Below are 144179 nucleotides of genomic sequence, written 5' to 3' on the forward strand. Positions count from 1 at the left end.
GCTGCTGTCCTCCATGCACCCACCCTGCTTCCAGAAGAGTTCCCTCAGGCATCACCTGAGAGATGCTAAGAACTGCAGTGCAGAACACTAACCAGGTGCCTTCTCTGTGCAGTGAATGTCATTAGCTCTGACCAGAACTTTTGAAGTGGCCCTGTTGTTGCCATTTCCACAGTGTCAGAGTTGCACTTACTCTACTAGCAGAAAACAACTGTTCCCCTCCTCTGCCCTAATCTGCAGCTTGGTCTTTCCTGAGGAGACTTTTGTTGATTTAGTTGACATTTATCAACAGTGTAAATTTTAAAATAGAATATTTCTTAAGGCTGTAGGTGTAACTTAGACATTTTATTTATGAAAATGAGAATTTTTATAATAAGACAGCCTTATTTTTCTACAGTTGAATGTTTGATCTTCAGCTTATACATTTTGCAGATTAAATTTATATAAATAATTTGTTCCAGTTGGTCAGCTAAATTTCTTTAGATGTTGCATTTCAATCCACCAGCACAAATTTAACACATCTGATTTTCTTTGTTATTGCAAGATATTCACAAGGAAAACTAAAATTCTAACAGACACAGTCTTCCCAGACAATGTTTACAAACTTGACTTAATAGATCTGTTTTCCTTAGGTTAGAGTGGCACCCCTGCCCCGCACCCTCCCTGTTGTGATGATAGAAAGTATCTCCAAACATTCCAAGTGTTCCCTGGGTATAAATGTCACACTTGATTGGAAATTACCACCTTAAATATTAACAATAATCAAAGACTCATTTAGCTAACTCTTTGTTTTAATCAGTTTTTTTTTTTCAGTGACCAAAAGACCTGACAAGAATAAATTTAGAGAAGGAAAAGTTTCTTGGGCCTCCATTCTTGGGGCTTGAGGTGAGTCAGAATATTATGGTGGAAGAATGTGGTTAGGAAAGCCACTTGGGACATTATACCAGGAAGCAGAGAAATAGCTCCCCCAGCACAGACAAAATATGTACCCCAAAGACATGCTGCCAGGGACCCACCTCCTTCAGCCACACCCTACTAGCCTGCATTTCCCTCCCAGTTAATCCCTATTGGTGGATGAATGCACTTATTATGTTAAGACTCTCATAAGCCAATCATTTCACCTCTAAAACTTCTGGCATTATTATTTTTTTTTTTGGTTGTTCAAAACATTACAAAGCTCTTGACATATCATATTTCATACATTTGATTCAGGTGGGTTTTGAACTCCCAATTTTACCCCAAATACAGATTGCAGAATCACGTCGGTTACACATCTACATTTTTACATAATGCCCTATTAGTAACTGTTGTATTCTGCTACCTTTCCTATCCTCTACTATCTCCCCTCCCCTCCCCTCCCATCTTCTCTCTCTACCCCATCTACTGTAATTCATTTCTCTCCTTATTTATTTTCCCATTCCCCTCACAACCTCTTATATGTAATTTTGTATAACAATGAGGATCTCCCTCCATTACCATGCAATTTCCCTTTTCTCTCCCTTTCCCTCCCATCTCATGTATCTGTTTAATGTTAATCTTTTCTTCCTGCTCTTCCTCCCAGCTTTGTTCTTAGTTGCTCTCATTATATCAAAGAAGACATTTGGTATTTGTTTTTTAGGGATTGGCTAGCTTCACTAAGCATAATCTGCTCTAGTGCCATCCATTTCCCTGCAAATTCCATGATTTTGTCATTTTTTAGTGCTGTATAATACTCCATTGTGTATAAATGCCACATTTTTTTATCCATTAATCTATTGAAGGGCATCTGGGTTGGTTCCACAGTCTAGCGATTGTGAATTGTGCTGCTATGAACATCGATGTAGCAGTATCCCTGTAGTACGCTCTTTTAAGGTCTTCAGGGAATAGTCCGAGAAGGACAATAGCTGGGTCAAATGGTGGTTCCATTCCCAGCTTTCCCAGGAATCTCCATACTGCTTTCCAAATTGGCCCCACCAGTTTGCAGTCCCACCAGCAATGTACAAGAGTACACTTTTCCCCACATCCTCTCCAGCACTTGTTGTTGTTTGACTTCATAATGGCTGTCAATCTTACTGGAGTGAGATGGTATCTTAGGGTGGTTTTGATTTGCATTTCTCTGACTGCTAGTGATGGTGAGCATTTTTTCATGTACTTGTTGATTGATTGTATGTCCTCCTCTGAGAAGTGTCTGTTCAGGTCTTTGGCCCATTTGTTGATTGGGTTATTTGTTTTCTTATTGTTTAATTTTTTGAGTTCTTTGTATACTCTGGATATTAGGGCTCTATCTGAAGTGTGAGGAGTAAAAATTTGTTCCCATGATGTAGGCTCCCTATTTACCTCTCTTATTGTTTCTCTTGCTGAGAAAAAACTTTTCAGTTTAAGTAGGTCCCATTTGTTGATTCTTGTTATTAACTTTTGTGCTATGTGTGTCCTATTAAGGAATTTGGAGCCCAACCCCACAATATGTAGATTGGAGCCAACTTTTTCTTCTATCAGACGTAGAGTCTCTGATTTGATATCTAGCTCCTTGATCCACTTTGAGTTAACTTTTGTGCATGGCGAAAGGAGGGGATTCAGTTTCATTTTGTTGCATATGGATTTCCAGTTTTCCCAGCACCATTTGTTGAAGATGCTATCCTTCCTCCATTGCATGCTTTTAGCTCCTTTATCAAATATAAGATAGCTGTAGCTTTGTGGATTAGTCTCTGTGTCCTCTATTCTGTACCATTGGTCCACCCGCCTGTTTTGGTACCAGTACCATGCTGTTTTTGTTACTATTGCTCTGTAATATAGTTTTAAATCCGGTATCGCTATACCACCTGATTCACACTTCCTGCTTAGAATTGCTTTTGCTATTCTTGGTCTTTTATTTTTCCATATGAATTTCATGATTGCTTTATCTATTTCTACAAGAAATGCCATTGGGATTTTGATTGGCATTGCATTAAACCTATAGAGAACTTTTGGTAATATCGCCATTTTGATGATGTTAGTTCTGCCTATCCATGAACAGGGTATATTTTTCCATCTTCTAAGATCTTCTTCTACTTCTCTTTTTAGGGTTTTGTAGTTTTCATTGTATAAGTACTTCACCTCTTTTGTTAGGTTGATTCCCAAGTATTTTATTTTTTTTGAGGATATTGTGAATGGAGTGTTTTTACTCATTTCCGTTTCAGAAGTTTTGTTGCTGATATACAGAAATGCCTTTGATTTATGCGTGTTGATTTTATATCCTGCCACTTTGCTGAATTCATTTATTAGTTCTAGTAGTTTTTTTGTAGACCCTTTTGGGTCTTCTAGGTATAGAATCATGTCATCTGCAAATAGTGATAATTTAAGTTCTTCCTTTCCTATTTTTATGCCTTTAATTTCTTTTGTCTGTCTAATTGCTCTGGCCAGTGTTTCGAGAACTATATTGAATAGAAGTGGTGATAGAGGGCATCCCTGTCTTGTTCCAGATTTTAGGGGGAATGCCTTCAATTTTTCTCCATTGAGAATGATGCTAGCCTGAGGCTTAGCATATATAGCTTTTACTATGTCGAGGTAAGTTCCTGTTATTCCTAGTTTTTCTAATGTTTTGAACATAAAGGGATGCTGTACTTTGTCGAATGCTTTTTCTGCGTCTATTGAGATGATCATATGGTTCTTATCTTTAAGTCTATTGATGTAGTGAATAACATTTATTGATTTCCGTGTATTGAACCATCCTTGCATCCCAGGGATGAATCCTACTTGATCATGGTGCACAATTTTTTTGATGTGCCTTTGTATCCGATTCACCAGAATTTTATTGAGGATTTTTGCATCTAGGTTCATCAGAGATATTGGTCTGTAGTTTTCTTTCTTTGAGGTGTCTTTGTCTGGTTTCGGAATCAGGGTGATGTTGGCCTCATAGAATGAATTTGGCAGAGCTCCCTCTTTTTCTATTTCCTGAAATAGCTTGAAAAGTATTGGTATTAATTCTTCCTTAAAGGTTTTGTAAAACTCCGCTGTATACCCATCCGGTCCTGGGCTTTTCTTGGTTGGAAGTCTTTTGATTGCTTCTTCTCTTTCATCTATTGATATTGGTCTATTTAAGTTGTGAGTATCCTCCTGATTCAGTCTGGGCAAATCATATGACTTAAGGAATTTATCGATGTCTTCACTATCTTCTATTTTATTGGAATATAGGTTTTCAAAATAATTTCTAATTGTCTTCTGTATTTCTGTAGCATCTGTTGTGATATTGCCTTTTTCATCCCGTATGTTAGTAATTTGAGTTCTCTCTCTTCTTCTCTTCGTTAGCATGGCTAAGGGTCTGTTGATCTTATTTATTTTTTCAAAGAACCAACTTTTAGTTTTGTTAATTTTTTCAATAGTTTCTTTTGTTTCAATTTCGTTGATTTCTGCTCTGATTTTAATTATTTCTTGCCTTCTGCTACATTTGCTGTTGTTTTGCTCTTCCTTTTCTAGGGCTTTGAGATGAAGTGATGAAGTGTGAGCTCTTTTATTTGTTGGTTTTTCCTTTTTTTGAGGAATGACCTCCAGGCGATGAATTTCCCTCTTAAAACTGCTTTCATTGTGTCCCATAGATTCCGATATGTTGTGTCTGTATTTTCATTTATCTCTAAGAATTTTTTTATTTCCTCCTTTATGTCTTCTGTAACCCATTGATCATTCAGTAACATATTGTTCATTTTCCATGTGATGTAGGATTTTTCCTTCCTTCTTTTATCATTGATTTCCAGTTTCATTCCATTATGATCAGATAAAATGCATGGGATTATCTCCACCCCTGTATATTTACTGAGGGTTGCCCTATGGCATAATATATGGTCTATTTTTGAGAAGGATCCATGTGCTGCTGAGAAAAAAGTATATCCACTTGATGATGGTTGATATATTCTATATATGTCAGTTAAGTCTAGGTTGTTGATTGTGATATTGAGTTCTATAGTTTCTTTATTCAACTTTTGTTTGGAGGATCTGTCAAATGGTGAGAGAGGTGTGTTGAAGTCACCCATAATTATTGTGTTGTGGTCTATTTGATTCTTGAACTTGAGGAGAATTTGTTTTATGAACGTCGCAGCACCATTATTTGGTGCATAAATATTGATAATTGTTATGTCTTGTTGGTGAATGGTTCCTTTTAACAGTATATAATGTCCTTCCTTATCCCTTTTGATTAACTTAGTCTTGAAGTCGATTTTATTCGATATGAGGATGGCCACCCCTGCTTGCTTACAAGGACCGTGTGCGTGGTATATTTTTTCCCAACCTTTCACCTTCAGCCTGTATATGTCTTTTGCAATCAGATGTGTCTCCTGGAGGCAGCATATTGTTGGATTTGTTTTTTTTAATCCATGTTACCAGCCTATGTCACTTTATTGGAGAGTTTAAGCCATTAACGTTTAGAGTTACTATTGATATATGGTTTGTACTTCCAGCCATGTTTGATTATTTATCTTCTTTTTTTAATTTAATTTAGTTTGTTTCTCCATGGTTAGCTTTCCCCCCGCCCTCTGTTTTTATAGAGGCACTTCCCACTGATGGTTTTGGTTATTGTTTTTCATTTCTTCCTCGTGTAGTGTTTTGCTCAAGATGCTTTGCAATGCTGGTTTTCTGGCTGCAAATTCTTTCAGCTTTTGTTTGTCATGAAAGATTTTTATTTTGTTGTCATACCTGAAGCTTAATTTTGCTGGATACAGAATTCTTGGTTGGCATTCATTGTCTTTCAGTGTTTGAAATACGTTGTTCCAGGATCTTCTTGCTTTCAGCGTCTGTGATGAAAAATCCGTTGTTAACCTTATTGGTTTACCCCTGAATGTAATCTGCCTCCTTTCTCTTGTAGCTTTTAATATTTTCTCTTTGTTCTGTATATTGGATATCTTCATAACAATGTGTCTTGGCGTTGGTCTACTGTGATTTTGTGTGCTCGGTGTCCTGTATGCATCTAAAATTTGTATATCCGTTCCCTTTTTTATTTCTAGAAAGTTTTCTGTAATTATTTCATTCAGCAGGCTACTCATTCCCTTGGTTTGAATCTCTGTACCTTCTTCTATCCCGATGACTCGTAGGTTTGGTTTTTTTTTATGTTGTCCCATATCTCTTGGATGTTTCTCTCATGATTTTTAACCAGCCTTTCTGAGTTGGCTAGGCTCTTTTCAAGATGATATATTTTGTCTTCATTATCTGACGTTCTGGCTTCTACTTGCTCCACTCTGTTAGTGATACTCTCAATTGAGTTTTTAATTTGGTTTATCGTTTCCTTCATTTCTAGAATTATTGTTTGATTTTTTTTATAATCTCTATCTCCTGATAAAGATGCTTAACTTCTTCTTTTATCTGTTTATGTAATTGATTTTCAAAGTGTTCTTTCACTGTTTGGATTTGCTGTCTCGTATCCTCTTTAAGGTTCCATTCCATCTGTCTAAGGTGTTCCTTGAGTTCTTTATATGACCATTTTTCTGCTGACTCTAGGTCCTCCTGAATATTTAGGCTGTCCTTCATTGTTTGTACCCCTTTTCTTCCTTGCTTTTTTATGCTGCTCATGTTACTTCTTGTTCTGCTTGACTGCTGAGTTACTGTTTACTCTTATAAATTTATTTGATGCTTGGGAGGAAAGATATTAGAAGGGAAGGGAAGAAGTCTCTAAAGAGAATGAGAGTAGGCAGGTAGAATTCAAGGAAGGGGGAATAAGAAAATTGAAAAGAAATGAAAAGACAAAAGAAACAAAAACAAAACACACACAAAAACGTTAGAAAATAAAGAAAGAAAGAAAAGAAAAGAAATTTTTTTACAAAAATAATAATGATAATAAAAATAATGAAAATTAAAATTGAAAAAATTATAATAATAAAAAAAATTTTTAAAAATTAGAAACATTAAAAAAAGTTAAAGAACAACAACAATAAAAAATTGAAAATGAAAGAAAAAAAAGAAAAAGAAAAAAATGATAATAATAATAATAATAATAATAATAATAATAATAAATGCAGTCATAGAGTTCGATTAATTTCTCTTCCAGTAGGTGGAGCTGTGCCCACTGGGTCAAGCTTCTCCTCTCACTAAGTGGGAACCAATCACTGTGTAGCAGCTCTTCCTCACAGACTGGGCGGGTCTCCAATCCTGAGTGCCTAGGGCCTTCTCTTGTGTTTCCTCAAGCCAGGCCGCACTCACCTGTGATGCTCACCACAATGCTGGCTACACGCCAGGTCTGCTGCTCCTGGGAGCCCTGTTGCGCTGGTTTCAATGCAGTTATCTCCTCCGCCTGTGACCTCAGTTCTCTGCCAAGGTGGTATCACATGTAAATGGTGACCATTCGTTCCCTTTGCCGGGTGACCAGTGCAACGGGTGGGTCCTGACTGTCTCTCCCAATCCCCGTTTCAATCCTGTGGCCACTGCCTATGAAGGCTCGGTTGGTTTTTACCTCTGAAAGTTCCTAAGGGCCAACCAGTTATTTCAGCGGGATTGTTAGTGCTGAGTCACGAGAAGCAGGCGAACCGGAGCTTGGATGCAGCCGATCCGGGCTCGGTGTGTGTGTTCTGAGGGGCCCAGACTGTACACCCCAGATCCACGTCAGCTCAGCATTGCCTAGTGATCCTGGGCAAACAGCATTTATACAGTTTACAGCTCCCTATGCCCACGCAGTTGAGGAGGTCAGAGACTTGATCTCTCCCCGCCCGCTGCCATGTTAGATCTCCTCAATGATATTCATGTTGCCCTTACAGCTTCCTGGCATAAGCAAGTTCTTGGGATTATACAAACTGCTGCTTCTGTTTCCAGTCCAGATTTCTAGAAATTAAACCCTGCCGCCGTCGCCTCTTCCCCGGGGCCACGCTCAGGGGCGCCGCTCTCATCCGCGACCGTAGCCGCGCCAAAGAACCGGTGCCCAGCCCCCAGGGCCCAAGTGGCTGCCGCCGCGGCTCTCCAGCTCCTTCCTCTGAAGCACGGGTCCCCTCGCAGGGGCATGCAGAACAACCCCAGAGCAGACTCTGCCCGAGGGTGCAGCGGCGAACAGGCAACCCAGGCGCTCAAGGCTGCGGTCCATCCTTTGGAGAACAGGGCTCGGCACACAGCCCAGCTCCAACCTCTAGGTGCAGCTGCCGGACAGTGTAGCCATAGCCATCAAGACAGCCGGCAGAAAGCAAATGGCGGCTCCCGCGGAGTGGAATTTCGGCACAGAAACCGCAGCCCAGCCAAGGATCCCAATCCACAAACTCTCCCTGTATAAAAAATATTAAAAAAAAAAAAAAAAAAAGGGCAGGGGGCACTGAGCTTTCTTTGCCTAGGGTACTTACAATCAATTGCTGATTACACATTCACCTTTTCTGCCCGGAGCGAAGCGAAAGAGGAAGCAGATCTCTGGCATTATTTTTACACATGAGCTTCTGGGTTACACCTAACCTGTAAATCCCAGGAGATGCACCCATTCATATGAGCTCCATAAATGATCATTCTTACTCCAAATAACAATGCTATTCTCCTTGAAAATTTTGATAAAATCACAAATTTTATATTTCTGATGCTGATGGAGGCTCCAAATCCTTTAAAAATCAGAACCCTACATGTCTATGCTCACCAAGCTTATTGCTAGAGTCTGTGGAGGGGATATGCTCAGGGCAGGAGCTGGAGAATTGCCTCAGATAGAAGGAGATCTGGTCACAACTTGGGTTGAGCAGTCTGAGGACCAAGTACATTGGAATGTGGCAGGGCCAAGCTGGTCCCACCAGCCCCTTCTGTAGCCCTTCCCTGCCATGTGCCTCCCGTGGGTGTCACAATCCCTGAGTAATAGCCCAGCTTTCTTTCAGCTTCACCTTGACTCTCTAGGGACCTTTACTACCCATGTGACTGGTGAGCTTTTTGGTATTCATGTCAGCTTCACTTGATCTGTGCTGATGGACCTGAGCTTTCCATTATGCCTGGAACTCCCACAGGCCCTTTCTGGCTCACTGCCCCTTCTGAAGCAACCACGGCTGGTCGCAGCCTGGCTCTGCCCCTCCTCAGCTGGTCGCCTTATCTGTCTTTGCCCACCCAGGCCCTTTCAATCCTCTCTTACACTCTGGAGCAACATGCTACTGCAGGTTCACACTGATTCTCCTTCCATCCAGATGTGGATTTAGCTACCTGAAGAAGCCCAAATATTGGGAGGAGAGCTGTCCTAGACACAAATCCCAGAGCACTTGTGCAAGAGGACCCAGGGGAGGCCCTCCACTGACAGGGAGGTGAAGAAGAACATCCCTTCCTTTCAGATCAGCAGTTTATATTGTTTTTATTTTCACTTCCAAGAGGATGCCTTTTGCTATATATTTTTCTAATATATTGTATTTTCCACAACTCTCTTCCTATTGTGATGCCAGCTTCTGTTTGCTCCATGGTACCACTATAGGCATGAGTTTATGCTGGGATGGTCTCTGGCCTCTCTGTGGTGTGGTTAGACACTCAACCCCTCCCTTCACAGTCCTTTGGTATCTCTCACACCAGGGACAAGGGGTTTATGGGATCCTCCTGAACTGTTCTCTCTACTTCTCTGCAGGGCCAGCCATCTCTCTTCCACTGCCCTCTCGTGTGCCTCAAACCCTCCTTTTTCTCTAAGTCCTGAGGAGTTGCTTCCTGACTGGACAGACACCCTTATGCACAAGAAAATCCCAGGAGATGCACCCATTCATATGAGCTCCATAAATGATCATTCTTACTCCAAATAACAATGCTATTCTCCAGGACTGAAATTTTAAAGTGTAGATATTTCTGATCTGAAACCCTGAAGATTGCCTGTGCCATAATTTCTCATCAACTTTGGACTTTAGCCTAGAACAACTTTGTATGAGACATGAGAATGCTCAGAAGTCTAAGCTGATGCAAAGTGCTCAAACAGATCTTCACAGAGGGTACATTAGGAATTGATGCCTGGGCTTTCCTTGTCCTCTGGGGTCATTAGCTCTCACATCCTCCTAGGGCAAACCTGCATATCACATCGATATTAAACCTCATAGGCAGGACTTGGTAGGGGTGCAGCAGGGACAGGATCAAGGACAACCCACAGTCTAGGCCCAGGGTTGCAGATATTATCTGTGAAGTAACCTCCATCCAACTCCTCATGTGCCCTATCTCCTGCTCTGGCCAAAAATGAAGATACAGTTCCCCCAATACCACCATCTTAGAGTAATTTATAGTGTGGAGGGGCAGGAAAATAGGTGGAAGAACAGCCAGGAGAACACAGAACCACTGGACTTGGAGAAACTTTCTGCCCTCAATTATCACTGTCTATGTGCCAACCACTTCACTGGGGAATGACAACACACCAGAAGAGACCTTGGTTTATCCAGTAAGAATTCAAAGGGAGATGCCTGGTGTGTGGTTGCTATGGACTCAATTGTGTTCCCTCCAACTTGTATGTTGAGTGCCAAGCCCACTGTGATGGTGCGGGGAGGCAGGTCTTTGGGAGGTGATAGTTAGGCAGGCTCATTAGATGTGGTCTTGAACTGAGATGCTCACCCTCCTAAGAGGACACATTTGAGAGCTTGCTTCCTATCCTTGCTGCTTGGGGACACTCAGGAAGGCAACATCCATGAGCCAGGGAGATCTCCAGCATGCAACTGTGTTGGCACCTTGGTTGCGGATTCCTGGACTCCTGCACTATGAGGAATAGACATCCATCCTTAAGTCTGGTGCTTTTATGGAGTTTGGAGCTGGCTAGGGCCTGGTTTTCTCAGTAGCCCACTGAAAACCAGGTGACCCCACCCACTCCTGAAGGAAGTGCAAGTACCCACAAGAGGCAGAGGAAAGGCCAAGTTTACTACAGTGTGTTTGGTGGCCTTTGTTCCCTCTGTCTTTGCTTCTCTCCTTTAGATATATAGAATTTGAATCCACATTAGTGTCAGGCTTGTGGCCCCACCTGGCATGAGCTGCTTCTTAGAAGTTTCTGCAGTCTGATATGGCTTCCACAGGGGAGCCATTGTCAGTTCTGGACAGTAAATCAGCATAGGGAGCAATGCTGCTGTGGGGAGGGATGATGGCCAGCCAGGAGGGGCATTTCCTTCTGCCCCTTTTGGTAATCATTGAGTGCAGTCTGAGGGTCCCTCAGTGTTTCTCTTGGTGAGTATTTTTATGACTGCTGCTGTCATTTATGGCCGTGGCTAACCCGTGTATGGAATATGCTATTGCCTCTCGATGGCATGGTGTCATTGGTATAGACAGCTGTGACATGAACCTTAGGAGGAGAGGAAATCTCATTTCTTTGGTGAAGAGGCCTATCCCTTGTGGTGCCTTGGTGACCTGGCAGTGGACTCTGGAAAAATGCCATCCTGACCATTGTTATGATAGCACTGTGGATCTTGAAGACTATTGAATTCAAATGCCTGTTTGGGATACCATTACCTCCAAGAGCAGTGACTCTGACACTAGGTCTCTGATGTATGACACCAGAAACAAAACAGCATAGTCTTTTCTCTTTTGTCTTCTGAGACATAGGGGCACAAATAAGCCACCTAGGGGAACAATGCCTCTTCATGAGTCTTGTGATTGTATTTCACAGAAATCCTTTTAAGATTTTCTCTCTCTTGACATATGAGGTGTTGAGGATGCGATGACAGGAAGTGGGTCACTCTCTTCCAGTCAGCTTCAATTCTGGCTGCAAAGTTGTCAGATCCATGTTGGCTGAGCTTGAACTAAGGAGACCCTGTGCCCTCTGCATGAGCCATGAGTCTGTGAAGAAAGCTGGGCACTGAACATGGAGATCTGAAATATAAATGCCAGGCAGGTCTTTGTTCCCTTGGAACTGATTTATATCTTTTCTGGAGTTGAGCAAACTCAACACTGTATTGGTAATTAGCCTCTGGGCTGTGGACATCTGCTAGGAAGATAATGGGGGCAGCGCTATGGCAGTAAGAACACCCCATCAGTTACCCCACAAGAGTCCCCAGGGAGTCAGCAGAGATGGGGCATCTAAGCCCAGCACATGCTGGGCCCTCCCAATGCCAGGCGAGATTGGAAGTAGAGGTGGTGGTGGGGAGAATAGGCCCAACCTGGAAGTGGATGCCCATTTCTTCTAAGGAGGGCTAGAGCTTCCCAGTGGTTCAGATCAGACTTTCTTCATCTAAATAGAAAGATTTTCCCTATTTATTAAAAATCTCACAGTACCAGTACCCTTTTCAAAAGTACCTGCTGAGAAGTCCAACACTCTTCTGTGGTCTTGAGAGTGACAATCCCAGCAGACCCTTCTTGGACATTAGTAAATACACTTCTGCCCCTGTTCACCTCAAAGCACTGGCTCTGTCCAAGAATCATCCCATAGTTGAGTCTTCATTCACATTAGACCTACACAGCTGGGGTTTACAAGCTAGAGAGGTGGCTTCCCAGGTACTAGTTAATGTGACAACATGAGCCAATTTAGGGGTTGGCTGGCCCTCACAGTGCATAGGGAGAGTGGCATATCTCAGCCATGAGCTGACTCCACTCCTGATGTCTTTTGAAATTCCAGCTCTGCTTCTAGGTGGGAAAATCCTCTCAGAAAGGTCAGCACCTGCTTTGTGAAACAATGACCAATGTCCTTCTAGGGAGGGAAGACATGTCACCTCTCATCCTCACAGGATAGTACTTGACTGGTCCATCCAGGCTGAGTGTGGACACCTAGGGGAGGATAGGGGTCAAGAGGGAAGAGTGGCCCATCTTTCTCCTGGGGGCTGCAGGGCAGCCTGGACCTGGGAGTAACTGCTGCCTTCAGGTCCATACATGTGAGGTAGGTGCCACTTGCCCCACAAGGCAGATGAGAAAATAGAGCCTACTGATGGGGGCCAACCCCTGGGGGTTTTCTGCCTCTGTCTTCACATGATATTCTCCCTATGGCTCTGTTAACACCTCCCTCTCCTTCTCTGGACTAGCTTTAGTTGAGGGCTCACTCCAATTTCCTCACACTAACTTGGCTACATCTGCAAAGACCCTGCCTTTAAATCAGGGGATACCATGAGGTTCTAGGGACCTGACTTTGGGAAGGGAGCACTGTTCAGCCCACCACAGTTGCCTGGCCTGCTGGCTCTGCAATGGTCCCACCACCTAAACACACAGGCCCAGCTCAGGTCAGACTGCGCTGGTGTGGGGACGTGAACCACAATGATTCTGACTGCAAAGCTAGCTTGGAGGCATTTCATGGCATGGAAGTAACACACTGTGTGCCTGAATATTTAAAAGCTATAATTGAAACCAAAGTAGGGTAATTAAAATATACGGTGAGCTCTAGCCAAGGCACACATCTATGGAGCCCAAATACACAGTCAGTTAAAGTCCTCACTAACCAGCCCACCCTTAGGGCAATGGTGCTCATTGCAGGGGTCCAGCTGACCATGTCTCTGTGGCCCAGAGGGTTCCAAGGCTACCAGGCCTGAGCTTGGCCCCACAGTGGCACGGAAGGTTCTATGAAGATAGGGCCACATCCCCCAAGGTACATGTTGCCCTTGCTCCATCCCTGCCCATCTGCCCATCCCTCAATCTCAAAAAGGCCTCACACAGTGGTTCCCAGCCACACTTGCTTCCAGCTCCAAGTTTCTTCCTGTGATTTTCTTATCTTTCTGGTCTCTCAGGAGTGAAGTATGGTCTCAAGGAAAGCAGAAAATTGAAGCTTAATGAGTTCTGGATACAGTCTTAACTTGCTTCCACTGCAAAGATGAAAGGCCACTAAGTTTCCTCTTGCCTTGGGTCTCAGTTCCCTGTTGTTTCATAGAAGCTGGCTGAGTGGCCTACCTGCTCAGCTCACAGGCACAGGCCTTTCTTTCTCCAAGGTTTTGCTATGGTCTGCATAATTCAAGGAAGACCCCTCCCTACCCACCCCACCTCCCTGCCCACCCCACCTCCCTGCCCAGGGCTGTGGAAGTATGGGATGAACTTCCTGGAACATGGCTCATGGGGTAGCACTTGCCTCAGCCCTAGTTCTTGAGCTCAGCCCTCCTGACTGCTCCTGAGACCAACATTGTACAACCTCTGCCTTCTGTGTTTACACATGGAGGCCATTCAGTCTTCAAGCGTGTGAATTCACTGTTTATTTATTCCAGCAAGTCCTCACACACTGTCATCCTTGAAAAGTGCTATCTGATCTCTGTGGAAAAGTCCCGGCAATGCTACCTCTGAAATCCAACAGACAAGTGTGTGTCTGAGAAGCCATGGGGCCTGACACATGAGCCCAGGGTCAGGCCAGTTAATTTAGTAGGATTTGTACCCATAGCACATGGCCACAGCATCCTAGAAGCAAAGAAATTTACCCTTATAAGAACAGTTTCAGAAAACAGGGTCCTGGTGGAAGAGACAGAGTCTAAGAATAGGGAGGGGAAGGTAGGTGGAGGCTGCAGCTTTCAACTGCTGGATTGATGGATGACTGTGATGTGGTTAATAGTCAGGTCACCCCCAGTGCTTCTGAGACCACCCACTGTGGATTCCATCTACCTTGGCTTGCAGCAGACATGTGGGGTATCCTGGCTGTAGAAGGCTGCCTAGCTCCCACAGTGTCCACAGTGTTGTCAGCCAGGTGGGGCAACAGACTCAGTGGCATCCCAAGTAGTATAAAGATATGAGTCTCCATGCATCAGAACATGGTAGCTATCATGCTGGTGCTGGTGGAGAATAGTATCAGTAGAAATTGAGTCTGCCAGCCCAGCAGACACCAGGCCCATACTGTCTGCACACCTGGGCTCAACCTGGGAAATGAACCCCCAAAACACAGCCACAACAAATGACAGAAATGAGAGAGATACAGAAAACAAAAGTAAACTGACCAGAAGCAGAACTGCAAGAAATGTTCCAGAGGAAAAGACCAGGGCTTCAGAACAACAGTTTGCAGAGGTTTGGGACTTGGATTCACCACAAGAAGCATGTTTTCAGTGGCATCTCAGGTTCACAAGCACCCACCTGTACAGATGCATGCCAAAAAATCCAGCAGCTTCATGGAACAACTCTGACCTGACCAGTGGGATATGTGCTACTATTTTACTTCTTAAAAGCAACAAACAAAGATGTCCCATGGACACCACTTACTTTGGATTTTTCTAGCTGATTGTGCCACCATTGGAAAGCAGACCTGTTGGTAGCTGCCACATAGGAGCTGAACACCCCCTAACTTTGAGTGATGAAAATGTGGAGACTGGCTTCCCTGTGCGTGGAAGTAGGTGGATCCCCATCTCCACTCAGTAGAGGAGCAAAGCTTTGGGAGTGGGTGTTACCCAAAGGAGTGGGCTGCCTTCTTGTTCTTTTGTAATACTACCCCTGAACTTTTTTGGAAAGAACACTCCATGGAACCTCCCTTTGTGTGTCCCCCCTATATAAGAATAAAAAGTTCAGGTGGCTCTTTCTTTTTTCCAATGGACCCCTAATGTCAAGAGCCAACACTGGACCCTAAGAAAAAAGGTATTCTGTCTGTCTGTGTAATTATTTTGTGCCAACCCAAATTCAACTGGGGTAACCCTTAATGATTTAGTCACATGTCACGGCACAAGCCAAAGGTGTCCCTTTTGAGAAGGGATCAAAGCTAAGAATGAGAGCCAGGAGGCCTCAGGGACATCATGTGCCAAAGCCTGGGGAGAAGGCAGCCCAGTCTGCTGAGGTCCAGATGTAGGACAGTGTGGAGGAACAGGAGGGGAGCCTTCCAAAAGTCATGGGCCCATTTGGCAGGCCTGGAGAATGTAGATATCATTCAGTGCACAGGGGAGGATGGGAAGGCCTGAAGCAAGATATGGGCTGGCCTGCTGTGCTCCGCTGCTTTCTTCTGAATATCTCATTCCTGTCAGTGTCTCCAGTCGAGAGATTTCTTTTCTTTATTTAACTAAATTGCAGCATAACTTGTGAGCTGGCATATTATAAGATCCAGGAACAATGGAAAGCAAAATAAACTTCCCTGTTCTTCAAAATTTTAGATTCTACTGTGATGCTTAGAAAGTTATCTAGCACAGTGCTTGGTGATGTGTCCTTATGGAGAGAGAGAAAGCAAGAATAGGGAAGAACACATGTGCAGGAGGTGGGCTGGGAGTTTCCAGTGGGTTATGGCCATGGGAAGTGTCTTGGCATGATGGAACAACTCTTTCCCCTCCTGGAAATTAAGATACTCAGCCTTGAAAGATTAATGTTCTTTTTTCTTTCAAAGTTAAATTCATATCCATTCACAGCCATTCTGAGCTTCCCAATCTGTATCCAATTATAGCCATTTCAACTCTCAAACCTGTATCCAATTATAGTCATTTTATCTGCAGCCCTTCCCTTTTCCTGCCCCAATTTAAAAATTAGCCAATTATGTAGATTGTAACCCTAACCTCCTCTCCAAGCAAGGAGCAGTGCTACATTAGGGATAAAAACAGGCAGACTGTCCACCCAAACATGCTTGTTTGCAAGACTATGTTCCATAACACACCCTTCTGCAGAAGTAGTTTGCCTTGCAGAGCTATTCTGAGTACAGTTCTTGTGACACCCTGGTATTTTGAACAGCTCACTCCTGCTGTGGCCTCACTGTTGCAAGCTTTCCAGAATGACTAGATTGATAAGTCGCCAGCACTCAGTTCCAGACTTCCTCCCTGGATGTCACGATGCCCAGAACATGTGTCCCTGAGTCCTGGTGGCATATGGCCCTAGGGGGTTCCACACCCTATATCTCCTGGTCCTTTCTGGGAAGGGGGGCAATCCTGAGGTATTCACAGACCAGATCCCTTGCAAGGTTGTGAGGATAGTTTTTTGTCCTAGTTCTATGGGAATAAGTAATGTTTTTACCAGGCATTGAATGAAAGACAACTAAAAGAGTAATTACTTGATGGATAATGTGTGATGGATGCTCTGGTCATAAGCAGCTGTGTTGCCTGCTCTAGTACATGACTGAGCCTCAGCACATCCAGCCTCCTTTCATAATGTGTGTATATCATTATCTATATCACCTGGTCCTGCTTTCCTGTAGGTACTACAAATATCCCATCCACAGAACTAAATATCCAGCCCTCCTTGCTAGGTCCATGCTGATCCAAAGGCATCCAGGCACCTGGGCCACATGGGCTGAGTCCACAGCCTGAGAACATGCTCAAACAGGTGTCTCTCCCCAGTTTTCTGGGCAAAGGGTATTTATCGCTAAGAGAATGGTACCCATGTGCAGGGCTTTGCCACCAGCATTCAAGCCAAGAAGTTCACTCTTGCAACTGCCTAGGAGAGACCCAGGAAGGGGCACTGCCATCAGCAAAGCCAGAGTCATTGGGAAGGACCCCACCCAAGGCTCCCACAAAGAAGCTTAGGCATAGTGAGTGGTACAGCTGGGCACTGCTGACATGCTTGACTATGAAGTTCAGGCTAATACAAGTACTGGGGGGTGCAAGACATTGATGTCCAAGGGAAAGTACACCCTCTGTGCATGAAATTGTGGGGCAGCAAGGGGGCATCTCAATATGAGAAGGCCCTTGTCACCTGGGGTCCCTGGATGGAATGTGAATGCAGACATTCTGGGGGTGTCATGAGCAAGGGATGTAGCACAAGGAAACACAGAAACAGACCCAGGACAGGGCATGAAACTCACTCTCCAGGACTGTTCTGTGCCCAGGAGGTAGCATCTCCAGGTCCTGGATGAAGCTCTCTCTCTGTAAGCCTGAAATGACCTGTGGGTCATTGTAGCTTAGGGGCAGGAATTTACCTCTCTTGGGTCTAGAGACCCAGTCAGGCTTTAGGGAAGGGTCTGCCAGAGGCCTGTCTGGTGGGGAAGATCCTTGGCTGTGGCTGCATCACATCATTCACACCACCTCCTCCCAGTAAGTATGTTTGTAAACAAAGACCACTTTCCATAATGACACAGGTCCCAGTGGACTCCTCTTAACCAAAGTCATTGGCAGCAGCACCATTTCCAAGTAAAGCCATATGCTACAGGCCAGAATTGGACCGTAGTATATGAATGGGGGATGCACTCCAAGTCCTGACACTGGAGTACAGAGCTGACCAGTGGCCAAGCCTGGCAAGCTGGCTCCTGACTATGAAGCCACATAGCCACTGGTCCTCACAGCTGCACCAGACACTCTTTAGAGCTAGAACAGGGCTGCAGCTGCTCTGCCCCTGCTGCCCTATGGACAACTAACCGAGCTGGCAACCTATGCTGGGTTCACAAAATCTGACTACATCAATAGCTGAGAAAATAGCAAAGAAATCACACAAGCACACAAAAAGACCTTTTCAAAATCCAGGATGGCTCTCGCGAACTTAGGGGTCCATTGGAAAGAGAGCTAGCTACCTGAATTCTTTATTTTTATATAGGGGGGGATACACAAAGTGAGGGATGGAATGTTCTTTCCAAATAAGGCAAAGGTTCAGGTTTCAGGGGATTGAGTCTAGCTTTGTGATGTCTTGTGGTCAGTAGATTGATTGAAATCTTGGCAAGTCATATGCATCTCAGATGCTGTGTGGAATCAAAAGGCAAAGAGAGCAAAGAGGACACATACATGCACAGCCCTGACAGAGCAACAACATCAGTCCAGTTCACTCATGTGCTCAAAATGCTCACAGTTCACACACACCACCCATGGCTGGCCCACAACACCATCTTTTGTGGATCCCACTGTGCCTAGAAGTCTGTGACTCTGCTCCTTCTCTGTGAAGATGACAAGCCTCAGTTGGGCAGATTCAAACCTGTCTGTCTGATAGCCACCAGAGCAGGCAGCTCATGGGAGTCTGCACAGGGCTCCCAACTGGAGATGCCTTTTCCAGACCCAGCCACATGATTTGTTTTTTTAGAGAAAGTTGGTGGAGGACATTGGCCCAATCCTGCAGCCCTGGCTCATGTTAAGCAATCCAGATGTCAGGAGAAGACCATAGGCAATTTGCAAATCAGAGCCTGGGATGACAAGAGGGGCCTTGCAAGATCAGCATCCTGCACTCTCAGGGGAGCTGAGTCCTGGCTGGACAGGCAGGATGGGAGGAAGTGATTTATTGCCTCAGCCCCTAGGCTTAGAATTCTTGGAGTGGCTGTGATTAGCCAGAGAGTATGACTGTCCAACATAGTGATGGGGGTGGGGGAGGCAGAGAGGGGAGTGAGCTACCCCTTGCCTGGCCTGGACTGTGGGAGGGGCCAGGCTGGAAACAAAGAAATATTAGCACTTAGGAGGTTATCAGCCCACCCTCCCACGGGGGGGGGTTCTCAGAGAGTCTCAACTTTTATCAAGTGAAGGGAGATTATAAGGAGTGAAAGCAGAATGCAGGCTTTTCTAAGGAGGAGGGAGGCGGGTGCTATGGGGATAGAGAAGTTGATGGGGTTTCTAACAGCTACAGTGAAAAGCCACATTTTCTGCATATTACAAGGTGACCATCACCCAACCAGGGTAGGTTCCTGCTCAGGAGGTGTGAGCTGCCTAGGAAATAAGAAGTCTGAAATAATTAGTGAGAAATAGAGACAGACCAGAAATTAGATTAAAAGCAGAGTGCCTTATAGATAGGTCTTTCAGTTCTGACAGGAGCTAGAACTGAACAAATGGCACTGATTCCTTATTTAAGAGGGAGTACATCAAAGGCAGGAATAAGGTTTCAGTGGGAGGAGTCTTACTCCTTGGTGTGACAAGGGTCTTGCAGTAAACAGGTTGATTGGCATTTTGGCAAGCCACACCCATCTCCAAGAGGTTGTATGGCTCCAGTGAGTCACCCTATCTCTGATGCTGTGCTGACCTTGTGATGGAGCTAGGTAGGAAGCCACATGAACCAGGTGTTCTCAAACCAGCAGGGTTGCTGCTGGGAGTTCCCAATACCAGACCTAATGGCTTCAACATTGCTTTAGTTCATTCACAGTTCACGGATGGGTCATAATAGCTTCCAACAGCTGCATAAATTTTATTTTCTTTCAAGAGAAAATGTGTCAGTGCTACAGTCTTCATTTATTAGATGCCTACTCTGTGGCAGGGGCTCTAGTACAAAATTACTAATCTACTGTAAGCAGGAGACTTCTATGCCCATTTTACAGAAGAGGAAACTGAAGGTTAGTAAAATTCCAAACATCACAGAGTGAAGGGAATGCTGGACTAAGCTTTCCCCATTTAGTACCCACAAATACCTGGTGGCATGAAGGAGATGGCAGTAACTGGGTTCTAAGATGAACTTATTTGGTGAATGAATGACCTTGAACATGGACCTCACATGGAAGCCAGCATTTGCCCTCTGGTGCCAAATTAGGCTGGGGTGAAAACTAGCAATATACAAGCTAGAAGACTGCTAATGTGTTGAAGAGACAAATTGTTTCAAATATCAGGGGTGGTAGGCAGCCATGGGGTATTGCTGGAATTTAACAACCAAAACCCCTAGAAGATGCATTGAGAGCATTGCTTCAGAAATGTGTCCTTGAAACCCTGGGTGTTCCTAAGGGTCCCTGAAGTGCCACAAAGACTAAGAGAAGCTGCAAGCTTAGCATCTTTGGGAGATCCACAGCATCAATGGTAACACTAGGAGAGGAACTTGTTGGAAGTCCCAGGAGTTTGCTTTCTGAGCTCTAACTTCTTGGATCTCTCATTTACTAAATTTAATTTGAATCATGGAGATACTGTACCTTCTCTTCTTCTGGAAGGACGTGTCCTAAGCATTCTATGGCACTTTAAGACCAGATACTATAATGAAAATGCTGCTACCTTAAATGAGAACTGCTCACATAATTTTTAAAATATATTTTTATTTGAAAGTAAAGTGAAAAAAACTTAAATTTAAATGATAAAGTTCAGTTAAATTTAAAAGTACTTTAAAATAAATTAAATATTAAACTTTCAGAAATTTAAAAAGTATGGTAAGATATATAATGCAAAGTTCTTCCTCCAACCCTCTATTAATCAGGGTTCCCCCAGGGAATCCAATAGGACATATAGGTATGTATTTCTATACATAGCTATATAGACAAAGAAAAAAGGGATGAGACAAATGTGTAGAGACACAGAGAGTATGTAAAGAAAAAAAACCTGTAAATTTTCCAAATGTGATGATAACAAAAGCTTGCAGACCCAAGTCACTCAGCAAACTCAAAGCAGAATAAACAAGAAGAAATCTGCACAAAGACATCAGATCAAGTTACTGAAAACCCGAGACACAATGAGAACCCTATGATAACTATAGACAAATGACACAGAGAGCAGAGTCACAGGCAGGATGACCACAGATTTCTCATGAGAGCTAGAAAAGAGTGAAAGACAGCAGAGTCATAGGCAGGAACAAGACAGACCCTTCACGATAGAGAAGAGTGATAGAGAGCAGAGTCACAGGAGGAGGACTCAAGGCCCCTCAAAACAATTGTATTATCTAGAAACTGAAGAGCAGGTGGAATTAATCAGCAAGCTATAATTATTTTTCCAGTGAAAATGCCATTCAGAGGGTAAAATGCCATTCAGAGGCTGTAGCTCAGTGGTAAAGCACCCACCTCGCACATGTGAGGCCCTGGGTTCGATCCTCAGCACCACATAAAAATAAAGATACTGTGTCCAACTAGAACTAAAAAAATATTTAAAAAAAGAAAATACCATTCAGAGTTCAAAGTAAAGTTGTTGTTTACACAGACAATTGCTGAGCCAACTTTGCAGAATTGGACCCCAAAAAGAGAAAAAAAAAATTCAGTTAGATGGAGAGTTATGTCAGATGAAAACTTGCATCTATACAGATGAAGAATGCCAGAAATAATAAATATGTGGGCAAATAGAAACATATCTCTTATTTTTAAATGTTTTTAAAAAATAATTGATGTGAATATGTCATGGTCATTATATATCTGCAATGGTGTCAACAGTAAAAATAAAGCCAAAACAAGATCTAAAATAATAACTAACTGTTTAAAGAAATAACAATAATGAGGTATTGTAGGGGTTATAGCACTTATATGGTTAAAGTATGTACCTCAAAAATACCAGAGCAAAAGGGGGTGTAGTCAAGTGTGGCCTTGTAAAGCTCTACTCTTACCTGAATGGTGTTTATCAATGTGAGGTAGACTGTGTTGCCTCAGAAAAGACCACTGCAAATCTTGGAGCCACCACTAAAAGTAAAATCACGTACATGCAGCTAAGAAGCAAATCAAGGACTAAGAAAAAAACAGCTGACTCTGGTTTTCAGTTTAGCACATGAGGATCTTGGAAATTGCCACTCTTCACTAACCAGTAAAAAACTGAACAACCTGAGAAAAGTCAAATCTTTTTTAGCTCTCACAGAGAAGTAAGATCACAGGACAAACTATTCCCCCTCAAAACTGCTGTATGTATATATATAGCTGTATAACCAATGTGACCCTGCAGTCTGTACATGTGGAAAAATGAGAATGTTATCATGCCCTAGTACATCAGAACTCTAGGCTTGTGGGTCTTTGGACTCTGGAACTAGCACCTCCTTAGGCTTAGACCTTTGGCCTCAGATGGGGGTTTTACTAGCTTTCTATTTCTTGGTCACTGGACTTGGACTGAAATAAGAACTGACATTCTAGAGCTCCAGTCTACAGATGGCCCATCTTAGGACTTCTCAGCCTCCATCACTGTGTGAGCTCACACTCCTCATAAATGTCTTCTCCTACATCCATCCATATGTAGATATATTCTCTCTCTGATTCTGTCTTTCTGGAGAACCCTGGCTAAAACAAATAATGTCATAAGGTACTATCAAAATAGCTAAAAAATGGAAATGGCCCAAATATCTATCAACCAACAAAATGGGAGATCTATACAATCGACCTTCTGTATCAATGGGCTCTGCATCAGTGAGTTCAACCAATGGTGGATCAAAAGTATTTTTTAAATTGAGTCTACTGAGTTATATTCAAACTCTTCTTGTCATCATACCCTCAAAAATGCTGTATAACAGCTATTTACATAGAATATATACTGAGGAGTGGGATGGCTGGGTCATATGGTGGTTTCATTCCTAGTTTTTTTGAGAATCTCCCTACTGCTTTCAGAGTATTTGCACTAATTTTCAGTCCTACCAACAATGTATAATTTTACCTTTTGCTTCACATCCTTGCTAACATTTATTGCTACTTGTATTCTTGACAATTGCCATTTTGATGGAGTGAAATGAAATCTCAATGTAATTTTAATTTTCATTTCTCTAATTGCTAGAGATATTGAACATGTTTTCATATATTTGTTGACCATTTGTATTTCTTTTTCTGTGAAGTGTCTGTTCAGTTCCTTTGCCCATTTATTTATTGGATTATTTGATTTTTTGGGTATTAAGTTTTTTGAGTTCTTTAGATATCCTGGAAATTAAACCCTATCTGAGGTGCAGGTGGCAAAGATTTTCTCCCATTCCATAAGCTCTCTGCACACTCTTAGTTGTTTTCTTTCCTGTGAATCTTTTTAATTTGATGCCATCACACTTATTGATTTTTTTATTTTACTTCTTGCACTTTAGGAGTCTTGTTAAGGAAGTCAGTTTCTGAGTCAGTATGAGTGTTGGGCCTACATTTTCTTCTAGCAGGTGCAGAGTTTCTAGGTGTTTGATCCACTTTTTTAGTATTTATTTATTTATTATTTTTATTTGTTCTTTTTAGATATGCATGACAGTAGAGTGTACTTTTTCATTTTTATTTAAATTCCATAGCTTTATGAGGTAAAATTGAAGTACAGTAAAATGCACATATTTGAAGTATGCAATTCGATCGGTTTTGACATGTATGTAACCAGTACAATCAATATAAAAGGAATTTCCATTACTTTTTTTTTAATTTTGAAATCAAGCAGACTGTGTTTTCTGCATGATTTATTATTGCATTAAAAATCAATTGCCTTAAGATATATAAAACTCCTCCCACATATCAACTATTCAAAATTAAATGGCACACTTGTAAATATCTCAGAGGCCAAAGAAGAAAGCACAAGAGAAGTAAATAAAAAGTGCTTCAAACGAGGTGATAATAAAAGCTTAAAATATCAGGATCTCTGGGATAAAACGATACTCAGATTAATATTTATAACTTAAAGTACTTGTATCAGAAAGAAGCTAGAATAACAATCAAATTATTTTCAAATTACATAGTAGGAAGGAAAAATAGGAGTAAGAGTGGAAATATATGAAATAGAGAAGAAATAATACAGTTAAAATTTGATAGAGATCAAACAAGTCTAATCAAGTAAAAAGCAAGAACACAAAAATTAATATTATGGAAAGGTAACTATCAAAATAACCCTACAGATGCTACAAATATATTAAGTCAACTAAAAGCCAGTAAACTAGAGGGTTTATTTAAGTTTTTCCTTGATAACAAGGGTGGGGGTAAAGGATTGGACATGAAGATTGATTATGTTCCACTCCTCCAAAAGTGGTCCATTTGTGATATCTGAGTCACTCTTGTTTACCAAAGGTGGCAGTGTGGACTTCCCCAGTGCCTCTAATGCTGTGGAGTGACCTAGGCCCCAAGGCTGGTCAGGGCCCTGGGACATTGGCCCATCTACCCACAAGGACATGTAGGACCATGGGGGAGCTTCTCAAGGTCTGGAATCCAGTTTCTGCCTCTGCAAGAAGTAGGACCCCAATACTGCTCCTTACACCACCTGCACTTGCCCTTTGTCATCTTCTTTCTTGTATAAAAAAAATTTTACTACATGGACATGTCTTCCTCCAGTATCAAAGCTGCTGTTTCCACTTTTCTCTTGGATCACTCACTGTTCTGTGCTTGCCTGGACTCTGTGTCACAAAGGTTCCCTGAGAGCTTATCATTTATCCCAAACTGTGGGCTCATTACCCATTGTCAAATAGTGTAATATAGCCTTGTATTAATGTTTAGCTGAGCATCAACACAAATGGCACAGAGAAGACCATGAGGGAGTGGAGACAGCTGCAGTAGGTCAGAGAGGGAAGAGGAACACAAGGAAGGCAAAGCTGATACATATAAAAGGCTATCCCCACCACCCCCTCTTCCAGGGTTCTGTGGCTAGAAAGGGAAGTCTCCCCTGCTGCCTCTGATATGGGAAGTGACTTTTGTTGTTGTTTGATATTTTTACTGAAATGAATTCTTTAAAAAACTACTGGAGCCTCTTTCAGCAAGACTCAGACCAACTGCTGGTGAATCAGAGGACCGACTGGAATGCCACTGAGCATCTTTTCTGTTCAGGTGGATAGACTGTGCTGGCACAATCTCACTTTATCTCTGGAGCTATCCCCAGAGGAGATTTCTTCTACCAATCTACAAAGGAAGGGATCCAGAACAACTGAGTCTTTGTAACTGCACAAGATCATGATCAATTAGCAGAAAATCTGAGGTTTAACCAAAAAATTCTAAAAAAATATTTAATAATTTACTGAGGTGAAATTCACATACCCTAAAGTTGACTGTGTTAAAGAGTACAATTCATGATATTGTGCAAACACCCCCTGTATCTGGCTCCAGTATTCCATCACTCAAAAATAAAACTGTGATTAAGCAGTTTCCTTGCACACCAGCTTCCCAGAAAACACTGTTCTATTTTCTCTATATAGATTTTCCCATTACCCGGACCTCACATATGAGGTTACAAACAATGTTGAAGCTTACAAACATTGTCCTTAATATCTGACTTCTTTCATTGACCCTCACACAGGTGCCATTGTGTTTCATGTACTCATATGCAGAGAGCAGGCACTAATGCCTGCTATGGGAGGAAACCACAACTGCTTTAAAATGCTGAGCCCTCTGTGTAGAACTCCAAGGAATGAGTCAACATTTAAACTGACCAAATTGAGACCCATTTCTTGAATGTGGTCTTTATTCTGAAAGGGTTTGGGCTCACTAAGCAGCCTATATACATACATATCAGTGCTGCAGGAATGAACAGCAACCAATGGTGACCTTGGTGACTCAACAGCCCATAGGCCCCTAGTGGCAAACTCTCTTCCTTATGAAGAGAAACATGCACACAGCATTTGCTGAGCACCTACTGTGCACAGATGCTGAGCTGAGCTGGGATGACTTCTCGCCCTTGGGCACTATAGTTGGGGATCAGGCCTGGAACCTGTGTGACCTTCCCAGTAAATCACCTCAAGGGCTGTGGCTAGTGCTCTGGAGGTGGTAGGGCTGTAGGTGAATGGTTGGGGTAAGATTAGAAATGTCCCTGATGATCAGGAGAGAAGATGTCAGAAAGGACAGCAGATAGGTAGCAAGTCCCAATCTCCTCACAACACAGTAAGGAAGCAGTGAAAGAAAAGCAGAATTGAGAGGTACAGCAGCCGATTTGGATTCCAGAGAAATTAACTAAGGTCCTGACCCTGTGATTGTCTGGAGTCCGGGGTCTGTGTGTGTGTTTCCACAGGGAGAACAGCAGCCAATTTGGATTCCAGAGAGACTAACTAAAGCGATTTCTACAGACCAAAAAGAAGATGATTTGGCTCAAATCCATAACAGCTGATTTCCAGAACTCCAGTTTGGCTATCCTTACATCTGTGACAGTGGTTCTCCCACACCTGGAGGCTAATGAAACCAGGATGCTTTTTTCAATATCTATTATATTATTGCCCTTTCTCACATCATGAAGTTCTATTTTGTTTTTTGAGCTCATACAGACCTAGGTTTATGGTTTGCTGATCAGTTCTATTTTTTGACTATGGAGTTTTTAAACATTGCAATGGAGATTTCACCTGTAAAAAGTTACAAGGCCTTTACTACTATGTTATGTGTTGTATGTATTATATTATGTGTGCACACTTGTGTTTTGTGTTGTATGTTTGTATGTGCGTATGACCATATATCATATATGACGAGTGCTCATGAAAAAAATGGATCCAAATATCTTTTTTCTTATTAACGTGATTTAAATGGTTTAATTTAAATTGGGTAAACAGCTGTTGAGGATTATTGTTTTAATATGTGAACAAAAAAGGAGGTTAACAGATCTGTTTGTTTACTTTCACCTTTCCTTTTCATTATATTTAATAATTCTGTTCAGGATAATGTAAATTGTTAAGAAAATTGTTTTCTTTTAGTGCCTTCTGGAATGATACATAATTTTCTCTTTAGCCATTATTGCCAGAATTCCTATCTTCATCCCAGTGCCAGTGAAGACAAAGATAAAACCAATCTACAGCTTCTGCAAGAGCCATCACTGAACTGCTTGCAGAACTTGCCTGGACTATGTATCACTTGTATGCATTGTGAACTCACTTGTATGCATTGTGAACTATCTGTTGGTGCAGCGACTTGTGGTAGTGTTGGGGTATTTTTGCTGATGGTGTCATTGGTGGTACAATTTCTCCAAAAGGAGCCATCAATTGGCTTGGTGTATCCTCCTCCCTTCTGCTTGTGATGGTCGTTCAGCTAAAATTTGGGGGCCAACAGAGGTGAGGCAAAGAACCTCACCCCCCCACACTAGTACAAAGGCCTATCCACAGGTGTGGCTGTATGCTGGACCGGTAGTCAATGACGGGTAAGATCCAATTGCAATGGTACCAACCTAAGACAGGAGGCTGACGCCTTGAGGTCAGCTCATCCAATGATGGGTAAGAACCATATGTAGTATTGGACAACCTAAGGCAGGCACGGTCCCTAAACCAAATGCTTGTTGTTTAATTAAACAGAAAGGGGGAGATGTTGAAAGCCACAGCATAAGGGGCCCCACCAAACTTCCAGCTGATTGGCTCCTCTGTGGTGATGCTCATTGGGCTGTTTCCCTGCCCTTTCAGACCATGGAGCTGCTCATTGGGGGACTCTTTTGGCTCCACCCACAAGACCCAGCCAATTGGCCTCAAGAGTGGGAGGAGTGGGGGTTGAGAGGCTCGCCTGAAGCTGGTGGTGGCAGTTGGGCTCTGAGGGAATTCCTGAAGAGCTCATGTGGTGCTGCTGTGTGTTCTAAAAATAAAGTTCGTTTCTGCTTGACAAGTGGCTCGTTAATTGTGCCCAGCCAGACTGCGGCAGGTGGTTAAGAAAATAAATGCTCTAAGTCTGGAAGATAAGTTAGAAGAGTAGAAAATAAAACATTGTCCTTAATATCTGACTTATTTTACTGACCCTCACACAGGTGCCATTGTGTTCCATGTACTCATCTGCAGAGAGCAGGCACTAATGTCTGCTGTAGGAGGAGACCACAGCTGCTTTAAAATGCTGAGCAATTCTTCTTCCCCTCAGAACAAATGTGAAGAGTGGGGACGGTGAGGACCCATGCCAGGAACTATGGCTAACTCTGCTCAGCCTCTGCAACCCAGGCAAAGACAGAAACCTTTGTGCAGCATCTGCTCACTCACCTCAAGACAGAGAGAGCAATGAAGCAGCTTTGGCTCAAAACAGAGGAAAGCACATTCAACAGACCCTGACAACTGACAATTGGGGTAGGCACCATAGGATGCCTAGAGATTGTCACTGGGATGGCAGAGCCTTATAGAGTGAAGCTTCCTGAATATCAATTAACAGAGACGCTGCAAAAAAATACCAGAGACTATTGGTAATTATTGATTAAAAACTCAAGAGTCCCATTACCCTGAATCAAATATGGGGCTGGGAAGGGGCAAGGAGCAACAGAGAGAGAAAAGAAGGAAACAAAATCTCTTACACTCGCCCACTTAAAAACATGTGGAAAGATGACAATATTTAAAGCATGAAGGCAACAACAGTGTCCTTAAACTGCATCAAATAGCTTAAAACCAAATCATGAAAAGAAAACTGAGCCAGAGATCCACAGCCATCTTGTGGAGACCTCAGCCAACCAGTCACCCCCTTAAATCAACTCTGTCTTCTAAAGCCTAGACAGCTGCAAATTAAACCAGAGGGAAGTCCTCTACAGTGGGAACACTTAAGAATTCAGCCAGAAGGAACTGTGGAAGGACCACTACTAGCTGGAAATTGCTTAAACCCCTTCTTCTTCCCCCTCAGAAAAAAAATGAGGGGAGTGGGGACAGTAAGGACCCATGCCAGGAACTATGGCTAACTCTGCTCAGCCTCTGCAACCCAGGCAAAGACAGAAACCTTTGTGCAGCATCTGCTCACTCAACTCAGACAGAGACAGCAATGAAGCAGCTTTGGCCCAGAATAGAGGAAAGCACATTCACCAGGCCTTGACAACTGACAGTTGGGGTAGGCACCATAGGACGCCTAGATTGTCACTGGTATTGCAGAGCCATATGGAGCAAAACTTCCTGCATATCAAGTAACATAGAGACACTGCAGAAAATTACCAGAGACTATGCAGCAGGAAGGGGCTTGTTCTAGCTTTAACTGGAGCACAGCCTGACCCCTAATCACAACTGGTAAGTGAGAGTGCATTGTTTGGATATTTGTGGGACCTTGCATCAGACTTAGTAAACAGAGGGAATCAACACACATCATTCACAACATGGGGCAGTGGAAACTAGAATCTAGGTGAACCACCTGAGACCCTTCATTATAATACCAGAGAAGGTAGCAATGACCAGAAGAATACTTATGCACCACAAAACACCTGCAGAAAACCCAACCAGAGTTCTTGTGATCACAGCCACCAGGATCTTTACTGTTGAGAGCCACAGCCGAAGGGGCCCCAGCAAACTTCCAGCTGCCGGCTGATGATTGGCTCACAGCGGCCCCAGCAACATCTAGTTGATTGGCTCCTCCGCCCCAGCAACATCTAGCTGATTGGCTCCTCTGCGGTGATGCTCATTGGACTGTTTCCCTGCCCTTTCAGACCACGGAGCTGCTCATTGGGGGACTTTTATGGCTCTGCCCACGTGACCCAGCCAATCGGCCTCAAGAGCAGGAGGATTGTGGGAGGTGGGGAGAAGCTTGTGTGGGAGAGAGAGGCTTGTGGAAAGCCGGTGGTGGCAGTTGAGGCTCTGAGGGTTTTTCCTGAGAGGCTGTTTTGTTTGGCGTGTGTGGTTCTAAAAATAAAGTTAGTTTCTTTTGACAAGTGGCTCCTGATTGTGCCCAGCCAGACTGCGGCATTTGGTGGCTCGCACGGGGAGCGACTGAGAGTAAGTGAACTGCTCGCCCCTGAGGGCAGGGCGAGAGGATGGGTAGCCATTTTAAGATTCTTCTTTTGTTATTTTGTTTCACTTTTGTTTTAAGTTGCCTGTCCCTGGAGATGTGTAAGATGGAAGAAAAACCGCTCACATCTGAGGAACAGATAGGGAGAAAGGACGGATGGACATTTCAGGAGGCTATTATAATGATTTTGTGTTGTTTCAATTTTGTTTCACTCTGTTTCAGTTTTGTTAGGCGTTATCTTGTTGGGTTGTATTATAGTAGAAATACGGGATCAGAAATTAGTAAAAAACAAACTGAAAGAGTGTTAAGTAAATTGTTAGAGGAAGGAGGCATCTCAGTAAAATCAAGAACAATCAGGGCATACGTTGATACAATACAAAAATGTAGCCCATGGCTTTTTAAGGAGGAGTTGTTAAATATATCACAATGGAACCATCATGGTGAAGATTTAAAAAGAATAGAAAAGAAAAGCCCAGGAACTCTGCCAGTTGGCACATTGCCATTGTGGACGTTCATATCTTGTTTGCTTAGTCCAAAGCCTTCAGTTCAGACAATGGTAGAGGAAGGAGAAGACATAATGATTCAAGTAAAAGAGAAGGCCTCTCAAGCTAGTCAGACAGAGGAAAAGATTCAAGTAAAAGAGAAGGCCTCTCAAGCTAGTCAGACAGAGGAAAAGATTCAAGTAAAAGAGAAGGCCTCTCAAGTTAGTCGACAGAGAAAGAAAGTGTAAAACAGAAAAAGCCATCAGGGGGAAAGTTACAACAGGAGACTGCTACTAACACCGTTCTATCACCAGAGGATGTAAGTGTCCAACAAACAAGGCCACCTCCATATGCTGGGAGGTCCCCAACCCCCGCAGTTGATAGTTGGGATCCTGAGACAAGATCTCAAATATTAACATGCCCTGTATTTGAGGCAGGAGGGCAGCGATTTTACCAAGTTTTAAATTTCAAAACAGTGAAGCAGCTAAAAGAGGCTGTAACAACCTATGGTCCTCAAGCACCCTTCACTGTAAGCATGGTCGAATCCATTAACAACTTGAACATGACGCCAGCAGATTGGGCTAATATGTGTAAAGCTGTGCTAAATGGAGGACAATACCTGTTATGGAAGGTTGCCAATGAGGAATTTTGCAAGGAGACGGCTAGGCGAAATGCAGCAGCTGGTTATCCTCAGAGAAATCTAGATATGTTGTTAGGAAAGGGACCTTATGAGGATTAACAGCAACAAATTGCATATGATCCTGGCGTATACGCACAAATTGCTGCAGATGCAATTAAGGCATGGAAGATTTACAAGGACATGGAGGTTTACAAGGTCAATTATCTAAGGTAATACAAGGAGCTAATGAACCTTATGCTGAATTTGTAGATAGGCTTATTCAAACAGCTACCAGAGTTTTTGGGAATACAGAACAAGAAATGCCATTACTAAAACACCTGGCTTATGAGCAAGCGAATCGTTGGTGCAGAGATATCATTAGACCATGGAAACATGAAGATTTAAACACATATATTAAATTATGTAGAGACATTAATGAACAAGAGCAAGTCGTGGCAGCTGCAGTAAAACAGGCTTTAGATGCCAGAGACATTAATGAACAAGGGCAAATTGTGGCAGCTGCAGTAAAACAGGCTTTAGATGCCAGGCCAAGAACATGCTACAATTGTGAACAAACAGGACATTTTAAAAGGAATTGCCCCATTGGAGGAGGGTTTAACAAAACTAGGTATCAAAGGAGTAGAATACCAGGTATTTGCCCACGATGCCGTAGAGGGAGACATTGGGCTAATGAATGCCGTTCTCCAACCACCATAGAGGGTACTCCATTATCAAAAAACGAACAAGGACCAGGTGTTTATCCATGATATCATGGAGAAAGGCATCGGGCTCCATTGCCAAAAAATGGACAGGGGGGCCCAATGCTCCGGGGCCCAAAACCACAAATATACGGAGCACTGGAGGAACCCAGCAACCCCATCAGGGTAGTGCCCAGGACACATTGTCCATCAGATCCCTCATCAGACAAACCAGAGGGAGCGCAGGGTTGGACATCTGCGCCTCCGCCAGAGCAGTACTAACTCCAGAGTTGGGAGTTCAAATCATTCCCACAGGGGTGAAAGGACCTCTTCCAAAAGGAACAGTAGGCTTATTATTGGGACGCAGCTCTTCTACTCTAAAAGGACTTATGATAAGTCCTGGGGTAATTGATCCCGATTATGAAGGTGAAATAAAAATTATAGCCAGTTCTCCAAAGGGTATATCAGTAATTTCACCAGGACATAGAATAGCACAGTTACTAATAATACCCAGCCTACATGATAAATTTTCCAGTCGTACTGTAGAAAGAGGTTCCAAGGGATTAGGCTCCAGAGGTGTAGATTGGGCTATGCTTTCTTTAAATTTAGATTCTCGCCCCATGCTAAAACTAAATATTCAAGGACATGAATTTAATGGGCTACTGGATACAGGTGCAGACCTTAGCATCATCTCTCGTCAAGAATGGCCAAAACATTGGCCATTACAACAAGCCACTCAAACGCTTTGAGGCCTAGGAGTGGTGACTAATCCCCATAGAAGTGCAATGGTATTTGATTGGAAGGATCCTGAAGGATGTGAAGGAACTATACAGCCATATGTATTGGATCATCTTCCAGTAAATTTATGGGGACGAGATGTCCTAGATCAATTAGGTTTGACATTAACAAATAACATCAACCAAAATGCACCCACTATTATGACTAGACAAGGTTTTAGGAAAGGAAAAAGATTAGAAAAACAAGAACAAGGTATAGCAGCACCAATACAAATAGATCAAGGAACAGAAAGACATGGGTTGGATTTTCAGAAAGGGCCACGGAGACAATGAAAATTACTTGGAAATCAGAAAGACCAGTATGGGTTCCTCAGTGGCCCCTGACTAAAGAAAAGATACAAGCAGCCCATGACCTGGTCAAACAACAATTAGCGGAAGGACATATACAACCTTCTGTATCTAACCATAATACTCCCATTTTTGTCATCAAAAAGAAATCTGGTAAATGGAGATTATTGCAAGATTTAAGAGCCATTAATAATGAGATGGTTATTATGGGACCTGCTCAATCAGGGATTCCTCAGTTGTCTGCTTTGCCAAAAACCTGGTATGTTTTAGTTATAGATATTAAAGATTGTTTTTTTTCAATTCCAATTCATCCTGAGAATAGTCCAAGTTTTGCATTTACTATCCCTGCACTGAATCATGAAGGTCCTGATCAGAGATATGAATGGAAAGTACTCCCTCAAGGGATGGCTAACAGCCCAACTATGTGTCAAATTTATGTTAACAAAGCAATCCAGCCACTTAGAAATCAAAATCCTGAACTACAAATATTTCACTATATGGCCGATGTATTATTAGCACACAAAGATAAAAACACATTGCTAGAATGTTATGCCACACTTTCAAACTTATTAAAAAATTATAATCTAGAGATAGCAATAGATAAAGTACAATTAAATTTTCCAATTAATTATTTAGGAGTTCTATTATCCTCAACCATGGTCCGTCCACCAAAAATTCAAATACGAGTAGATCAACTCAAATCACTTAATGACTTTCAAAAGTTATTAGGAGACATAAATTGGATAAGGCCTTATTTAGGTATACCAACAGGAGAGTTGGGACCTTTATTTGATATCCTAAAAGGTCCATCAGATCCAAATTCACCCCGAATGTTAACGCCTGAAGCAAGAAAGGCATTAAAAATCATTGAAACATATATGGAAAATATGCATTTGGATAGAATTGATATAAGTTTGCCTTTATTATTTATTGTACTACCAACAAAAAATATTCCTACAGGAGTATTTTGGCAAGAAGGTCCATTATTATGGATACATTTATCTTATTCTCCTAACACTATTCTTACTAGGTATCCTGAGGCTGTAGGACAATTAATACTCAAAGGAATAAAAGCAGCAAAGGGAGTGTTTGGAATTTCTCCCAATAAAATTATTACTCCATATACTATGAATCAAATTGATGAGTTAGCTAATGAGTTAAATACTTGGGCAATAATCATGTGCAAATCTAATGTTTCATTTGATAACCACTTACCATCTAATCCTTTATTGTCTTTTTGGTCATTGCATCCTGTAATTTTTCCAAAAATGACAAGAAAAACACCTATCATGAATGCTCCAAATATATTCACTGATGGGTCAAATAATGGTACAGCAGCAGTAGTTACCCCTGATCAAACTTTTACATTTTTAGTACCCAAACAATCAGCTCAAAAGGTAGAGCTTAATGCAGTTTTACAAGCTTTTGTGATGTTTAAAGATTCTGTATTTAATTTATTTTCTGATAGTCAGTATGTAGTTAATGCTATAGTATCTCTTGAAGATGCTGGTAGGATTTCCCCTTCTTCTACTGTTTTCTCTTTGCTTTCCACTATACAAAGTCTAATCTGGGACAGAAAAGATCCATTCTTTATAGGACATATCAGGGCACATACAGGATTGCCTGGAGCCCTTAGTTTGGGCAATGATTTAGCAGATAAAACTACACATGACATACATATTTTCTCTACACTAAAAGAAGCTATAAATTTTCATAAAAAGTTCCATGTCAATGCTAATACTTTACAAAAGCGTTTTAAAATAACTAAGGAACAAGCTAGACAAATAATAAAACAATGTCAAAATTGTGTGACCTTTTTACCACAAGTTAATCTTGGAGTCAATCCTAGAGGATTGATACCTAACCATATTTGGCAGATGGACGTCACACACTTGCCAGAATTTGGAAAATTAAAATATTTGCATGTTACAGTTGATACTTCTTCTGGATTTTTGATGGGCTCCCTTCATGCCGGAGAAAAAACTAAAGATGTTATAGCTCATTGCTTACAAAATTTTGCCACTGTGGGTGTTCCAAAACAGTTAAAAACAGATAATGCCCCTGGTTATACTTCTACCTCTTTTAAACAATTTTGCTCAACATTTGGCATTACTCATATAACAGGAATCCCATACAATCCACAGGGACAAGGCATAGTTGAAAGAGCTCATCAAACTATTAAAATGTACTTATTAAAGCAAAAAGAAGGAATTGGGAAGGGGTATATATTCCCCAAAGATAAACTTAAAATAACCCTTTTTCTCTAAACTTTTTAAATTTGGATTCATCAGGACTTAGTGCTGCGGAAAGGCATATGTGTCCAAAAAATGTACATAAGCCCAAGGTACTTTGGAAGGATATTCTAACAGGACAATGGAAAGGTCCTGACCCAGTAATTGTCTGGAGTCGGGGGTCTGTTTGTGTGTTTCCACAGGGAGAACAGCAGCCGATTTGGATTCCAGAGAGATTAACCAAGGTCCTGACCCAGTGATTGTCTGGAGTCGGGGGTCTGTTTATGTGTTTCCACAGGGAGAACAGCAGCCGATTTGGATTCCAGAAAGATTAACTAAAGCGATTTCTACAGACCAAAAAGAAGATGATTTGGCTCAAATCCATAACAACTGATATCCAAAACTCCAGTTTGGCTATTCTTACATCTGCAACAGAACCAGGATGCTTTTTTCAATATCTATTTTATTATTGCCCTTTGCCATATCATGAAGTTCTATTTTGTTTTTTGAGCTCATACAGACCTAGGTTAATGTTTTGCTGATCAGTTCTAATTTTTGACTATAGAGTTTTTAAACATTGCAATGGAGATTTCACCTGTAAAAAGTTATAAGGCCTTTACTATAATGTTATGTGTTGTATGTATTATATTATGTGTGCACACTTGTGTTTTGTGTTATATGTTTGAATGTATGTATGTCCATATATCATATATGATGAGCGCTCATGATAAAATGGATCCAAATATTTTTTTTCACGTGATTTATTTGGTTTAATTTAAATTGGGTAAACAACTGTTGAGGATTGTTTTAATATGTAAACAAAAAAGAAGGTTAACAGATCTGTTTGTTTACTTTCACCTTTCCTTTTCATTATATTTAATAATTCTCTTAAAGATAATGTAAATTGTTAAGAAAATTGTTTTCTTTTAGTGCCTTCTGTAATGTTACATAATTTTTTCTTTAGCCATTATTGCCAGAATTCCTATCTTCATCCCAGTGCCGGTGAAGACAATGTAAATTGTTAAGAAAATTGTTTTCTTTTAGTGCCTTCTGTAATGTTACATAATTTTTTCTTTAGCCATTATTGCCAGAATTCCTATCTTCATCCCAGTGCTGGTGAAGTCAAAGATAAAACCAATCTACAGCTTCTACAATAGCCATCACTGAACTGCTTGCAGAACTTGCCTGGACACATTGTGAGCTCACCTGTATGCATTGTGAACTATCTGTTGGTGCAGCGACTTGTGGTAGTGTTGGGGTATTTTTGCTGATGATGTCACCGGTGGTACAATTTTTCAAAGGAGCCCTCAATTGGCTTAATGTCATGGCATTTTGCATCCCCCTCTACTAGTGATGGTCTAAAATTTGGGGGCCAACAGAGGTGAGGCAAAGAACCTCACCCCCCCACTGGTGCAAAGGCCTATCCACAAGTATAGCTGTATGCTGGACCGGTAGTCAGTGACGGGTATGATCCAATTGCAGTGGTACCAACCTAAGACAGGAGGCTGACGCATAGAGGTCAGTTCATCCGATGACGGGTAAGGACCATATGTTGAATTGGACTGCCTAACAGACACGGTCCCTAAGCCACATGCTTGTTGTTTAAACAGAGAGGGGGAGATGTTGAGAGCCACAGCCGAAGGGGCCCCAGCAAACTTCCAGCTGCCGGCTGATGATTGGCTCACAGCGGCCCCAGCAACATCTTTCTGATTGGCTCCTCCGCCCCAGCAACATCTAGCTGATTGGCTCCTCTGCGGTGATGCTCATTGGACTGTTTCCCTGCCCTTTCAGACCACGGAGCTGCTCATTGGGGGACTTTTTTGGCTCCGCCCACATGACCCAGCCAATCGGCCTCAAGAGCAGGAGGATTGTGGGAGGTGGGGAGAAGCTTGTGTGGGAGAGAGAGGCTTGTGGAAAGCCGGTGGTGGCAGTTGAGGCTCTGAGGGTTTTTCCTGAGAGGCTGTTTTGTTTGGCGTGTGTGGTTCTAAAAATAAAGTTAGTTTCTTTTGACAAGTGGCTCCTGATTGTGCCCAGCCAGACTGCGGCACTTTACTACTGTAAAAAGGATTCTGTAGAGGGGAGAAGGTATATGGTGACCCACACCAATCACAGGGACACTCCAGAGCCTACAGCCTGAATTCCTGAATGCAATAGAAATAGCCAACACAAAATGTTGCACCCTCCAAGCAGTCAGCTGCAGGTCCCTGAGCTGACAAACCAGAAGCTTCTGGGAGGAGATTTGTGGCAACTGGGGAATTGGCTCCTGTGCCTCTGTAACTCTGCAGAGATCCACAGCCAAAGACTGATGGACACTAGTAAACGTCCAGAAGATAATGAAATCCAAACCAAGAATCAACAAAAATTTTCTTCACTTGACATGGTTTTACTATAAACAAACTCTAATGTCAACTTTCATCATACAAATAACTTTTTAACATGAACAATAATTGTTAACCCAATAGCCACCATTGTACTGTCAACCCATTTGAATTTATTTCATCGAATGGTTTAAAGCATTAATTGGAATTAATTTTCTTATCTTTATTTTCCTAGCTCTAGGTTATAATGCTCTTGTTAACCCCTATTCATCCTCTGGCTTTATCTGCTACTACCTCAGAAACCCACCATTCCTCTATTTCTCCTTTCTAACTTAGTGTCAATTATTCTTTCATATCGTCTCTCCTTCTTTTTGTTTCAGACTCTCTTTCCCTCTCCTAGTGCCCAATCATTCTTCCTCTTCCCTTTTAGCCCTCATGTAAGGTTTTAGTAAGTTTACTAAATTAACAACTAATTTTTTTGACCTATTGCAGAACTGCTAAGAGCCATCTGTGGGCTATGTTTGAACCAAAACTTGGCATTGTGGCCAGTAAATAGGAGAATCTGTGTCTGGAACCTTCTAGTGGAAATTTGATGTGGCCAAGACCACCCATACACACATGAGCCCTATTCAACTCTGCCCCAGGCCACACAGCACCGGAGATAGGGTGACCTGCTGCAGCCACACAGCCTCTCAGAGGTGAGTGTGACCTTCCAAGATGTCAGTCAACCTGCTGACTGCAAGACATCATGAAGCAAGACTCCACTCCTGAAACCTTATTGCTACCTTTGATGTACCCCCTTAAATAAACCATGGGAACCATATTTAATTGTTTAGCTCCAGTTCCTGTGTGGGCTGGATCTATCAGGTGTCCTGCTTCAAAACTATAATTCTGACTCTGTTTTTTGTTTTTCACCAATTATTTCTGACTTATTTTCTCTTGTGGCTTATACCCTTCTGGACAGGAAAAAGGACCCCCTGGTGAAGTGCTGGAAGTGTCACCATACAGAACTTTAGTATAGGTCTATATTGAATTTGATAAACAATGGTGAAAACTTGCAACAAGTTTTTGTTTCTTATAAAGTTAAATAGAAAGAGGTGTGGCTCTGAAGTGATTATAATTAATAGGGTCCATAGCATTTCTTAAAGTGGTGCTGATATTGGTATCAGCAGAGGTCATACACTGACTTAAAATATCATTATCTGGATATTCACCCAACCCAGGGCTCCTAAAAGAAAGAATTTTATAAAGTAGTACTTATTTTAAAAGAAATATTAAAAGAAGATGTCACAGAACTAGAAAAAACAGTTATGAAATTCACTTGGAAAAACAAGAGATCCAGAATAGCCAAAGCAATCATTAGTAAGAAAAGCAAAGCAGGAGTTATCACAATATTAAACCTCAGTTTATACTATTGAGCTCTAGTAACAAAAAGTGAACAGTACTGGCACCAAAACAGGCATGAAGACCAATGGAACAGAATAAAAGACACAGATACAAACCCACATAACAACAGTTATCTGATACTAGACAAAGGTGCCAGAAACATACATTGGAGAAGAAAGCCTTTTTAACAAAGGGTTCTGGGAAAATTGGAAATTAATTTGTAATGTAATGAAATTTTACCTTTTTTTCTCACTCTGCACGAAACTAAACTCAAAGTGGATCATATATGAATATTTGACCAGTGAAATTCAACATTATGTACAACCACAAGAATGGGATCCTAATTAGAATAGTTTATATTCCATGTATGTATAATGTGCCAAAATATACTCTACCAATGCCAAAAAAATATATATTAAGGTAATACTACAATTGTATGCCTACATATGTAATAGCTTACATAACATGGTCTATATTAGAGAAGGATCTGTGTGCTGCTGAGAAGAAAGTGTACTTAATCATTGATGTATGAAATACTCTATATATGTTAAGTCTAAATTATTGAATGTATTATTTAGTTCTATAATTTCTTTGTCAAGTTTTTCATTGGAGGATGTATACTATGGTGAGAGAGATGTATTAATGTCATTGAGTATTATTGTGTTGTGGTCTATTTGATTCTTGAAATTGAGTAGAAGTTGGAGGGAGGCCTGTCACTTTCTGTGAGGGACTACCTGTCAGAGGCACTTTTCAGGTGATGAGGAGAATCCATGGGACCTGAAAGGGCCTGAGGTTCTCTTCCTTCCCTGTGTTTGGACTTTGTAAGTGTGGAAGCAGAGTTTTTTGGAATCAGCTTATGAAAAAATGCCAAAGGTTGAAAAGTTGAGTCATTTGGGGAGCAGCTTTTCCTCTAAGGATGGAAGGGGGCCTGGGATACAAGCTTGACCTCACAGTCAAAAGGACATTGTGAAGGTACTCAGGCAGTCTTCTAGGACCAAGGCAGAGTATATTTTAACATACACACATGCATGCAAGCATGTATGTACTTATTTTCCAAATTTTCTAGGATAAGTAAGCATCATCTTATAATCATCCATCAGAGAAGAAGGGACAGAGAATGCAAACTTGGTCAATAGGTGTATACAAATGTGTGTTTTTATGCACATGTGTGTGAGAGCACACACATATGTATATAAGGAAATTAATGTGCAAAGTGTGCTTTATTCTTATGCCAGTAGTGCACATGAGTGTGTTTATGTAAATGTGGGTGAGAGCATAAACATGTGTATGTAAAGAAATTAATGGATGAGGAATGCTATGTTCCTATAGGATTCAGATAGTAGAGCAAATGTGTGTGAGAGCATGCATGAGTATGTACGTAAATTAATGGGGAAGCCATGCTATGTCCTTATGTGATTTGGCTAGTGGTGTTTTAAAAAGATCTCATGCTTTTCTAAAGCATGGGACACTTGAGAGGGATTCTGGCCCTCTCTCAATAGGAGCACAGTGATAGAGACACCTGTCACTCATGTGAGAGTTGCTTTCCCTGCAGAAGCCAGGAGGCCTGTCACCACATATGTGTTTGGGGGTAGTCACCTGACCCACTGACATGCAGATGCATTCTTCCTGTTCTTGGAGTCTTGAGCAAGTGACATGAAGACAGGGGAATCACTGATGTCCCCCAGGACAATGCCCAGGATCCACTCTATGAGGCCAGTCCTGGATACCAGCCTCCCAGCCCCTGGGGCTCCACCTGCTCCAAGGCATTGCACCCATTATTTTGCTGGAAGAAGAGGCCAGAAAGGTACCAATGAGATGGGGCCCTGGGATTTAAGAATTGTGCTGTCTGCAAATGAATATTCAAATACAATAAAGGCATTCTGTCCACCTACAACTACAAAAAAAAAAAAAAAAGAATTGTGCTGCAAGGTTGAGCCTAAGCAGGATCCTAAGGGAAGTAAAACTTGAACAAGTCAGAGAAGCAGTGGCAACAGAGGGGGCCTGAAAGCTCAGTCAGAGACAGTGGCTTGCACAGGGAACTGCAGGACTAATGTCACTGCTGGGAGAAGGTGAGCAGACCATAGTCAGTCACGTAAAGTTCTGCTTTTAGTTGAAAGCAGGAAGAAGCTTGGATTTATTTGATGGGTTTCCAATCAGTGTTTTTGAGTTTCTTATTTTTATGTCAAGCAGCTCTCTGCTCACTTGTCAAAGACAGATCTGGCCATCTTACCTTCTTTTCTAATCTCTGTGAAAGCCTCTGACCTTGATACTGCAAATAACCAAGGATATCTTGCCAGGGTATGCAACTCCCTGGCAAGGGCCCCTCTCTCTGCTGGTGGCAATGCACTCTCTTTTTCTCTCTGCCTTTCTCTACATACATCTCTTTTCTTTCTCTTCCTGGCTCCTTATGGCTCCTCTGTGCCTCAACCTACACTTCCCTTCTTCCCCCTTCCTTCTCCTTTCCACATGCCCTAAGTCTGGGTGTAGGAGGTGCAGCTGCATCTAAGGATCAATTGTTGGTATAGTGAGAGGGTGAGTAAGTGGCAAGGCATGGACCAGTGTGTGTGTGCCAGCAGGTGTTGGGCACACTCCTGGGCATGAACTCCATCCATACCATCCCATCAGAAAGTCTGAAGTGGACCTTCTTCATGTGAGTGCCTGAGAGTTTGGAAGCTCAAGTATGAACTGCATTCTCCCATCCTTTTTCCTAGTAACAGATACTGCTGGGTGGACATAAATGTAACCAGTATCTCCTGGCTATGCATGTAACAGAATCCACAGACTCTCTTCCTCTTTTATTGGGCACATGTCAGGACAGGACTGCTCCACTGCCCTGGAGTGGTGCAGGGGCTACTTTGTGTGCTTGTTGTTTGCAGAGGATGCGACTGATTAATTGTGCACTGTTGTGAAGAGGGATCCCCAGAAATCTGGACCCCTCCTTTTAGATTTTAGTTAGTGTTTTTAACATTTCTCTCAGCTAAACGAGAACAACGCTTCTGCAAACAAATGCAAACCTGCCACCTGAAAACCACATAGTGGATCAGTCAGCATGTGACTCTTGACATGGTAGCCTTGCTGCTCTGCCATGACTGGTATCTGCAGCCCTGTGACTCTGGGGTAGTGGCTGGAACCCTGAGACCAAGCCCTGTTCTGGAGGGATCACCTTCCCCTCACCCTCCAGGACCCTTCACCAAGATGGGGAACACAGGATTATCTAAGTCATCAGACCCACAGCATATCCTCTGTGTTGCTTGACTTTAGCTCCTGTTGCTTTCAATGCTTCATCTTGATCTGACCCTGAGAAGCCAACATTGGAGTTTTGGGGAAACATTGTTGGATGGTGCCTCTTTCCTCTATACCCTGCTCATAAATGTGATGACTCTGAAGGGAGGGCACTGCTCAACCTCCCCCAGGACCCTCCCCTGTGAAAACCTAGACATATTCTCTAATAAATGAAGTTTTGACATTCAAAGTCATCTTTCTACTTCCACTGTAGTATGGGATTAACAGCTGCTCACAGGCAGGGACTCCGGGCACCTCATTGTGCCTGGAGGTCTAAGGAGGCCATGCAGGAATGTGAGCCCTGGATGCCCACAGCTCCTCAGTTGAGGCTCCCCATGAGCCAGTGGCCAGCACACACCTCTGATGGTGCCACCTAAATGAGGAGTCCTTGCTATTATGAGGACCACCTGCAAATGATCCATCCACTCCCACAAAGGCAAGCCACCCCTGACCCCAAGGTGGCCAGGACTTGTCCCCTCCCTCCTGAACTGAACCTCCCTTTATGACCCTTCCCATCCCAGCTGAGGACCCTTCCCACCCCAGCCTCCTCTCTCTCTTTTCTACCATTAGATACCCCACAGCCTCTGTGTCCACATAGTATGGTAAGCAAGGACCTGCCTTTCTGATCAGGAGCAGGTGGATCCCTGGAAGGGCTAAGAATGACACCTATGGACGATCCTGCCCCTGAGGGGTATGTCTCCCAGTGCCCCACATGAGGAATGTGGGGCATAGTTTGTTTGCATGTATCTGCCACTATTTAGTGGTCCCCCTCCTATAGAGCTTATATTTGATCTTCAACATGCTGGGTCTATAGCTTGGCATCTAGCACTGATGTGGAGCACAGTATTCTCACATGGCAGGCAGTGGGATCTTTGGAAGTGAGGCTCCTTCCCAGGGTCGGGTCTCCAGAATGCTCCTGGCTCTGGGAGCAGAAGGTGCACCAATGGTAGTTTGTCCAATTTTCATCTTAACTCTCCCAAATGGGAAATGGAAGACCTGGGTGCATCTTGAAGGTTGATAGTGGGGCTCCTGGTAGGACCCTGAGTGAGGGGAATGGTCCCATACTGTGGTGGCACTGAGTGTCTTCCAGGGTCTATGGTAGCAACACTGAGCATCACATCAGGGAGACACACAGATTGGCTCAGCAGGGGAGGGGAAGTAAGGGTGCAGACCACAGGATGCAGGTGACATTATGGACCTGGAGTCTGATGGGGGCACACCAGGCTGTTTGTTCTTTTTAAAACAAACAACAGAATGAGAGAGCTAGGAGAAAAGCATATGGGAGGGTAGCCATGTGTCCATATCCCCACATGTGCCCTGTGTGCAGGAAGCTGCATTCTAAATGTAGATGCAATGCAAGCCTTCTGGGTCCTCTCTCAATGTCCTGACTGGACACCAGTCCCTGAAAAACTCTGGGTGGGCAAGAAGACTCTGCCCAGGGCAGTTTTCAGAGTTCTGGGTGTCTAGCCCTCCTCTGCTCCTGTATTCATGGTGACTGGGTACAGGTCAGGCATGTGCCTACAGGGTGACTGTCAGGATGAGATTGAATTCACTCCTTTTCTAAATTCAACAACAATGGGGAAGGGTTGGAGGAGAAGAAATGGACCAGGATGGTCAAGGTGTGTGCAGGAAGGATCAGAGAGATGGCGGGACAGCCTAATGGCTCCACGGGCCTCAAGTCAGCCAGCTGTGTGGATGGAGCTTTCCTCCTAGGGGCCACTTACCCACCTACCCTTAGCATCTGACACACAGCCAAGGGACTACCAAATGCCCTTGAAGGGCTGCAAATCTGTGACTCCAGGCTCCCCAAAACACCAGAACCAGTACCCCGTTGAAGCATGGGACACTTGAGAGGGGTTCTGGGCCCTCTCTCAACAGCAGCACAGTGTTAGAGACACCTGTCACTCATGGAAAATTCCCGGATGCTGGCCAGCCTCCTATGTCTCTTTTCTACTATTAGATTCCCTACAGCCTCTGTGTCCACATAGTATGGTAAGCAGGGACATGTTTTTCTGATCAGGAGCAGATGGATACCTGTAAGGGCTAAGAATGCCACCTATGAACAATCCTGACTCCTGAGGGTATGTTTCCCAGTGCCCCACATGGGGTATGTGGAGTGTAGTTTGTCTGCATGTATCTGCCACTATTTAGTGGTCCCCCTACTATAGAGCTTGTATTTGATCTGGGTCTGTAGCTTCCAGGTTAAGGTGTGGATGAATTTGCACTGCTTCTGAACCTGGGCTGTGCTCCAAGCTGATTGGGAAATAGTGAGTAAACAAAAACTTTGTTCACAGTCCTAAAGTCCTTGGGAAAGAGGCCACAGAGCCCATCTTTCCATGGAAGTCATCTGTCAGCCCCTTCCCTGGCTGCCTATAATAAGCAGGCAGAATGAATGTCTCTCCAGTTCCTGGACCTCCACAGGGCTACAACCTGGAACAGATTTATCTTCTTGTGCAGCTATGTTTTCATGCTCCTTATGTGTTGAAACTATTGCTCTGTCCAGCTCCCTCATTTCCACTCTGCCCCCTGAAATACCATCATCCCCAAACACAACTTTTATGATAACATTTCTTCCTAAAACACTCTAGGGGCTCTTCCCAGCTCACAGCTGCTAGACAGGACCTACCACAGTGAGACCTGGATCTTTCCCAGGCTGATTTCCACAGACCCTAACATAGCCCTTAACAAAACCCTCTCCTCTCTAGAACACCACCTTCATACTTCATGAATTCCTCTCCATGTTGCCCAGGGTGCCCATGACCACCTTCACTATCCTATGATCTTTCATTTTGCCAAATGGAGGAAAACCCATCACTCCACAATAAAAGAGTCAAATGACATTTTATCACCCCAACATTCTTTGAAAGTCATGTCTCAAAAACCATCTCTTAATCACAGAAAGACATACCACATGTTCTCACTCATATGTAGAAAGTTAGAAATTTAACCTCATAGAAGTGAAGGGTAGAACAGAGATCAACAGAGACTAGGAGAAAAAGAAGGAAGGGAATACACAAAGATGGATATCCAGTTCACAAAAAGAATGATAGGAGGGGTCTGCAGTTGTAGCTCAGTGGTAGAGTGCATTCCTAGCATGTGTGAGGCACTGGGTTCAATTCTCATCACAACATAAAATAAAATAAAGATATAAGGGGCTGAGATTGTGGCTCAATGGAAGAACATTTGCCTAGAATGTATGAGGCATTGGGTTCAATTCTCAGGACCACGTAGAAATCAATAAATAAAATAAAAGTCCATCAATATCTAAAAAATAGTTTTAAAAATAAAGGCATAAAAAAGATAGGAGGGATAATTTCTAGTATTCTATAACAGAGTAGGGGGCTGCAGTAAACAAATGCCTGTGTGTTTAAGAAAAATTAGTAGATAGAATTTTTTTTGCATTTTTAAATTTATTTATTCTAATTTGTTATATATGACAGCAGAAAGCATTTCAATTCATAGTATACACACAGAGCACAATTTTCATGTCTCACTTGTACACAAAGTAGAGTCAAACCATTCGTGTCTTCATACGTGTACTTGGGGTAATGATGTCCATCTCATTCCACCACCATTTTTCCTACTCCCACGACTCCTCACTTCCCCTCACTCCCCTTGGCCCTCTCTAAAATTCCTACATTTCTCCCAGGCTCCCCCTGCCCATCATCATATCAGAGAAAACATTTGGCATTTGTGTTTTTTTTAGAATTGGCTTACTTCACTTAGCATAATGTTCTCCGACTCCATCCATTTACCATTGTGTGTATGTATATGTGTGTGTGTGTGTGTATCACAGTTTCTTTATCCATTCATCTACTGAAGGGCATCTAGATTGGTTCCACAACGTAGCTATTATGATTAGTGCTGCTATAAACATTGATGTGGCTGCATTACTAGAGTATGCTGTTTTCCAGTCCTTTGGATATAAACCAAGGAGTGGAATAGCTGGGTCAAATGATGGTTCCCTTCCAAGTTTTCCAAGGAATCTCCATTCTGCATTCTATGTTGGTTGCATCAGTTTGCAGTCCCACCAGCAATGTGTGAGTGTGCCTTTCTCCCCACATCGTTGCCAACAATTATTTTTGTTTGCATTCTTAATAGCTGCCATTCTGACTGGAGTGAGATGAAATCTTAGAGTAGTTTGATTTGCATTCCTTTAATTGCTACAGATGTTAAACATTTTTTCATATATTTTTTGATTGTATATCATCTTCTGAGAACTATCTGTTCAGTTCCTTGGCCCCTTTATTGATTGGGTTATTTGTGCTTTTGGTGTTAAGGGTTTTGAGTTATTTATATATCCTAGAGATTAGTGCTCTATCTGATGTGTGTGTGGTAAAAATTTGCTCCCATTCTGTAAGCTCTCTGTTCACCTCACTTATTGCTTCTTTTGCTAAGAAGAAGCTTTTTAGTTTGATTTCATCACATTTATTGATTCTTGATTTATAGGAATCTTATTAAGGAAGTTGGTGCCTAATCTGAAATGATGAAGAATTGGGCCTACTTTTTCTTGTATTATGCACAGGGTCTCTGGTTTAATTCCTAGGTCCTTGATCCACTTTGAAGTAAGTTTTGTGCATGGTGAGAGATAGGGGTTTAATTTCATTTTGTTGCATATTGATTTTCAGTTTTCCTAGCACCATTGTTGATGAGATTATCCTTCTCCAATATATGTTTTTGGTGCCTTTGTCAAATATGAGGTAACTGTCATTATGTAGGTTTGTCTCTGTGTCCTCTATTCTGTACCACTGGTCTACAAGTTTATTTTAGTGACAATACCATGCCATTTTGTTACTATTGCTCTGTAGTATACTTTAAGGTCTGGTATAGTGATGCCACCTGCTTTACTCTTCTTGCTAAGGATTGCTGTGGCTATTCTGGGTCTCTTATTTTTCCAGATGAATTTCATGACTGTTGCAGTAACTCACTCGCAGGTCAGCATGAGAAAGAAAGAAGAAGCAGAGGAAGCCAAGCAGCAGAAGAAAAAACGTCCTTTATTGTATATAGCAATCTTTTTATAGTATTGTGAACAAAGAAGGCAGCCTTCCAACAGCAATAAATCAGGTATTTTAGCTAATTAAACACAGCATACAGAAGTTTTACTTTCTAATTAGAAGTTACCTGCTTCTCATGGCTAATCTACTCTCAGCTCAGAGCATGTTGAGCTCTGCTCTTTGTTAAAAACAGATAATAAAATTTTTCTTAGCGCCCTCCTAGCCCACTTGGCAGAACATCCTGTTTGCGAGCAAGTCCTCCCAAGGACAGCAGACACCTCATTTTCAAGCATGTCCGATGTTACCTATCTAAACCTTGACAGAATATCCCGTTTGCAGGCAGACTCCATAAAGTAACAGTAATAGTTACGCAGTCACATCTGATTCTTTACACATGACTGCTTTTTCTATTTCTATGAGGAATTTTATTGGGATTTTGATTGGAATTGCATTAAATCTGTATATTGCTTTTGTTAGTGTGGTCATTTTGTCAACATTAATTCTGCCTATCCAAGAACAAGGGAGATCTTAGCATCTTCTAAGGTCTTCTTTAATTTATTTCTTTAGCATTCTCTAAGTTTCATCATAGAGGTCTTTCACCTCTTTCATTAAGTTGATTCCCAACTATTGTTTTTGAGGCTATTGTAAATGGGGTAGTTTTCCTAGTTTCTCTTTCAGAGGATTTGTCACTGATGTACAGAAATGTTTTTGATTTATGGGTGTTGATTTTATATCCTGCTACTTTGCTGAATTCATTTGCTATTTTTTGGATCTTCTAGGTATGAAATCATATCATTGGCAAATACTGATAATTTGAGTACTTCTTTTCCTATCCAAATCACTCTAATTTCTTTCATCTGTCTGATTCCTCTGGCTAGAGTTTCAAGAACTATGTTAGATAGTAGTGGTGAAAGAGGGCATCACTATCCCATTCCAGTTAGAGGGAATGCTTTTGATTTTTCTCCATTTTGAATGATGTTGGCCTGGGTTTAGCATAGATAGCTTTTACAATGTTGAGATATGTTCCTGTTATCCCTAGTTTTTCTAGTGATTTGAACATGAAGGGTGCTATATTTTGTCAAATGCTTTTTGAGTATCAATTGAGATGATCATATGATTCTTTAAGTCTATTAATGTGATGATTTAAGTCTATTAATGTGACATTTATTGATTTCCATATGTTGAACCAACTTTGCACCACTGGGATGAACCACACTTGATCATGGTGCACTATCTTTTTGATGTTTTTGTATTCAATTTGCCAGAATTTTATTGATAATTTTTGCATCAATGTTCATTAGAGATATTGGTCTGAAGTTTTCTTTCTTTGATGTATCTTTTTCTGGTTTTGGAATCAGGGTGATATTGGATTCATTGAATGAATTTGTAAGTGTCCCCTCTTTTTTATTTCATGAAATAATTTGAGGAGTATTGGTATTAGTTCTTCTTTGAAGGTCTTATAGAACTCAGCTGTGCATCCATCTGGTCCCGGGTTTTGTTGTTGTTGTTGTTGGTAGGCTTCTGATAGCATTTTCTATTTCATTGCTTGAAATTTATCTGTTTAACTTGTGTATATCAACCTGATTCAGTTTGGGCAAATCATATGACTCTAGAAATTTCTATTATATTGGAGTACAAATTTTCAAAATAATTTCTAATTATCTTCCATATTTCTGTAGTGTCCATTGTGATATTTCCTTTTTCATCATGGATGTTAGTAATCTGAGTTTTCACTCTCCTCTTCATTAGCATATCTAAGGGTTATCAATTTTAAGTTTTTTCAAAGAACCAATTATTTGTTTTGTCATTTTTTTCAATTGTTTCTTTTGTTTTCATTGATTTAGGCTCTGATTTTAATTATTTTCTGTCTTTGACTGCTTTTGGTGTTGATTTGTTCTTTTTTCTAGGGCTTTGAGGTGTAATGTTAGGTAATGTATTTGTTGGCTTTTTCTTCTTTTAAGGAATAAACTCCATGCAATGAACTTTCCTCATAGAACTGCATTCATAGTGTCCCTGAGATTTTGATATGTTGTATCAGTGTTTTCATTTACCTCTAAGAATTTTTTAATCTCCTCTTTGATGTCTTTTGCAACATATTGTTCATTCAATAGCATATTAGAGTAGCTTCTATTTTTTATTTTATCATTGATTTCTAATTCATTCCATTATGATCTGATAGAATGCAGGGTAGTATCTCTACTTTTTCTGTATTTGTTAAGAGTTGCTTTGTGGTATAATATATGGTCTATTTTAGAGAAGCATCCATGTGCTGCTGAGAAGAAAGTGTATTCACTGGATGAAATATTCTATATATGTCTGTTAAGTCTAAGTTATTGATTGTATTATTGAGTTCTATAATTTCTTTGTTTAGTTTTTGTTTGAAAGATCTATCCAGTGGTGAAAGAGGTATGTTAATGTCACCCAAAATTATTGTGTTGTGGTCTATTTGGCTCTTGAACTTGAGAAGAATTTGTTTGATGAACATAGCTACTCCATTGTTTGGGGAATATATATTATAATTGTTACATCTTGTTGGTGTATGTATGTATGAAATGTCCTATTTTATCCCTTTTGATTAACTTTGGCTTGAAGTCTACTTTATGTGATATGAGGATGAAAATCTCTGCTTGCTTCTGTAGATCGTGTGTATGATATGTTTTTTTCCCAACCATTCACCTTCAGTCTCTGGATGTCTTTTCCTATGAGATGAGTCTCTTGAAGGCAGCATATTGTTCGGTCTTTTTTTAATCCAATCTGCCAGTCTATGTCTTTTGATTGGTGAGTTTAGGCCATTATCATTCAGGTTTATTATTGAGACATGATTTGTATTCCTGGTCATATTTGTTTATTTTTGGTATTTAACTTGACTTGATTTCTCCTTTGATAAGTATTTCCTTTAGTGTAGTTCCAATTCCTGGTCTCTAATTTAGTCTCTAAACTGTATCTCACTCACCCCCTCCCTTTCTACTTCCTGATCAGAAACCTCTCTCTGCAGAGGTCTTGTAGGCTGTGCTCTGGGGCCTGCACACCTGTTGCAGAGAGCTGTTTTATATTGAACAGTTCAGGACCCAGTTTTGCAACCAGGTCTTGTGAGCTAAAAATCAGCCACAAGCACTGTGCCAGGTCAGTGGCTGTCAGGGAGAGGGAGGAGTTGGGTGCCTTGATATTGCTTCTAAGCCTTAGCTGGTGTTCCAAGCTGAGATTTGTCCAAACTAAATATGAATGTGCCATGAATGCGTCCCAAGATGGAGGTGGCTGCTTGCAGGGATAGGGTGTCAGGTTGGGTGGGGCTGGGCAGTGGCATTGAGCCATGTATTTAGAGATGCAGCCCTGTGGCATGCAGTATTGTGGCTGGCAGCTATCTCCAGACCCAGTGCAGTGTCCTCAGGTGCAAGCCACTGAGTGTAGGGGACTATGGCAGTGGTTGCAGTACTCCAAGATGGAGGCAACCGGAGAAGCCCCATGTTGGTAGATAGGGTCCACATAGGAGAGGCAGCCAGAGTTCCTACACGTGGGCTTCAGCCAGGTGTCCTACACATGGGCTGTGGCTGAGATTCCTGTGGTGGGCAGTTAGGAGTCCTGTGCAGGTGCTAATGCTGGTGTTCCTACTCGGGCACCCAGAGGACTTGCGTGGACAAGTGGCTGGGAGTCCTGTGCTGACACTGAGGCCTAGAGACCTATGCAGCATGGTGGTAGTGATTCCTGAACAGGAGCAGCTGTCAGAGGTCCTCTAATCACTCACAAAGGAAGAATATTCCCACTATTTGAATCCCAGGTCCAGGAGCAACACAGAATGCAGCTTCCCTCTAGCCTGCCATCTTAGATCCCAGCAGACAGAACTTTTAATACAAAGAAATGATAAATATTTGAGGTAAAAGAATATTTACCATTTTGATCACTACACATGGCACATATATTTATTGAAGTATTAAACCATATTCAATATAGTCAACTATTAAGGATAAATTAAAACTAAAAATTTTTAAAAATCTCTGCTGAGTCCACCAACACAAAAACATTACATTACTATTCCTTCCCATTTCCAACCCCCATCACCCACCTTAAAAGATCTCCTCCTACATTAGACTTCAAAATAGGAAATGAGACTAAGTATCCCATAGGTCTTTCCACCTCTGTTAAGGTACTCTGCTCCCTTGCAGCATTACATGAAAATGCCAGCTTTTTCTTATGCACAGATGATTTGCCTTATATTTGGAGATGATGATCATCTATATATGGTAAGCATAGTAATTACCACTATACGTCGTGTGACAGTAACCTTAGCCTAGTTCTTAGGACTAATATCTAAGAATATTTCTGAACCCTGGCTGAATGATAGCAGAAATAGGGAAATTAGTTACAAGTCCAGAGTTTGTTTAATTAATTAATTCCTTTTAGTTATACATGACAATAAATTTATTTTGACATAATTATAAAAGCATGGGGTATACTTCATTTAATTTAATTCCCAGTACTTTGTCTACCCCTCCCTTCCTTCCATCCCCTGTTCCCTTTCCTCTATTCTACTGCTCTTTCTGCTATTTACATACAGTGTTGTTGTTTTTTTAATTAGTACCTTGCGGATGTGCATGTTGGTGACATCCACTGTGGTGTATTCTCATATGTACATAGGAAAGTTAGGTCAGATCCATTCCACTGTCTTTCCATATCCCATCCTTTCCCTTCATTCCACTTTGTCTACTCCACTGATTTTCTTCTGTTCTTTTTATTTTATCTGCCACCTTATATCCCCCATACATCAGAGAAAACATTTGACCTTTGACTTTTTGGTAAATGTACACAGTGTGCCCTCCTCCCCCAGCAGTAAACATGTCTGAATGCATTGATTCTATAAGAATTGAAGATGTTGAAATCATGAAAAGAAAGAAAGAAAGCCATTAGGAAAAACAGAATTGTCTATTCAAAATACTTAGAACTCAGGCATGGTTGTGCATGCCTGTAATCCCAATGACTCTGGAGGCTGAAACAGGAGGATTACAAGTTCAAAGTCAGCCTCGGCAATTTAGCAGGTTCCCAAGTAACTTAGTGAAGCCCTGTTTAAAAAAAATGCTGGAGACGTGGCCCAGTGGTTAAGGGACACTGGGTTCAATCCTGGTACTCCAAACAGCACAAAACAAAACAAAAAACACTTAGAAAAATTCAGGCGAGTTGGCACACACCTGTAAATCCCAGTGACTCAGGAGTTTGAGGCAGGAGAATGTAACTCTAAGGCCAGCTTCACTTCATGAGACCCTGTTTCAAAAAAAAAAAAATTAAAAGGGTTGGGATGTGAATCAGTGGTAGAGTGCCCTCATGTTCAATCACTAGTAGAGCAAAACAAACCAAAACCAAACAAGACACAACGTATTAAGTTCCTTAATAAGTTTTGCTTCCACAGCAGGTCTTTCTGAAACACATTTTTCCCTAAGGATAAGTTAGGGCTGTCTATTCTCAAAGTTCCTGGTAGAGAAAGTAAAGTTCTGGCAGGCAGGATAAAAGGGCTGCACAAAAATTTCCTCCCGGCAAGACAAGATGTCTCTGCTGAAGCGAGAAATGCCCAAAGCCCAGCCCCAACTGAGGGTGCCTGACTCAGTGCGCATGCTCCCTGGTGTTTGTCAGTTACTGCACATGTGCATTGCTGTGTAGTTGAGCCTAGAGCGGTGCCAAGGCGGGTCGTTTCTTCCTTCTGTCAGCAGTCTTTATTCTTTCTTGCTGAAGGTGAGGAGGTAGGTTCTTATATCAGCCCTGTCCAAAGTCCAATTGGGCAGGAGTGTGAAGAGAAGGCAGCATACTTCCATCAGATCGGGCTCAGGGTTCCCTGGAAGAGATCTGGAGGTCGTCATCCTTCTCACAGGTGGCGCCACCGACATGGGCATTTGTGATCCTGGAATGACTGGGAGAAGGGAGTAAGGCAGCCTGTGGTTGTCTATAGATGGGGTGAGTGGTGGTGGTGGTGGTGATGGAGTTATACGAATCCTGGAGGTGTCTGCCGGGCCCACATGATAGTGTCCTCCATCGGAACTCTGGCGGGGAGTAGGGCAGGCAGTGAGGAAGGAGCCTGGAAATGTGGGAACAACGCGTGCTCATGACTACATCCCTGAGATGTGCTGAGTACTGGAGTGTGGTGTACCTAGAAATCTGTATCTCAGCATTTCATCTCTGCTATGGGTAGTACTAAAATGGCCCTAGAGAGCTTGGGAGGGAGTTGAGGAGAATATGCATTCCAGAAAAAAAAATGTTATTTTAGGGGCAAATGGACCTAGTTGCTGGGGGTGTGTTGTAAGTAGTAATCACTTGAATTTTAATTCTTCTGGAGTCTTTTCCTATGTGTCTTCATGGTAGGAAGTATGCTTATCTGACCAATCCTCATAAAAAATATACTATCTTTTGACATGTGCCTTAAAGCAATTTTTCTGCCTGTATGTACAAAATAAAGGCTCTGCAAGAACTAGGGAAGCATTCTGAATTACAATTACTCTGGGACTTATTTTGAAAGTTTTTTTTTTTTTACATTATAAAAAAATTAGACCTTATCTAAGGTCTAATAGAAATAAGGTCCATGGAAATAGTCAGATATGCTCTCCTCTTAAACACTTTTCAAATCACATTATTTAGCTTTCAGCGTGAAGTATGAGAGACAAAGAAGACCACTAATTAAATCTAGAGGAAGAAAAGATGAACAAGAATCTGCTCAGCCTGCTGAACCTGTTGTTGTGAGTGCTTTCATATTTGGTATTTTCTGTAACAGAAGTTTACTATTAAGAAAATGTTGAGGGGCTGGGGTTGTGGCTCAGTGGTAGAACACTTGCCTAGCACGGGTGAGGCACTGGGTTCCATCCTCAGCACCACATAAAAATAAATAAATGAAATAAAGGTTAAAAAGAATGCTTTAAAAAAAGAAAATGTTGTTGAATATTTCAGATATATTGATAATATTCTCCCATGATTATAAGGGGTGCCAGTTGGTCTTCTGAAGGAAGCATTGATTCAGGAGATTTCTTCTGCTCTAGCCTGAATGGATGCTATTATATTCCCAGGAAAAAATGCCTGATGACTTCCTTTGATGTTTACTAACAATAAATTGCACACATTCATCCCAACATAGGTTAAAATCCCTTACAAAATCATTTCAGCTAATTCCTGTGGGAGTGCCCTCACCATGGGAAGAGCAACTTTGTTAAAGATAAGTATATAGAACCATGTTTTTAAAAAGCATTTAGCCTTTATTTAGGCTACTTACATCAATGTATTATGCATAAGTTGGTATTTGTATTGTCAACCAAACTTTTTGTTTATACCCACAGTTTCCGACAGGCCAAGCAGTCTGGTAAAGAACCATCTCAACAAGACGTGCAACCAAGTGAAAGACTGACTATTACTGTGAACGTCTAGAGCGTTCGGGTCCCTGGGTAAGGGTCATGAAATAACCAGGACACAGGGGATGCAGAGCCAAGCAGCACTCGCAACTGCATGCTGAAGTTTATTTGCAAGTTCCTTTTATACACTTCTTCTAACAAAGGAAGCAATTCTTCAATAACAGTTTACCCACATTGTCCAAATATCATGCCTCAGCGGATACACAGAGCTAGATTCAAATTGTTCCTGTTTATTTGATAAGTACCCTCCTAAAGTTCTTTGTAGACATTATCTACTCCTCTGAGGATGCATTTGTTTCTTCAGAATGTACTGTTCCCAGGATAAGTATGCAGGAAGCTTCTTCCTCTTGGCCAAACCATGCAGAACTTGTGACTTGCGATAAGGGGAAGAGAACTTTTCCTCCTCCTAGCTGAGGTTTGCCTCAGCTGACCTAAATCACAGCCACAGCTCTTGCAAAATGTCAGGCCTGAGGGAGCTAAACTATGCACACTTAAACCCCAACAATTCCTTCTTTTTTCTTTTGCTTTTCTAAAACAGCTTTCCACAAAGTTAATATAGCATTTTGAGATGGTCTTATGCACATACAATATATAATTATAAACAGGATAATAACTAAGCATAACATTATTCCCATTCCTCCAGCCGTATGGGTAAGAATTTGAGCAATTCCTTTGGGATTTAATCCCTCTAACTGTTTTAAAAACAATTCAGCTATTTGTGCAGCATCATCATGTTGAAACCCTTTTCCAAAAATTTCAAATACATCCTTTTGTAAAGAATCAATCATTAGGCACCGGCAAGGTAGATGGAACTGTGACCACCCACAGAGCAGGCCCAGTGGCCTGCTGAGGGGCAGAGCCGCCCCCCACCCCCCGCGCCTGCCAGGTAGGCGGAACTGTGACCACCGACAGAAAAGGCCCAGTGGCCCGCGGAGGGACAGAGCTTCCAATCACTCCTGCAAGGTAGGCGGGCCTGCAACCCACCGGCAGAAGAGGAGCAGCGGCCTGCTGAGAGGCAGAGCCGCCCCCTCCCCCTGCGCCGGCAAGATAGATGGAACTGTGACCACCCACAGAGCAGGCCCAGTGGCCTGCTGAGGGGCACAGCCACCCCCCACCCCCCGCGCCTGCCAAGTAGGCGGAACTGTGACCACCAACAGAAAAGGCCCAGTGGCCCGCGGAGGGACAGAGCTTCCAATCACTCCTGCAAGGTAGGCGGGCCTGCAACCCACCGGCAGAAGAGGAGCAGCGGCCTGCTGAGAGGCAGAGCTGCCCCCTCCCCCCGCGCCTGCAAGGTAGATGGATGTGTAACCACCAACAGAACAGGCCAGACCTGCAACCGACACACAGAACAGGCCCAGTGGCCTGAGGAAGGGTAGAGCCGCCCCCCCCTGCGCCTGCAAGGTAGGCAGACCTGCGACCCACTGGCAGAACAGCCCCAGAGGCCTGCAGAGGGGCAGTGCCGCTGCCTGCGCCTGCAAAGTAGGCAGAACTGTGACCACTGACAGAACAAGCCTAGCGGCCCGCAGAGGGACAGAGCCGCCGCCCGCGCCTGCCAGGTAGGCGGAACTGTGACCACTGACAGAAAAGGCCCAGTGGCCCACGTAGGGACAGAGCTTCCAATCACTCCTGCAAGGTAGGCGGGCCTGCAACCCACCGGCAGAAGAGGAGCAGCGGCCTGCTGAGAGGCAGAGCCGCCCCCTCCCCCTGCGCCGGCAAGATAGATGGAACTGTGACCACCCACAGAGCAGGCCCAGTGGCCTGCTGAGGGGCACAGCCACCCCCCACCCCCCGCGCCTGCCAAGTAGGCGGAACTGTGACCACCAACAGAAAAGGCCCAGTGGCCCGCGGAGGGACAGAGCTTCCAATCACTCCTGCAAGGTAGGCGGGCCTGCAACCCACAGGCAGAAGAGGAGCAGCGGCCTGCTGAGAGGCAGAGCTGCCCCCTCCCCCCGCGCCTGCAAGGTAGATGGATGTGTAACCACCAACAGAACAGGCCAGACCTGCAACCGACACACAGAACAGGCCCAGTGGCCTGAGGAAGGGTAGAGCCGCCCCCCCCTGCGCCTGCAAGGTAGGCAGACCTGCGACCCACTGGCAGAACAGCCCCAGAGGCCTGCAGAGGGGCAGTGCCGCTGCCTGCGCCTGCAAAGTAGGCAGAACTGTGACCACCGACAGAACAAGCCTAGCGGCCCGCAGAGGGACAGAGCCGCCGCCCGCGCCTGCAAGGTAGGCGGACCTGTTACCGACCGGCAGAGCAGGCCCAGCGGCCTGCCGGTGTGGTAGGCACATTGCCCCAATTGGAGGAGGGGCAGAGCTGCCGCCCGCGCATGGGAGGGAGACTTTGGGACTATACAAGACCAATATAAATATATAGGGGGAAAATTCAATAGCACAACACTTTCACCAAGTAGAAAGGAACGCGAACAGTATGAAGAGACAAGGAAAGAAAGGACCACAAGCAATGCAGGTCAACTCAACGTTAGAAGAGGTAATAGCTGCAGCAGATGGAATGTCAGATAAAGAATTCAGGATATACATGCTTCAGATGATCTGGAGTCTCAAGGAAGACATCAGACAGCAAAATCAGACAATGAAAGATCACTTCAACAATGAATTACATAAACAAATCCAAGAAGCAAAAGATCAACTATACAGGGAGATAGAGGTTATAAAAAACAAACAAACAGAAATCCTAGAAATGCAGGAAGCAATAAACCAACTTAAAAACTCAATTGAGAATACTACCAGCAGAGTAGAACACTTAAAAGATAGAACATCAGACAATGAAGATAAAGTATTTCAACTTGAAAAGAACATAGACAGCTCAGCAAGACTGTTAAGAAACCATGAGCAGAACATCCAAGAAATATGGGATAACATCAAGAGACCAAATTTAAGAGTCATTGGGATACAGGAAGGGACAGAGTTTCAAACCAAAGGAATGAGCAATCTATTCAATGAAATAATACGAGAAAACTTCCCAGACTTGAAGAATGAGACAGAATCCCAAATCCTAGAAGCCTACAGGACGCCGAATGTGCAAAATCATAAGAGACCCACACCTAGACACATTATAATGAAGATGCCCAACATACAGAATAAGGAGAGAATTTTAAAAGCTACAAGAGAAAGGAAGCAGATCACATTTAGGGGTAAGCCAATCAGGATAACAGCTGATCTTTCAACACAGACTCTGAAAGCTAGAAGATCCTGGAATAACATATTTCAAACACTGAAAGAAAATGGTTTCCAACCAAGAATTGTGTTTCCAGCGAAATTAAGCTTCAGGATGGAAGATGAAATTAAAACCTTCCACAATAAACAAAAGTTAAAAGAATTTGCAGCTAGAAAACCATCTCTTCAAAACATCCTTGGCAAAACATTACAGGAAGAGGAAATGGAAAATAACAATGAAAACCAACAGTGGGAGGTAGGACAGTAAAGGGGGGAAAAATAATCAAAGAGGAAAACAAACCATGTTTAGTAACATAAATAAATATGGCTGGAAGAACAACCCATATCTCAATAATAACCCTAAATGTTAATGGCTTAAACTCACCAATCAAGAGACACAGGCTAGTAGAATGGATCACAAAACAAGACCCAACAATATGCTGCCTACAGGAGACACATTTGATAGGAAAAGACATACATAGGCTGAAGGTGAAAGGTTGGGAAAAATCATATCACTCATATGGACTTCGGAAACAAGCAGGAGTGTCCATACTCATATCAAATAAAATAGATTTCAAGCCAAAGTTAATCAAAAGGGATAAAGAGGGACACTACATACTGCTTAAGGGAACCATACACCAACAAGACATAACAATCATAAATATATATGCCCCAAACAATGGTGCAGCTATGTTCATCAAACAATCTCTTCTCAAGTTCAAGAGTCTAATAGACCACCATACAATAATCATGGGAGACTTCAACACACCTCTCTCGCCACTGGACAGATATTCCAAACAAAAGTTGAATAAGGAAACTATAGAACTCAATAACACAATTAATAACCTAGACTTAATTGACATATATAGAATATACCACCCAACATCAAGCAGTTACACTTTTTTCTCAGCAGCACATGGATCCTTCTCAAAAATAGATCATATATTATGTCACAGGGCAACTCTTAGACAATATAAAGGAGTAGAGATAATACCATGCATCCTATCTGATCATAATGGAATGGAACTGAAAATCAACGATAAAAGAAGGAAGGAAAAAGAATACATCACTTGGAGAATGAACAATAGGTTACTGAATGATCAATGGGTTATAGAAGACATCAAGGAGGAAATTAAAAAATTCTTAGAGATAAATGAAAACACAGACACAACATATCGGAATCTATGGGACACATTGAAAGCAGTTCTAAGAGGAAAATTCATTGCGTGGAGTTCATTCCTTAAAAAAAGAAAAAACCAACAAATAAATGATCTCATACTTCATCTCAAAATCCTAGAAAAAGAAGAGCAAAACAACAGCAAAAGAAGTAGAAGGCAAGAAATAATTAAAATCAGAGCTGAAATTAATGAAATCGAAACAAAAGAAACAATTGAAAAAATTGACAAAACTAAAAGTTGGTTCTTTGAAAAAATAAACAAAATCGACAGACCCTTAGCCATGCTAGCGAAGAGAAGAAGAGAGAGAACTCAGATTACTAGCATACGGGATGAAAAAGGCAATATCACAACAGACACTTCAGATATACAGAAGATAATCAAAAATTATTTTGAATCCTTATACTCCAATAAATTAGAAGATAGTGAAGGCATCGATAAATTTCTTAAGTCATATGATCTGCCCAGATTGAGTCAGGAGGATATAGACAACTTAAACAGACCAATATCAATTGAGGAAATAGAAGAAACCATCAAAAGACTACCAACTAAGAAAAGCCCAGGACCGGATGGGTATACAGCAGAGTTTTACAAAACCTTTAAAGAGGAACTAATACCAATACTTTTCAAGCTACTTCAGGAAATAGAAAAAGAGGGAGAACTTCCAAATTCACTCTACGAGGCCAACATCACCCTGATACCTAAACCAGACAAAGACACTTCAAAGAAAGAAAACTACAGACCAATATCTCTAATGAACCTAGATGCAAAAATCCTCAATAAAATTCTGGCGAATCGGATACAAAAACATATCAAAAAAACTGTGCACCATGATCAAGTAGGATTCATCCCTGGGATGCAAGGCTGGTTCAATATACGGAAATCAATAAATGTTATTCACCACATCAATAGACTTAAAAATAAGAACCATATGATCATCTCGATAGATGCGGAAAAAGCATTCGACAAAGTACAGCATCCCTTTATGTTCAAAACTCTAGAAAAACTAGGGATAACAGGAACATACCTCAATATTGTAAAAGCAATCTATGCTAAGCCTCAGGCTAGCATCATTCTGAATGGAGAAAAATTGAAGGCATTCCCTCTAAAATCTGGAACAAGACAGGGATGCCCACTCTCACCACTTCTGTTCAACATAGTTCTCGAAACACTGGCCAGAGCAATTAGACAGACGAAAGACATTAAAGGCATCAAAATAGGAAAAGAAGAACTTAAATTATCACTATTTGCAGATGACATGATTCTATACCTAGCAGACCCAAAAGGGTCTACAAAGAAACTATTAGAGCTAATAAATGAATTCAGCAAAGTGGCAGGATATAAAATCAACACGCATAAATCAAAGGCATTCCGGTATATCAGCGACAAATCCTCTGAAATGGAAATGAAGACAACCACTCCATTCACAATATCTTCAAAAAAATAAAATACTTGGGAATCAACCTAACAAAAGAGGTGAAAGACTTATACAATGAAAACTACAGAACCCTAAAGAGAGAAATAGAAGAAGATCTTAGAAGATGGAAAAATATACCCTGTTCATGGATAGGCAGAACTAACATCATCAAAATAGCGATATTACCAAAAGTTCTCTATAGGTTTAATGCAATGCCAATCAAAATCCCAACGGCATTTCTTGTAGAAATAGAGAAAGCAATCATGAAATTCATATGGAAAAATAAAAGACCCAGAATAGCAAAAACAGTGCTAAGCAGGAAGTGTGAATCAGGCGGTATAGCGATACCAGACTTCAAACTATACTACAGAGCAATAGTAACAAAAACAGCATGGTACTGGTACCAAAACAGGTGGGTGGACCAATGGTACAGAATAGAGGACACAGAAACCAATCCACAGAACTACAACTATCTTATATTTGATAATGGGGCTAAAAGCATGCAATGTAGGAAGGATAGCATCTTCAACAAATGGTGCTGGGAAAACTGGAAATCCATATGCAACAAAATGAAACTGAATCCCTTTCTCTCACCATGCACAAAAGTTAATTCAAAATGGATCAAGGGAGCTTGATATCAAATCAGAGACACGCCGTCTGATAGAAGAAAAAGTTGGCTACGATCTACATACTGTGGGGTCGGGCTCCAAATTCCTCAATAGGACACCCATAGCACAAAAGTTAATAACTAGAATCAACAAATGGGACTTACTCAAACTAAAAAGTTTTTTTCTCCGCAAAAGAAACAATAAGAGAGGTAAATAGGGAGCCTACATTCTGGGAACAAATCTTTACTCCTCACACTTCAGATAGAGCCCTAATATCCAGAGTATACAAAGAACTCAAAAAATTAGACAATAAAATAACAAACAACCCAATCAACAAATGGGCCAAGGACCTGAACAGACACTTCTCAGAGGACGACATACAATCAATCAACAAGTACATGAAAAAATGCTCACCATCTCTAGCAGTCTGAGAAATGCAAATCAAAACCACCCTAAGATACCATCTCACTCCAGTAAGATTGGCAGCCATTATGAAGTCAAAGAACAACAAGTGCTGGCGAGGATGTGGCGAAAAGGGTACACTTGTACATTGCTGGTGGGACTGCAAATTGGTGCAGCCAATTTGGAAAGCAGTATGGAGATTTCTTGGAAAGCTGGGAATGGAGCCACCATTTGACCCAGCTATTCCCCTTCTCGGTCTATTCCCTAAAGACCTAAAAAGAGCATGCTACAGGGACACTGCTACATCGATGTTCATAGCAGCACAATTCACAATAGCAAGACTGTGGAACCAACCTAGATGCCCTTCAATAGATGAATGGTTAAAAAAAATGTGGCATTTATACACAATGGAGTATTACTCTGCATTAAAAAATGACAAAATCATAGAATTTACAGGGAAATGGATGGCATTAGAGCAGATTATGCTAAGTGAAGCTAGCCAATCCCTAAAAAACAAATGCCAAATGTCTTCTTTGATATAAGGAGAGTAACTAAGAACAGAGTAGGGTCGAAGAGCATGAGAAGAAGATTAACATTAAACAGGGATGAGAGGTGGGAGAGAGAAGGGAAATTGCATGGAAATGGAAGGAGACCCTCAGAGTTATACAAAAGTACATACAAGAGGAAGTGAGGGGAAAGGGAAAAATAATACAAGGGGGACAAATGAATGTCAGTAGAGGGGGCAGAGAGAGAAGAGGGGAGGGGAGGGGAGGGGAGGGGGGATAGTAGAGGATAGGAAAGGCAGCAGAACACAACAGACACTAGTATGGCAATATGTAAATCAATGGATGTGTAACTGATGTGATTCTGCAATCTGTATATGGGGTAAAAATGGGAGCTCATAACCCACTTGAATCAAAGTGTGAAATATGATATATCAAGAACTATGTAATGTTTTGAACAGCCAACAATAAAAAATTTAAAAAAATAAAAATAAAAAATAGAAGTCGTGAAAGATCTATACAATGAAGACTACAGAACCCTAAAGAAAGAAATCAAAGAAGACCTTAGAAGATGGAAAGATCTACCTTGCTCATGGATAGGAGAATTAATATTATCAAAATGACCATACTACCAAAAGCACTATACAGATTTAAGGCAATTCTGATCAAATTCCCAATGGCATTCCTCATAGAAATAGAAAAAGAAATCATGAAATTCATCTGGAAAAATAAGAGACCCAGAATAGCTAAAGCAATCCTTAGCAGGAAGAGTGAAGCAGGTGGTATCACTATACCAGACCTTAAACTATACTACAGAGCAGTAGTAACAAAAACAGCATGTTAGTGGCACCAAAACAGACTGGTAGACCAATGGTACAGAATAGAGGACACAGAGACCAACCCACAAAGCTACAATTATATTATATTAGACAAAGGTGCCAAAAACATGCATTAGAGATAAGATAGCCTCTTCAACAAATGGTGCTGGGAAAACTGGAAATCCATATGCAACAAAATGAAATTAAACTGCTATCTCTCACCATGCACTAAACTCAACTCAAAGTTGATCAAGGATCTAGGAATTAAACCAGAGACTCTGCGTCTAATAGAAGAAAAAATAGGCCCTAATCTTCATCATGTGAGATTAGGCCCCAACTTCCTTAATAAGTCTCCTATAGCACAAGAATTAAAACCAAGAATCAATAAATGGGATGGAATCAAACTAAAAAGTTTCTTCTCAGCAAAAGAAACAATCTGTGAGGTGAACAGAGAGCCTACATCCTAGGAGCAAATTTTTACCCCTCACACATCAGATAGAGCACTAATCTCTAGGGTATATAAAGAACTCAAAAACCTTAACACCAAAACAACAACAACAAAAAAAAAAAAATAACCCAATCAACAAATGGGCCAAGGACCTGAACAGACACTTCTTAGAAGAGGATATACAATCAATCAAAAATATATGAAAAAATGTTCATCATCTCTAGTAATTAGAGAAATGCAAATCAAAACTACTCTCAGATACATCTTACTCCAGTCAAGATGGCAGCTATTATGAAGACAAACAAAAATAAGTGTTGAGAATGTGGGGAAAAAGATACACTCATACATTGCTGGTGGGATTGCAAATTGGTGCAACCAATATAGAAAGCAGTATGGAAATTCCTTGGAAATCTGGGAATGGAACCACCATTTGACCCAACTATCCCTCTCCTCAGACTATACCCAAAGGACTTAAAAACAGCATACTACATATATGGGGACAAGGTGGAGTTGTGTCTATGGTCTCTAGATGTGCAGAACATCAGTGGGTGGGTACGTATTGCTCCATATCTCAATATCTTATCTCTGCTAAGGATGATACCAAAAGAGCTCTTGAGGGTTCAGGAGGCAATTAAGGATGCTGTGCATTCCAAAAGAACATAATTTAGGGGCAAATGTGCAGAGTTACTGAAAGTATGACATAAACAGTAGCCACTAGTATTTTAATTCTATTTTCTTATATGTCTCCATGATGAGAAATCCACTTGTTAAAGCAAACCTCATGCAAAATGTACTGTCTTTTGCTGTGTGCTGTAAGGAAGTTTCTTTGCCAGCATAGACAAAATATTGGCTCTGCAAGCACTGGGGATGCCTACTGAGATACAACTACCCTGGTATTTATGTTGAAAGATTTTTATACATTAAAAAATTTTACACATTATCTAGGGGCCATGGAAATGGTCAAACATGCTGTCCTCTTCAAAGCGTATTTCAAATTATTCTTATTTAGCTTTCCGTGTGAAGTATGAGAAGACAAGGAAGACAGAATTAAAGCTAGAGGAAGAAGAAATGAGAAAGATTATGCTCATTCTGTTCAATCTGTGGTTGTGAGAGATTTCACATTTGGTGTCTTCTGTTACTAGAAACTTTTGAGAAAATGTTGTTGAATATTATAGATACACATAATATTGTTCCCTGCTGAGCAGAGGTTCCAATTGGTCTCCTGAAGGAAGTATTGATCCAAGAGTGTTATGTTCTGTTTTGGCCTGGATGGATGCTCTTAGATTCCCAAGAAATATGCCTGCTGGCTTCCTTCTGATGCTTACTAACAGTAGAATGCACACATTCTTCCCAGCATAGGTTAAAGTCCTTTACAAAATCATTGCAGTTAACTCCTGTGGGACTGACCTCAAGGTGGGAAGAGTAACTTTGTTAAAAATAAGTATATAGGAGGCTGGTGTCGGGGGATGTGGCTCAGTGGTAGAACACTTGCCTGGCATGTGTGAGGCACTGGGTTTGATTCTCAGCACTGCATATAAAAAATAAAAAAGGGTTCATTGACAACTAAAAAATATTTTAAGAAATAAGTGTATAGAATCCGGCTGAAAAATGTCTTTAGCCCTCATTGAGATTACATATATGTATTTGATGTGCATATTTAGGTTAGTACTTGTACCATTAGCAAACTTTTCCTTTTTACAATGCACACTCCAATAGGCCCAGCAGTCTGGTGATGAACCACCTCAACAGGAGCCTTCAAGTCAAAGTCAAGATATATTTTTTTTAAATTTTTATTTATTTATTTTTAGTCATACATGACAGTAGAATGCAGTTTGATATATAATACATACATGGAATGTACATACATCAATCATATTGTCTATTCTATTCTGCTGCCCTTCCTATCCCCCCTACTCCTCCCCTCCTCTCCCATCCTTTCTCTCTATCCAATCTAATGTGACACACTCGTTTTTTTTTTCTTTTTCTCATTACAACATCATATATGTATTCTGTATAACAATGAGGTTCTCCTCCCATCTTCCGTGCAACTCCCCTTCTCCCTCTTTTCCCCTCCCACTTCTCTTCCCTATTTAGTGGTAGTCTTCTTCTCATGCTCTTCCTCCCTATCCCATTTTGAGTAACCTCCCCTTATATCAGAGAAGACATTCGGCATTTGTTTTTTAGGGATTGGCTAACTTCACTTAGCATAATCTGCTCTAATGCCATCCATTTGCCTGCAAATACCATGATTTTATTATTTTTTAGTGCTGAGTAATATTTCATTGTGCATAAATGCCACATTTTTTAATCCATTCATCTATTGAAGGGCATATAGGTTGGTTCCACATTCTAGCTATTGTGAATTGTGCTGCTATAAACATTGATGTGGCTGTGTCCCTGTAGTATGCTCTTCTTAGGTCTTTTGGGTATAATCCAAGAAGGGGAATAGCTGGGTCAAATGGTGGTTCCATTCCCAGCTTTCCAAGGAATCTCCATACTGCTTTCCAAATTGGCTGCACTAATTTTCAGTCCCACCAGCAATGTATGAGTGTACCTTTTCTTCCCGCATCCTCGCCAGCACTTATTGTTGTTTGACTTCATAATGGCTGCCATTCTTATTGGAGTGAGATGGTATCTTAGAGTAGTTTTTATTTGCATTTCTCTGATTGCTAGAGATGGTGAGCATTTTTTCATGTATTTGTTGATTGATTGTATATCCTCTTCTGAGAAGTTTCTGTTCAAGTCCTTGGCCCATTTGTTGATTGGGTTATTTGCTTTTTTGTTGTTTAACTTTTTGAGTTCTTTTTATACTCTAGAGATTAGAGCTCTGTTTGATGTTTGAGGGATAAAAATTTGTTTCCAGGATGTAGGCTCCCTATTCACTTCACATATTATTTCTCTTGTTGAGAAAAAACTTTTTAGTTTGAATTCGTCCCATTTGTTGATTCTTGGTTTTAACTCTTGTGCTATAGGTGTCTTATTAAGAAATTTGGGGACTGCCCCCACGTGATGAAGATTAGGACCAACTTTATCTTCTATTAGACTCAGAGTCTCTGGTCTGATTCCTAGCTCCTTGATCCATTTTGAGTTGATTTTTGTGCATGGTGAGAGAAAGGGATTCAATTTCATTTTGTTGCATATGGATTTCCAGTTCTCCCAGCACCATTTGTTGAAGATGCTATCCTTTCTCCATTGCATGGTTTTAGCACCTTTGTCTAATATAAGGTAGTTGGAATCATGATACCACCAATTTCACTCTTCCTGCTTAGAATTACTTTAGCTATTCTGGGTCTCTTGTTTTTCCAGATGAATTTCATGATTGCTTTTTCTATTTCTGCAAGGAATGTCATTGGGATTTTGATGGGAATTGCATTAAATCTGTAAAGTGCTTTTGGTAGTATGGCCATCTTAATAATATTAATTCTACCAATCCATGAGCAAGGTAAATCCTTCCATCTTCTAAGGTCTTCTTCTATTTCTTTCTTCAGGGTGCTGTAGTTTTCATTTGTATAGCTCTTTCACCTCTTTTGTTAAGTTGATTCCCAGGTATTTTTTTTTTTTTTGAGGATATTGTGAATGGAGTAGTTGTCCTCATTTCCATTTCAGAGAATTTGTCACTGATATACAGGAATGCCTTTGATTTATTGGTATTGATTTTATATTCTGCCACTTTGCTGAATTCATTTACTAGTTCTAGAAGTTTCTTGGTTGAATTTTTTGGGTCTGCTAGGTATAGGATCATGTCATCGGCAAATAGTGCTAATTTAAGTTCTTCTTTTCCTATATTTATGCCTTTAATTTCTTTCATCTGTCTAATTGCTCTGGCTAGTGTTTCAAGAACTATGCTTAATAGAAGTGGTGAGAGAGGGCATCCCTGTCTTGTTCCAGATTTTAAATGGAATGCCTTCAATTTTTCTCCATTTAGAATGATGCTGGCCTGAGGCTTAGTGTATATAGCATTTACCATGTTGAGGTAAGTTCCTGTTATCCCTAATTTTTCTATAGTTTTGAACATAAAGGGATGCTGCATTTTGTTGAATGCCTTTTCAGCATCTATCAAGATGATCATATGGTTCTTTTCTTTAAGTCTATTGATGTGGTGAATTACATTTTTTGATTTCCGTATATTGAACCAGCCTTGCATCCCAGGGATGAATCCCACTTGGTCATGGTGCACGATCTTTTTGATATGTTTTTGTATCTGATTTGCCAGAATTTTATTGAGGATTTTTGCATCTAAATTCATTAGGGATATTGGTCTGTAGTTTTCTTTCTTTGAGGTGTCTTTATCTGGTTTGGGAATCAGGGTGATATTGGCCTCATAGAATGAATTTGGAAGTTCTCCCTCTTTTTCTATCTCCTGAAATAGGTTGTAGAGTATTGGTATTAGTTCTTCTTTGAAAGTTTTGTAAAACTCTGCTGTATATCTGTCCAGTCCTGGGCTTTTCTTGGTTGGTAGTCTTTTGATGGCTTCTTCTATTTCCTCACTTGATATTGGTCTGTTTAGGTTGTTTATATCATACTGACTCAATCTGTGTAGCTCATATGCCTTAAGGGATTTATTGATGCCTTCACTATCCTCTATTTTATTAGAGTATAGGGTTTCAAACTAATTTCTAATTATCTTCTGTATTTCTGAAGTGTCTGTTGTGATGTTGCCTTTTTCATCCTGTAAGCTGGGTTCTCTCTCTTCTTCTCTGTCAGCATGGCTAAGGGTCTGTCAATCTTATTTTATTTTTTCAAAGAACCAACTTTTAGTTTTGTCAATTTTTTCAATTGTTTGTTTCGATTTCATTGATTTCAGCTCTGATTTTAGTTATTTCTTGCCTTCTACTATATTTGCTGCTGATTAGTTCTTCTTTTTCTAAGGCTTCAAGGTGTAGTGTGAGGTCATTTATTTGTTGGCTTTTCCTTCTTTTAAGGAATGAACTCCATGAAATGAATTTTCCTCTTAGTACTGCTTTCATAGTGTCCCAGAGATTTCAATATGTTGTGTCTGAGTTTTCATTTACCTCTAAGAATTTTTTAATTTCCACTTTGATGTCTTCTGTAACCCTTTGTTCATTCAGTAGCATATTGTTTATTCTCCATGTGTTGTAGGATTTTTTCTTTCTTATTTTATTATTGATTTCCAATTTCATTTCATTATGATCAGATAAAATGCATGGTAGTATCTCTACTCCTTTGTAATTGCTAAGATTTGCCCTGTGACATAATATATGGTCTATTTTTGAGGAGGATCCATGTGCTGCTGAGAAGAAAGTGTATCCGCTTGATGTTGGGTGGTATATTCTGTATATATCAATTAAGTCTAAGTTATTAATTGTATTATTGAGCTATATGGTTTCTTTATTCAACTTTTGTTTGGAATAACTGTCCAGTGGTGAGAGAGGTGTGTTAAAATCTCCATGATTATTGTGTTGTGGTCTATTTGACTCTTGAACTTGAGAAGAGTTTGATGAACGTAGCTGCACCATTGTTTGGGGTATATATATTAATGATCGTTAAGTCTTGTTGTTGTATGGTTCCCTTGAGCAGTATGTAGTGTCCTTGTTTATCCCTTTTGATTAACTTTGGCTTGAAGTCTATTTTATTTGATACAAGTATGGACACCCCTGCTTGCTTCCGCGGTCCATATGAGTGGTATGATTTTTCCCAACCTTTCACCTTCAGTCTGTGTATGTCTTTTCCTATCAGATGAGTCTCCTATAGGCAGCATATTGTTGGATCTTTTTTTTTTAATCCATTCTACTAGCCTATGTCTTTTGATTGATGCATTTAAGCCATTAACTTTTAGGGTTACTATTGAGATATGGTTTGTACTTCCAGCCATATTTGATTATGTATGTTACTTAACATGATTTGTTTTTCCTCTATGATTAGTTTTTCCTTTACTGTACTACCTCCCGCTGTTGGTTTTCATTGTTATTTTTCATTTCCTCTTCCTGTAATGTTTTGCCAAGGATGTTTTGAAGAGCTGGTTTTCTATCTGCAAATTCTTTTAACTTTTGTTTATGATGGAAGATTTTTATTTCATCTTCCATCCTGAAGCTTAGTTTCGCTGGATACATGATTCTTGGTTGGATCCCTTTTTCTTTCAGGGTTTGAAATATGTTATTCCAGGATCTTCTAGCTTTCAGAGTCTGTGTTGAAAGATCAGCCATTATCCCGATTGGTTTACCCCTAAATGTAATCTGATTCCTCTCTCTTGTGGTTTTTAAGATTCCCTCCTTATTCTGTATGTTGGGCATCTTCATTATTATGTGTCTTGGTGTGGATCTCTTATGATTTTGTACATTTGGTGTCCTGTAGGCTTCTAGTATTTGGATTTCTTTTTCATTCTTTACGTCTGGGAAGTTTTCTAGTATTATTTCATTGAATAGATTTCTCATTCCTTTGGTTTGGACCTCTATACCCTCTTGTATCCCAATAACTCTTAAGTTTGGTTTCTTTATGTTATCCCATAATTCTTGGATGTTCTGCTCATGATTTCTTAACATTCTCGCTGAGCTGTCTATGTTCTTTTCAAGTTGAAAAACTTTGTCTTCATTGTCTGAAGTTCTATCTTCTAAATGTTCTACTCTGCTGGTAATACTCTCATTTGAGTTTTTAATTTGGTTTATTGTTTCCTGCATTTCCAGGATTTCTGTTTTTTTTATATCCTCTATCTCCCTATAGAGTTGATCTTTTGCTTCTTGGATTTGTTTATGTAATTCATTGTCAAAGTGATCTTTCATTGTCTGAATTTGCTGTATAATGTCTTCCTTGAGACTCCAGATCATCTGAAGCATGTATATCCTGAACTCTTTATCTGATATTCTATCTGCTGCAGATATTACCTCATCTAATGTTGAATTGACCTGTATTGTTTGTGGTCCTTTCTTTCCTTGTCTTTTCATACTGCTCATGTTTCTTTCTAGCTTTGTGAAACTGTTGTGTTAATGGTTTTCCCCTTATATATTTATATTGGTTTTGTATAGCTCCAAAATCCCTCTTTTGCAGAGAAAGACAATGTTAACAGTTCCCAATATCAACAGTACATCATCTAAGCACAAGTTTTCATTATTAATACATTTATAGTTAGATTCTAAGTCTACAGATATTGGTTTTAATTATTATTTAAGGATATAGTCATTAGTTTCATAAAAGGCATACCATATCTGGTGGCATATAGAAGACTTAATTTCAGACGTAGGATGTTATACTTAGAGGGAAAGGAGTGAGGGTATGAGGTTAAACTAACTTCGCAACTTTGGAGAACTCTAACCAATAGTCTGGTATTTTATGGAAGAATGTATAGACTCAACCTCCTATCTGTATTTAGATAGTTACCTTATGTATAGATAGCAAAAGTTAGGAGGTTGAAAGTGGGATAGAGGGAATACGAATGAAGAAAAGAAAAAAAATAACAAGGAAGAAAAGAGAAATAAGAGAGAAGGAAAAAGAAAGTAATATAGAAATAAAGAAAAAAATGGGGAGAAGGTGGGGTATATGCAATTCCTCTATATTATATTATTTTGGTGATTCGGTTGTTCATGCACAGTTCTTGGTTTCACATATGTTGAGGTTGTGAAAGCGAGAGAAGAGAGAAAGAGAAAAAAAAGTCTCTCAGAACACTGTTTTCCTTGCTTCCAGTAGGTGGCGTTGTCTATTCCTAGCTTGAGCCTCTGTGTTCAGGGTGGTGGATATAGCCAGTGTGAAAGGAAATGAGCTTCCACCTGTATCTTCCCTACTCTAGTCTCTGAGGTGGAAACCAGATGCCTGTACAGTTGTTGTTTTGCGTTGATAGCTACAACCCCCAAAAGCTTGTGGGAAATATTTTGAGTTATCGCAGCTAAGGGTGGGGGAGTTGGAAACCGGGTACCTTGATCAGCCGCAGAACCATGCTGGTAGCCACACCCCCTTTGATGGGTTTTAAGGGTTGATGGGCTTCCTCCCGACTAGCACGCGGGGCGGGGCCGGGCTGCCTCCTCCGGTTGGGCTGGGCTGGGCGCCGGGCTTCCTCCTCCAAAAGTCAAGATATTACACCTAGTCAGAAGGTAGAAAATGAAGGACAACCTGAGGCTCAAGGTGATGGGAAGGGCAAGAAAAATGCCTGTGGGTGTAAGGTGTATGTGTGTATCATACATTATGACATCATCAATAGCAGGAGGAAATAAACATTGGAAAATAACTTCAAACATTTCCTGAAAATTGTTGGGAAAGTGGAGAGTATAGTTTACAGCTTTGTGCTTTTTCCTTGCTATAAAGAATGTTCCTTTTTCCTTGGAACTTTGTGGGTCTTTCAAACCTTGCTTTTCAGGATTAGCTTTACATTAGAAAACCCAAGGAAATGATTTTTAATTTTAATCATAATATTGCACATGGTTTCTTAGTCATTGCATCAGAAGTGGAAGCATCTTTTTTACACTAGCCTATGTAGAGAGTGCTGAGTCAATATACTTATAACATAGTAATAACATAATAAGACCTATTTGCATGGGAATGTTAACTCCTTTTCTACAAAAAAAAAAAAAAAAAAAAAAAAAAAAAAAAATACTTGCCTGATAGAGACAGAACCTTACTTCAATTCCAACATAGTGTTTTCTCATTATGTATTTTTTTAAGAAAAAATGAATTATTTTGCTTAAAATGCTTAATACTCATGTATCTATAAATTCAAATCCCTCAGTGTTGTCCCAGGAAGTGACATATCAAAGAAGAAGGAGCTCAGTTAATGATAAACACTATTTATTTGATTGATACTCTTTAACCTGAAGGGGTACAAAAGTTGTTAATTAAGCACAGTGACATACAGCTTGCCCACATTCCACTGTCATTTATTATTTATTTATTTATTTTAAATCAATAAAATAAAAATGAAAATACATGTATATATCTAAAAAGAACAAATAAAATTAAATTTCAAAAATAAAATATAAAGTGAATTTAGTGGATATTTGTAAAAACTTTAGGATTAGAAAAATCAAAAGTATCCCAAGATTATGATAAAACAGAACTTATTTCTTCAATAAGTAGTATTTTCAAGCTACATACCTACGTAATTCAAGTCATAAATTATTTTAGCAATTCCCTTTGAAGAGTTTTCCAGAATATGACAGATAAGAATGCTCATTGATTTCTTTCCACTCTACTTTTTTAAAGTCACTATAAAACATTAATATTGCTGTTAATCACAAATATTATGTTGCTAATATTATGTGCTTTCTTCTGTGTGATATTCACTTATGACATAGAGGGCTACTGGACCTAAAAGTATCTCTTTTTTCTACAAAATCACTTATGATAATTCCACTCAGCCCTTCATTCTGAGAAATATGTAGTGGTTTTATATACAGACTGTCATTTCAAATAAGGATTCATAATACGGGAAAACAACATGAAGACCATTCCTAGTTGCTGTTTATATGACAAAATTAATTCCTGTCTTTCTGAACCATAATCTAGTTGTTTTATATTCTTTGTGATTTTTAGTTTACAGTTTCAAACAAATACAATTTACAGAAAATTATAACAGTGACACAATTAAAACTTATTTTCACCTAGATTCACTAATTGCTGGTATGTTTTGATGTTGATTTCATGTCCACCTTCCTCCTTACTTTTTTTTATTGTTCTATCTCATTGCCAATGTTTTCCTCCTCACTTTGTCATATAATGATATTCATATCTTTCTTTATATTCTTAATGATATTTTGTTAATTTTCTTTTTCTGTATTTTTGTTTATCTTCTTAATGCTGAATCATTTAATATTCAAATGTTATGAAAGACGTTTTACCCTATGCATGTGTATAAACATAGAAAAAGTAAGTCTACTTTGTGCAATTACTAAATTCAGGAAACTTGACAATAAGAAATAGCAAAGTTTTAATACACATTCTACATGTACATCTGCTTACTTGTCCCAATTGCTTATTTTTTTGTACTTGAGAGTCCAATCCATTGAATTTATTTTCATGTATATATAGTCTCATTTATTCTGGAACTTTTCTATAGTCTTTTGTTTTTGACATTGACATTTTTAAAAGAGAAGAGGCCACAAAAACTTTTTACTGCTTTTTTGGTGCATTATAACCATATGTAATAGTAAGATTTATTGGGACATACTCATACATGCACATAAAATAATTTGAATATTCAGATTGCTCAATACCTTTTCATTTATCTGCCCTGCTCCCTATACATGATCCACTCTATCTACTCTACTGGTCTCTTTTCTGTTATTTTTCTAAATTAGTGTGTTGTCATTATACAGAAAAATTGGATTTATTGTGAATATCCATACATGAACATGGTATAATTTGGTCAGTTTTGCTCCCCATTACCTACTCTTGCTCTCCCCTCCCCTTCCCTCTCAATCCCCTAGCTCTGTGTGGTCTTCCTTCTATTTTCATGAGGTCCCATTTTTATTCCTTTTTGTTTTCTAGCTTCTGCATGTGAAAGAAAACATTTAATCCTTCACTTTCTGAGTCTGGCTTTTTTCAGTTAGCATGATGTTCTCCAGACCCATCCATTTTCCAGAAAATTAAATAAATATTTTTCTTATTTATGGTTGAGTAAAACTCCACTGTACACATACATAAACCACTTTTTAAATTCATTCTTCTATTGATGGATACCTAGCCTGGTTCTATAACATGGGTATTGTAAATTATACTGCTATAAACACTGATATGCCTATATTGCCTAAAGTAGCTGATTTTGGTTGTTCTGGATAAATACCAAGTGTTGGGATAACTGGGTCATATGGTGTTCTGTTCCTGTTCCTTTGAGGAATCTTCATATTGGTTTCCATAGTGGTTGTATTAATTTGCATTCCCACCAACAATGTATATGTCTACTCTTTCCCCTGCAACCTTTCCAGCATTTATTGTTATTTGTATTAATTATTGTCATTCTAATTGGTGAGATGAAATCTCAGTGTAGTTTTAATTTGTATTCCCTGATGAATAAGGATATTGAATATTTTTCATATATTATTTCTTCTTTTGGTAAATGTCCATTTAGTTCCTATTGCCCATTTATTGATTGGGTCACTTTTTTGGTGTTAAGTTTTCTTGAATTATTTTTGTAATCTGGAAATTAATCTCTTTTCAGAGCAGTAGCTGAAAAAGATTTTCTCCCATTCTGTAGGCTCTCTCATCATACTATTTCTTTCCTTTGTTCTGTGGAAGCTTTTTATTTTGTTGCCATGCCATTTATTGATTCTTGATATTATTTCCTGAGCTTTAGGTGTCACTAAGACTTTTTTTAACTCAGCATTTATTGGTGCCTACACATGCCATGTAACATGCTAGATGCTAAGAATCTGAGTACTAATGAGAGAATTAATTTCAACCTTGGACTCACAATCTAGTCAGAGAAGCTGAAAAAATTCTACTGATTTAATGTGGTGAGCACAATAACAATTAATTACAAAGAAAGCAACTAAGTTGTTTGAAGGGAGATTTAAGAAAGGACAAGGGAAATATTTGCAAAATAGCTTTCCTTTTTTTTGGTGGGTGAAACAGAGTACTCATGCTCTATTCTTTGATTTCTTATCCATCAGCTATCTTATCACACCAGCCTACAGATTTTATTTCACAACACAGAGGTGGTGAATATTATCATTCCCTGCCACAGTCTGGCTGGGCACAAAATCACGAGCCACCACACAGCTTGTAGGTTCAAACAGCAACTCTTTATTCTCGAACTGTCACCAGCACTCTACACATGTTCTGGGGGCAAATCCACGTTCTCCGCCCAAATCCATCTCCACTGGGCTTCTGTCTCCCAAAAAATACTGTCTGAATCCCGTGAGAACTCAAGGGGAACTCAGGCAGCAGGATACGCCCTATTCCCAGCAGGAATAATCTTAAACCTGGAACCACCCTAAACCCGGATAGTCCTAAACTGGGAACGCCCTAAACCCGGATCATCCTAAACCGGGAACACCCTAAACCAGGATCCGCCTTGGTCCTTGAGCAAGGTCACCTACATGCAATGTCACTGCAAAATGTCCTATTTCCACGAGTCCTTCCACTAAGCAACATGGGGTATGCTGGCAAGGAAATTGTCATACCTACTTGGCTAATGACTCCCAGCAATTCCCAAATTCACATTGCTTGATTTACTGTGTAATTTTAAACCTAATTATCACTGTTTTCCTTGTATATATTTGACATGTACAACATGATGTCTTCATGAACATAGACATAATAGAGAATTGATGACTGCAGTCAGGCAAATTAGCAATCCATCCCTTCACATGGCTACTTTTTAATATTTTTGGCATGTGTGTGATAAGACCATATGAAACCTATGCTCTTTGCAGATATCCAGTTACAGGATAATGTTGTTAAATAAACATCATCTTGTAAAATCTTTTGACTGATTAATTCTATATATGTATAGTTTACTGCCTTGCCTGACATTTTTCCATTTCTTTCTATCCTCTTGTTGTCAAAACCTCTGTCCTTGTCCTTGATGCCAATCCAATAACAAAGACACAGTTTTGAGAAAAAGCAAAAAGATGGTTTATTGTTTTGCTAGCAAAGGACAACACTGAGGAGGACTCCTGTCCCAAAGACTGTGATTCTGCCCATCATGAGGAACAGGTTTTTTTTAAAGAAGTGATTCAGAGAACATTAAATTAGGGAGAAGAAATCAGGAAAGAGAAGATCAGGGAAGAGAAGGTCAGGGAGAAGAAGGTTGGGGCAAAGAAAAAAAAACATGTAAGTTTCAAAGCCACAAGGGATATAGTCAAAGCATCAAGTGAACCCCTGTTACATTTCTCCACTGTCAATTTCTAGCTTCCATTTCTCTGGAAAGTAGGTGATGACATATCCAAGCTTCTTCCTGATGAAAGGGAGTAAAGTTGGGGGAAGTAACTCAAAGTCCTTCTTGTCTATCAGATGGGACATGGACAGTTAATGGCATTCAACATCACTGTAGTCCAGAGGTCCACAGTGGAAAATGGCAGGTGATTGGACAAGGCAAACATAGGGCAGGGATCATGCTAAGACAACAATAAAGGCAGCAAAGCATTACTTTTTTTTGTAAATAATTAGCACAAAAACAATTAGTATTTCAGCCAGTCTCCAAAAACCATGAGGACAGTAACTCATAATCTTATCAGTGAAAAACAGATCAAGTTCATCAATATAGGAGGTTAGGAAGATTTGAAGGTCTATGAAATCAGACTCAACTCAGGACAAATTTGTAACTCTTGTGATCATTATTATTAGGCACCCTCACACAGGAACCCTTCCTTTATACTGACTTTTGGTAGGGCTGATACAAGTGCACATCTTTTTTTTAAAAAATATATTTCTTTAATTGTCAATGTACCTTTATTTTATTTATTTATATGTGGTGCTGAGAATCGAACCCAGTGCCTCACATGCCAGGCAAGCATTCTACTACTGAGCCACAACCCCCAGCCCACAAAAGCATACATCTTAAGTTACATTTTAAAAAATCATTTTTTTTTAACTTTTAGAATGTCCATGTAGGACTGTGCTTCTAGGCTATATTATCCTGCCAGATGTTTAAGACCAAGTTAGTCAAAACTGACCTTGTTTCTCAATTAGCTGAGATTCCTCAGAAATCATTCTTAGGGACATGTGTGAAGCCTTTGGCTCCTTTAGCTTTTGGAGGCATATTTTTTTACCCATTCCACTGGCACCTATCTGATGGCTATTGAGAAGCCCAATTCCTGCTGAGGTAGCAGGTGGGAAAGTGTATTGAAGAATCTCTTCCAGGGAGCAACAGGGAGCTGGCCATATTGCCTGATTGCTGGACATTGAGTTTCTGGACAAGGGGTGTGTGCTCAAGTGCCTGTTTAAAACACCTTGTTTTTCTCTGTGAACTCAGGGAACTCCAAAATGTCAAACCTCTTGCATTTCCAGAGGTAAGAAGCCAATCAATCCTGCAGAGTTGGAAGAATAAAAGTAGAGGAGCTATGTGTGTGGTCCAAACCCTTCTCTTCTTTGTGAGAATCTGGGGGTTGGGTGTTCCCTCTTAATTGTAAGGTACTGTGTCTTGGGTGTTGTTTGTGATGAAAGTGTGTCTCCAGTTATCCTACCCACTTACTTGTGGATGTTTTCTCTGTCTCATAGTGTGTATTTCTCTCTCAACTAGTTTCTGGACTTTTTCTCAGAGGGAATTGACACATCTGTACATGTTTATTTGTCACATGCATGGAAGGAAGTAAACTGAGGACTCTCTTATTCTTCTATCTTGCTGAATTCACTCAATCTTTTTATTTTTAAGGGGCTGGCATGCAAGCTGATCTCCAGGAACTATCTCTGATAAAGACTGGAGGTAAAAAAGGAAATGGTCTTGATGTTAAGAGGGAGTTTGTAACCAGTCTAGAGCACACTCAAGTGCCAGAAGAAGGATTGTAATCCATTATACTGAAAGATTATCTACAATTGTTTCCATAATATTTTATCCATAATAATGTAGAGACAACTCTACTGCTTCCAGATTTCACATTTAAACATTCTGTGAAATGTAGTTCACACCCCAAATGCCTGATTTTCACTTCCAAAAAATATTGGGTGAAAGCCATATTGAATCATAAATATGAAAGCAATTTCTAACTTCTCTGTGTAATTCTTTTCACCAACAGGTAATAATTTTCATATTTTTATAAATTCTGTTTTAACAGCTACAAAATGCAGTTGTAATACCAGTTACTAAGAATTGAACTGAGATGCTGAGTAGATCTTACTGCCAGCCCTAATATAATTGGTGGGACTGTGGATGGAACCTTAACTTCTAAACCCAGATTTGCCCTTATTAAAAGTGGGGAATACAAATGATATGTATTAAAATAATTCTCAAAGATGATTAGTGCATTCTCTGGTTCTTTTAGATATAACAGAGAGGTATTCTTTTTACCATGACTTGTTTATCATAAAATGTGTGCTTGAATCACATTACAACATATGAATACACAGCTGGCTGTCACTAAGGTAATGAGCAGACATTGTGACATATCTTTTTTTTTCATGTTTGGAGACCTGAATGCCTATTCTCAGATTCTGTCAAATTTTGAATTAGGCGACTATTAAAGAATAATGGCATTTCAAATTATTTCCTCAATGAAACGAGGAATGACAGAATAATAAAATGGCAATAATAGTCTAGTTTCTAATTTCTGTGACTTATGATGTAGGGAGAGTGTATGGAGATCAGAGATGCTCAAGGTGGGTATGAGGAAGATGCCTAGGCTATGCATAATTTTTGCCTCCCTCTTAGACTTCATCAAGTACTATTTTTTTAAATTTGGCAATGGACCACTAATTATTATCATTATTATTATTACAGTATTGGGGATTGAACCCAGTGGTGCTGTACCAATTAGGTAATTCTCAGGTCCTTTTTTTTAAGTTTGAGACAAGGTCTTTCTGAATTGCCTAGACCAACCTCAAACTTGTAATCCTTTTTCCATACCCTCTAGGTACTGAAATTAGGTGTGGCCATCTCTCCGGCCCTGATCATGAATTTATTCAATTCATACATATGAATTTCATTAGCACTTATTGTGTAAAGTAGCCCTACTCTTTGCAGGGAATAGGGAATGTGATTCAGGCATAAATCCTGCCTTCAAGGCCCTTGAAGAGAAGCAGGGTAACAGAGGCATGGAGAAGAGTGTAACACACCACAGGAAAGGACCAGATGAAGCTTTGGGGAATTTCCAGAGGAGGGAAAATAATTTCAGAGGAAGAATTGACTTGCTGGCTGGAAGACACATGCCTTTAATTTTCACTTCAACAGAGTGCAATTTTGTTATAATTTTTAGTGCATATTAATTGTTCAAAACAATGAGTTTCATTTAGAAAATCTCATGCAGGCTTACAATGTTATTAAGCACTGTTTCTATGAAGACAGTGGACAGTAGATGATGTAAACATGCCTAACCATATACTATATATTGCAAATTTCTGTCTAGGAATAATATTGGTAAGTTTTGAAGTTCAAATACCATAATACTTTACTTCTTGTGTAGTCAACATAAGTACATTTTACACAGACATTTTTAAAATTGATGGCCATTTGCTACCAGAGCTTCTGAATTTAATGAAGCACTTCATACTGAGGGAAAAATTACATTATATTGGTCTTCTAAATGTTTGTATTCTACAATGCTGAACCATTGTATTAGACTATTTACATTAGGAGGTTGTTTTCTGGACTTTGAGGGAGGGAAAACATGCACCGTGAAGGACCAAGCCAAGTAAAGACCTCTTCAAAGCATTTTCCATCCAGAAAAATGGGTTGGAATTTTTTCTTACAGCTGAAGGACAAACATCAAATCATTTCTCTCACTCAAGTCTCCTTGGGCTATTAAAAAGGTTTGTTTATTTAAAAAAATGAAAATTGTTTTCTGTCCACTTTCAGAAGCCTAATGAACTCAACTAAAATATATTAGGAATATACTTTTAAATGAATGTGTTGTTAAAATAGATAACAAAGTGTTTCATCAGGACATATAAAAAGTTATATAAGAGCAACAGGACAAACCTAAGGGAAAGGGGAAGAGGCGTTTAATGAAATATCTGTATAAATTATTAGTCAAAGGAGCCATAATTTGAATAACAAATGACAAGTCTGCTCACCAGCAAGATCTCTATTCAATCAAGTACCAATTCAGATTTCATATTGTTAAAGAGAGTAGAAAAATCCCAACAAGGAAATGAACAGGCTACTTAAAGATAATAAATATATCATATAATTGAAAAGGAATACATTCTTGAACTCTAATACTTTAAAAATATGAGTGAAATTGTCGATGTGGTAGAAAAGCATATATTATTTATTATCTCCCAGTAGTAGGTGAATCTAAGCATCACAGATATAGCAAAACTATAGCCAATCTAAAGCAATTATTAGATACAAAATTTTGCCCTTTACAGGTGTCTTATTCTCCCTCTCCCTGTCTTTCTCCATTTGTTTCATTTATTTATTTATTTATTTACTGCCATACTAGGATGTGAAAAGTGATGATAATGGCTGAAAACTAGTATGAATACATAACTTCTTATACAAACTACAATGCTTTCAAGTGTAAAAAGTGGTGTTATTCATATTTACAGATAGATTATAGGTGAAAACTGAGGAAACATTGTAACTTACTTGAAACCACATGAGGATAAAGTAGGAGAAATGAAATATTTTCCACAGTACAGAAAGACAAATACAATACTGAACGGGAGTCCCCTTCACATCACTTATGGAGTTCCAAATGAGGCATTAACCATTTTAGGTACCTTATAGTCAAATTATTATTTCCAGATAAAAATGTTTCAATTATTTTTTGTTAATTTTGTTTCATGGGTTTTTTATGTGTTACATAATTTTTTAAAGAGAGAGAGAGAGAGAGAGAATTTTTTAATATTTTTTTTCGGTGGACACAACATCTTTATTTTATTTTTATGTGGTGCATGCCAGGCGAGCGCTCCACCGCTTGAGCCACAAACTCAGCCCAATGTGTAACATATATTTTTAAAATTTATTCCAATTTTTTACATGTGGCAGCAGAATGTATTTTAATTTACATTATACATATAGAGCAATTTTTTAATGTCTCTGGTTGTATACAAATTAGAGTCACAACCATTCGTGTCTTCATACATGTAATGATGTCCATCTCATTCCACCATCTTTCCTACCCCCATGGCCCCTCCTTTCCCACCTTCCCCTTTGCCCTATTTAAGTTCCTCCATTCCTCCCATGCTTCTCCCATCCCCTTTATGGATCAGCATCCTCATATCAGAGAAAACATTCAGCATTTGGGCTTTTTGGGATTGGCTTACTTCACTTAGCATAATATTCTCCAACTCCATCCATTTCCCTGCAAATGCCATGATTTTGTTCTCTTTTAATGATAAGTAGTATTCTATTGTGTATATATACCACATTTTCTTTATCCATTCATCTACTGAAGGGCATCTAGGTTGGTTCCACAATTTGTCTTTGTGAACTGTGCTGCTATAAACATTGATGTGGCTGTATCCCTATAGTATACTATTTTTAAGTCTTTTGTGTATAAACCTAGGAATGGGATAGCTGGGTCAAATGGTGGTTTCATTCCCAGTTTTCCAAGGAATCTCCACACTGCTTTCCATATTGGCTGCACCAATTTACAGTCCCACCAGCAATGCATGAGTGTGCCTTTTTCCCCACATCCTCACTAACACTTATTGTTGTTTGTATTTTTTAAAAAAAATTTTATAGTTGTAGATGGCTTTATTTGTTTAGTTTTTTTTAATGTGATGCTAAGGGTTGAACCCAGTGCCTCACACATGTGAGGCAAGCACTCTGCCATTCAGCTATAGCCCCAGCCCCTGTTGTTTGTATTCTTTTTTAAAAAATATTTTAATGGTAGATGGATACAATACATTCACACATGCTAGGCGAGTGCTAGGCTTCACACATGCTAGGTGAGTATTCTACCACTGAGCCACAACCCCAGCACCCCTGTTGTTTGTATTTTTAATAGCTGCCATTCTGCCTGGAGTGAGATGAAATCTTAGAGTAGTTTTGATTTGCATTTCTCTAATTACTACAGATGTTGATCAATTTTTTTTCATATATTTGTTGATTGGTTGTATATCAACTTTGAGAAGTCTCTGTTCAGTTCCTTGGCCCATTTATTGATTGGGTTATTTTTTTTTTTGTTGGTGTTAGGTTTTTGAGTTCTTTATATATATCCTAGAGATTAGTGCTCTATTTGATGTGTATGTGGTAAAAATTTGTTCCAATTCTGTAGGTTCTCTATTCCCCTCACTAATTGTTTCTTTGGCTGAGAAGAAGCTTTTGAGTTTGAATCCACACCATTTTATTTCTTGATTTTATTTCTTGTGCTGTAGGAGTCTTATTAAGGAAGTCAAGGCCTAATCTGACATGATGGAGATTTGGGCCTACTTTTTCTTCTATTAGACACAGGGTCTCTTGTTTAATTCCTAGGTCCTTGATCCACTTTCAGTTGAGTTTTGTGCATGGTGAGAGATAGGGGTTTAATTTCATTTTCTTGCATAAGGATTTCCAGTTTTCCCAGTACCATTTGTTGAAGAGGCTATCTTTTCTCTAGTGTATATTTTTTGTGTCTTTGTCTAATATAAGATAACTATAATTATGTGGTATTGTCTCTGTGCCCTCTATTCTGTACCATTGGCATACCAGTCTGTTTTGATGCCAATACCATGCTGTTTTGTTACTATTGCTCTGTAGTATAGTTTAAGGTTTGTATAGTGATACCATCTGCTTCACTCTTCTTTATAAGGATTGCTTTAGCTATTCTGGGTCTCTTATTTTTGCAAATGAATTTCATGACTACTTTTTCTATTTCTATGAGGAATGTCATTGGGATTTTGATTGAGATTGCATTAAATTTATATAGTACTTTTGGTTGTATGGTCATTTTGGCAATATTATTTCTGCCTATCTAAGAACAAGGGAGATCTTTCAATCTTCTAAGATCTTTAATTTCTTTCTTTAGCATTCTGTAATTTTCATTGTAGAGGTCTTTCACCTTGTTCAGTAAGTTGATTCTCAAGTATTTTACTTTTTTTTGAGGCTTTTGTAAATGGGGTACATTTCCTCATTTCCCTTTCAGAGGATTTATCACTGATATACAGAAATGCCTTTGATATATGGGTGTTGATTTTATATCCTGCTATATTGCTGAATTCATTTATTAGTTCTAGAAGTTTTCTGGTAGAATTTTTTTGGGTCTTCTAGGTAAAAAATCAGATCATTGGCAAATACTACAAATTCGAGTTCTTCTTTTTCTATCCAATCACTTTAATTTCTTTCGTCAGTCTAATTGCTCTGGCTAGAGTTTCAAGATCTAATTTAAATAGAAGTGGTGAAAGAGGGCATCCTGTCTTGTTCCAGTTTTTGGAGGGAATGCTTTCAATTTTTCTCCACTTAGAATGATGTTGGCCTGGAGCTTACCATAGATAGCTTTTATAATGTTGAGATATGTTTCTGTCATCCCTAGTGTTTTGAACATGAAATGGTGCTGTATTTTTTTCAAATGCTTTTTTTCTGCTTCAATTGAGATGATCTTAGGATTCTTATCTTTAAGTCTATTGATGAGATGAATTACATTTATTGATTTCCATATGTTGAACCAACCTGTATCCCTGGGATGAACCCCAGTTGATCGTGGTGAACTGTTTGTTTTTGTATTAGATTTGCCAGAAAGTTATTGAGATTTTTTTGCATCTATGTTCAATAGAAAGATGGCTGTGAAGTTTTCTTTCTTTGATGTGTCTTTGTCAGGTTTTGGAATCAGGATGATATTGGCCTCAAAGAATGAGTTTGGAAGTGTTTCCTCTTTTTCTATTTCATGAAATAATTTGAAGAGTATTGGTATTAATTTTTCTTTAAAGGTTTGTAGAACTCAGCTGTGTATCCATCTAGTCCTGGACTTTTTTGTCTGGTAGACTTCTGATGGTGTCTTCTATTTCTTTGCTTGAAATTAATCTGTTTAAATTGTGTATATCATCCTGATTCCATTTGGGCAAATCATATGACTCTAGAAATTTTTCAATGCCTTCAATATTTTCTATTTATTTCTAGTTATCTTCTGTATTTCTATAGTGTCTTTAGTGATATTTCCCTTTTCATCATGTATGTTAGTAATTTAAGTTTTCTCTCTCATCTTAGCATAGCTAAGGGTTTATCAATCTTATTTATTTTTTTCAAAGAACCAACTTTTGTTCTGTCAGTTTTTTTCTATTAAGATTTCTTTTATTTCAATTTCATTTATTTCAGCTCTGATTTTAATTATTTCCTATCTTCTACTGCTTTTGGTGTTGCTTTATTTTTCCTTTTCTAGGGTTTTGAGATGTATTGTTAGGTCATTTATTTGGTGACTTTTTCTTCTTTTAAGGAATGAACTCCATGCAATGAACTTTCCTCTTAGCACTGCCTTTACAGTGCCTCAGAGATGTCGATATGTTGTATCAGTGTTCTCATTTACCTCTATGAATTTTTTAATCTCCTCTTTTATGTCTTTTGCAACCCATTTTTCATTCAATACCACATTATTTAGTCTTCAGTTGCTGGAGTAGCTTTTATTTTTATTTTATCATTGATTTCTAATTTCATTCCATTATGATCTGATAGAATGCAGGGTAGTATCTCTACTTTTTGTATTTGCTAAGAGTTGATTTGTGGCATTATATATATATATATATATATGAAATAGTGTGTGTGTGTGTGTATGTGTATATATATATATATATATATATATATATATATATATATACCAGTTAAGTCTAAGTTATTGATTATATTATTGAGGAGCTCTATGGTTTCTTTGTTTAGCTTTTTTGGAAGATCTATCCAGTGGTGAAAGAGGTGTGTTAATGTCACCCAGCATCATTGTGTTGGAATCTCTTTGACTCTTGAATTTGAGAAGAGTTTGATGAATGAAGATGCTCCATTTTGGGGGACAAATAAATTTATTATTGTTATGTCTTGTTGGTGAATGGTTCCTTTAAGCATTATGAACATCCTTCTTTATCCCTTTTGATTAACTTTGGCTTGAAATCTACCTTATTTGCTATGAGGATGGAAACCCCTGCTTGCTTCTGCAGACCATATGAGTGGTATGATTTTTCCCAACCTTTCACCTTCAGTCTGTTGATTCCTTTTCCTATGAGATGAGTCTCTTGGGGGCAGCATATTGTTGGGTCTTTTTTAAAAATCCAATCTGTCAGTCTATATCTTTTGATTGGTGAGTTTAGGGTTAATATTGAGACATGATTTACATTTTTGTTTATTTTGTTATTTACCTTGACTTGGTTTCGCCTATAATTACTTTTTCCTTTGTGTAATACCACCCTCTGCTGATTTTCGTTATTGTTGTTTTTCATTTCTTCTTCATGGAACATTTTGCTGTGGATGTTCTCTAGTGCAGGCTTTCTAGTTGTAAATTATTTTTAACTTTTTTTTATTATGGAAGTTTTTATTTTGTGATCAATCCTCCTACCCTGGTAAACTTCACCATTGTGAGGTGGAGATACAAACAAACAACCGACAACCCCACCAATTGGATGAGAAAGGAATCAGGAAAGATACTGAACTCCAACAAATAACTGGAGGTAAGGTGTACGATGAGATGTTGAGGGGGTAGGAGGTGAAGATACAGAGCTATTAGATCTTAGGATGTATAAAAGAGGGATCTAAAGAAGTTGGTTAGTAGCAGGAGAAGAAAGAGGAATTGATTTTGGGGAGACAAGAAAGTGGGAAGGGAATAGGGTGCAACAAACAAACAAACATAAATATTACAAAATATAAAAAAAGTAAAAATAGGAGATAAGGGAATATATAACACAACTGTAATATACTATTCAGGCATCCCAGTCCTCATTAGCCTAATTCATGCAAAGTACTTGGTTTCACAAATGTTGGGGATATGAGGTGGGGAAAGAGAGAGGGAGAAAAAAAAATCTCAGGAAGATACAAGGTTTGTTTTTGTTGGTCTTGGTTGCAGAGATCCTGGAATTGGAATATATCACCTGTCGGTCCCCAATAGGAGAATGCATCCCAAGGATCTTCTTTGGGGCCTGCTCCTGTGATGTGCTCTTATCTCATTATCTCACCTGTAGATCTCACAATTCATGGTCTCTAATTAATTAGTCTCTAAACTGTATCTCACTCACCCTCTCCCTTTCTACTTCCCAATCAGGAACCTTTTTCTTTTTTCTTTTTTTAATTTTTTTATTGTTCGTTGTTCAAAACATTACATAGTTCTTGATATATCATATTTCACACTTTGATTCAGGAACCTTTTTCTCCGGATGTCTTGAAGGTTATACTCTGGGGGCTGTGCACCTGTCTTGATGAACTGTTTTGTATTGGGTACACTGTGCTGGGTTAGGGGCTGCCGGGGAGAGGGGGGAGTTGGGGACTATAAGTAACTGCCTAGCCAATGTTCCAAGCTGGAAGTTGTCCCAACTAAAGATGGCCATGAAGATGTCCCAAGATGGAGGTGGCTGCTTTCAGCGATGGGGTGTTGGGTTGGTTGGGGCCCTGTGGTGGTGTTAGGTGATGTGTTCAGAGGTGAGCTCTGTGCAGTGTTGTGACTGATGGTTCTCTCCAGACCCTCTGCAATGTCCCCAGGTGCAGGCAGGCTACCATGTGTAGGGGACAATAGCAGTGGCTACAGAGTTCTGAGATGGAGGTGATTGGTGGAGCCCCACGTTGGTAGATGGGTGTACACACGGGAGTGGTGGCTGGAGTTCCTATGCATGGGAGTGGCATCCATGATTCCTGCATGGATGGGTGGCCAGGAGCCCTGCATGGGTGCTGATGCCAGTGGTCCTTTGCATGATACCACTATCTTTCCATCTGTTTGTTCATTTCTTATTTCAGTGGGTAAATTCCTGTCCTATTTAACTGGATCCAGCTGTGATTTTTCTAGTCCTAAGCTGGTGTAAATGAAGACCAATGTGTGTAGTCAACCTCCCACTGTGATGGTTATGAGGTGCCATTTCATACCAAAGGCTGAATGTTCTCTCTGATATGTGGATGCTAAATATAAAAAAAGGGCAGGATGCAGAATAGAAGTTCATTGGATTAGACAAAGGAGAATGAAGGGAAGGGAGGGGAAATGGGAAAGACTCTAGAATTAATTGGACATCACTTATGTATGTTCATAAATGAATACATGACCAGTGAAACTCTACATCATGTACAACCACAAGAATGGGAAGTTATACTCCATGTATGTATAATATGTCAAAATGCATTTTACTATAATGTGTAACTAAAAATAACAAATAAAAATATTTAACAGGAGGTGTCATTTTGGCATCTGCTGAACTCCAAAGCAGCTTCCTAAGTTAGCAGAATCACAAAGACTCAGTGATGTACTAGCATAGTTATCCAAAACAAATGAGGCTTTACCCTCTTTCAGATGAGACAGATTTCCCATGCCATTTGCAGGTAGTTTTTCACATATCTTACCTATAATGATATGTCGAAACCACCTTGAAAAATAAGTAGGTAATGGTTTTCTAAACCACGCCTCACTTGTTCACCTTTCATGATCTGGCATCTGCCTGCATTGCTGTCTTGTTCCAGCAGCCACCACAGGTACCTAAAGCCCAATTTATCCTGCTCTGCTAGACTGTAAGAATGGCTCCTGAATACATGTGTGTACACCCAACTGTGCATGCACAAGGGCTCCTGTGACAAACATATTACTGGGGTTCACAGTTTTGTGTCTTTGTTAGACCTCCCACAAAACAGCCTGTGTCTCAAATTCCATTCCTTTGTTTTCTCTGAGTCAGATACAGCTTCAGTTTCTCTGGTAATTGACTTTGGACCTTTGTCATCACCTCTGTTCACAGAAAGACAATAAGATGGGCATTGCACAGAGAAAACTGGCATAGCAAACAACTTCTAACAAACAACTCACAAAAGTGTAAAAATTGTTTCTTCAAATCAAAAATCTCTTCAGATGTACGGTTTCTGGATTTTCTGGACACCTATGCCCAGCATAAGAAATGTTGTCACATTCAGAATTCAATACAGAAAGCATTTATGGCCTTGATCTGACTTTCCAATGTGATCAGTGTCCAAATATACAGTGAAAATTTGTCTTATGTAATTATCTACAAACTTGTCAAAATGAGATTTCTTTGACTTGGTTGCCTTGTCTAGGAACATGGTGTGTATGTGACCTTCAGTCCCTCCTTGCATTTGGGACCACCTCATTTCCTGTAAGTTATAGTGCCTCCTTTGATATCATTTGTGGATATGTCACTGAAAAATATTTATTATTTGCCTCTTGGAAACAACCACAGAGCAAATCATAGTCATTCCTGGGATAGAAGACTGTCCACTCTGGCCCAAAATGTTGAGAGTTCACACCTGATTGACACTCATCATCAACTAGTAAACCATGATATTTTAAGCCTAACAGACATGCAAATTTCTTTCAAAACCTTGAGATGCTTTGTTTTGTCAAGACTCACTTCAAACCTAATCAAAATCCTCTTGGAAGGAAACTGTGCATCTCAGTTTTATGTTTAAAGTTTCTGCTTTCCAGCTACACTTCAACAAGTAATATTTCCTGAGCAATGTTCTAGGATCTAGGAATGCAATATAGAACAAAATGGAAAAGAATAAGATCTTGCTGGGCTAGGTGGCACATACCTGTAATTCCAGTGAGTTGGAGGTTGAGACAGGAGGATTTCAGGTTCAACACCAGACGCAGCTACCTACTGAGACCCTTCCTCGAAAAAAAAAAAAATCTGAAGGACTGGGAATGTAGTTCAGTGGTAGTGCACCCCTAGGTTCAAACCTGAGTATCACACAAACACACACACAAAGAGTAAGATCATATATAATTTATTGTGAAATACTACAGAGTGGCAAGTACTACATAGGAAAGGCAGGATCAGGGGGAAAGGGTAAATGGGCAAGATGTCATCTTTTTATTCAGGGTGTACAGGGAAGGCCTTCCTGAAACGGTGCTAACTGAGCAGAAACTTTGAGAAAGTGAGGAAGCAGGACACGCAGTTAATTGGGGGAACTGAATTCCAACCAGAATGACAGCATGTGCAAATACACTAAGGTGGGAAGTTCTTGGTAGGATCCTGGATATTAAGGGGTCCTATGATACTAGTAAAGCCTCATCCCAGGTTTTGGCACATATCACTCTTTGAAAAAAAATCCTTGTGTCTCCATCTGTACTTCCCCCATAATCTGTGAGGAAGATGGTTCTAGGTCCATGTCATAGATGAAGAATCAGGACTCAGTGACGTGCCTGATCCTGTTCCCTTGCTCACGTCTGTAATTTCTAAAATAGGGATGGCCTTCTATTGAAACAAGAGATAGAACTTAGTATCATAACCAGATGGAAGATGCCACCAGCATTAGATAACCTTCTGTATGGATGATAAATTGTAATTTGGTGACTACGGCCATAGTAACCTTTCTACTTTTGATGGAGTGCAGGGCTACAGACATAAGGAAGGACTTGGGGTGGAGGGGAGAGGCTGAAAGAAGATGGGTAACAATGAGGAAAAATACCCTGATTGGAAAGAGACCCAGTGACTTCTGGGATGGTGACAATGGCCTTGAATTTGCTGGTTGTCACATGTATATATAACTTATTGTTCATTGTTAATATGTACTGTTGTGTTTTATGTAAGTCTCAGGCAACAAAAGATTTCAAAATCAACTAAAGAGTGACAGGAGAAGTAGGAGTAAAGTGATCATCTGGGACTCTTCCACACAGGCTCCTAGGGATCCTGGCTACCTGGTCTAGAACACCCAGGGGGCCTACATCCTTCAAACTTCTGTGCTCAGAGTCCTGCCTTCTGTCCTGGAGGCTAAAGAAACTTCCTCACAATGTTTTTGCAGATGATAATGTAGCAAATTATTTACCACATGTATCATGATGGTGGCTATGGGAGGGGACATCAGTCCCAAAAGGCATGGACAGGACCTGCCCATATTGAACTCAGATGTTGAAGTTCATTTCATCTTTGATCTCATCATACTCATAATTGCATGGAACATGTTGGTTTGAGAGCCTCATTTAAAAACTTGGCACCCAGATTCTGACCTATGTGAACTTGGGCAATTTATCTGTCCTGTCTGATTTTCCAATCCTCATTCATAAAAGAGGGCTAATCTCCCTCAGGCATGGTAGCTGTGGACTATGGGGAAAAAGTAAGGCTCTTCATCCAAACCCATATTTGATTGATCCGGTGCTTGTAGGGTGATCCAGAGCAGAGATTGGAGTGTCACAGTCCAGAACTGAATTGTTGCTATGTCATATGATGAGCAATCTACCTAACTGCTCTGTGCCTCCCTTTGCTGATCTTTCATCAGGGTAATGAATCAGGTTAATAATGCTCCCCTTTACAGGAGGGAATTAAATGACATGGCAGTCACTGAGAGCTACACTTGGAACACAGCATGGTCCAGTGCATGCCCACTGTTGTCATTCTTCACTAGAATAGCTTCCAGGGATTACAATGTGGACATATATGGGGGTTGTTTTCCTGCCCACTACACATATGCTCCTTCAGCCAGTCTTTATGGTAACTGTGACTGTCCCAATGCTGAGGCCACGATGGGACTTTCCCTTGAGCAACATGCCCATCCTAATCAAGAGAATAACATGTTAGTTATAGTCAATTAATAATGTGACTTCTGTTATGCTATTGTGGTGTAACATTCTAGGTGTTGACATGAATGGACTAAGGAGTACCTAGAGCTTGTGATTATTTCTTGGTATGTCTGTGAAGGTGCTTCTGGGTGAGATTAGCATTTGATCAGTAGGTTGAATAAGGTAGATTCACTCTCACCCAGTGTGGGTAGTCATCATCCAACCCCTTGAGGGCCCTCAAAGAAACAAAGGCTGAGGAAAGGCTAATTTCCTCTCTCTTTTGGAGCTTGCATACCCACCTTCTCCTCCCTTGGACTCAGAGCTACAGGTACTTAGACCTTCAGACTCTGGGACTAATGCCTTTGAACTCAAGAGTGAATTACACCACTGGCTTCCCTGGTTTTTTACCTGTAGTCAGCAGATTGTGGGACTTCTCAGTGTCCAGGTATACATAAGACCATCACCAGAAAAATGCCCCCATGTATGCCTGCATCTACATCTGCATATATTTAATAGGTTTTACTTCTCAGGATAACACTGACTGATACAACTAGCCATCGTAATACAATCTGCATTTTCTTCACCACCGAGGGACATATAGAAGGGCTTAGGAAGCCAGGGCAAATAAGGAGGTTGGGGTAGGACCAGAACAAAGGAGCACGGAGAGGGTCTTCTGATGAGGTCAACTTTCTGCTTGACAAAAGCACTCACAGACACAAGCAGAGAACCCAATCAGACAGATGCTTTTGTATTCATGCTCCGAAGTGGAATCCAGTAGAAAAAACTAAAATAGACACGTGGACAGAGTGGGCACCGATGAATAACAGTGAGGAATCCATGGACAGGGGTGGAGATAAAGAAAGGAGGAAATTCCAAAGACCATAAAAAGAACAGGCTAAAACTCCCCCACCAGAGTCCCAGTTTTGAGCCTTCTTCTCTTTGGAAAAGTCTATCTCTGTATCTTTGTTGCTTGTACAATAAACCTACTTCTTGCTTGCTGTCTCTGTGTCCTGTTGTTCAATTATTTGTCAAACAGAGACAATGAACCCAGCACACCTTGATGTTAACACCATGATTCTAATGATAGCCACTGCCTGACCACTTTATGTGGATCATGATTTTCTCACCAAAACCAAGATTGTAAATTCTACTTTTGTCACTAGTTTACAGGGGAAAACTCTGAGGCACCAGGAGCCTTCTGTATTCTCATTAACCCTGAGCACAGTCCTTTGCAGGGGCTTTCCTAATCATTCTCTTCCTGCTCCTCATTGTACAGCTCATGCTATAAATTTGACGACTAATGTCTCAGGATCCTTTGCAAATAGTGTTACTGTACAACTCTCCTGTGTTGTTCATGATATGCTCTCACCTGAGATTTGAGAAGTAGACGTGAATTTTTTCTTCACCAAATATTTGCAAATGTTAGGTTTGGGCAGGTCTGAATGTGAATGTTTGCAGCATCCTTGGGAGTCCCCTACTAATGGCCTGTCCCCAGACTCTTGGGGGTGGGCAGTGGACTTCAGCAGCAATTTTTGTGGTTTTCTGAACAGTTATATCGAATTGGAATCAATTCAGTGTGATTCCCATCATGTGTGTAGATTCTGAAGACCCCATTATCCTTTATTATTTTCTTTATTGATACGGAGCATTTATAGTTTCAATGTAACAAATTCATTTATGACAAAAATTGGTTGACCTCATGTCTCAGCTTCAGTTCACTCAAAAACACAGGAGTTTTTTTTTTGTGTGTGTGTGTGTGTGTTTGATTAATAATTGCATTCCTGGCAAAGCTCAGTAAAAGGTGTAGCTTCTGAACTTCCATGAACGTCTCCTGTCTTGCAGCTAAATTTCAAGAATGAAATGAATTATGTTATCAATCACAAAAGATAATATTAGGTTCAAGTAACAAAGTCTTATCAACTGAGTTGTGTCTGTTCACCATCCATATGTTGGCATCCTAATCTCTAGCATCATACAATGTCACTGAGTTTGTGATAAGGTCATTAAAGAGGTCATTAAACTGTATGAGAACAATAGAATGACCCATAATCTAATATGACAGAGGTCCTTATAAGAAGAGGAATTTCAGTTGCTACCCATCTGTGCTACTCTTTTATGGCAGCCTTAGCAAAGTAATGCATATACTTCAGTGCTGTAGAGGGGGCAAGTATTACTGTATGTATTTTATATGCTTGTGCTCACACTCTCACTACTGACATAAAACTGTGTAATAGTGAAGGAATCTGAACACCTAAGCACTGAAGAGAATACTCTAAATCTTCTAAATTATTTTATGTTAAATCTGTGGCCATGAAAAAGTTGCTTCTTATTTTCACCCTCATCCTACATACACAAACACAATATTATTCTAACATGCTAGAAATTCTCCCCTGCTCAATTAAATTTCCCTAAACACACAGGACCCCCAAAGTCTGACATCACTAAGAGCTCTCTAGGAAGCAGTGCCACTGAAACTATCATAGGTTGCTTTCACAGGGGACAGAAAAATGATAATCACTTTGGAAAACAGCTTGGTAGTTTTCTTATATAATGAAATATTTGCTTACTAACTAACCCAGAAATCCCACTATAAGATTTTCTCTGTGAGAATAAAAAGTTATACTAAGTTTCTGGGGACATAGCTCAGTGGTAGAGGTATGTTTACCATGTTTACCATGATCAGACCCCGGTTTTGATACCCAGAATGACAAACAGAAAATGTTCATGTTCACTCCAATCCTATTGATGAATATTTATGATGAATTTATTCATAATTACTGATGCCTGAAAAGAACTGAAACACCATTAAATTGAAAAATAGATGAAAGAACTGTTCTTGCTATGCACATACATTTAGATACTACTGAGCAGTAAATAGGAATAAATTACTGATATACACAAGAACATGGCTGTGCTGGGTGTGGTAGTACATGCCTGTAATCCCAGTGGCAAGGGAGGCTGAGGCAGGAGGATCGTGAGTTCAAAGCCAGCTTCAGCAATTTATCAAGGCCCTAAGACCCTGTCTCTAAATAAAATAAAAAACAGGGCTGGGGACATGGCTCAGTGGTTGAATGCCCCTAATTCAATCCCTGGTACCACAAAAAATAAAATAAATAAAAGAACATGGCTGAAAATCAAATGCATACCTAGTGAAAGAAATTTTATTCACAATTAACATACTATGTGATTTAATTTATATGCATGTCCCTTATGGAGTCACAATCTAATGGTAAATTACTGAGTAAACTGAGGCACAGCCCACTGAGGTAGAAATAGCTAGGTCTTGGAGTGGGGATGGAGCTGGAGAGAGGGCAGAGTACAACTCATGCATAGAAAAACTCCTCTGACTGAGCAGCAAGGTTGCAAACAGACATACATCACAAAAGCTTAACACAGTTTCCAATTTCTCATGATGGAATTCATGTCTTAGTGAATTAAGCTATTACCTGATGGCATTTCTGTACTTTCCCCTAAAGCCTTGGGGTATGCCACCAATCTGCTGGGACACAATAGCTTTGTAGGTAGCTTGACATCAAGAAGTATTTGACTTCAATTTCAGCACGGGGAACCACATTAAAATGCTTTAATTAAATCCATGAATTTAAATGTATAGAACATTTATGATACTTCTACATGTAAAAGTCTAGAAAACTCTCCTGTAACCCTCATACAAGAAAATACAAGCATTTGTCTGTAACCTTCCATATGTGCCTTAATGGCTTATACAAGGTGAAAAGGTCATTTAGACACATAACATAAGTAATCTAAACATCATACAGATATACACAGAAACACCATATTTAGATCCATGTATACTCCTACATAATGTACAACTTAACTGCAAATGTGAACCAGTAGTGTAAGGCAATTATTTTGTGCTATACAACATAATGCTTAAAAGAAGGCAGAGCACATCAATCTTTATACCAGCATGATTTACAATAGCCAAGCTATTGTAAATAAGTGCCCTTCAACAGATGAATAAAGAAAATGTGGTATATATACACAATAAAATATTACTCAGAATAAGGAAGAATGAAATTAAGGCATTTGCTTGTAAATGGATTGAACTGGAGACTATCATGCTAAGTGAAATAAGACAGACTCAGATAGTCAAACATTGAAAATTTTCTCTGATATGCAGAAGCTAGTCCAAAATAAGTGGGAAGAAAAAGAGAGAGAAAGGAAGTGAAAAGTTGGGTTCCAGCAAACTAGAAGATCTGTAGACCATATCAAAGGAATTGAGGGAGAGGAAAGAGAGAGATGGATGGAATAAGAGAAGAACAGCGGAATGTATCTAACCTAACTTTCCTATGTACATATTATACCACAGTGATCTCACCATCACATGTATCCACAAGACACTAACTAAAAAGAAAGAGAGAAATAAAAGTAAATAGCAGGGGCTGGGGATGTGGCTCAAGCGGTAGCATGCTCGCCTGGCATGTGCAGGGCGCTGGGTTCAATCCTCAGCACCACATAAAAATAAAATAAAGATGTTGTGTCCACCAAAAACTGAAAAAATATATATATTAAAAATTCTCTCTCTCTCTCTCTCTCTCTCTCTCTCTCTCTCTCTCTCTCTTAATAAAAGTAAATAGCAGAAAGATTAGTAGAGTAGGTGGAAGGGAAGAGTGGGGAGGGAGGAGAGGAGGGGAATGAAGAAATACTGGGGATTGAATTAGAGAAAATTATATTTCATGACTTTAAGGAATACTGGGGACTGAATTAGAGCAAATTATATTTCATGACTTTATAATTAGGTCAGATTGAATCCTGATATTATAGATAGCTAATAGGTGGGGAGGGGGGAAGAGAGAGAGAGATGCAGACTATACCAGAAACTGTCTGTGCCAGACCTGACCATCTGGTTCTGTGATCCTCTTTGTTATGAAGTTATTCCTGGAGGAAAGATGTCAATTTCCCTCCCCCAAACAGTGAATAACTTTAAAAGCATTAGTTCTGAATGCACAAACCATAGTTATCCAGTCATCTAGGTAAGGAGCTAGTCAAAGAGACTACTGGCCTTAATGCTGCTGAGAGGGAGAGAACTTCCTGGATGATTTTTTGTTCTCAGAGTCAAATCTACGCACCATTCATCCAAATAGGAAGTTGTGAAAAACATTCAATCCATCAATCCTCAAATGCTATCAAATGTTGTTTACTTCAGGCAAATCTTCACTTTGCTGAGGGGAGTTTTCCCCTTCCTCATGGCCTTCTGGATGTTGGCTTTCAGATGAAGAGGTCTCTGCTCCGTCAGATGTCTCGCCACTTGAGTGGTTCTGCTCCATTTCACACAAGTACACGTCGATGGGTCCTCTGGTGCTCTTTACGTGAACTGTGAGACTGTCCTCTCCCGGAGCTAAAACATCCAACGTGGTTGCCTCTGGAGCTCTGACGGCAATGACAATCTGTTCATGAAAGTCGTCAATGCTGAGGACATCCTGATACGTCACATAGGCCAAATTTTCATTGGTTTTGTCATCCGTTAACTCAAACAACTGCTGAGCACAATCCTTAATCAACTCATCCAAAGCACCTTCCATTGCTGCTAAGTTTGCAAGCTCCTCCTGCAGCTTCTGTTTCTGGGTTAAGGCCTCGGAGTTGCTAAGGTCAGATCCTGTCCATCGAACGTGGTTCCTGGATTTCTTTTCCACGAAGTCAATTCCATTCAAGACGCCCGTAATGTCATAGAGTCTGCGTTTCGGTACTCCCAGGGTTGTCGCAGCCTTGTTTAAGTCCAGGATGCCCCCAGGAGCGGATTTGATGAGATCCGTAAATCTTTTAGTTAAACAAACCAGTGACACATTAAAACGAGGTTTCTTCCCTTTTAGAGCTCTACTCCCGGAGGCATTTTGGACATTACCTTCTAAATTCCTCCGTATTTTTGACGGTGGCAGGATCTCCACGTTGTTGGGACGGCAAAGCATCTCCACAGCGTCGTCCATGGGGGCAGTGTCCTCACCAGCCGCTGCTGCCTGGAGCTGCTACGCTGCAGACCCGCGCCTCGTGCGCCAGGAGCTTCTCCACTGCTCAGGCCTGCTCCAGCGCCACCCCCACAAGCCGGCTTGGCTTCCGGGTGCCCAGCACATGGTCTACCCTTGGTCCGCTCACAGCGCCCCCTGATCCCGCCGCCCTGCACCACCTTGCACTGTCCTGCCACCCTGTGGTCCACTAGGGGCGAGCTCCTGCTGCCAGCACAAGGGGGGGCGGTGACCACAGGCACCCACACACAGGGCCCGCCATCAACAGTTTTAAAATAGACAATAGAAACAGAATACAACTAACATACACAATTCAGTGGCACACACACACACACCATTCTTGAGTGACATCATCTGATCACTTAAAAATCGGATGATCTCCTTGGGGTTGTGGCTCAGTGGTAGAGCACTTGCCTGGCACTTAAGAGGCACTGGTTTGCCACATAAAACTAAATAAAATAAAGCTACAGTGTCTAAAAAATAAAGCTACAACTAAAAAAAAGATCTGATGTTCTCTCGTTCATACATTATCTCGTTCATTTCCCAATGCACTTAGCGGAAGCACTGCAACTGCTATTTTAGAGTTAAGGACAAAGACCCAAAGGATATAAGTACTTTCCCCACTATTGGTGTGTTACAACCAGGATGGAAATCCATGGCTCCTGCATTATGGCTGTGTAGGCAGCCCCTAAGTAATTTTGCCTTGGCCAGCTCCAAGCTGGCATTTGGGCTGAGCAGTGAAAATTACTCCATTCTCTTTACTGGAGCAGGAAGTCATGTTGTGAAGGTTGTACCTAAGTTTAAAGCTTTGGGGAGGGCAAATTCCTGCATCTTTATATCCACTGTAGATAATGACAAATATAGACAGGGAGCAAGTCATTTATATAACATATCCAGGAATATCACACAAGCTCAAGGCCACCAAGATCTGCTGTCAACCAGAGGTTCATGTAGAGTACTGCTCACCATTCCAGTGCTTGGGCATAGGATGCTTTTTGCTGCACACTAGGATTTCCCCCAGGAGTTCACACATACACCAGCCACCACACTGGAACAGGTTCCACCTTCTGGGCCATGAACATACAAGCACAATCATCTCTGCACATGCAGAAAGCTCTCTGGCACCTGAACTCATGGCAGAGCTCACAGCACCACCTTAACATTCCTGAAAAATGGCAGAGTGAGCATTGTGTTAATAGCCTCTGAAGCTCAGTGATTTTCCCCTCAGGTACAGAAAGCATCCACCTTTGCCAGAAAGCAGTCTGGGAACTGGCTTGAAGAAACTTGGGGGATGTCCCCAATGTGCCACCAGATAATAAGCTGGCACTTGGGTTTGACACAGTGCTAACAAAACTGCATAGATGTGCACTGGAGTTGGGTGAGGGAAGGCTGTGAAGATAGGCCCTGGAACCTGAGTTCGACCTACTTTTTTTGGAAGCAGGATGCTGATGCTGGGAAAAAGTAAAAGCAGAGCACTGCTCCCGAGCACAGTGCCAGTTGAGACGGTTACCTGCTACCTGCTCAGAGATGTTTAGACAACACAAAGTTGAGGTTTGACATCTTCCACACCTCCAATACTTGGCACATTCCAAGTGTGAAAGTCCCTGAAAGTATTCCCTCCAACTTAAAATCCCCAGCAAAGAAATAATGTCAGTATATTTAATGTGAGTTTTCTTATTTCACCGATATTGTCTTCTGTGTCTGTTTTGTTAGCCCTCATTATTTTTTCTCTTTTTTTCCTCTTAAATATTTTTTAAAATTTGTTTTAATTAGTTACACATGACAGTACAATGATCTTGACATATACAATTGAATCAGATGGGATATAATTTCTCATTTTTCTAAGTGTCCAGGTTGCAGAATTACATTGGTCATGCAGTCACGTATATACCCACAGCAGAATAAAATAGACATTATTATTGCTGTGGGTATATAGCCCTCATTATTTGTTATTGCATACATTTATATTTTTTGTATTTTCTTCTTCTTTTTTTGGTGAGGGGGCTGGGAGTTACCAGGGATTGAACTGAGGGACACTCACCCACTAGCCACATACCCAGCCCTATTTTGTTCTCACTGAGTTGCTTACCACCTTGGTTTTACTGAGGCTGGCTTTGAACTCATGATCCTCCTGCCTCAGCCTCCTGAGCCATTGGGATTAGAGGCATGTGCCACTGCACCCAGCTTTTTTTTCTCTTTCTAAGTTAATATTTACCAAATGTATTCTCCCTATCTTTATTTTTATTTCTCATTTTCTAATCCCTTTCTCTTTTTACTTTCTTCCTTTCCTTGTTTTTTCTTCTTCTGTCTCTTTCCTATCTCACCCTTCTTTCTTTCATTTACTCTTTCTGCTTTCTCTTTACATTTTATGTTTTATATGGCTGACTATTAATTTTACATTCCTCATTGCCTAATCTTTCAGCCTATTCTATTATTACTCCCCTTTCCTAAACTCTGGGAAACAGAATTGTAGACAGCATTTTCAGTAAGTTTCTACACATATTAGAATAAGTAATGCTTTCAAATTGTTGCTGCTAATTAGAGGAGAAGAAGATGGCGGCGAGGGGAGTGCATTGCCCCCGTGTGCCACGTCACTGTGTGGGAGAATGACGAGTCAGGACGGATAAAGGCTATCTTGTTAGGAATTTCCAGCAATAGTGGGGTGCTCCGGAACCTGGAGGAAGGATTTCCATCGCACGAGGATCGGCTACGGGGACTCAAACGCGAGAGATTTGTCGCACGGAGGGTAACACTGCTTATTCAGCAAATCGCCCCGCAGCTAGAGTCTGCAACGTGCGCTGGGAAACGAGGAGATAGCGACGCAGGGATACAGTGCTGCAGTTTCTGCCAGCCGTGCAAGCACCGTACTCAGTGCTGAATTCTGGGTTCGAGACGGGGGAAGGAAGCGGTCCAATTCGGTTCTCCACACCGGTCAGACCACAGAGGAGGCCAGCGGCCACCATCTTGGAGAGCTGACGTCACCATCCCTGTTTTCGACTGACCGCAGCTCATTCAGCCATAGAACAGGTAATTTCAGGCTGCCATTCACCTGCGGCTTGCAGACAGATTACTCAGGCTCAGTGCCTGCTTCTTGGAGCCTGCTCTTATCAGAGCATACACCGAGCACGGAGCAGCCAAGTTCCGGCTCCTGGAACTGCTCTGGCCCAGGGCTAAGGAGCCTGCGGAAACTGCTTCTCGGACCGGGTCCTGCTGAGTACTGTGGAGGTAAATACCAACTGAGCCTTCGTGGGCAGTGGCAACAGGACTGAGACGGGGCCTGCGAGGGCCGGTCAGGACTCACCCGTTGCTTTGGTCACCGGCAAAGGGAACGAAATGCTGCCATTCGCATAGGATACCAACATGGCAGAAATCTGATGTCATCAGAAAGCGGCGGAGGAGAGAACTTCATCAATACCAGCAGAGACAGAAACAGTTGGTCTCCTGGTAGGGAGGGTGAGTCACAGACACCCGAGTCTCTCTCGCTTTGTCGTCAAGCCAGAGGGGAGGAGCCGGGCCGCCGCCGGCGCCTGGAGCAGGCCCAGCGGCTCGCTGGCGTGGTGGTCGCGTGACCCCAATTGGAGAGGGGGAGGAGCGGAGCCACCACCCGCGCCCGCAAGGTGGGCAGACATGTGACCCAGTGGTACGCGGGCGTGGTAGGAGGGGCAGGGCAGAGCCGCCACCCACGCCTGCAAGGTAAGCAGACCTGCGACAGACTGGCGGGTCAGGCCCAGCGGCCTGCCAGCGTGGTACACACGTCACCCCAACTGGAGTAGGGACAGAGCAGAGCCTTCGCCCGCGACCGGATCAGGCCCTGCTGGTGTGGTGGTCACGTGACCCCAATTGGAGTGGGGGCGGAGCGGAACCACCACCCATGCCAGCAGGGTGGGCAGACCTGCGACCGACCTGCAGATCAGGCCCAGCGGTCCGCGGGCGTGGTAGGAGGGGCAGGGCAGAGCCGCCGCCCACGCCTGCAAGGTAGGCAGACCTGCGACAGACCGGCGGATCAGGCCCAGCGGCCTGCCGGTGTGGTACACACGTCACCCCAATTGGAGTAGGGGCAGAGCAGAGTTGCCGCCCGCGCCAGGAACAGGCCCAGTGCCCTGCCGGCGTGGTAGTCACGACACCCCAATTGGAGTAGGGGCAGAGCAGAGTCGCCACCCGTGCCTGAAAGGTGGGCAGACCTGCGACCGACCAGCGGGACAGGCCCAGTGGCCTGCCGGTGCGACAGACACGTCACCCCATTTGGAGTAGGGGCAGAGCAGAGCCGCCACCCGTGCCCGCAAGGTAGGCAAACCTGTGACCGACCGGTGGAACAGGCCCAGCGGCCGGCCGGTGCCGCAGTCTGGCTGGGCACAATCAGGAGCCACTTGTCAAAAGAAACTAACTTTATTTTTAGAACCAAACACGCCAAACAAACAGCCTCTCAGGAAAAACCCCTCAGAGCCTCAACTGCCACCACCGGCTTTTCACAAGCCTGTCTCTCCCCCCACAAGCTTCTCTCCACCTCCCACAATCCTCCTGCTCTTGAGGCCGATTGGCTGGGTCACGTGGGCAGAGCCAAAAAGTCCCCCAATGAGCAGCTCCGTGGTCTGAAAGGGCAGGGAAACAGTCCAATGAGCATCACCGCAGAGGAGCCAATCAGCTAGATGTTGCTGGGGCCGAGGAGCCAATCAGCTAGATGTTGCTGGGGCCGCTGTGAGCCAATCATCAGCCGGCAGCTGGATTGCTGGCAGCTGGAAGTTTGCTGGGGCCCCTTCGGCTGTGGCTCTCAACATCTCCCCCTCTCTGTTTAAACAACAAGCATGTGGCTTAGGGACCGTGCCTGTTAGGCAGTCCAATTCAACATATGGTCCTTACCCGTCATCGGATGAACTGACCTCTAGGCGTCAGCCTCCTGTCTTAGGTTGGTACCACTGCAATTGGATCATACCCGTCACTGACTACCGGTCCAGCATACAGCTATACTTGTGGATAGGCCTTTGCACCAGTGGGGGGGTGAGGTTCTTTGCCTCACCTCTGTTGGCCCCCAAATTTTAGACCATCACTAGTAGAGGAGGATGCAAAATGCCATGACATTAAGCCAATTGAGGGCTCCTTTGAAAAATTGTACCACCGGTGACATCATCAGCAAAAATACCCCAACACTACCACAAGTCGCTGCACCAACAGATAGTTCAAAATGCATACAGGTGAGCTCACAATGTGTCCAGGCAAGTTCTGCAAGCAGTTCAGTGATGGCTATTGTAGAAGGTGTAGATTGGTTTTATCTTTGACTTCACCAGCACTGAGATGAAGATAGGAATTCTGGCAATAATGGCTAAAGAAAAAATTATGTAACATTACAGAAGGCACTAAAAGAAAACAATTTTCTTAACAATTTACATTGTCTTCACCAGCACTGGGATGAAGATAGGAATTCTGGCAATAATGGCTAAAGAAAAAATTATGTAACATTACAGAAGGCACTAAAAGAAAACAATTTTCTTAACAATTTACATTATCTTTAAGAGAATTATTAAATATAATGAAAAGGAAAGGTGAAAGTAAACAAACAGATCTGTTAACCTTCTTTTTTGTTTACATATTAAAACAATCCTCAACAGTTGTTTACCCAATATAAATTAAACCATATAAATCACGTGAAAAAAAAATATTTGGATCCATTTTATCATGAGCGCTCATCATATATGATATATGGACATTCAAACATATAACACAAAACACAAGTGTGCACACATAACATAATACATACAACACATAACATTATAGTAAAGGCCTTATAACTTTTTACAGGTGAAATCTCCATTGCAATGTTTAAAAACTCTATAGTCAAAAAATAGAACTGATCAGCAAAACATTAACCTAGGTCTGTATGAGCTCAAAAAACAAAATAGAACTTCATGATATGGCAAAGGGCAATAATAAAATAGATATTGAAAAAAGCATCCTGGTTCTGTTGCAGATGTAAGAATAGCCAAACTGGAGTTTTGGATATCAGTTGTTATGGATTTGAGCCAAATCATCTTCTTTTTGGTCTGTAGAAATCGCTTTAGTTAATCTTTCTGGAATCCAAATCGGCTGCTGTTCTCCCTGTGGAAACACATAAACAGACCCCCGACTCCAGACAATCACTGGGTCAGGACCTTGGTTAATCTCTCTGGAATCCAAATCGGCTGCTGTTCTCCCTGTGGAAACACACAAACAGACCCCGACTCCAGACACTTACTGGGTCAGGACCTTTCCATTGTCCTGTTAGAATATCCTTCCAAAGTACCTTGGGCTTATGTACATTTTTTGGACACATATGCCTTTCCGCAGCACTAAGTCCTGATGAATCCAAATTTAAAAAGTTTAGAGTAAAAAGGGTTATTTTAAGTTTATCTTTGGGGAATATATACCCCTTCCCAATTCCTTCTTTTTGCTTTAATAAGTACATTTTAATAGTTTGATGAGCTCTTTCAACTATGCCTTGTCCCTGTGGATTGTATGGGATTCCTGTTATATGAGTAATGCCAAATGTTGAGCAAAATTGTTTAAAAGAGGTAGAAGTATAACCAGGGGCATTATCTGTTTTTAACTGTTTTGGAACACCCACAGTGGCAAAATTTTGTAAGCAATGAGCTATAACATCTTTAGTTTTTTCTCCGGCATGAAGGGAGCCCATCAAAAATCCAGAAGAAGTATCAACTGTAACATGCAAATATTTTAATTTTCCAAATTCTGGCAAGTGTGTGACGTCCATCTGCCAAATATGGTTAGGTATCAATCCTCTAGGATTGACTCCAAGATTAACTTGTGGTAAAAAGGTCACACAATTTTTACATTGTTTTATTATTTGTCTAGCTTGTTCCTTAGTTATTTTAAAACGCTTTTGTAAAGTATTAGCATTGACATGGAACTTTTTATGAAAATTTATAGCTTCTTCTAGTGTAGAGAAAATATGTATGTCATGTGTAGTTTTATCTGTTAAATCATTGCCCAAACTAAGGGCTCCAGGCAATCCTGTATGTGCCCTGATATGTCCTATAAAGAATGGATCTTTTCTGTCCCAGATTAGACTTTGTATAGTGGAAAGCAAAGAGAAAACAGTAGAAGAAGGGGAAATCCTACCAGCATCTTCAAGAGATACTATAGCATTAACTACATACTGACTATCAGAAAATAAATTAAATACAGAATCTTTAAACATCACAAAAGCTTGTAAAACTGCATTAAGCTCTACCTTTTGAGCTGATTTTTGGGTACTAAAAATGTAAAAGTTTGATCAGGGGTAACTACTGCTGCTGTACCATTATTTGACCCATCAGTGAATATATTTGGAGCATTCATGATAGGTGTTTTTCTTGTCATTTTTGGAAAAATTACAGGATGCAATGACCAAAAAGACAATAAAGGATTAGATGGTAAGTGGTTATCAAATGAAACATTAGATTTGCACATGATTATTGCCCAAGTATTTAACTCATTAGCTAACTCATCAATTTGATTCATAGTATATGGAGTAATAATTTTATTGGGAGAAATTCCAAACACTCCCTTTGCTGCTTTTATTCCTTTGAGTATTAATTGTCCTACAGCCTCAGGATACCTAGTAAGAATAGTGTTAGGAGAATAAGATAAATGTATCCATAATAATGGACCTTCTTGCCAAAATACTCCTGTAGGAATATTTTTTGTTGGTAGTACAATAAATAATAAAGGCAAACTTATATCAATTCTATCCAAATGCATATTTTCCATATATGTTTCAATGATTTTTAATGCCTTTCTTGCTTCAGGCGTTAACATTCGGGGTGAATTTGGATCTGATGGACCTTTTAGGATATCAAATAAAGGTCCCAACTCTCCTGTTGGTATACCTAAATAAGGCCTTATCCAATTTATGTCTCCTAATAACTTTTGAAAGTCATTAAGTGATTTGAGTTGATCTACTCGTATTTGAATTTTTGGTGGACGGACCATGGTTGAGGATAATAGAACTCCTAAATAATTAATTGGAAAATTTAATTGTACTTTATCTATTGCTATCTCTAGATTATAATTTTTTAATAAGTTTGTAAGTGTGGCATAACATTCTAGCAATGTGTTTTTATCTTTGTGTGCTAATAATACATCATCCATATAGTGAAATATTTGTAGTTCAGGATTTTGATTTCTAAGTGGCTGGATTACTTTGTTAACATAAATTTGACACATAGTTGGGCTGTTAGCCATCCCTTGAGGGAGTACTTTCCATTCATATCTCTGATCAGGACCTTCATGATTCAGTGCAGGGATAGTAAATGCAAAACGTGGACTATCCTCAGGATGAATTGGAATTGAAAAAAAACAATCTTTAATATCTATAACTAAAACATACCAGGTTTTTGGCAAAGCAGACAACTGAGGAATCCCTGATTGAGCAGGTCCCATAATAACCATCTCATTATTAATGGCTCTTAAATCTTGCAATAATCTCCATTTACCAGATTTCTTTTTGATGACAAAAATGGGAGTATTATGGGGAGATACAGAAGGTTGTATATGTCCTTCTGCTAATTGTTGTTTGACCAGGTCATGGGCTGCTTGTATCTTTTCTTTAGTCAGGGGCCACTGAGGAACCCATACTGGTCTTTCTGATTTCCAAGTAATTTTTATTGTCTCAGTGGCCCTTTCTGAAAATCCAACCCATGTCTGTCTGTTCCTTGATCTATTTGTATTGGTGCTGCTATACCTTGTTCTTGTTTTTCTAATCTTTTTCCTTTCCTAAAACCTTGTCTAGTCATAATAGTGGGTGCATTTTGGTTGATGTTATTTGTTAATGTCAAACCTAATTGATCTAGGACATCTCGTCCCCATAAATTTACGGGAAGATGATCCAATACATATGGCTGTATAGTTCCTTCACATCTTTCAGGATCCTTCCAATCTAATACCATTGCACTTCTATGGGGATTAGTCGCCACTCCTAGGCCTCGAAGCGTTTGAGTGGCTTGTTGTAATGGCCAATGTTTTGGCCATTCTTGATGAGAGATGATGCTAAGGTCTGCACCTGTATCCAGTAGCCCATTAAATTCATGTCCTTGAATATTTAGTTTTAGCATGGGGCGAGAATCTAAATTTAAAGAAAGCATAGCCCAATCTACACCTGTGGAACCTAATCCCTTGGAACCTCTTTCTACAGTACGACTGGAAAATTTATCATGTAGGCTGGGTATTATTAGTAACTGTGCTATTCTATCTCCTGGTGAAATTACTGATATACCCTTTGGAGAACTGGCTATAATTTTTATTTCACCTTCATAATCGGGATCAATTACCCCAGGACTTATCATAAGTCCTTTTAGAGTAGAAGAGCTGCGTCCCAATAATAAGCCTACTGTTCCTTTGGGAAGAGGTCCTTTCACCCCTGTGGGAATGATTTGAACTCCCATCTCTGGAGTTAGTACTGCTCTGGCGGAGGCGCAGATGTCCAACCCTGCGCTCCCTCTGGTTTGTCTGATGAGGGATCTGATGGACAATGTGTCCTGGGCACTACCCTGATGGGGTTGCTGGGTTCCTCCAGTGCTCCGTATATTTGTGGTTTTGGGCCCCGGAGCATTGGGCCCCCTTGTCCATTTTTTGGCAATGGAGCCTGATGCCTTTCTCCACGATATCGTGGATAAACACCTGGTCCTTGTTCGTTTTTTGATAATGGAGTACCCTCTATGGTGGTTTGAGAACGGCATTCATTAGCCCAATGTCTCCCTCTACGGCATCGTGGGCAAATACCTGGTATTCTACTCCTTGGATACCTAGTTTTGTTAAACCCTCCTCCAATGGGGCAATTCCTTTTAAAATGTCCTGTTTGTTCACAATTGTAGCATGTTCTTGGCCTGGCATCTAAAGCCTGTTTTACTGCAGCTGCCACAATTTGCCCTTGTTCATTAATGTCTCTGGCATCTAAAGCCTGTTTTACTGCAGCTGCCACGACTTGCTCTTGTTCATTAATGTCTCTACATAATTTAATATATGTGTTTAAATCTTCATGTTTCCATGGTCTAATGATATCTCTGCACCAACGATTCGCTTGCTCATAAGCCAGGTGTTTTAGTAATGGCATTGCTTGTTCTGTATTCCCAAAAACTCTGGTAGCTGTTTGAATAAGCCTATCTACAAATTCAGCATAAGGTTCATTAGCTCCTTGTATTACCTTAGATAATTGACCTTGTAAACCTCCATGTCCTTGTAAAGTCTTCCATGCCTTAATTGCATCTGCAGCAATTTGTGCGTATACGCCAGGATCATATGCAATTTGTTGCTGCTGATCCTCATAAGGTCCCTTTCCTAACAACATATCTAGATTTCTCTGAGGATAACGAGCTGCTGCATTTCGCCTAGCCGTCTCCTTGCAAAATTCCTCATTGGCAACCTTCCATAACAGGTATTGTCCTCCATTTAGCACAGCTTTACACATATTACCCAATCTGTTGGCGTCATGTTCAAGTTGTTAATGGATTCGACCAAGCTTACAGTGAAGGGTGCTTGAGAACCATAGGTTGTTACAGCCTCTTTTAGCTGCTTCACTGTTTTGAAATTTAAAACTTGGTAAAATCGCTGCCCTCCTGCCTCAAATACAGGGCATGTTAATATTTGAGATCTTGTCTCAGGATCCCAACTATCAACTGCGGGGGTTGGGGACCTCCCAGCATATGGAGGTGGCCTTGTTAGTTGGACACTTACGTCCTCTGGTGATAGAAAGGTGTTAGTAGCAATCTCCTGTTGTAACTTTCCCCCTGATGGCTTTTTCTGTTTTACACTTTCTTTCTCTGTCTGACTAACTTGAGAGGCCTTCTCTTTTACTTGAATCTTTTCCTCTGTCTGACTAACTTGAGAGACCTTCTTTTTTACTTGAATCTTTTCCTCTGTCTGACTAACTTGAGAGACCTTCTCTTTTACTTGAATCATTATGTCTTCTCCTTCCTCTACCATTGTCTGAACTGAAGGCTTTGGACTAAGCAAACAAGATACGAACGTCCACAATGGCAATGTGCCAACTGGCAGAGTCCCTGGGCTTTTCTTTTCTATTCTTTTTAAATCTTCACCATGATGGTTCCATTGTGATATATTTAACAACTCCTCCTTAAAAAGCCATGGGCTACATTTTTGTATTGTATCAACGTATGCCCTGACTGTTCTTGATTTTACTGAGATGCCTCCTTCCTCTAACAATTTACTTAACACTCTTTCAGTTTGTTTTTTACTAATTTCTGATCCCGTATTTCTACTATAATACAACCCAACAAGATGACGCCAAACAAAACCGAGACAGAATGAGATAAAAAGGGAACAACAAAAAGTCATTATAGCCTTTCTATCCTCCTGACATGTGCATCCGTCCTTTCTCCCTATCTGTTCCTTTTGCTGGGGCCCCTTCGGCTGTGGCTCTCAACAGGCCGGGGTGGTAGGCACATCACCCCAATTGGAGTAGGAGAAGAGCAGAGCTTTTGCCCGTGCCCGGAACAGGCCCAGCGGGCCGCGGGTGTGGTAGACAAGTCACACCAATTGGAGGGGGGGCAGAGCAGAGCCGCCGCCCGCGCCTGCAGGGTAGGCAGACCTGCAACTGACCAGCGGATCAGGCCCGGTGGCCTGCCGGCGTGGTACACTTGTCACCCCAATTGGAGTACGGTCAGAGTGGAGCCGCCGCCTGCGCCCGGAACAGGCCCAGTGACCTGCCGGCGTGGTAGTCACGACAACCCAATTGGAGTAAGGGCAGAGCAGAGCTGCCTCCCGCGCCCGGAATAAGCCCAGCTACCCACCGGCATGGTAGACACGTCACCCCAATTGGAGTAAGGGCAGAGCAGAGTCACCGCCCGCGCCTGCAAGGTAGGCAGACCTGCGACCGACGGGCAAAACAGGCCCAGGGGTCCGCGAGCATGGTAGACACCTCACACCAATTGGAGGAGGGGCAGAGAAGAGCCGCCGCCCACACCTGCAAGGTAGGCAGACCGCCGCCTGACCCTGCAAGGGAGACTTTTCAACTATACAAGAGCAATATAAATATATAGGGGGAAAAACATTTCAAAAACACAACAGTTTCACCAAGCAGAAAGAAACGCAAGCAGTATGAAAAAGACAAGGAAAGAAAGGACCACAAGCAATGCAGGTCAACTCAACTTTAGAAGAGGTAACAGCTGCAGCAGATGGAATGTCAGATAAAGAATTCAGGATATACATGCTTCAGATGATCTGGAGTATCAAGGAAGACATCAGACAGCAAAATCAGACAATGAAAGATCACTTCAACAATGAATTACACAAACAAATCCAGGAAGCAAAGGATCAACTATACAGGGAGATAGAGGTTATAAAAAACAAACAAACAGAAATCCTAGAAATACAGGAAGCAATAAACCAACTTAAAAACTCAATGGAGAATACTACCAGCAGAGTAGAACACATAGAACATAGAATATCAGACAATGAAGACAAAGTATTTCAACTTGAAAAAAACATAAACAGCTCAGCAAGACTGTTAAGAAACCATGAGCAGAACATCCAAGAAATTTGGGATAACATTAAGAGACCAAACTTAAGATTCATTGGGATACAGGAAGGTATAGAACTCCAACCCAAAGGATTGAGCAATCTATTCAATGAAATAATATGAGAAAACTTCCCAGACTTGAAGAATGAGACAGAATCCCAAATCCTAGAAGCCTACAGGATGCCGAATGTGCAAAATCATAAGAGATCCACACCTAGACACATTATAATGAAGATGCCCAACATACAGAATAAGGAGAGAATTTTAAAAGCTACAAGAGAAAGGAAGCAGATTACATTTAGGGGTAAGCCAATCAGGATAACAGCTGATCTTTCAACACAGACTCTGAAAGCTAGAAGATCCTGGAATAACATATTTCAAACACTGAAAGAAAATGGGTTCCAACCAAGAATTGTGTATCCAGCGAAATTAAGCTTCAGGATGGAAGATGAAATTAAAACCTTCCACGATACACAAAAGTTAAAAGAATTTGCAGCTAGAAAACCATCTCTTCAAAACATCCTCGGCAAAACATTACAGGAAGAGGAAATGGAAAATAACAATGAAAACCAACAGTGGGAGGTAGGACAGTAAAGGGGGGAAAAATAATCGAAGAGGAAAACAAACCATGTTTAGTAACATAAATAAACAAATACGGCTGTAAGAACAACCCATATCTCAATAATAACCCTAAATGTTAATGGCTTAAACTCACCAATCAAGAGACACAGGCTAGTAGAATGGATCACAAAACAAGACCCAACAATATGCTGCCTACAGGAGACACATTTGATAGGAAAAGACATACATAGGCTGAAGGTGAAAGGTTGGGAAAAATCATATCACTCATATGGACTTCGGAAACAAGCAGGAGTGTCCATACTCATATCAAATAAAATAGATTTCAAGCCAAAGTTAATCAAAAGGGATAAAGAGGGACACTACATACTGCTTAAGGGAACCATACACCAACAAGACATAACAATCATAAATATATATGCCCCAAACAATGGTGCAGCTATGTTCATCAAACAAACTCTTCTCAAGTTCAAGAGTCTAATAGACCACCATACAATAATCATGGGAGACTTCAACACACCTCTTTCGCCACTGGTCAGATCTTCCAAACAAAAGTTGAATAAGGAAACTATAGAACTCAATAACACAATTAATAACCTAGACTTAATTGACATATATAGAATATACCACCCAACATCAAGCAGTTACACTTTTTTCTCAGCAGCACATGGATCCTTCTCAAAAATAGATCATATATTATGTCACAGGGCAACTCTTAGACAATATAAAGGAGTAGAGATAATACCATGCATCCTATCTGATCATAATGGAATGGAACTGAAAATCAACGATAAAAGAAGGAAGGAAAAAGAATACATCACTTGGAGAATGAACAATAGGTTACTGAATGATCAATGGGTTATAGAAGACATCAAGGAGGAAATTAAAAAATTCTTAGAGATAAATGAAAACACAGACACAACATATCGGAATCTATGGGACACATTGAAAGCAGTTCTAAGAGGAAAATTCATTGCGTGGAGTTCATTCCTTAAAAAAAGAAAAAACCAACAAATAAATGATCTCATACTTCATCTCAAAATCCTAGAAAAAGAAGAGCAAAACAACAGCAAAAGAAGTAGAAGGCAAGAAATAATTAAAATCAGAGCTGAAATTAATGAAATCAAAACAAAAGAAACAATTGAAAAAATTGACAAAACTAAAAGTTGGTTCTTTGAAAAAATAAACAAAATCGACAGACCCTTAGCCATGCTAGCAAAGAGAAGAAGAGAGAGAACTCAAATTACTAGCATACGGGATGAAAAAGGCAATATCACAACAGACACTTCAGAAATACAGAAGATAATCAAAAATTATTTTGAATCCTTATACTCCAATAAATTAGAAGATAGTGAAGGCATCGATAAATTTCTTAAGTCATATGATCTGCCCAGATTGAGTCAGGAAGATATAGACAACCTAAACAGACCAATATCAATTGAGGAAATAGAAGAAACCATCAAAAGACTACCAACTAAGAAAAGCCCAGGACCGGATGGGTATACAGCAGAGTTTTACAAAACCTTTAAAGAGGAACTAATACCAATACTTTTCAAGCTACTTCAGGAAATAGAAAAAGAGGGAGAACTTCCAAATTCATTCTATGAGGCCAACATCACCCTGATACCTAAACCAGACAAAGACACTTCAAAGAAAGAAAACTACAGACCAATATCTCTAATGAACCTAGATGCAAAAATCCTCAATAAAATTCTGGCGAATCAGATACAAAAACATATCACAAAAATTGTGCACCATGATCAAGTAGGATTCATCCCTGGGATGCAAGGCTGGTTCAATATACGGAAATCAATAAATGTTATTCACCACATCAATAGACGTAAAAATAAGAACCATATGATCATCTCGATAGATGCGGAAAAAGCATTCGACAAAGTACAGCATCCCTTTATGTTCAAATTCTAGAAAAACTAGGGATAACAGGAACATACCTCAATATTGTAAAAGCAATCTATGCTAAGCCTCAGGCTAGCATCATTCTGAATGGAGAAAAATTGAAGGCATTCCCTCTAAAATCTGGAACAAGACAGGGATGCCCTCTCTCACCACTTCTGTTCAACATAGTTCTCGAAACACTGGCCAGAGCAATTAGACAGACGAAAGAAATTAAAGGCATCAAAATAGGAAAAGAAGAACTTAAATTATCACTATTTGCAGATGACATGATTCTATACCTAGCAGACCCAAAAGGGTCTACAAAGAAACTATTAGAGCTAATAAATGAATTCAGCAAAGTGGCAGGATATAAAATCAACACGCATAAATCAAAAGCATTCCTGTATATCAGCGACAAATCCTCTGAAATGGAAATGAGGACAACCACTCCATTCACAATATCTTCAAAAAAAATAAAATACTTGGGAATCAACCTAACAAAAGAGGTAAAAGGCTTATAGAATGAAAACTACAGAACCCTAAAGAGAGAAATAGAAGAAGATCTTAGAAGATGGAAAAATATACCCTGTTCATGGATAGGCAGAACTAACATCATCAAAATGGCGATATTACCAAAAGTTCTCTATAGGTTTAATGCAATGCCAATCAAAATCCCAACGGCATTTCTTGTAGAAATAGAGAAAGCAATCATGAAATTCATATGGAAAAATAAAAGACCCAGAATAGCAAAAACAATGCTAAGCAGGAAGTGTGAATCAGGCGGTATAGCGATACCAGACTTCAAACTATACTACAGAGCAATAGTAACAAAAACAGCATGGTACTGGTACCAAAACAGGCGGGTGGACCAATGGTACAGAATAGAGGACACAGAAACCAATCCACAGAACTACAACTATCTTATATTTGATAAAGGGGCTAAAAGCATGCAATGGAGGAAGGATAGCATCTTCAACAAATGGTGCTGGGAAAACTGGAAATCCATATGCAACAAAATGAAACTGAATCCCTTTCTCTCGCCATGCACAAAAGTTAATTCAAAATGGATCAAGGAGCTTGATATCAAATCAGAGACATGCCGTCTAATAGAAGAAAAAGTTGGCTATGATCTACATTTGGTGGGGTCGGGCTCCAAATTCCTCAATAGGACATCCATAGCACAAAAGTTAATAACTAGAATCAACAAATGGGACTTACTCAAACTAAAAAGTTTTTCCTCAGCAAAAGAAACAATAAGAGAGGTAAATAGGGAGCCTACATCCTGGGAACAAATCTTTACTCCTCACACTTCAGATAGAGCCCTAATATCCAGAGTACACAAAGAACTCAAAAAATTAGACAATACGATAACAAACAACCTAATCAACAAATGGGCCAAGGACCTGAACAGACACTTCTCAGAGGAGGACATACTGTCAATCAACAAGTACATGAAAAAATGCTCACCATCTCTAGCAGTCAGAGAAATGCAAATCAAAACCACCCTAAGATACCATCTCACTCCAGTTAGATTGGCAGCCATTATGAAGTCAACAACAACAAGTGCTGGCGAGGATGTGGGGAAAAGGGTACACTTGTACATTGTTGGTGGGACTGCAAATTGGTGCAGCCAATTTGGAAAGCAGTAGGGAGATTTCTTGGAAAGCTGGGAATGGAGCCACCATTTGACCCAGCTATTCCCCTTCTCGGTCTATTCCCTAAAGACCTAAAAAGAGCATGCTACAGGGACACTGCTACATTGATGTTCATAGCAGCACAATTCACAATAGCAAGACTGTGGAACCAACCTAGATGCCCTTCAATAGATGAATGGATAAAAAAATGTGGCATTTATACACAATGGAGTATTACTCTGCATTAAAAAATGACAAAATCATTGAATTTGCAGGGAAATGGTTGGCATTAGAGCAGATTATGCTAAGTGAAGCTAGCCAATCCCTAAAAAACAAATGCCAAATGTATTCTTTGATATAAGGAGAGTAACTAAGAATAGAGTAGGGACAAAGAGCAGGAGAAGAAGATTAACATGAAACAGGGATGAGAGGTGGGAGGGAAAGGGAGAGAGAAGGGAAATTGCATGGAAAAGGAAGGAGACCCTCAGGGTTATACAAAAGTACATACAAGAGGAAGTGAGGGGAAAGGGAAAAATAATACAAGGGGGACAAATGAATGACAGTAGAGGGGGTAGAGAGATAAGAGGGGAGGGGAGGGGAGGGGATGGGGGATAGTAGAGGATAGGAAAGGCAGCAGAACACAACAGACACTAGTATGGCAATATGTAAATCAATGGATGTGTAACTGATGTGATTCTGCAATCTGTATATGGGGTAAAAATGGGAGTTCATTAAAAAAATTTAATTGTTGATGGACCTTTATTTTATTCATTTATTTATATGTGGTGCTGAGAATCTAACCCAGTGCCTCATACATGTGAGGCAAGCATTGTACCATTGAGCTACAACCCCAGCCCCACAAATACATTTTTCTTTACGGCTAAGCAAAACTCCATTCCAACCAATGTTCAGGAAATGTTTGAAATCTTTTTCCAGTGTTTTCCTTCCTTCTGTCATTGATGATGTCACAATTCACTACACACACATTACCCCCCCACACAAATTTTTCTTGCCCATCACATCACCTTGATCCTCCGGTTGCCCTTCACTTTCTATTTCCTGAACAGGTGTAATTGTTGGGGTTTAAGTGTGCAGACTTTAGCTCCCTCAGGCCTGACATTTTGCAAGAGCTGTGGCTGTGATTTAGGTCAGCTGAGGCAAACCTCAGCTAGGAGGAGGAAAAGTTCTCTTCCCCTTATCGCAAGTCACAAGTTCTGCATGGTTTGGCCAAGAGGAAGAAGCTTCCTGCATACTTATCCTGGGAACAGTACATTCTGAAGAAACAAATGCATCCTCAGAGGAGTAGATAATGTCTACAAAGAACTTTAGGAGGGTACTTATCAAACAAACAGGAACAATTTGAATCTAGCTCTGTGTATCCGCTGAGGCATGATATTTGGACAATGTGGGTAAAGTGTTATTGAAGAATTGCTTCCTTTGTTAGAAGAAGTGTATAAAAGGAACTTGCAAATAAACTTCAGCATGCAGTTGCGATTGCTGCATTGGCTCTACATCCCCTGTGTCCCGGTTATTTCGTGACCCTTACCCAGGGACCCGAACGCTCTAGACGTTCACAATTGGTGCCGGAATAGGGACCCTGCTGGATTGATAGGAAGGGTAAATTATTTTTCTTTATATTACAGGGTGATGGGACAATCTTCATCTTCTCCTTTTTTACGTATTCTTAGGCATTCACTTGCTGTCTATTGTATTAACATTTCCCATTCTGATATAGAGATGTGTCTTAAGGTGGTCAGGGAATGGAATCCCTGGTTCCCGGAGGAAGGATCTATGGATGTAGATAATTGGAAACGGGTCCATCACAATGTTGAAAAGGCTATGAGGCAAGGTGAAAAAATTCCAATTCGGTTTTGGTCTATCTGGTCTATTTTATATACAATGTTTAAAGCTATGGAGGAAGAAAGATTAATTGGCAACTTACAAAAGGAGTTAGCTCCCTCTATTTTAGATCTCCCTCTGGATGTTAGTGAAAAAGAAGAGGTAGTAAAACATACGCAACAATTGACTCATAATTCTTCACAAAATTCTGCTGATTTAATTGGTACTGCTACGGAAAAGAAAACGAAAGTAAAAACGATGATTGATGATCGCTCCGTTTCGGAGCAATTCAAACTTGTTATGGAGGAGGTTTTAGGACATCTTAATAAATTAGAAGCTAAAATAGACCCCAAGCCTTTATCAGGAACCAGGCCCTCTGCCCCTCCGGCCCCAATACTTTTTTGGCAGCTTCTTTAAAGGCTGTCCAGGAAATGGACTCAGAACCTTCTGACAATGAGGACGAAACTCCTTTCTTTGTTTTTCCTATAATCAGGCCTGATCCAGTTAATGGAATGGCACAGCCACCTTGGTATGAGGGGATTGATATTGATCATATTAGCAGATTAAAAAAGGCAGTGACAATGTACGGACCTCAATCTCATTATGTAAAAGCATTGCTTAATGCTTTTGCTACTCATTACAATAATTTTGCTCCTGAGGATTGGAAGATTGTGAGCCATGCTCTTCTACAGGAACCTGAATATCTTCAATGGCACATGTGGTTTTTAGAAGGATGTGCCACTAAGGCTAGAGAAAATTGTAACAGTCAAAACCTTGTTATTCGTGCCATAGGATACCCTATGTTATCTGGCACTGATATGTATGATGACATTCAACATCAAATTAATATTCCTCCTGAGATTCATGAGCAATTGAAGAAAATAGCTTTAGAAGCTTGGGACAAAATTAGACCTACTGGAGAACATTATGGCTCATGGACAAAAGTTTCACAAAAGCCCAATGAACCTTATGTAGAATTTTTGTCTAGATTAAAATTGACAATTGAACGAACCGTGGTAGGAGAGGCTGCCAGGCAACAATTACTACGTTTGCTGGCTTATGAAAATGCTAATGAAGATTGTAAACGAGCCATTTTACCGATTAAAGATACAGGAGATATTCATACACACTTAAAGGTGTGCAAAGATATAACATCAGAATCGAGAAAGATGCAATTATTTGCTGAAACCATGGCCTCTACATGGCATACTTTGCAGAATACTAATCGAAATTTGGCTAACATGAAGTGTTTTGGGTGTGGCCAGACTGGACATCTGAGGAAAAATTGTAAGCGAAAGAATGATAAGGAAACTAGGGGGCCCGGAATATGTCCTAAATGCAAAAAGGGTAAACATTGGGCTCGAGAATGTAGAACAAAAAATGCAGCCACTCTTGCAGTTCAGGGAAACGGTCCATCGGGCCGGACCCCAGGCCCTGGACAAATAAACGGGGGCAACCCACAATCTTTTCCCTACAACCCGCAACCCAACATAGTGCTGCCGTGGACATCCCAGCCTTAAGTGATTTTGATCTCCAGGGTGGTGCTATGCCTAAAAGAATACCTACAGGAATATTTGGGACACTACCTCCAGGGACTTTCGCTTTGCTCACAGGACGCTCCAGCCTTAATGCTAAAGGTATTACTGTCCATTTAGGCATTATTGATGCAGACTATGAAGGAGAAATTCAGATTTTAATGTCTTCTCTTGCTGATGTTCATTTTTCCAAAGGAGAAAGAATTGCCCAACTTCTCTTATTACCTTATCTCCCTATAGGGGATTCCTCTAATCAGAGGCAGGGCGGATTTGGCAGTACGGACACACAAAGTGTTTTTTTGGGCCACGCAAATTACTAAAATGCAACCCCTGATAAAAGTAAAGCTAGGGACTAAAATGATTAGTGCTTTAATTGATACAGGATCTGATATTACTATAATAAAAACAAAAGATTGGCCGTCTAATTTTCAGTATCAAATTATACCCTGTCACATTAAGGGAGTTAGCTCGGCTCCCGTCCAAAATATTGGCCAAGCTTTAAACCATATAACTATTCAATCAGAGGACAGACAAATAGCTGTATTAAAACCCTACATTCTAGAAGTTCCTCTTAATATAATCGGAAGGGATATTTTAGAATAATGGGGAGCTTATATTCAATTTTAACCAATTCTAGATGGAGCCACTGAGAATTATGTGGAAATCCGAGGACCCTTTATGGATTGAACAATGGCCCTTAACAAAAGAAAAGTTAGATGCTGCTCACCTGTTGGTCAAGGAACAATTGCAACAAGGTCATATCGAATTTTCTACATCCCCATGGAACTCACCTATATTTGTCATAAAAAAGAAGTCTGGTAAATGGAGATTATTAACTGATTTAAGGGAAGTGAATAATTCCATGTACCCCATGGGGGCTTTACAACCTGGAATCCCCTCTCCCGCTATGTTACCAAAAGATTGGCATATTGTAGTTATTGATTTACAGGATTGTTTCTTTACTATTCCTGTTCATCCTGTTGATCGTAAGCGTTTTGCTTTTTCTTTACCGCAAATTTATCATAAAGGACCTCATCTTAGGTATCAATGGAAAGTGTTACCCCAAGGAATGATGAATTCCCCTACGATGTGTCAAATTTATGTCAATGCAGCATTAAAACCTATGCGTAAAAATTGGCCTCAGTTATATATTTCTCACTATATGGATGATATTCTCTTTTCAGGACCTGATACACGGGAACTTGATGACTTATTACAAAAATTGCCAATTTATTTTCAACCTTATGGGTTAATAATTGCCCCTGAAAAGATACAGAAGGAGGATGTCATCAATTACTTGGGATATACAGTTACAAGACAAAAGATAATTCCTCAAAAATTATCAATTAGGAGAGATAATTTAAAAACACTTAATGATTTTCAAAAATTATTAGGGGATATTAATTGGTTACGACCTTCTTTAGGGATACCTACTTATCAGTTAAGTCATCTGTTTTCATTGTTACAAGGAGATTCTGCACTTAATAGCTCTCGTATAATTACTAAAGAAGCCTCTGATGAATTGACCTTTGTAGAACAACGCATTAAAAATGCATTCCTTCAGAGAATAGATCTACAAGCCCCTATTTCTCTTTATATCTTAAATACATTTCAATATCCTACTGCAGTTCTGGGACAGCATGAGCTTCCTTTAGAATGGATTTATACAAAACATAGATTCTCCAAAAATATTATGCCATATGCTGACCAGATCGCATTATTAATTGAACAAGGAATACAGAGAAGTATAACTTTGATGGGCAATGACATTTCTCACATAATTACCCCATTACCTAAAGACCAATGGACTTACTTGGTACAAATGACTGAAATGCTACAACTAACGTTGGCTGAATATACCGGAGGTATTTCCTATCATTTCCCCAAGGGCAAATTATGGGACATGTTCAAACGTCAACAATTTGTAATCAATAATATTATTAGTGAATATCCTTTAAACAATGTTGTTACTGTGTTTACTGATGGATCAAAAACTAAAAGTGCTTATTGGACAGAGAATCAATATTGGGTTCAAATAACAAACTATCAATCGGTTCAACAAAATGAATTATTTGCAGTCATTCAAGTTTTAAATGATTTTGATAATCAAGACATTAACATTCTTACTGACTCTGCATACACGATGGGAGTAGTTAAAAATATATTTACTGCAGTAGCTTATTCTAATAAACCTACTCTACAAAATCTTTTTCATACTTTACAAAAACTTTTACAAGCTCGTAATGCTCGCATATTTATAGATCATATTAGATCACACTCTAAATTACCAGGATTTTTGACATATGGTAATGCTCAGGTAGACAAATTAGTGATGTTCAAAACTCCTCAAGAAGAACATAATCTGTTTCATTCTAATGCCGGACATTTACACATTAAATATAAGATTCCATATAAACAAGCAAAACAAATTATTAAAAATTGCCCAGTTTGTCGACCTTTACATCTTAGGATTGTACCTTCCAGAGTAAATCCTAGAGGGATTCAACCTAATGAATTATGGCAAATGGATGTTACACATGTTCCCTTGTTTGGACGTTATTCTTGTGTTCATGTTACTATTGACACATACTCTAAATTTTTGTGGGCTACCGCTCAAATTGGAGAAACCACCAATCATGTTATTCAATACCTAGTGGAAACATTTGCTATTATGGGAATTCCCGCTATGATTAAAACTGATAATGGTCCGGCTTATACTAGTAAAAATTTTAAAGATTTTTGCAAATTATATGATATTGTTCATCTAACCGAAATAGAATATAATCCACAAGGACAAGCTTTAGTAGAACGTGTACATGCTACACTTAAAACACAAATTAAAAAATTAAAAAGGAGGAAAATGACAGATTTAAATATGCACTTGTTTAGACATTTACAAAATCAACCTAAAGCATTGTTACATCAAGCCTTATTTATTTTAAATTTTCTTAATCTTCCACAAGGAGAAATATTGACAAGAGCAGAACGTCATTTTGAGCAAAAAACCTTAGAAACAGTTCATGAACCAATTTGGATAAAAATTGCCCCAGATGCTGAATGGCAGCCAGGGATTTTACTTTGTAGAGGAAAGGGCTATGCTTATGTTTCAACAGAAAATGGACACCGGCAGTGGCTCCCAGGGCGGTGGATCCAGACCCGTCACAATCAGAATGGCACCAAGGGGGGCACCCTATCCACTACCCCAGCCAAGGAATCAAGATCCTGAGCTTGATGTTTCGGTGGCAGCAATGGCGCGTCTTCATCTTGGGGAACGACGTCGTCAACGTCTTAATTTCTATCCCTTACCTACGTGGGGTCTAATTAAAAAGCTGAGTGGGGAAGGGCAGAAGGTGCTGCAACGAACAGGGAAGAATTGCACCCCAGAAAATTTATTTCTGGCTATGTGTGCATTATTGACAGTGTCTTCCGCTTCTGAGGTACAAAATAATAATACTCACTATTGGGCCTATATTCCCAATCCAACTTTGCTGGAACCTGTTACTTGGGGTGACATGGATATTACCTTATATACTTCTCCTGCTCTTTTATCTCCCCCTTGGAACAATTTAACATATATGAATATTAATGATGGAACACCATTTAATTTTACTTATAAGAATAATAACAGTAAACCCATATGCTTGGGTGTTCCTCCTTGCTTGCAATTAGATTGGCAACATTGGATACTAGTTGGAAATTGGAGTAATAGTTCTCGAACCCGTTTACAATGGTTGTCTGCATGGTCTGTCAATATGACCTGGGATAATATAACTGAACAAAAATACCCTATGTTCCCTGAGTGCCCCGATTTTACTTATCAGGACTTAAGATACTCCCCTTTAATATGGCAGGAATGTTTAGGCAAATTTGGGAAGATATTTCAGAATATTATCATGTGGGGTCCTTACGGGATGTTCTTAAAAAATTGTTCAGAATGGAATATTACTGCTTGTGATTTATCTTCTACATACAGAATCCCGCCGAAAGAGAGATGGAATGAAACCATTTGGAACGACAAATTGATGGCGTGGGGTGATGGCGGAATTGCTGATCCACGCTTGGCTTCAGTGCAATACCCTGATCATTTACAAACACATTTATGGAAAATTGCTGCTGCAACTAAACCTGTAATTTTGTCTAATGGCTCTTTTTCTGGGACTAGTCAATCTGCTGCTTCTTATAATTTTACTGTATTTAAAGAATATAATATAACCACATGTGTGCCCATGCCATACCTGTTCTTAATTGGAAATGTTACTTTTGATGAGGGAATTTTATGCTTTAATTGTAAATTGTATACCTGTATTAACACATCTGTTTCTATTCCTCCTGGTTATTCCATTGTGCTGTTACAACAGCGCTCTCACATTTGGCTTCCTGTAAATTTACAAAGACCATGGTCCCAAGATCCTGTAAATACTTTGGTTTTGGAATTTTTTAGACAATTGTTAAAACGTACTAAACTGTTTGTGGGAGTTGTTGTTGCTGTAATTCTAAGTTTATTGCAGTGACTACAGTTGCTACAGTTTCAGGGATAGCTTTACATACTTCTTTACAAACAAAACATTTTGTTGAGGAATGGCATAAAGATTCGCATGAGTTATGGCTATCCCAGACTCAAATTGATTCTAGACTTCAGACTCAAATAGATATTTTAAGACATACAGTTAATTGGTTAAGAAAAAAGATACTCACTTTAGAACAAGAAATTAAATTAAAATGTGACTGAAATTCAACTTCTGATTATAATGTACAATATAATCAAAGCTAACGCAAATGGAATATCATACAAAATTATCTCGATGGTAATGATACAGCTCAATTAATGATTGATTCTTTTTTTTTTAATTTTTTATTGTTGGCTGTTCAAAACATTACATAGTTCTTGATATATCATATTTCACACTTTGATTCAAGTGGGTTATGAGCTCCCATTTTTACCCCATATACAGATTGCAGAATCCCATCAGTTACACATCCATTGATTTACATATTGCCATACTAGTGTCTGTTGTATTCTGCTGCCTTTCCTATCCTCTACTATCCCCCCTCCCCTCCCCTCCCCTCCCCTCTTCTCTCTCTGCCCCCTCTACTGACATTCATTTGTCCCCTTTGTATTATTTTTCCCTTTCCCCTCACTTCCTCTTGTATGTACTTTTGTATAACTCTGAGGGTCTCCTTCCATTTCCATGCAATTTCCCTTCTCTCTCCCTTTCCCTCCCACCTCTCATCCCTGTTTAATGTTAATCTTCTTCTCATGCTCTTCGACCCTACTCTGTTCTTAGTTACTCTCCTTATATCAAAGAAGACATTTGGCATTTGTTTTTTAGGGATTGGCTAGCTTCACTTAGCATAATCTGCTCTAATGCCATCCATTTCCCTGTAAATTCTATGATTTTGTCATTTTTTAATGCAGAGTAATACTCCATTGTGTATAAATGCCACATTTTTTTTTATCCATTCGTCTATTGAAGGGCATCTAGGTTGGTTCCACAGTCTAGCTATTGTGAATTGTGCTGCTATGAACATCGATGTAGCAGTGTCCCTGTAGCATGCTCTTTTTAGGTCTTTAGGGAATAGACCGAGAAGGGGAATAGCTGGGTCAAATGGTGGCTCCATTCCCAGCTTTCCAAGAAATCTCCATACTGCTTTCCAAATTGGCTGCACCAATTTGCAGTCCCACCAACAATGTACAAGTGTACCCTTTTCCCCACATCCTCGCCAGCACTTGTTGTTGTTTGACTTCATAATGGCTGCCAATCTAACTGGAGTGAGATGGTATCTTAGGGTGGTTTTGATTTGCATTTCTCTGACTGCTAGAGATGGTGAGCATTTTTTCATGTACTTGTTGATTGATTGTATGTCCTCCTCTGAGAAGTGTCTGTTCAGGTCCTTGGCCCATTTGTTGATTGGGTTGTTTGTTCTCTTATTGTCTACTTTTTTGAGTTCTTTGTATACTCTGGATATTAGGGCTCTATCTGAAGTGTGAGGAGTAAAGACTTGTTCTGAGGATGTAGGATCTCTATTTACCTCTCTTATTGTTTCTTTTGCTGAGAAAACACTTTTTAGTTTGAGTAAGTCCCATTTGTTGATTCTAGTTATTAACTTTTGTGTTATGGGTGTCCTGTTGAGGAATTTGGAGCCTGACCCCACAGTATGTAGATCGTAGCCAACTTTTTCTTCTTTCAGACGGCATGTCTCTGATTTGATATCAAGCTCCTTGATCCATTTTGAATTAACTTTTGTGCATGGCGAGAGAAAGGGATTCAGTTTCATTTTGTTGCATATGGATTTCCAGTTTTCCCAGCACCATTTGTTGAAGATGCTATCCTTCCTCCATTGCATGCTTTTAGCCCCTTTATCAAATATAAGATAGTTGTAGTTTTGTGGATTGGTTTCTGTGTCCTCTATTCTGTACCATTGGTCCACCCGTCTGTTTTGGTACCAGTACCATGCTGTTTTTGTTACTATTGCTCTGTAGTATAGTTTGAAGTCTGGTATCGCTATACCGCCTGATTCACACTTCCTGCTTAGCATTGTTTTTGCTATTCTGGGTCTTTTATTTTTCCATATGAATTTCATGATTGCTTTCTCTATTTCTACAAGAAATGCCGTTGGGATTTTGATTGGCATTGCATTAAACCTATAGAGAACTTTTGGTAATATCGCCATTTTGATGATGTTAGTTCTGCCTATCCATGAACAGGGTATATTTTTCCATCTTCTAAGATCTTCTTCTATTTCTCTCTTTAGGGTTCTGTAGTTTTCATTCTATAAGCCTTTTACCTCTTTTGTTAGGTTGATTCCCAAGTATTTTATTTTTTTTGAAGATATTGTGAATGGAGTGGTTGTCCTCATTTCCATTTCAGAGGATTTGTCGCTGATATACAGGAATGCTTTTGATTTATGCGTGTTGATTTTATATCCTGCCACTTTGCTGAATTCATTTATTAGCTCTAATAGTTTCTTTGTAGACCCTTTTGGGTCTGCTAGGTATAGAATCATGTCATCTGCAAATAGTGATAATTTAAGTTCTTCTTTTCCTATTTTGATGCCTTTAATTTCTTTCGTCTGTCTAATTGCTCTGGCCAGTGTTTCGAGAACTATGTTGAACAGAAGTGGTGAGAGAGGGCATCCCTGTCTTGTTCCAGATTTTAGAGGGAATGCCTTCAATTTTTCTCCATTCAGAATGATGCTAGCCTGAGGCTTAGCATAGATTGCTTTTACAATATTGAGGTATGTTCCTGTTATCCCTAGTTTTTCTAGAATTTGAACATAAAGGGATGCTGTACTTTGTCGAATGCTTTTTCCGCATCTATCGAGATGATCATATGGTTCTTATTTTTACGTCTATTGATGTGGTGAATAACATTTATTGATTTCCGTATATTGAACCAGCCTTGCATCCCAGGGATGAATCCTACTTGATCATGGTGCACAATTTTTGTGATATGTTTTTGTATCTGATTCGCCAGAATTTTATTGAGGATTTTTGCATCTAGGTTCATTAGAGATATTGGTCTGTAGTTTTCTTTCTTTGAAGTGTCTTTGTCTGGTTTAGGTATCAGGGTGATGTTGGCCTCATAGAATGAATTTGGAAGTTCTCCCTCTTTTTCTATTTCCTGAAGTAGCTTGAAAAGTATTGGTATTAGTTCCTCTTTAAAGGTTTTGTAAAACTCTGCTGTATACCCATCCGGTCCTGGGCTTTTCTTAGTTGGTAGTCTTTTGATGGTTTCTTCTATTTCCTCAATTGATATTGGTCTGTTTAGGTTGTCTATATCTTCCTGACTCAATCTGGGCAGATCATATGACTTAAGAAATTTATCGATGCCTTCACTATCTTCTAATTTATTGGAGTATAAGGATTCAAAATAATTTCTGATTATCTTCTGTATTTCTGAAGTGTCTGTTGTGATATTGCCTTTTTCATCCCGTATGCTAGTAATTTGAGTTCTCTCTCTTCTTCTCTTTGCTAGCATGGCTAAGGGTCTGTCGATTTTGTTTATTTTTTCAAAGAACCAACTTTTAGTTTTGTCAATTTTTTCAATTGTTTCTTTTGTTTTGATTTCATTAATTTCAGCTCTGATTTTAATTATTTCTTGCCTTCTACTTCTTTTGCTGTTGTTTTGCTCTTCTTTTTCTAGGATTTTGAGATGAAGTATGAGATCATTTATTTGTTGGTTTTTTCTTTTTTTAAGGAATGAACTCCACGCAATGAATTTTCCTCTTAGAACTGCTTTCAATGTGTCCCATAGATTCCGATATGTTGTGTCTGTGTTTTCATTTATCTCTAAGAATTTTTTAATTTCCTCCTTGATGTCTTCTATAACCCATTGATCATTCAGTAACCTATTGTTCATTCTCCAAGTGATGTATTCTTTTTCCTTCCTTCTTTTATCGTTGATTTTCAGTTCCATTCCATTATGATCAGATAGGATGCATGGTATTATCTCTACTCCTTTATATTGTCTAAGAGTTGCCCTGTGACATAATATATGATCTATTTTTGAGAAGGATCCATGTGCTGCTGAGAAAAAAGTGTAACTGCTTGATGTTGGGTGGTATATTCTATATATGTCAATTAAGTCTAGGTTATTAATTGTGTTATTGAGTTCTATAGTTTCCTTATTCAACTTTTGTTTGGAATATCTGTCCAGTGGCGAGAGAGGAGTGTTGAAGTCTCCCATGATTATTGTATGGTGGTCTATTAGACTCTTGAACTTGAGAAGAGTTTGTTTGATGAACATAGCTGCACCATTGTTTGGGGCATATATATTTATGATTGTTATGTCTTGTTGGTGTATGGTTCCCTTAAGCAGTATGTAGTGTCCCTCTTTATCCCTTTTGATTAACTTTGGCTTGAAATCTATTTTATTTGATATGAGTATGGACACTCCTGCTTGTTTCCGAAGTCCATATGAGTGATATGATTTTTCCCAACCTTTCACCTTCAGCCTATGTATGTCTTTTCCTATCAAATGCGTCTCCTGTAGGCAGCATATTGTTGGGTCTTGTTTTGTGATCCATTCTACTAGCCTGTGTCTCTTGATTGGTGAGTTTAAGCCATTAACATTTAGGGTTATTATTGAGATATGGGTTGTTCTTACAGCCGTATTTGTTTATTTATGTTACTAAACATGGTTTGTTTTCCTCTTTGATTATTTTCCCCCCCTTTACTGTCCTACCTCCCACTGTTGGTTTTCATTGTTATTTTCCATTTCCTCTTCCTGTAATGTTTTGCCAAGGATGTTTTGAAGAGATGGTTTTCTAGCTGCAAATTCTTTTAACTTTTGTTTATTGTGGAAGGTTTTAATTTCATCTTCCATCCTGAAGCTTAATTTCGCTGGAAACACAATTCTTGGTTGGAAACCATTTTCTTTCAGTGTTTGAAATATGTTATTCCAGGATCTTCTAGCTTTCAGAGTCTGTGTTGAAAGATCAGCTGTTATCCTGATTGGCTTACCCCTAAATGTGATCTTCTTCCTTTCTCTTGTAGCTTTTAAAATTCTCTCCTTATTCTGTATGTTGGGCATCTTCATTATAATGTGTCTAGGTGTGGGTCTCTTATGATTTTGCACATTTGGCGTCCTGTAGGCTTCTAGGATTTGGGGTTCTGTCTCATTCTTCAAGTCTGGGAAGTTTTCTCGTATTATTTCATTGAATAGATTGCTCATTCCTTTGGTTTGAAACTCTGTCCCTTCCTGTATCCCAATGAATCTTAAATTTGGTCTCTTGATGTTATCCCATATTTCTTGGATGTTCTGCTCATGGTTTCTTAACAGTCTTGCTGAGCTGTCTATGTTCTTTTCAAGTTGAAATACTTTATCTTCATTGTCTGATGTTCTATCTTCTATGTGTTCTACTCTGCTGGTAGTATTCTCAATTGAGTTTTTAAGTTGGTTTATTGCTTCCTGCATTTCTAGGATTTCTGTTTGTTTGTTTTTTATAACCTCTATCTCCCTGTATAGTTGATCTTTTGCTTCTTGGATTTGTTTATGTAATTCATTGTTGAAGTGATCTTTCATTGTCTGATTTTGCTGTCTGATGTCTTCCTTGAGACTCCAGATCATCTGAAGCATGTATATCCTGAATTCTTTATCTGACATTCCATCTGCTGCAGCTATTACCTCTTCTAACGTTGAGTTGACCTGCATTGCTTTTGGTCCTTTCTTTCCTTGTCTCTTCATACTGTTCGCGTTCCTTTCTACTTGGTGAAAGCGTTGTGCTATTGAATTTTCCCCCTATATATTTATATTGGTCTTGTATAGTTGCAAAGTCTCCCTCGCTGGCACGGGCGGCGGCTCTGCTCCTCCTCCAATTGGGGCAATGTGCCTACCACGCCGGCAGGCCGCTGGGCCTGCTCTGCCGGTCGGTAGCAGGTCCGCCTACCTTGCAGGCGTGGGCGGCGGCTCTGTCCCTCTGCGGGCCGCTAGGCTTGTTCTGTCGGTGGTCGCAGTTCTGCCTACTTTGCAGGCGCAGGCAGCGGCACTGCCCCTCTGCAGGCCTCTGGGGCTGTTCTGCCAGTGGGTCGCAGGTCCGCCTACCTTGCAGGCGTGGGGGGGGGCGGCTCTACCCTTCCTCAGGCCACTGGGCCTGTTCTGTCTGTCGGTTTGTCGGTTGCAGGTCTGGCCTGTTCTCTTGGTGGTCACAGATCCGTCTACCTTGCAGGCGCGGGGGGAGGGGGCGGCTCTGCCTCTCAGCAGGCCGCTGCTCCTCTTTTGCCGTTGGATTGCAGGCCCGCCTACCTTGCAGGAATGATTGGAAGCTCTGCCCCTCTGCGGGCCACTGGGCCTTTTCTGTTGGTGGTCACAGTTCCGCCTACCTGGCAGGCGCGGGGGGTGGGGGGCGGCTCTGCCCCTCAGCAGGCCGCTGGGCCTGCTCTGTGGGTGGTCACAGTTCCGTCTACCTTGCTGGCGCAGGGGGAAGGGGCGGCTCTGCCTCTCAGCAGGCCACTGCTCCTCTTCTGACTTCTATTTTTTAATTGAGCTCCCAGAGTATCTTGTTAAATGACCTTTTAAAAAGCTCCATGCATTTTTTTTTCTCATTTAAAGACAAATTCTGGGACATTTGTTGAGCCCCTGGGTATTTTTCCTTTTACCAGGTTTTTAGTTTGGGCTCTCAGAATCATTGCTTCTGGTGAAAAAAAAAGACTAATTTTTTTAAAGCTAATGTGGGGACATTTTTACAACCTGTGTTGGGGTTTGAGTGTGCAGAGTTTAGCTCCCTCAGGCCTGACACTTTGCAAGAGCTGTGGTTGTGATTTAGGTCAGCTGAGGCAAACCTCAGTTAGGAGGAGGAAAAGTTCTCTTCCTCTTATCGCAAGTCACAAGTTATGCATTGGTTGGCCAAGAGGAAAAAGCTTCCTGCATACTTGTCCTGGGAACAGTACATTCTAAAGAAACAAATGCATCCTCAGGGGATTAGATAATGTCTACAAAGAACTTTGAGAGGGTACTTATCAAATAAACAGGAACAATCTGAATTTAGCTCTGTGTATCAGCTGAGGCATGTTATTTGGGCAATGTGGATAAAGTGATAATGAAGAATTGCTTGCTTTGTTAGAAGACGTAGATAAAAGGAACTTGCAAATAAACCTCAGCATGCAGTTGCAATTGCTGCCTTTGCTCTGCATCCCCTGTGTCCTAGTTATCTCGCGACCCTTACCCAGGGACCCGAACGCTCTAGACGTTCACAATTGGTGCCGGAATAGGGACCCTGCTGGATTGATAGGAAGGGTAAATTATTTTTCTTTATATTACAGGGTGATGGGACAATCTTCATCTTCTCCTTTTTTATGTATTCTTAGGCATTCACTTGCTGTCTATTGTATTAACATTTCCCATTCTGATATAGAGATGTGTCTTAAGGTGGTCAGGGAATGGAATCCCTGGTTCCCGGAGGAAGGATCTATGGATGTAGATAATTGGAAACGGGTCCATCACAATGTTGAAAAGGCTATGAGGCAAGGTGAAAAAATTCCAATTCTGTTTTGGTCTATCTGGTCTATTTTATATACAATGTTTAAAGCTATGGAGGAAGAAAGATTAATTGGCAACTTACAAAAGGAGTTAGCTCCCTCTATTTTAGATCTCCCTCTGGATGTTAGTGAAAAAGAAGAGGTAGTAAAACATACGCAACAATTGACTCATAATTCTTCACAAAATTCTGCTGATTTAATTGGTACTGCTACGGAAAAGAAAACGAAAGTAAAAACGATGATTGATGATCGCTCCGTTTTGGAGCAATTCAAACTTGTTATGGAGGAGGTTCTGGGACGTCTTAATAAATTAGAAGCTAAAATAGACCCTAAGCCTTTATCGGGAACCAGGCCCTCTGCCCCTCCAGCCACCAACCCTTTTTTGGCAGCTTCTTTAAAGGCTGTCCAGGAAATGGACTCAAAACCTTCTGACGATGAGGATGAAACTCCTTTCTTTGCTTTTCCTATAATCAGGCCTGATCCAGTTAATGGAATGGCACAGCCACCTTGGTATGAGGGGATTGATATTGATCATATTAGCAGATTAAAAAAGGCAGTGACAATGTACGGACCTCAATCCCATTATGTAAAAGCATTGCTTAATGCTTTTGCTACTCATTACAATAATTTTGCTCCTGAGGATTGGAAGATTGTGGGCCGTGCTCTTTTACAGGAACCTAAATATCTTCAATGGCACATATGGTTTTTAGAAGGATCTGCCACTAAGGCTAGAGAAAATGGTAACAGTCAAAACCCTGTTAGTCGTGCCATAGGATACCCTATGTTATCTGGCACTGGTATGTATGATGACATTCAATATCAAATTAATATTCCTCCTGAGATTCATGAGCAATTGAAGAAAATAGCTTTAGAAGCTTGGGACAAAATTAGACCTACTGGAGAACATTATGGCTCATGGACAAAAGTTTCACAAAAGCCCAATGAACCTTATGTAGAATTTTTGTCTAGATTAAAATTGACAATTGAACGAACCGTGGTAGGAGAGGCTGCCAGGCAACAATTACTACGTTTGCTGGCTTATGAAAATGCTAATGAAGATTGTAAACGAGCCATTTTACCTATTAAAGATACAGGAGATATTCATACACACTTAAAGGTGTGCAAAGATATAACATCAGAATCGAGAAAGATGCAATTATTTGCTGAAACCATGGCCTCTACATGGCATACTTTGCAGAATACTAATCGAAATTTGGCTAACATGAAGTGTTTTGGGTGTGGCCAGACTGGACATCTGAGGAAAAATTGTAAGCGAAAGAATGATAAGGAAACTAGGGGGCCCGGAATATGTCCTAAATGCAAAAAGGGTAAACATTGGGCTCGAGAATGTAGAACAAAAAATGCAGCCACTCTTGCAGTTCAGGGAAACGGTCCATCGGGCCGGACCCCAGGCCCTGGACAAATAAACGGGGGCAACCCACAATCTTTTCCCTACAACCCGCAACCCAACATAGTGCTGCCGTGGACATCCCAGCCTTAAGTGATTTTGATCTCCAGGGTGGTGCTATGCCTAAAAGAATACCTACAGGAATATTTGGGCCACTACCTCCAGGGACTTTCGCTTTGCTCACAGGACGCTCCAGCCTTAATGCTAAAGGTATTACTGTCCATTTAGGCATTATTGATGCAGACTATGAAGGAGAAATTCAGATTTTAATGTCTTCTCTTGCTGATGTTCATTTTTCCAAAGGAGAAAGAATTGCCCAACTTCTCTTATTACCTTATCTCCCTATAGGGGATTCCTCTAATCAGAGGCAGGGCGGATTTGGCAGTACAGACACACAAAGTGTTTTTTTGGGCCACGCAAATTACTAAAATGCAACCCCTGATAAAAGTAAAGCTAGGGACTAAAATGATTAGTGCTTTAATTGATACAGGATCTGATATTACTATAATAAAAACAAAAGATTGGCCATCTAATTTTCAGTATCAAATTATACCCTGTCACATTAAGGGAGTTAGTTCGGCTCCCGTTCAAAGTATTGGCCAAGCTTTAAACCATATAACTATTCAATCAGAGGATGGACAAATAGCTGTATTAAAACCCTACATTCTAGAAGTTCCTCTTAATATAATCGGAAGGGATATTTTAGAACAATGGGGAGCTTATATTCAATTTTAACCAATTCTAGATGGAGCCACTGAGAATTATGTGGAAATCCGAGGACCCTTTATGGATTGAACAATGCCCTTAACAAAAGAAAAGTTAGATGTTGCTCACCTGTTGGTCAAGGAACAATTGCAACAAGGTCATATCGAATTTTCTACATCCCCATGGAACTCACCTATATTTGTCATAAAAAAGAAGTCTGGTAAATGGAGATTATTAACTGATTTAAGGGAAGTGAATAATTCCATGTACCCCATGGGGGCTTTACAACCTGGAATCCCCTCTCCCGCTATGTTACCAAAAGATTGGCATATTGTAGTTATTGATTTACAGGATTGTTTCTTTACTATTCCTGTTCATCCTGTTGATCGTAAGCGTTTTGCTTTTTCTTTACCGCAAATTTATCATAAAGGACCTCATCTTAGGTATCAATGGAAAGTGTTACCCCAAGGAATGATGAATTCCCCTACGATGTGTCAAATTTATGTCAATGCAGCATTAAAACCTATGCGTAAAAATTGGCCTCAGTTATATATTTCTCACTATATGGATGATATTCTCTTTTCAGGACCTGATACACGGGAACTTGATGACTTATTACAAAAATTGCCAATTTATTTTCAACCTTATGGGTTAATAATTGCCCCTGAAAAGATACAGAAGGAGGATGTCATCAATTACTTGGGATATACAGTTACTAGACAAAAGATAATTCCTCAAAAATTATCAATTAGGAGAGATAATTTAAAAACACTTAATGATTTTCAAAAATTATTAGGGGATATTAATTGGTTACGACCTTCTTTAGGGATACCTACTTATCAGTTAAGTCATCTGTTTTCATTGTTACAAGGAGATTCTGCACTTAATAGCTCTCGTATAATTACTAAAGAAGCCTCTGATGAATTGACCTTTGTAGAACAACGCATTAAAAATGCATTCCTTCAGAGAATAGATCTACAAGCCCCTATTTCTCTTTATATCTTAAATACATTTCAATATCCTACTGCAGTTCTGGGACAGCATGAGCTTCCTTTAGAATGGATTTATACAAAACATAGATTCTCCAAAAATATTATGCCATATGCTGACCAGATCGTATTATTAATTGAACAAGGAAGACAGAGAAGTATAACTTTGATGGGCAATGACATTTCTCACATAATTACCCCATTACCTAAAGACCAATGGACTTACTTGGTACAAATGACTGAAATGCTACAACTAACGTTGGCTGAATATACCGGAGGTATTTCCTATCATTTCCCCAAGGGCAAATTATGGGACATGTTAAAACGTCAACATTTTGTAATCAATAATATTATTAGTGAATATCCTTTAGACAATGTTGTTACTGTGTTTACTGATGGATCAAAAACTAAAAGTGCTTATTGGACAGAGAATCAATATTGGGTTCAAATAACAAACTATCAATTGGTTCAACAAAATGAATTATTTGCAGTCATTCAAGTTTTAAATGATTTTGATAATCAAGACATTAACATTCTTACTAACTCTGCATACACGATGGGAGTAGTTAAATATATATTTACTGCAGTAGCCTATTCTAATAAACCTACTCTACAAAATCTTTTTCATACTTTACAAAAACTTTTACAAGCTCGTAATGCTCGCATATTTATAGATCATATTAGATCACACTCTAAATTACCAGGATTTTTGACATATGGTAATGCTCAGGTAGACAAATTAGTGATGTTCAAAACTCCTCAAGAAGAACATAATCTGTTTCATTCTAATGCCGGACATTTACACATTAAATATAAGATTCCATATAAACAAGCAAAACAAATTATTAAAAATTGCCCAGTTTGTCGACTTTTACATCTTAGGATTGTACCTTCCGGAGTAAATCCTAGAGGGATTCAACCTAATGAATTATGGCAAATGGATGTTACACATGTTCCCTTGTTTGGACGTTATTCTTGTGTTCATGTTACTATTGACACATACTCTAAATTCTTGTGGGCTACCGCTCAAATTGGAGAAACCACCCGTCATGTTATTCAACACTTAGTGGAAACATTTGCTATTATGGGAATTCCCGCTATGATTAAAACTGATAATGGTCCGGCTTATACTAGTAAAAATTTTAAAGATTTTTACAAATTTTATGATATTGTTCATCTAACCGGAATAGAATATAATCCACAAGGACAAGTTTTAGTAGAACGTGTACATGCTACGCTTAAAACACAAATTAAAAAATTAAAAAGGAGGAAAATGACAGATTTAAATATGCACTTTTTTAGACATTTGCGAAATCAACCTAAAGCATTGTTACATCAAGCCTTATTTATTTTAAATTTTCTTAATCTTCCACAAGGAGAAATATTGACAAGAGCAGAACGACATTTTGAGCAAAAAACCTTAGAAACAGTTCATGAACCAATTTGGATAAAAATTGCCCCAGATGCTGAATGGCAGCCAGGGTTTTACTTTATAGAGGAAAGGGCTATGCTTATGTTTCAACAGAAAATGGACACCGGCAGTGCGTTCCAGGGTGGTGGATCCAGACCCGTCACAATCAGAATGGCACCAAGGGGGGCACCCTATCTACTACCCCAGCCGAGGAATCAAGATCCTGAGCTTGATGTTTCGGTGGCAGCAATGGCGTGTCTTCATCTTGGGGCCCGACATCATCGACGTCCTAATTTCTCTCCCTTACCTACGTGGGGTCAAATTAAAAAGCTGAGTGGGGAAGGGCAAAAGGTGCTGCAACGAACAGGGAAGAGTTACACCCCAGAAAATTTATTTCTGGCCATGTATACATTATTGACAGTGTCTTCTGCTTCTGAGGTACAAAATAATAATACTCACTATTGGGCCTATATTCCCAATCCACCTTTGCTGGAACTTGTTACTTGGGGTGACATGGATATTACCTTATATACTTCTCCTGCTCTTTTATCTCCCCCTTGGAACAATTTAACATATATGAATATTTATGATGGAACATTATTTAATTTCACTTATAAGAATAATAACAGTAAACCTATATGCTTGGGTGTTCCTCCTTGCTTACAATTAGATTGGCAACATTGGATACTAGTTGGAAATTGGAGTAATAGTTCTCGAACCCGTTTACAACGGTTGTCTGCATGGTCTGTCAATATGACCTGGGATAATATAACTGAACAAAAATACCCTATGTTCCCTGAGTGCCCCGATTTTACTTATCAAGACTTGAGATACTCCCCTTTCATATGGCAGAAATGTTTAGGCAAATTTGGGAAGATATTTCAGAATATTATCATGTGGGGTCCTTACGGGATGTTCTTAAAAAATTGTTCAGAATGGAATATTACTGCTTGTGATTTATCTTTTACATACAGAATCCCGCCGAAAGAGAGATGGAATGAAACCATTCGGAACGACAAATTGATGGCCTGGGGTGATGGTGGAATTGCTGATCCACGCTTGGCTTCAGTGCAGTACCCTCATCATTTACAAACACATTTATGGAAAATTGCTGCTGCAACTAAACCTGTAATTTTGTCTAATGGCTCTTTCTCTGGGACTAGTCAATCTGCTCCTTCTTATAATTTTACTGTATTTAAAGAGTATAATATAACCACATGTGTGCCCATGCCATACCTGTTCTTAATTGGAAATGTTACTTTTGATGAGGAAATTTTATGTTTTAATTGTAAATTATATACCTGTATTAATACATCTGTTTCTATTCCTCCTGGTTATTCCATTGCGCTGTTACAACAGCGCTCTCACATTTGGCTTCCTGTAAATTTACAAAGACCATGGTCTCAAGATCCTGTAAATACTTTGGTTCTGGAATTTTTTAGACAATTGTTAAAACGTACTAAACGGTTTGTGGGAGTTGTTGTTGCTGTAATTCTAAGTCTTATTGCAGTGACTACAGTTGCTACAGTTTCAGGGATAGCTTTACATACTTCTTTACAAACAAAACATTTTGTTGAGGAATGGCATAAAGATTCGCATGAGTTATGGCTATCCCAGACTCAAATTGATTCTAGACTTCAAACTCAAATAGATATTTTAAGACAGACAGTTAATTGGTTAGGAAAAAAGATACTCACTTTAGAACAAGAAATTAGATTAAAATGTGACTGGAATTCAACTTCTTTCTGTATAACTAATGTACAATATAATCAAAGCTTACACGAATGGAGTACCATACAAAATTATCTCGATGGTAATGAAACAGCTCAATTAATGATTGATTCTTTACAAAAGGATATATTTGAAATTTTTGGAAAAGGGTTTCAACATAATGATGCGGCACAAATAGCTGAATTGTTTTTAAAACAGTTAGAGGGATTAAATCCCAAAGGAATTGCTCAAAGTCTTACCCATACGGCTGGAGGAATGGGAATAGTGTTATGCTTAGTTATTATCCTGTTTGTAATTATATATTGCATGTGCATAAGACCATCTCAAAACGCTATATTAACTTTGTGGAAAACTTTTAGAAAAACAAAAGAAAAAGGAAGGAATTGTTGGGGTTTGAGTGTGCAGAGTTTAGCTCCCTCAGGCCTGACACTTTGCAAGAGCTGTGGTTGTGATTTAGGTCAGCTGAGGCAAACCTCAGTTAGGAGGAGGAAAAGTTCTCTTCCCCTTATCGCAAGTCACAAGTTCTGCATGGTTTGGCCAAGAGGAAGAAGCTTCCTGCATACTTGTCCTGGGAACAGTACATTCTAAAGAAACAAATGCATCCTCAGGGGATTAGATAATGTCTACAAAGAACTTTGAGAGGGTACTTATCAAATAAACAGGAACAATCTGAATTTAGCTCTGTGTATCCGCTGAGGCATGTTATTTGGGCAATGTGGGTAAAGTGATAATGAAGAATTGCTTGCTTTGTTAGAAGAAGTAGATAAAAGGAACTTGCAAATAAACCTCAGCATGCAGTTGCAATTGCTGCCTTTGCTCTGAATCCCCTGTGTCCTGGTTATCTCGCGACCCTTACCCAGGGACCCAAACGCTCTAGACGTTCACAACCTGTATATAATGTTTATCATGTCTTGAAAGTAATTTCCAAATATACCCATAAACAATCTGTGTCAAGAACGTGATACTTTTTCTTAAAATTCAAGATCACCACCCTGATGATACAGATAAGCTTTTTAAAAATGTTTCTGAATGTCATATTTTAATGCTGGAAGAAAAAAAATATTCTGTTTTGTCTCATGTAGTGTTTAGGATATCCTTCACAGAACAGATAAAAAAGATGAAATCTATACACACAAAAAAAAAAAAACAGTGAGATAGAATGGAATGCCGATATTGTTGGAGATGCACTAGGAGCATCATTTTCACAAATCCAAAATTCTTAAAGAGACATAAAAGAAGAGAGGGGAGAGAGCAGGGAGGCAAGGATGACAGAAGCATAGACAGGTAGGTGAGTTGATGGATGGATGCATGCATGGACATGTGGATTTGTGGATGGATACACAGGTGTATGGATAGATGAATAGAAGTAGCTTTGAAAAAGAGACAATTGTCAAATGTGCTAATGGCATCTGGAGATGTAGTTTGGAAAGGATGAATATGCCATCATGGGATTAGGCAATATGAAGGCCATGGATGCCCTTAAAAATGCATTTTTCTGTTGGAGGCATTCATGTAGAAGCTCAGTTGAAGTGGTTTCAATGTTTGTATCATGTTTATAGAACAAGAGTTTGTTGCTTGGAGCATCAGAGAAATGTAGTCATATGATAAAAGCATATGGTTAAGGGATGGCCTTAGCTTTGACTTCATGTGGTATAGTAAGTAAGAAAAAAGAGTATGTTTGTAGTAAGAGAAGAGTTAAAAAGAAATGGGGAGTGTGACAATTCTGGAAAATCCAGAACTGAGAAGACAGATGGGCATAGGATCCAGGTGAAGGGCTTGTCCTCAACAGGATTCTGTCACTACCTCCATGATGGACAGCAGAGCTTACTAGTGCAGACTCAGTGTTGGGAAGGAATTAGAGTGCCCCTCTGATTACTTCTGTTTTCTCAAGGAAATACCAGTGAACATCATGAAAATATTTGGTGCTGGTACTTGCGAGGACTACTTAGGTAGAGAATAGAGAAGATACAGGTGTGGCAAGAGCAGAGTTTATTTAGGGGTGTTAGGGGAGATTGGGGAAGAGGGAGAAGTAGCAGAAGAGGTGTGTTTGAGGGGGAGAGTTCTGGATAGCTCTGGATAAACTGGCTAAAGAAGGGCCTTGAAAAATGGATAAGGAATGCTGTATAGTGAGTGGACTGGAAGCCTCCCTGAGATTGAAGGCTGTCAATACAGAAGCATCAGGGGGGAGCTGGAAGAACAGGAGGTGGTGCTGCTGGTGATGAGAGGTGCATGAAAAAAATGAACATCATGGAAGGGGCAGGGTATTCCCTTATGCCCAAGGCATGACCACAGGCAAGAAGACTTCGGAGAGGAGGAGAATATTTCTAAGGATGGAGAGGCTCCAGTGGTGGCCTGCTCAGCTTCACAGACACTGAGGTTGCCAGGTAGGATCAGAGGAATGAGGCTGGAGAGAAAGACTATGAACATGTCACTTAAGAAGCATGTTCCAAATATGTGTTAGTGGGACAAGAGTGAATAAATTGATAGATGGTAGTGATGTAGACAGTAGGGATGATGACTATTCTCACTGGAAAAATTGATATCACAAAGCTAGGCTCTTAGCAAATATCTCATAAACTATCAAAATCATTTCCACACGTGAATAACCTCTTTAGTTGTAAGCTTTCTAGGTTTTCTGGACACCAAGATCCAGAAATAAGAAACGTTATCAATTTCAAGACAAGATAATGATTGTGGCCTCATTTTAACTGCCAATCTGAACAGTGTCCAAAGACACTGAGAAATTGGTCTGACCCAATTATCCATGAATTTTTCCTTTGACTTGGTTGCCTTGTCTGTAAACATAGTGTTTACTTGACCTTCAAGTCCTCCCTGCAGTTGGGGTCAACTCATGGTTTCCTTTGAAATAAATCAAATTGTTCTTTGGAGGGAAACTGTGTCTTCATAATGTTTTTAAAGTATCTGGCTCCTGGTCACCTTTCTACAGGTATTTTCTGAGCTATTATCTATGCATAGATGAGACAACCAAAAAAATTGATCCCGAAGAATTTATCAGTAAATATATAGCACATCACAGAGTAGCGAGCACCACATAGAGAGTTGAGACAGGATTAGGGAAAAAGATAAGTAGGCAGAATATTTTTATTTTATTGAAGGTGTGTAGGGAAGGCCTCCCAGAAATGGTGTTGACTGAGTAGAGACCTGGAGGAACTGAGAAAAGAGGTCAAGCAATTATCTGGGGAAGCAGAATTCTAGGCAGAAGGAGCAGCACATGTAGCAGCTCTGAGAAGGGAAGTACTTGGTGGGATACTGGATACCAACTAGTCCTGGGATACTGGTAAAGCTTCATGCCAAGTTTTGGCACACAGCACTCACTGAAAGGAATGGGGTATTCCTATCTCTATTTCTCCCACAACCTGGAAGGAATATGAAGTAGTACCATATTATAGATGTAAGCAAGCTCAGGAATCACAGACATGCCTGAGCCTGCTCTTCTGTTCATATCTGAAACTCCTAAAAGGGGGATGACTTCCTATTTCATCAGAAAACAGCATTTAGCCTCAGATCTATATGGAGGATGCCATCTACACTGAACGTCTGTCAACCTGACAGTATCAATGATAAGTTGCAACATGGTGACCATGGCTATCTTAACATTTCTACATTTTATGGAGGACTACAGGAATGAGGAAGGATCTAGGATGGAAGAAAGGCAGAAATGAGAAGATGGGAAACAGTGAAGAAAATAGACCCTGATTGGGAAGAAACTCAGGGTTATCTGTGATGGTGACAATGGCCTCGAACTTGCTGGTTGTTACATGAATGTGCAACTTATTCATCATCATTAAAATGCACCATTATATTTCATACAGTCTCAGGAAACAAAAGAAGTAACAAGTCAAACAAAGTGCAATGATACATGGGAGTAAGGTGACTTTCTGGGACTCCTACACAAAGGATCCCAGTGACCCCAGCTTCTGGGTCTAGAGCATAAACTATAGGTGGCTTGCTTCCTTCCCAACATTCCCCTGGGCTCAGATCCTGCTTTTTATCCAGTAAGCTAGAGTCTCCCTCAGCCCTATTGGTGAAGACGATGTGAGGAATTGTTTATCCTGTGTCTCCTGACAGCAGCCATGGGAAGGGGACACCCATCTCTTGGGTCATGGGCAGGTCTGGCCATTCTTGACCTCAGATATTGAAGTTTGTTTACCCATGGGCTTCATCACACCCATCATAAATCAGAACATGTGGATTTGAGAGCTTCATTTAAAAGTCTTTGACCCCATGTCCTGGTAGTGTGACCTGGAGCAAGTGACCTGTCTTCTCTGAGTCTCTAATTCTCATTCATAAGATGGAACCAATGCCCAACAGGCAGAATATTTGCAGGATTTGGGAAAAACATGTAATGTAACCTCAACCTGGCCCACATTCTATCCATCTAGTGGTCAATGTAACACACCAGGGTAGGCAAGAGCAGGGGCTGGAGCTATGCAGTCCAGACTGAATTACATGTTGAGTGACTGGTAATTTACTTAGGCTGTCTGTACCTCCATTTGCTCTTCTGTCATCATGATGATAATGTTTCCTCCTCACAGGCTTTTTGAGGGCAAAATAAGATGACATGCAGTCACCAAAGGCAGAACCTGCACACTGTTGCCATCCTTTGCTAGAACAGTTTCTAGAGATTAGGACATGGACATGTTTGGGGGCTGTCATTCTGCCTAACATATATACCATCCCTTGGCCAGCCTTTATGGTAAATGTCACTCTTCTTACACCAGGGCCACAGAGATAAACACAGAAGAATTTTTTTCTCACAACATGTCCATCCTATAGAGGAAAACAGAATCTGAACAATCAGTTAACAAAGTGATTCCTGATATACTATTGTGATGGGCCATTCTAGGTGTAAACCTGAATGGGCTAAAGGATATCCAGATAGCTGGTAAATCATTATTTCTCAATATGTCTTTGAGGATGTTTATGAAGAGATTTGCATTGGAACCAGTAGACTCAATAAAGAAAGTCTACTCTCACCTAATGTGGGTAGGCACCATCCATTCCCCTGAGGGCCAAGATAAACTGAAAAGACAAATTCAAGAACTTAAAAGGCAAATTTTCTATCCCTTCTAGAGCTGTGACACTCATTTTTCTCTTGCCCTGGACATCAAATCTCCAGATTCTCAGGGCTTCAAACTCTAGAAGTTACACCATTGACTCCCCTGTTTGTCAGTCCTTTAGAGTCAAACTAAATTACATCACTTGCTTCCTGGTTCTCTAGCTTGCAGAAGATAGTTAGTTCTTGGTACTTCTCAGTCTCCAAAATCACATGAGCCAATTTCCATAATGAATCCCCTCTACAGATATCCGTATCTGTATCTATAGGTGTATCCTATTGGTTCTGCTTCTCTGAAGAACCCTGATACAAAAATCCATTTCTTCACTGTGATTTTGTACCAGATCTTGGCTGGCCACTTTACATGACTCACAAAACCCAGAAGTATAAATTCTACTGTTATCTCTCCTTTACAGGTGGGCAGGCCTTCTGTGTTCTCATCAACCCTGAATATAGTCCTTTTCAAGAGCCTTCCTAATCATCATCTCTTTATTCCTCCTTATATCTAGGTCCAGCATCTGAATCTTACAATGGCCCCTGCTCTCTCTGTCCTCAGCCCTCAGCCTACAGTCACCTGCTCACATTCTATAACTCCTCCATTTCCTATTTTGGGTGTGTCTGGTGCAGTGGAAGCCAGGTCCACACCTGAGCTTCTTGATAAGTGAAAGTGACTTTTCCTTTCACTGAGAGAAATCTGACTATAACCTTTGGCTGAAGAACCCTAACTAATACAATGATTCATGACATTAATACCAGCATTTACTTCACCATGATTTTGTACCAGACACTAACTAACCACTTTACATTTATCATGCTTTCCTCACACTAAATCTAGAACTGAAATTCGTAGCCCCATAGTGGCTCTGGTACCATGGTGAGATCTTAATGTCACCAGTCACAGCTCAGTCATGGACTGTCCACATTACAACGATATCCACTTAGGCCAGCAGGAGACCATTTTGTGGTATTGGGGATTGAATCTGGGGGCACTCCATCACCAAGCTATACCCCCAGCTGTCAAGAGCCATCTGTAAACTGTGCATGAACCAAACCAGCGTCAAAGCCATTAGGTGAGAAAGTCTAGTATCTGGGAACTCACAGTTACACTCTTACTGATGAGATCACCCAGTACATGTGAAATTCCTACCTAGCTCTGCCAGGTTCCACACAGCACCAAGATAGGGTGATCCGCTGAAGCCAGATAGACACACAGCTTCTCAGAGATGGGTGTGGCTTGCCAAAATGCCAGTCAACCTGTTTGCTGCAAGTCTCTGGCCATGCCACACCCAGAAGCAAGACTCCTCCCTCTGAAACCTGCCTTTAATATACTCCCTTAAATAAACAACTGGAGGCATTTTCTAGGTGTTTAGTTCCAGCTCCTATCAGAGCTGGAGAACCTAACAGGCAACCTGCTTTTAAAACCTATTTTTTGACTCTGCCTATTATTTCTTCACTATTTCAGACTTATTTTTCTCAGGTGGCTTATTTCTTTCTGATTAGGAAAAAATTACCCTAGCAGGGTGCTGGCTGCCTATAATATCCAACCATCTCCATTTTATTGAGACAGGGTCTTAACTAATTTGCCCAAGCTGGCCTCAAACTTGCAATCCCACTGCCACAGTCTCCTAAATCACTGAGATTACAGGTGTGTACCACCATGCCTACCACAGCAGGGGACTTCTCATCTCTAAGACAGGGAAAACCACAGAGAAAATGGAGAAGTCTTGAACATTTACTCCTACACGAGCCCCAGGGCAAGATGTACATCACCGCCTCCTTCTGTGTGTATTGTGGACAGCTGGAAGGAGACTTGGGCCAGCTCTACCCCTTCCTCCAGAAGGGCCCTGATTTTGGTTAGTGATATTTGGAGTTTTCTGTAGATGACCTCCATCTTCCTCTTCTCTTCCTCCACTTTTCCTTTCACCATGAGCTCATTTCTTTGGTTAAATAGAGATTCTTATATTTTTAATCTTCCTCTTCTAAAGTTAGCATTATTGGTTTTTAGTTTTCTCAAGATGTACTGGCTGCTTGGGCATGGTGGTTGCATGCCTATAATACCAGCAGCTCAGGAGGCTGAGATAGGAGAATTGTGAGTTCAAATTGCTGAGCCTCAGCAATGGTGAGGTACTAAGCAATTCATGAGACCCTGTCTCTAAATAAAATACAAAATAGAGCTGCAGATGTTGCTCAGTGATTGAGTGCCCCTGAGTTCAATCCCTGGTACACCTCCCCCTGCAAAAAAAATGCACTGCCTATGCAGCCTGTACCATGGACAGTCAGACTATAACTTGGCCAGTTGTAAGGACATAGGCATATATCCTGAAGGCACTGGGATCAATCTCAACAGAAGACCACCAACTCCTCCCAGCCACACCCTAGCCAGCATCCAGTTCTTCCTGTGGGCATCCCTTCTTAGGGTCTGAATGCTGGTTGGACAGCCCCTAATTGGAGTGAATAGATGACCCAATCATCCTAGGCTGAGAAACTGGACAGAAGAATCCCTCAGATGAGGAAGAAGCAGAAAATCTCCATGAGGCTTGAGCATCCACTCAAGCAGTTGAAAGGCACCCTACTCACCACATGACAGCTGAACTGCTGTGCTGCTGCAGACCCAGCCCCTGACTTCTATTGGCTTAATAATTTCCTCAGTTGCTTAATAGGCATAATGGCATTCCCAGCATGCAGAAGATACTCATGAGTGGAGGGGAGCTGAAGTAATGAGAAAGCAGTCCTAGCCCAGGAGAAGGAGGAGATGGTCAGAATCAGTGGGAAGAACTGACTTGGGCCAATTCAGGCATCTCCAGGGGCTGGCTTCTGGGATGTACTCAGGGCAACCAGGTAGAGGGGAACTCTGAGGCTATGATGAGAACCATAGGCCCAGGACCAGATGAGGTCATCTCTGTAGTGCCCTGGAGCAAGCACCTTCATGGTTGTGGGCTCCTTTCTTTTTGTTCTTGTCTCTCCCCACAAGGAACCATAGATGAGCTCAGCGAGCTTACTGATGCAGTGGTTACTGAGGCCCACATGCCATTAGAGTTGTGAGTCATCATCACAACAGCAACCAGGGGAACACTTGTGTAATTTATCCAGCAGTGGCTCACACAATCTGAGATGATTCTGATGACATGTGATTGTTTCTCATCACCACAGTTTATTCAGTAATTCTTCTACTGGATGATAAGTATTTATTTTCTTACCATGGTAAACCAACTATGATGAGCTTTCCTATACAATAATATTCAAACAGTAGTCCTATATTTTAAAGCTAAAAACTGGAAACAACCCAATCATACACCTATAAGAAAATGCATAGGGCTGGGGATGTGGCTCAGCGGTAGAGCACTCGCCTAACACTTGTGAGGCCCTGGGTACGATCCTCAGCACCACATAAAAATAAATAAAATAAAGGAATTGTGTCCAACTACAACTAAAATTTTTTTTAAAAAAAGAAAATGCATAAATGAATGTGTCAGATTCACACCATGAAATACTAAACAGCTATTAAAAGGAATGAAACAAGCCATACAGAGAATAATAATGTTAAGTGAAAGAAGCCAGATACAAATGAAAATATGCTATATGATTCCCTGTATATATGACTCAAAAGAAAATAATAGTCATGTTTAGGCATACAAACACTTGTGTCAATTTTATAGAAAGCAAGGATTCTTACCTGCCTGATAGGCAATTTTTTTCTTTCTTTTTTCTTCTTTTTTTTATTTTTTTTATTTCTTACATACATGACTATAGGAGTGCATTATAATCATAATTATCCATTCACAGCACAATTTTTTGTAACTCTGTATATAAAGTATGTTCACGCCAAATTATGCCATTATATATGAGCTCTCTTATTATTATTTTTTTGCATTACAATTCTTTTTTTATTAGTTACACAAGACAGTACAATGATCTTGACAATTCATACATTTGAATCAAATGGGGTATAATTTCTTATTTTTCTGATTGTACAGGTTGCAGAACCACATTGGTCAATTCTTAATATACCTTTATACCACAATTTGTTGGACACAATACCTTTGTTTTATTTATTTATTTTTATGTGGTGCTGAGGATCAAACTTAGTGCCTCTCATGTGCAAGACGAGTGCTCTACCACTGAGCCATAACCCAGCCCTGATAGGCAATTTTTAACAAAAATTATACATTAGTGTTGGCATAGTTCTATGTATAGTAGCAAATGTATAGATTCATATAAATACCACCACAATCAATATACAGAACCTTTGCATCACTCCAAAAAGTGATGCAAAAGTTCTGTATATTTTTATGATCCCTATGTAGTCATTCCCTTCCTCCACCTGTAAGCCCTGGCAACCACTGACCTGTTATTCATAACTATACTCTTTTCTAAGAACATCCTACAAATGGAATAATTCAGCCTGAAATATTTTAAGATTGCTTTCCTTATTTGGCATAGTGTCTTGGAGTTTTGTTCAAGTTGTCATTCTTATTGTTCTGAGTGATGTTCCACTATATGGATACACCAAATCGTATTTTATTCATTGTCCCATTGAAGAACATTTGGGTTATTTCTGGTTTGGATGATGATGAATAGAGCTGCCATAAACATGTGTACATGGATTTTGTGTGAACATAAATTTCCTTTCTTCTAGGGTACATATCCTAAATATCTAATTTTTCCAGAACCATTTACAGAAAAGACTATCCCATTTTTTTGGCTCCCCACAAAACTATGGCCAGTTTTTTTTTACAAAGATATATGTATCTTACAGCTATATGTAACACTGTCACAATTATTCTAGTATTAATCTTGAATTGTGTCTGTTTGCAAAAAAAAAATGGTTATTCTTATCCTTTTCCCTTTCATTTTAGAACCACTTAGTTTGTATCTACAAAAAAAAATTCTGCTTCAATCTTAATTAAAATTGCATTAAATCTATCATCAATTTGGGAATGATTGGCA

The 144179-nt window shown here is 40.3% G+C and overlaps 1 pseudogene; it reads right to left on the minus strand.

Moving 5' to 3' along the window:
• Positions 1-95112: 95112 nt before the first annotated feature.
• On the minus strand, positions 95113-95910 carry LOC114104173 (transcription factor E2F6 pseudogene; annotated as a pseudogene).
• Between the last annotated feature and the right edge of the window lie 48269 nt (positions 95911-144179).

This window comes from Marmota flaviventris, chromosome X (genome assembly GCF_047511675.1).
Source record: "Marmota flaviventris isolate mMarFla1 chromosome X, mMarFla1.hap1, whole genome shotgun sequence".
Lineage (NCBI taxonomy): Eukaryota > Metazoa > Chordata > Mammalia > Rodentia > Sciuridae > Marmota > Marmota flaviventris.